This window comes from Pogoniulus pusillus, chromosome 6 (genome assembly GCF_015220805.1).
Source record: "Pogoniulus pusillus isolate bPogPus1 chromosome 6, bPogPus1.pri, whole genome shotgun sequence".
NCBI lineage: Eukaryota > Metazoa > Chordata > Aves > Piciformes > Lybiidae > Pogoniulus > Pogoniulus pusillus.
This window is the reverse complement of record NC_087269.1, coordinates 17,967,471-18,096,946: the sequence shown is the minus strand read 5'-3', so window position 1 is coordinate 18,096,946 and position 129,476 is coordinate 17,967,471. Positions and strand designations below refer to the sequence as shown.

Genomic DNA, 129,476 nt, shown 5'->3' with positions numbered 1-129,476 from the left:
GAGCAACAACAAATGTACTGCTTACATCACTTGTAATATCACAATAAGCAAATAATTTTATTGCAGTTGACCTGCTTACACGGTGTAGGTTTCCAAGCCCAAACTCGTGTAGAAAGTTTAAATAGATATGAGCACTAGAGGGCAGGGCAGCAAAAGTTGAGTAAGAGCAAGGATGATGAAAATCTTTAAAAGTATTTTGGAACTACAACTTCTAAAATAGCTTTTGGAAAATTCCACCTATCCAGCTGGCAAAAAAGTAAAAAATTAACTTTCTGCTTTGCATTATTTTATTTTTTTTAAGTAATTAATATAAAAGACCTGCTGCAACTAAGCAAACTGAAAATGTTAGGGGGTTTTGCTAGTTCTTAGAAATTAAAAAATAATTTAGCCAGGCTCTTCTGTCATATGTAGCTGACAAACTTACGATTATCCATACAGTGCATGTTCAGGAGGTACATTGGCACCAATTTTGTCTGGAAATAACAGTATCAGAGGACTTGCCCTGCCTTTTCTACCCAGGTCTCATTCACTAAGTACCGTGCCATGTATGTATGCATGGGCACACACACTTGCTCACTCTGTATTCAGCCAGAAGCTGAGAGTGACTTTTCCAGCAGACCACTGTTGTCAGTGAGGGTGCTGCAGCCTAGCAGCCATTTTCTTCTCTTTTGTTTATCCCCTGATATGTAATAATGTAATAAACCTTTTTTTTTTTTTTGCTGGAAAAGACAGAATCCCACGGGTTTCTTGCCTTCTGCCTTCCAGCAAAAGAGGTGTAAAGGTTTGATTGGTACTTGTCTCATGCAACAATACAGCAAAATATCTCTTTCTCACCTTCACTGAACTGGAAGAGCAGACTGACTCTGCTTGGTCTTACCCTCTGCATTTCTTGGAGCTATGCTTTTCCTGCACCCACTGAAGTTGCTGTAGGAGGTAGAGGTAGTGTTAGCAAGGGAAGTGCTATAGGCAGGGGTGTGGATGGAGGCATGTGCCTTTTTTTGCCCTTCACCAGAAAGCATAAGCAGTGGTGCTGAGAGTGTCAAGGGGGTTCTTCCTTCTGCCTGTGGCTCACTGGATCAGAAAAAGCTGCAGGCAGACAGAAGAGAATACAAGGTAAAAAGAAAAAGCATGTAGATGACTGGTTTGAAGTTAACATGTTCTGTCTTATTAGAAAGGGATATGGTTGGTAACTGTGAGAAGATAAAGGGAAGAGATAATGAAAGAACTGAAACACTTGAGGAAGAAAGGTAAGTTCTACAAGAACTGAAAAGTCACGGTAAGAATAATTAACATAATCTTTAGGAATGACCAAGATCCTGGTGCCACACCAAGCAAGTCTGAGCAAGTCTGGTGCCACACCAAGCAAGTCTGAGTTGAAAATGCTAACAAATACTGATATGCAGACATTGCAGGGATTTCAAAATAGCTCTTGAGAAGAATAGATATTTAGGAGGAAGAAGCTGCAGCCAATTCAAAGCATTAACCTTAGACCTGGGAAACTGCGGAAGAAAAAGAAACAGGGTTTGAAAACTGAAAACAAATGACCTGTACAATAGGTCTTTAAAACATGGATTTTTTTTGATGTATTAATTACCAGAGACAAGCTGAAAATCCATAGTAGATAGCATACCAGTAAATGAAGGTGTGTCACATAGAATTGCCTACCTGTGTTCTGTGCAGTGATAGAATGTATGTTGCAGGGAGGTGGTGTTTAATGCAGCCAAAAAATTCAAAGAAGGAAGTGGAGCTCAAGTGCACCTCTCCATCTCGGGTCTTGACAAAACAGCTAAATGTATTTGGCTGCAACTCAAGTGTGTTTCAAATGGGGTCTTCATGGAGTGGCAGGCAAGGCAATTGCAGTGGTTTCATTGTACATGATGCCATTGCATGCTGCATGTGCAGTGGTACTGCTAAAGGAATGCTCAGCTCCACTCAAGTTAGGACCATTAAGGGTTTTCAAAAGATGATAGCAGTATTTTCAAACCTTAATAATAAAAATAGATGTAAATTGTTTAAGAAATAAGAATGTGCTGGTGCCTAAGAATGTATGATTGAGACTTAGTATAATTGGGATAGCAGCCTCATGTCAGTTAATACTGTTTCCAGGTGTATGTAGGTTGGTGCATGTGGGAGAGGATTCATGTTGAACAGTGAAACAAATGGAAGCAGCCTGGGAAACTGCCTTGGAAGTAGACACTTGTTTGTTAGACTAGTGTATGATTTGATGTTGTCTAGCAGCTCTTCAAAAAGGTCACATTTTCTAGCAATATAATTGGAAGCTTATTTTACAATTAAAATGACACTTAGTTTTGGTAGGCAGGCAGAATTGTGTACTGTCTTGGCAAAGAAGCAGGTGTATAATCAGGTAAATAAGTAAATAGGATTGCCATGAAAGCTGAACAGGATTGCACTTTAAAAACTGGTGGGTGTTTTGGTTTGCTCGTTTGTTTGGTGTCATTAACACTAAAGCACTTAGTGTATATAGTATTTATGACCCAACCAAGGAGGATATTGTATCAAATAGTTTTTAGTTTAAAAAGTAGTTGAAGCTAACAGCAGTTACATTAAATATTATTTTAATTAATGATAGAATTAATTACTGAGCAGTCCAAAAGTGTCATTTGATGACCAGTGCTTGCCAAATAGTGGTTCCCTAGTTAGAAGTAATTTACTGCAGCTTTGCCAACATGCAATAGAATAAACTGGATTTGAGATGGTATTTGAAGGGCTTCTTTTTAAATAAGAAATATTTATTAGAGCACATGTTTTCATAGAGGTCCAATTTGGGATTTGGAGAAAGAAATAAGCAATAGGTTGTTAAACCCCAAAGATTGATGAATAATCCAAAAGCTACATAAATAAGGGTAACTTCACAGGCAGCATAGTCCCAGTAAGAACTTGATGCTCCTGAAGCACCTTGTATAGATGGTGTGTGATGGTTTGGGTGTTACCTGCCCCCCACACACTTTGGAAATCACCCAGACTAGACTCTGCCTGCTCTGGAAATTGAATAAAGCTTTGTATTTACAGCTTGGCACAAATATACAAGCAGATATTTGTGTTATATACAGAAATACACAAGGTAAAAGGTAATACAGAAACACAACAGCCCTCCCAGAAACCTGAGTCCCCAGGAGGGGCTCCCAACAGCCCTTCCACCTTCTACCACCCATCTCTACCTTACCCCAGACATTGCCTTATGCCCAAGGAAGAATGGAGGGTCGGTCAGGGGGGGTTAGGAAGCAGATGGATTAATCAGGTTAGGTTAGAGAGAGAGAGAAATGCAGCTCAAAGCCCAGGCAGTGACCGAATGTCTTATCTATATTTACATTCTTGTTCTTATACCTCTCAGCAAGCCAATGAGTGAAGTAGACATCACCATTATTTCTCTTTTACTGCCTGTGATCTAATTCTTCTCACCAAAACATTCTAGCTAGCTTCAAACTAGCACATGGTGTTATTTAGTGCAAGGACTCCCAAACCAGGAATCAGAGAAAGAAATCTGACTTCAAAATAATGGAATTAATAGTAAAGCTTATTTCAAAAGATGAGTGTGAAAATGCACTAGAAGCTGTGAAACACAGGTTTTAGGAGAAGGAAAAGTTCTGCTGGGAGTGGAGCTCTGAATGGAGAAGAGTTTAGTGCATCACTAGTAAGATGGATTTCTAAATGTGCAGAACAGACATACTTTAAAAATACAGGCTTTAAAAGAACAGAAAGGGAAGTGAGGCAGTGGCATTGAACACCTCTGATAATGCTGGCTGCTATGTTAACAGAAAAAATCCGGTCCATGGTATGCCAGAGGATCAGAAATTGCCTGCACAAAATTAGAATGTAAGGTAGTGTAAATAAGGACATGAAAATAGGGAAGAGTGCTGCTCTTCACTGCTGAAGAGGAAGTCTGATTGCTAAATATCTAAAATAAAAAATAAAAAAACCTTAAAGTGACCCTTCTGTCCAACGTCCTATTTATATGCACCACATAAGCATTTGAAATATCTTTAAATGCCTCTGAGCATTTGTATAATTATCATAGAATCAACCAGGTTAGAAGACACCTCCAAGATCATCCATTCCAACCTAGCACCCACCCCTATCCAGTCAGCTAGACCATGGCACTAAGTGCCTCATCCTGTCTTTTCTTGAGCACCTCCAGGGATGGTGCCTCCACCACCTCCCTGGGCAGCCCATTCCAATAGCAAATCACTCTCTCTGTGAAGAACTTCCTCGAGATGGAGTGACAGAATGATAAGCTGGTGCTAGCACTTTTCCAAGCAATCCTCAATAGTAGTGCAGGTCCCAGGATGGATGCTAATGGAAATAACCCATTTTAAATATAGGATAAGACAAAACATATGGAACCCTACTCTTTGTGTAACTGTGTATTAGACCGTATCACAAGGCACTTCTGAAATACTGCCTGCTATTAAAAGCACACTTAATCAACTATAACAAGCACCTAATTTTAAATAAACAAACAAACATAAAGCACAAGAAAGAAATAATAGCATTTTCTGACCTGGCCCACCCAATTAAAGAAATCTTTCATGCTTTAAATGCAAAGATTCCTTCAGGGAGCTAGTTTAAAACCAGCTTTGGATTTTGTGAAATACATCTAAGTGATGTGTCTGCTGTAGAGAAGTCGTCCAGCAGAAAGAGTGGGATCAGGATACTAATTTGCAAGAGACAGGAGAACCTTGTACATGAGGCAACTTTTAATAGCCAAGGACTCATTCAAAATGTTCAGTAAACAAATAGCTGTGGATGTCTGTCTTCTGAGACTCCCCTCCCCGCTCCCCAAAACTGCTAATTTTTTATTGAAAGGTTAGCAAAATGTATGAGTTAAATGTTTCATACATCAAGGTTTGGTTGTGTTCAATTTTTGAACAGAAGAAAGAGTAATGGTGTGATGTGCAGTTAATATTTAAGGTGTCACTAATTGTGTAGTAGGGTGCATTGTTGTTTTAGTGCAATATCAATCAATAAACAAGATATTATTTGTAAATTATTTTAAGGAAAAATGTTTAATATGCCTCTTTCACTAGAACGATTGTACAATGCAAATTTTGGGGTGTTTTTACATCTTTAATGTACTTGAAATGCAGTTAGAAATGTACTTGAAATTTGGGGTTAGAAATGCAGAGCTACGAGGTTTAGGATAATGAATTTTTCTCGTATCTGTAAGCATCATGAAATCACTTGTATTTACCTCAGAATTCATTTATTTTCAGCTGGCTTCTCAACCTCAGACATAATTCATTGTCTCCTGGATCTAATTATGGAGGTAAAACACACCCAGGATTTCCCAAGTCATGAAGTACGTCCTTTGTTTTTAAAACTCACTTTATTCTGGTGTCTTTGTTTTCACAGCGATTCATGTCTTCTGACCTAGTGGAATTGCTTTATTCAACTGTGGCTACATGAAAAAAAGCCTTCCATCATTATCAGTAGTTCTGCCTTATACCAAGATCAGAATGGAGGTTGACTGTGTAATGCTGCTGGGAAAAGGCTCTGCACGCATTTCATCTCTAAAATGTATTTGCTTAACTAAGCCCTTGCACATTTGCATCAGGAGGGGCTCGCAGGTAGTTCAGGAAGGTTTAGATGGTCAGACAATCTGTCTCTCTTCCCGGTCGAGTTCTCCATCCTCCAAAGACCTCCACTGTCAGAGATGTCACTAAACGAAGAATGCTGCAGCCTGCATTAACCTCAAAGACTCAGGTTCTCATCAGTAACCATTTGCACCATCCCTTGTTACAAACCGCAGAGACTCACTCCTGTTAAGGACTCCAGCGTTTTGGTTCAGAGTCTGCCCTGCTGCAGACTTCTGCACCAGATCTGAAGAATCATTGCAAGCCTGTTCCATTGCAAGCTTTGTGACCTGAAATGTTTGAGTGATGCAGATGCACATGACAGGGATACACACATCCTAAAGGAATAACAGTTTCCATGGGGATCTCTGTACTTAGAAGCAGCAGCAGCAGCAACCAGTATCATTTTTAATGCTGGAAATACCTACAGCATTCTCTATGATTTTGCCTGGTTTCTTTTTTTTTCAAAGTGATTTGACTTGGAGTTTTGTGACAGAGAAGCCAAAAGGCCTTTCATTTAAAAGTGAGGTTTTTCCACATTGCTCCTAGGTACTTCACACAAAATATCTGCTGTGGCCCTTTAATATGTATTCTGTGGGAAAAAAAAATATAAAATCATAGAATGGTTTAGGCTGGAAGGGACCTTTAAAGGTCCCCTAGTCCAACTCCCCTGCAGTGAGCCAGGGACAACTGCAACTAGCTCAGGTTGCTTGAAGCATCCTCCTACTGAGCTTGAATGCTTCCAGGGGTAGGGCTTCTACCACCTCTCTGGGCAACCTCTTCTAGTGTCTCATCACCTTTGTCATAAACTATTATTTTTTATTATTAAAAAGCAACAACACACAAATGGTAATTGTAAACCTTGTGTTTGGGAAGGATACAAGGAGTTCATATTTCTAGAGGTCTTTGTGATTTAGAGAACTTTGCTTGCTTTGAAATAGGAAATTCCTGTTCTCAATGTTAAATCCTAAGAGTAAAATCACATTATGTAGAAGCTGTTTGCCATTGTAAGTATTTTCAAGTAAATAAGGAGTATCCTCCCTGAGAGAAAAGGAACTATGTCTAGCTTGTATTTACAGTTTAGGATTCAAGAAATTAAGTTTAGGAACATAAACCACTAATTGTTAGGAACGACATAGGTCAATCTGCATGCTAAGGATGTAAATGCATGTGAAATCTATAGCTCCATATACAGAAAGCTGTGCGAGCCAGACCACCAGTTCTGCCAATCAGTCATTCACGTTTCCCACTGTTTTGCTCTATTGTAGCAAAATGTGAGAAGCTGCTCTCAGACCACACAAACAATGCTCTTTATTGGTCTTTACTAAGGCACGATCAGGCATCTCTGCTGAAACTGCCAGCCTCAAAGAAGTGCTACTGGATGACATCTGGCAGCCTGGCTTTGCTACAGATAGATTTATGAGCTGTGAAAGATGGTCAAATTAACATCTCCTGCATTCTTGATAGGATTAGGGTTTCTGGGACATGCAGTCATTTGCATATTGCCCTGACTTACCACATTAGTATTGTGTTTATAGCACATTTCAGTAGATTTTTCTGGGGCCCTTTCTCCCTATACTTCCTACCATTTTTCAGTCGTTTCTGGCAGTGACACAGCTGTGAGCAGATCTAAAAGAAATAATACTTCTTGTTCTGACTTTTTCCATTTGCAATCTTAATGTGAATGAAGAGCATCAGCAGTTGTAATAAGTTCTTTCACTCAAAAAAAAAGGATGCTCTTCACTAGAGATCAGGTCTCACACACACTAGACTTCTCCAGCCACCTTCATTACCCAATTCCAATTTTAACACTCACTTTGACTTGAAATGCTTTCTCTGTAGAGCAAATAACTTTCACTGTGAGTGATTTATGATGGAAATATTTTCATTGACTTTATTCAGGAGTTAGCTCTGAATTTCCAGCCCTGCTCTGGAACCTTAGTTTAAATAATTTGAAAGGATTCATCACCTCTGAAGTCCTACCAGGCTGTTAAGTTGTGGACAGACAAGCTACAGGGGCAGAAATGTACACAATCAACAGAGCCTAATTTCCTTGACCAGTGAAAAGCATGAAGGTGGCGATGAAACATCTGCACAAGCAAGGTAGGTGATGAGCCATATAAAAGGCAGAGTGAGATTGTATGGCACACTATATTCCGGTGGCATTACCTATGTACTCCTAATTTTGTGATGTTATTTTGTTCCTAAGCCGTGTTTGCCATGAGGCCATATTACAAGGAAGAAGGCAACCGGTACCAGGTGATTCAGCTTCTCCCCACCATCACGGTGCTATGAGAAACAGTTAGCAGGAGCCTCTTGGTGGCCCAGTGATGTGTTGTCCCTACAGGTGCCCCCTGCACGTGTCTGGTCCCAGCCCCAGGACTGCTTTGCCTCCCAGAAATTTAAATAGGAGCTTTTATCTCCCTTGGCTCTGTAATACTTTCTTAAACTAAACTTTTGTTTCCTGATGCCATTTGCCTGTGACTACGCACTGTAAAGTTCCTGGCTCAGAGACATCCATTGAAAGCAACTGTCACATTACCGCTGCTATTTACCGGGGACTAACATAGCTTTAAAAAGCCCCCAGAAGCTATTAAGATGCCATTGATGCGTACGTGTGTGGCGGAGCCGGGTGTAGGAGGACGTTCATTGGCCCTGCGCAGGGTGGGATGACATCAGGCCCCACTTTCCATAGGGCTCTCAGTTTGCCCCAACGTCTGCTGAGGGCTGCAAGAGAATAGAGCTGAGAGGAGAAAAACATTCCCACTACACCCTCTCAGCTCCAATGAGAACACAGGCAGCTTCAGCCAGGGATAAAAGAACTTTAAAAAAAGAAAATCACCCCACAAAAAACAAAAGGAGACTGTAGTCTTGGAGCTGCTATTAACGGGAGATGAATCGCAAGAGACCATTTCAAGCCGGGGGACTTCAGAGCGCAGCATCCCCAAGAGCCATTAGCTCTCAGTGAGAGCCGTGCTGAAGCCCTTTGCTGTCAGGACAGAAGCATGCATACAAATTTTAGACCATTTGTCTTTGAGCAGAGACAAAGGATCAGCTCTAAATCCTCAACATCTTGTCTCAACTAACGTGAAATAATACTCTCTTGTGTGGCTGTCTTGTTACTCTTTTCCCATCAAAAATACTAGTGATAAATTTATTCATAACTTTGACAGGTTTTGCTCTTAAAATTAAAAAGGAACCAGAAATGCAGGACTTGGGGCTATGTGTGCTCCTATTAGTACAAATCATGCTGCTGCAGAGGATGGCTGCTTTGGAAAGTGCATGGAACTTGTTTTAATTGAAAAGAAACACAGCTTTTAAAAAAACAGCAATGAGGTTTTCTTCTGCTTTTCACTAAACTAACTCTGAGGATGATACACCTTGTGTGTTTTCTAGTTACAAGTGCAGTCTGGAAAGAAATAAGAAATTACTGCAGGATGTTTTTCTCTTTTTTCAGAGTAGATTTCAAACTATAGACATTTTGGGACATAAACCCTTCACTTATTCATGAAAGAAAATCTGCTGAATCCAATAATAAGACTAAATAGGGGCTCCAGATATAGTATGCAGAGTAAAGTGCTTAGGATCTTCTCTAATTAATGTGTGCTGAAGTAGACGTTACATACAATTTTACATTTTAGGATCTGGCTTTCTTTTATTGGATCATGCTTTGTTCTATGTGTTTCCTTTGTAAAACAGATATTTTAACTTCAGTACTCTGTGAACGTGCAACAAGAAATCATTTAATTCTGTGTTCACCATGATACTTTCATCACAAGTTCGCTCATTTTATGGTAGTTTGAATAGAATATAAGGTCACATTAGAGTCTGAAAGTGATTACAAATCAGTCCCAAGAAGCCTTATTTTATAAGGAGCAGTTATTCCTAGGTTTCCTCTGAGACATGGAAATAAGAATTCTCCAGTTCATCCAACAGCTCTGCAATGGGTATAACATGGGTGACTGGACTGCACCACCCAAGTGCTAGTGCGGTGATGGGGCTGTGCCTCTTGGGTGCTACCCAAGCAGACAGCAGCCCCCTCTGCCCAGGGCAAACATCATTAGCAAGTCATCATTAAATACATGTATCCATCCAGGGTGCAAGGGCCAGCAGCAAGGACAGAGCTTTTGTTTTTCCTCCCTTTTTTTTCTTTTTTTTGGGGGGGGAATAATATATGTATATATGTTTTTTGTTTCTGTATAGAATAGATTATTTGTTTTGTATATGTTTTTTTGTTTCTGTATAGAATAGATTATTTGTTTTGTATATGTTTTTTATTTCTGTATAGAATAGATTGTTTTGTGTATGTTTTTTTGTTTCTGTATAGAATAGATTATTTGTTTTGTATATGTTTTTTATTTCTGTATAGAATAGATTGTTTTGTGTATGTTTTTTTGTTTCTGTATAGAATAGATTATTTGTTTTGTATATGTTTTTTATTTCTGTATAGAATAGATTGTTTTGTGTATGTTTTTTTGTTTCTGTGTAGAATAGATTATTTGTTTTGTGTATGTTTTTTGTTTCTGTATAGACTAGATTATTTGTTTTGTTTGGCTTGCTTTTTTTCCTCAGTGAAGCGTCTGTGTGTTTTCCTGTTTCACTGAGCCCTCATAGGCCAAGCCTTAGTGTCTGACCCCACCAACCAGGGCTGCGTGGGAGCCTGAGTGAGCCCATGGCTGCAGGGGGGTCTCTACCGTGGGAAGGCTGGAGCTGACAGTAAAACCAGAGCACGGCAGTCAGGTCATGATGCTATTCAGCCAGCAGGAATGTGAGCTGAGCTCATGCTTCACCTTGCCCCCCTCTCATGCCCTGCTCTGCCTCAGAGAAACATTATTAACCTTCTGAGTGCTTGAAACAAACTGGGCAACAAACAAAATGTTTGCCTCCCATGAAGTCAGTGCAAACTGTACAGGGACAGCACATACCAAAGAAGTTTAAGCCCTAAAAAGCTGAATAATTTCTAAAGCTATAGATATTTTGTACATGTTTGTACTTAACAGATCCCTTCCATGTATGGAAGGAGAGTGTGAGGACTGGGAGAGTTAATCTAAACTCTGTAATACTGTACAGTTAAAAGCCTCTTTCATGTAACTGTGTTCATGACCTGAGCTTGGAATTCTTAGAAATCCAAATTATTACAAAGGAAGGGGTTCAGTGTTTGGCAAAATGACAATGCCTGCCATTCACTTGCCTCTTGTGTTGCTTGGCTTTGCAGTGAGTCTCAGATTTGTGCCACAAAGGAGAGCCTAGAACACATCAGAGACACAACAGCCACATTCCCTTTTCCAAAAAGCAATTTCTCACAAATATCTGTAACAATTAAAGGACTTCTCCAGCCTAGCTGAGGCTTCAGTTTATCCAGCTTTTGGAATAAGTAAGATTTAGGCACATAAACTCTCTAGTTGTACAGGGCCACAATTGCTAGTGCTCAGAGCCAGCACCGAGGGCTCCCATACAGAGATGGGGAGGAAATGTGGTGATTTAGATGGGACAATTAATGAGGCAGGAATTATAAAATGTGCAATTATTTTATTTTCAATAAGCCCTGCCCACAAACTAACTACATACAAACTATTTACATTTGGGTTCTAATTCAGTTGGGGAAAATCTTCACAAGAATGCTTATGGGCAATTAATTCAATTCATTCATTTAGGAGAAGCAGAAAATTGGAAAAGTTTAGCCACAAAAGGGCTTTGCCCCACTTATAAATAGGCAGCCTGAAGTCCTAGGGAAAATCTCTTCTGCTCACAATGGTGGAGTAGAATTCAGAGATAGTCTCTGGCTCCTTTGCAGCAGTGTTGAAACTGCTCAGCATCTTGATAGCTGTTGAGAGGCTTCTAGATCTTCCCAGGCTCTAGCAGGGTGCTGAGAAAGAGGCAGACAATCTCTGACCTGATCCTGGTTACTCTTGGCGTGGAGGTTTGAAGAGGTGCAGACAGGACCTCTTGCAGAGAGCACGATGTCAGTGACACTTCTCACCACATCATAAAGCACTTAATGCCTTCTCCTGGTAAACTTGAGGCACTTAGGTTTCCAAGTAGTTCAAGCCCAAAATATCAGGGCTAAAATGATCTGAAGCACGAAGCAGAGCAGAACATGTCGTCCAAGCTGAGAGCAGTGAGGCAGGAGCACGTTGTCTGAGCAGAGCAGCACACAGTGAGGAAGAGGCAGCACAACTGCTTGCAAGTTAGCTCAATTTATATGATTTGCCCCAGTGTAATGGCTCCTTTGGCCAAAGAGATTCACCAATCAAAATGACATTTGCAAAACTGACCACATTAGGTGAAAGCAGGGCTTGCTTACCCTTGTTTGGGCAAGACACCAACAAGTACCTAAACACCTGTGGGTACCTGTCTATCACTTTGGGAGGGGACATAATGGCCCAAGACTTTGTTTTCCTCCTGCCCTTGCTTCCCCCATCAGCAGAAGGGTGGGGCAAGCCAGGGCATGTTTTAGGCCCATTATTAGCCTTTCATGACATACAGGTGTCAAAACTTGGGCCTAGGAACCCAGCAGCACCACCCTTGGCCAGGCCATTGGGCTGCTAGGGACAGTCTCTGGGTTGGCCAGGATCAAATGCATTGCAATATGAGTACTAAGTTTTTGCACTTCTGCACATGCAAATAATAACTTCTCTCTATTCTCTTCTCCTGCTTTATTCCTAGCATTGGGCATTTTCCACATGCAAGTGCTGAGTGCAGAACCTGGGAAAGGGTAGTTCCCATTGTGTAGTGGGACAAAGACTGAACTGCTTGAAGTCTGGAGTGTGCAACCCTAGAGCCATTGGGCTGCTAGGGACAGTCTCTGGGTTGGCCAGGATCAAATGCATTGCAATATGAGTACTAAGTTTTTGCACTTCTGCACATGCAAATAATAACTTCTCTCTATTCTCTTCTCCTGTTTTATTCCTAGCATTGGGCATTTTCCACTGCAAGTGCTGAGTGCAGAACCTGGGAAAGGGTAGTTCCCGTTGTGTAGTGGGACAAAGACTGAACTGCTTGAAGTCTGGAGTCTGCAACCCTAGAGCCATCCTGGGAGCAGAAACCTCAGAGCTGGCAGTTGTGCCAGGGATGTCTGTGCCACCAGTCCCCACATCATGTTTCTTGGCAACCTCCTCTGGCAATCCCAAACTTTTGTTTCAAGTTTCATGGTGTCCTGGAGTCCTGTATACTGCCAAATTCTTCTCCCTCTGTGGTTTGAATGGGAGAGGAAAAGGCACTAAAAGACCTGTTTCCCCCACCCCCTGCCCTGCAGGCGTGGAGGGGGTGAGCACAGGGCCCTTCCGGCAGGAGGGGTGCCCGTGCAGTGCCCGCGCTGGAATCGGGCTGGGATTGGCTGTGGTCTTTGCGCCTAGGCAGTGCTAACTCTGCTCTTTGTCTGGGAAGAGCATAAATATTGGGGGACTTCTCACCTTGGGGTTCCTGCTTTAGAGTTCTCCCCCCTCCTGGATAGATTCTGCAGAAGGAGCCCTGGCGCTCTGCTCCGATGGATGCTTCCCACCTTAAGCCCACTGACCCTTTAAGCAGGCTCAATGGGCCTTAATGACCCTCAGGCCTCTGAAAGAGAACCCGAGGGGACAAGCAGCTGGACTGCCCTTCTTTCAGCCAGCCTGACTCACCTGTGAGTAACTTTGGCTCAGCCTGATTAACAGGCTATATTTAATAGCTTAGCCTTTTCCAACTTCTGACTTCCAAAATAGTCAAATTACCTATGGTATCCTTGTAGAACTTCTCAAACGAAACTGAATCTGCTAATTCAAACTAAATTCATTTCTGTATGTAGTTTTGGGGGTGGGTTTTTGGGAAAATAAAATAACTCAATTTTTCTATAAATTCCTGGCTTGGCTGCATTAATTCCCTGCCTCCACAACACATGGTCACCCATCTACTGGGCAAAATCTTCTGTGGCTTAGCCATTTCAAGGTGTTATGAAAAAAAAAGATCAACCCCTGTAGACTGCTTCCTGCAGTCCCTTGCTGCTTGTGCTAGCAGCAGCATCCTTTCATTCTCTGCACCAAGGCAGCACAAGCTCACTGCCTTTTGATACTGTGTTCTAACTGTCTTGAAATGGGTTGGGAAAAGGGGAGCAGGAGCAAATCTGAAATTATCTGGGTCAGTATTGGTAATGTAGCTGTATGCAAGAGTGCTTACATGATCTGCTACAATAGCTAGTCCACTAGGGATGTACAACAGCTAGAGCTTGCTAAGCCAAAACAGTGTTTAAAATATGTTTATGACAACTCAGTAACACTGTGGCACCTTAAATTACAATAGGTATACTCTATATGGCAGGATATTGGCACGGGTTGGCTTCTTACAGTTTCAGTTTCCCTTCTCAAACCAAGAATAAATGGAAGGATGGTCCTTCAGAAGACAAGAGTTAGTTCTGTCATCCAGACAAGGCTGAGCACAGCAGCCTTTTGTAGATAATGGTCTTGTCTTCCACCTCAGTCCAGCATAATTCACAGGCATTAGGCTGACTTACAGAAATGGAAATACTTTCAAGTAAAACACAGCTACCTCTGTCTACAGCTGCCATCACTGTCTTGTGCTGAGCATTTGGAAGTTCCTGTTCTTAGTTCAGCTTTGCTCAGATAATGAAGAAAGATTTATTGAATGTATTAATTTTGTGGGAAGATGGTTGCAAAGAGCAAGACCTTACTACCTGCTTTAAACTTGCCAGTTAGAGTAACATCTTTTAACTGTCCTTTCAAAATCAGAAAGTGGTAGAAAAGAGATTATTAGTTTGCTATTTGATAAGGTCAAAAGGCTTCTATGCATAAAAAGAGTAATTAAAGCCAGACGAACTTAAAACATACCTATATTCAGTATCCCTGCTTTCTCTCCAAAGTAAAAGCAAGAAATTGTATTACCAGCTTTTGATATTCTGTTAGAACTTCCAGATGCTGAGATAAGTTTGTATGGTCTCATTAATACATGATGAAGTGTGTATTCAAACTGGCTACCATGTCTACTGAGAAGCCAAAGGAAGGAAAATGTTGTTGTGCATGCAACAGGGCACAAAGTTATTTTTGTATTATTCCTGAAATCTTCCAAAAAGTTTGAGTGCCCAGACATTAGAGCCCAGAAGCTAAGAAGTCTATCAGTTCCTTTGGGATACCTCATACTTTTCCTTGAAAGACAGAGCTAATACCCTGGATACAGTTTAGCCAGCAGCATCCTTGTGATGAAAGCCTAGTCTGCAGCTGCATGTTGGGAAGATGCTTCTCATTAACTATAACCAGGACCACCTGCTTCTGGGGTGGAAAAGTTTATCAGACCTGTGGGGCGGGCAGATGAGGCTATGACTTTGGGTAGCTTAATTTACTGAGGATGTTGAGTAGCCAGAAGGAGCTGAGGAGGGAAGCATGAGTAACCAGAAGGAACCAGCTGGGCAAAGAATCAGAGAAGTAGCGAAGGACCACCACAACTGCACAGGGAAAGCAGAGGTAAGGCTGGATTATGTGGGCAGATTTCAGTGGCTGAAATTAATCTAGGGGAGTGACAAGTATGTGTTATGGTGTAGATATTGTAAGGCTGTAAAGGAACATATTCTGTTAGAGGTGAAGATCTTGGCTACAAAGCCTTCCTGTGTTTGGTCAATGTAGCTGGTGATGTCAGTTGTCACCTAACCAAGGGATAGAATGAAAATGTTGAACTAAGAAGAAAAACACCAGTCTTCATCTCTAAAAACAAACCGGAGGATCTGGCTGTGGTTTTCCATCCCCTGGCATGTGAAATAGCCAGCATACAAGACATGAATATTTCTTGCCATTCAGATTTAGACATTGGTGCCATTCATCCCAGGAGATGGAGTGGATGCAGTCTGTTGGGTTGTTGTATTTCATTACTTGGTGGTGTTACAGGATTTTGAGCTGTTTTAAAAAGTCAGAGGATGGTAAAACACAGAGTGAGTGATCCTTTTTCTTCTAGGGCAGAACAACGGGTTTGTTCAGAGTTTCTAATTGGATTTTCAAATACAGGGTGATGTGGGTAATCAGATCAGTTGCCATGGTGTTCCACCTTTGCACTGATGATGTGAAATGAAAGCTCTAATGGCACTGCACAAAGCTGCTGTGCCAGTGCCATGGAAGGGAAACAAAGCTGTGTGTTATTGCAAGTTGTCATGCAATGCTGTGGCCAGCAGCCTGCTACATGTCTTTATGTCTGTTTATACTGCACTTGCATGAAAGAAAATGAGCTGTACCTTTAAAAAAACATTATGCAGAACATTGATGCTGTTGACTTTGCATAGTGCTGCTGAAGATTATCCAAGCTACCTATGGTACAGAAGTGTGCCCTGGCACTAAGAGCTGTATGCAACAGTTTAGGTACTCTTAAGAGCCACTGAGCAGATCTTTATTGCCTCTTAACAACCTCCTCATAACCATCCTTAAAAACACATACAAGTTTGCATGTGCTCCCAGTTATGGGCAGACACCTGGGGCTGTGTAGGATCACAGGTCCTTAAATGTGCCTGGAGTAGCTGAGGAGGGGTGGTTTGCAGAGTAGGATATACTCGTGGCGGCCCTTCTACCACTCCCCACCTACACTGTGATCATGCTCAGGTTTATCTGTGGCACTTGGTATATGAAGTATGTCTGATGACTGCAAGCAAGGTGTTCAAGTCAAAATACTTCTGTATTTGAGGCTAATAGTGCAAAAGAATGGCAAAAGGACAGATTGTGAAGGCATGTAATCATTTACAGAACTACAAAAGCACTGGTTCAAGCACATTATAGTGTAGGCTGGGTGCTTCTAGAGGTTGCTTGAAGGGGTCGCATTTATGACTAGCAATGAGCAGCTCTTTTTGCATAACCTTTACGAATATTCTGTAGTTCAGCTTTTAGAAAATAGTATCAAAACTAACGCTGCATTTGTTCTCTTTTTTGTCCATGGTTTATGTTGGGGTTTTTTCACTGTACTTGTCAGGGATTTGACATTTATTCAGTGGTTCTATCTAATGTAAGGGAACCACGGTGTGTGTTTTGCTGATGCTGGGATAACGCCCCTCTGCTCAGTCTGCTGATGTACCAAAGTGCTCTAGTTCAGGATTATTGTATGAGAAGCAGCCTTCTGAGTGACTGCAGGGATAATGTTGCAATATCTCTGTCTAACAATTAATGTAAGCTTTAGTGAAAGACCTCTCCACAGACAGGTAGTGTTCCAGATTTTGCACAAGTGATTTCCCAGGAGCTTCTCTTTTATGAATGAAAGGGCTAAGTGCTTCCCACAATTGCCTCAGCTGCAGCCTGTTTTCTGCACAGCCGCAGTGGGGCAGAGGAGCAGTCGATGTGCAGACAGCGATGGGCTGTTCTTAGACTTTTAGAATCTGATTGGTTTGTGTCTGAAGGAGAGAAAGCAGGAGTGAAGAAAGGTTTTCCTCAACAAAATGTATCACAGAGATGTGCTTCAGCAAGCTGACAAAACAATTTACACCTCAGCTCGCTCTTCCGTTTTGCTACGTCAGTGTCTGCCCACTTTGAACACTTTGTACCTCTAAATGTGACCACTGCTTCAGTCATTGCTCTTTAGGTGAAACACCATGCATCTCCAAAATCCAGACTCAGTACCCAGATGCTTCCGAGTGTCTCCATCTCTTCACGCCTGGGTTCTCACCCAGCTCAGTTCATACTCCTGTTTGAAGCCAATCGGTGGTCATCCACTCAGGGAAACACTACAGGACTGGCCTGCCTATCTTGTGAAATCTTTGTCAGCAACCAAGTGTTTTCTAGGACTTATTCTTTACTGAAGTGTCATTTGTTCCTTATTTTTACATAAATGTCTGGCTTTCTAGTTGGGCAGTTTAAGTGTAACAGAAACGGTTCTGTGAGAGGGAACAGCTGTGTCTCAATGTTTGTCCTTCAAACATTGTGCCTGTAAGGCACTCAACAACACGCGGAGTGTTCCTGGGCTCTCTTCCCCCCAGTTAGCTGACAGATGTCATACTTGGCAAGTGTAACGGCTGCCTCAGGTACTACCAGCCTTCAACGAGGAAATAATTACGTGAGTGTTTTGTCATAAAATAGCCACCACTTTATTGGAGAGGTAAAAGGGAAAGCAGACAAAGTAGAGAGTCACTGATGGCAGGTGGGTGCGGCCAGTCAAAACTGAGCGGACGGAACGGTACGGCTAAGCCGTGGCCAGAGACAGATGAGGCCGCGCTCCCTCCTGGCGGGCCGGGCCGGCTCAACCCTCCCAGAAGCCGACGAAGAAACTACAGAGAGAGTGCCACCGGTCGGCACAATAGGTCTCCGCTGGGTCCGCCGTGGGCTCCGCGGTGGCGGCCGGTGGTGAGGTCCCGAGGCCGGGACCTGGCAGCAGGCGGAGCTGCGCCTCGGGCGGCCCTCGGCCCGGGCCGCAGAGGCGGGCGCTGAGCGGGCCGCCCGCGGCGCAAGGATGTCGCCGTCGCCGCAGCCGGCCCAGGATCTGCCGCCAGTACTGCCTGCTTCGGGTGCCATAGGCGGGGCAGCGCTGCGGCTCCCCATGGTAAGCGCAGCTCCGCGCCGCCCCGCCGCCCATTGGCGGTCGGCATCTCAACCGTAGCTCGCTGGTTCCCGCCGCTGAGTGAAGCTCCCAGCTGCAGCGGTGCTGCTCCGGCGTTAAGAACCTGCCCGACTGTGCCATCTCCTCCGCCTTCCTGCCTGCCCCGCCGGCGGCGGCTCCCGGAGCGGCCAGTGTTAGCAAGGCCAGGGTTAACGGAGCCAGGGGCAGCCTCATTGTATCAGCGCCGCGGGAGCCTACTCAGGTGCTTTAAAGACGGAGCGTTCCGTGGCGGGTGCCGCCTGCCGGCTGCATCCTCCACGTCCTGCGGAGACACAGATAGTGGCAAGAGGTTTCCCCATCTGTTCCCACCCGCTGCCCGCCTCGGGAGGAGCACAGTCCCTGGCGTCGCGCCGGGCTAAGACGGATGGGGTTTGTTTCGGCAGAGGGACGCAAAGTGGGCTTGTCCCTCCTGGGTCAGAACCCCAGGGCTTTGCGTTGCTTTTAGCTTGTTTCCCTCTGTCTCCGGACCACCGATGGCAGCGGGGCAGCGAGAGCGCCCCAGCCAAGAAGCTGTAAACCCGGAGTAGCGTGAGACTAGAGTCCACACCAGCTAGCTGTGGCATCAAAGTACCGAGCGGCCGTCGCTCGCAGCCCCATCCGGCTGCAGGCAAACTGTTCCCCGAGAGCCCCGCCGTCTTGCCCCGAACCCACTTTCCCCCACCAGCGCAACCTCGCACCCTGGTATTTTCCTCTCTATCCCGAGGGCACTCACGCTGCGCTGCGGGGTGGGTGGCGGTGCCCCGGAACAGGCGTACGCGGCGCTCTGCGCTCTTCTACTGCTGGCAATGGGGCAGGCACGAGTATTATCAGTGGCCGGGGGCTGCCCCCGCCGACGCTCCTCCCCGGCCCACTACCCGCGGCGGGGGGGACAGCACGGGGACAGGCTCTGTGCCCCGACAACATCGGCTTGCGGGAAATTTCCCGAGCTCTCCCTAGCCGTTTGTTCGAGGAATCCGCACGCTGGTGCCGCAAAATCCGTGGGAAGTGGACGAGAGAGCGGGATACGGAAAGCCTCCTTTAGAGAGGGATGAGAATCGCTTTGCAATTGATGGAGTTAGATCATTGAAAGAGATTCTCATTTCAGAAGAAAAATACCAGCGTGGATTATTCTAGGATAGTTATTTAATTATTCGTAGGGCGACGGGTTTCTTTATAGGGAGGATGCGTTTTTAAAAGCGCCAGAAGTTTCAAGAGAATGCAGACGTGAGCTTCGTTACGGCAGTTTCAGAAATCTCTAGTAGAAATTAGGCTCTCAAAATCCACAAGTCCTTCAGTTTCATGGGTGATTATGTACTTTGCACGTCTGTTCCAAACTACTTAGCATTCTGACCCTCTTGCTAAGCTGGAAAACAGCTCCTCGCGGCGTCCGCAGTAGCGCATCAGCAGGGGTGTGCCCCGCTCAGCGCCCCGAGCCCAGCACCACACTCCCTTCCGAGGTGCGGGGAGGTTCAGGCTGTCCTCTGAGCTGTCACAGGCTTTTAGAAAGATTATTACTGAGCTATCAATATAGATACGCTCACCTCGCTCAAGTACGTTTGTACCCTGTATTTACGTTGATATAAAGAGACATTATTAAGGCCTTTAAACTGTTGGCTAACACAGTGGTTGAACTGGAGCTAGTCTGAAGCAGGCATGGCTGCAGACGGAACACGAGCTGAGACTAGCCCTGCCTTTCATCCATCGGCAGCTGGCAGAACAGCAGTCTCCTTGGTACACAGGGACACCTCATGACAGTGAGGCTGAAATGCCTTTGCATAGCAAGTTGCTGTAATGAGGACTGACTGGGCCAATGACACCTGCTCTAGGCTTTCCTTTTGCATCATCTCTCCTTTACAGTGACTTACAGTAGGCTAAAGTTGGGCAAACATCCCAAGAATGCCTTAGCTACACATGGGTATTTTGGGTTTTAGTGCCCCTGTAATCCTTCATGGGACAGTTTTGGACAAGTATTCAGTGGAACTCAGTGGTGGAGAGAGACTCATTGACTGATTTATCCTTCTGTGCAGTAAATCCTATAAAGGAAAGAATTCTGCTGAGGTAAGACTGCTGGAGAGGTGGGCTGCAGAGTCCTTTCACCAGTTTGGGGGAGAACACTTTCAGATCAGTGTCCTGTTTAGGAGATTGGGGGATTACCTGCATTTCATACTTAGAGATTTTCTTAGCTCTCCCTAGTTGGCTGGGGGCGAGGAGACCAGGAGAGAGAGGATCGTGAGAAGTTGCATAGGCAACAAACCATGGGAGAGGGATTAAAACTGAGACTCTCAAGTTGAAACTGGTGTCTGCTATTATGCAGTCACATACATAACTATCTCTGCAAGACGCTTAAGGCAAAGATGACCATTAGCTGCATGGCTTTTTGCTTGGCATGTGGCATGATGGATTGTGTAAATTCCTTTCATGACTGCTGAGGGCTTCCCATGAGCTCTAGGAGAAATCCTGGCATCTAACTTAGGGCTGTGGGTAGCATGAGACATCATAAAGAACTGCATTGTGACTTTAAAACCCCTCTGTGGCACCAGTGAGCATAAGGCACATCATGTGCCTTAGCTTATTAGTCCACCAAACTTCAGAGCTGCATGAGTGTGCTGAGTTCTGTCCACCTAGAATTGCGATATATTATTATATGGAGATCCTTGTCCCTTCTTCACATTCTTGCTATTATTTATGCAGTGTGAAACAGAGTAATTTAATATGTTTGAGATCGCTTTTATAGCAGGATATCCTGTGTCAGGTTTGAAGAGAAATATTACTAGGTATTTTACTGAATCACAGAAACATTTTGGTTGGAAAAGACCCTCAGGATCATCAAGTCCAACCGATAACCCTGCTCTACAAGGTTCACCCTAAACCATATCCCCAAACACCACATCCAAAGAACTTTTAAAGACATGCAGGGCTGATGACTCAACTGCCGCCCTGGGCAGTCCATTCCAATGCCTGACCACTCTTGCTGTGAAAACATTTTTCCTTATATCTAGTCTAAACCTACCCAGTTGCAGCTTGAGGCCATTCATTCTTGTTATATCACTAATTATTTGTGAGAAGACAACAGCACCAACCTCTCCACAACGTGCTTTCAGGTAGCTGTGGAGATTGATGAGGTCTCCCCTCAGCCTCTTCTTTTCAAACTAAACAGCCCCAGCTCCCTCAGTTACTCCAGCCCCTTCACCAGCTTCATTGCCCTCCTCTGCACTCACTCCACCTCAACATCCCTGTTGTATTGAGATGCCCACTGTTACACATTTTGGACACTTAAATGTCATGCTAGTTATTACTGTCTAAGAACTGATGAAAGAAGAGGAATTGGAATAAAAATGTATCCTCCTCAATCTTCTTCACTGTGTTCTCCACATACTTATATTTACAGATGTATTCTCTTCCATGATTGTGACACATCTTTTGTAGTAAAGCAGGTGGTAGTCTTCAATACTCATTGCTTCTGTATTAATTTTCCTGCACATGCTACAGTTTTATCTCTTGGTTTTGATGGTGATATGCTGGGGTAAGTGGAGAAATGTGCTAGTTTGAAGCTAGCTAGAATGTTTTGGTGAGAAGAACGAGATTACAGGCTGTGAAAGGAAAACAATGGTGATGTCTGCTTTGCTCATAGGCTTGCTGAGATGTATAGGAACAAGAAATAAAAACATAGATAACCACTCTCACTGCGGCTGGGGAACTGGCTGAGCTGCATCTTACTCTCTAACCTCACCCTCCATTTTGGACTAATCCACTTTGCTTCCTAACCCCCTGGCCAAACCTCTATTCTTCCTTGGGACTGGGATAAGGTTGAGAGGGGTAGGGGGAAGGTGAAGGGGTGGTTGAGAGCCCTTCCTGGGGACTCAGGTTTCTGGGAGGGGAGTTGTGTTTCTATATTACTTTTTTTTTTTTTACCTTGTATATTTCTGTCTATAACTGTATATACTGTAAATATCTGCTTGTATATTGTGCTAGCTGTAAATATAAGCTTCATTCATATTTCCAGAGCCAGCTGAGTCTAGTCTGGGTAATTTCTAAAGTGGGGGGGGGGGGGGGGGGGGGGGGGGGGAAGGGGGCAGGTAACACCTAAACCATCACAAGAAATTATTCTTACATTGGTAAAATCACTGTATCTTTTTGTACTGTTTTTGCAGTTAAAATAATCTAGTTAGTCTGTGTTGCTGCTGTACCTGTTTTTTTGGCTTCTCTTTCCTTACACCCTGCAAAGAGTGTGAAACAAATCTCAGGACTTAATGAGCTTGTCCATCTAAAGTAAATGAAATAAAGAATGTGCTTACTATGTGACTGTGGTGGTTTGGATGTTACCCGCCCCCCCACACTTTAGAAATACTCAAACTAGACTCAGTCGGGCTCTGGGAATATAAATGAAGCTATTTATTTACAGCTAGCACAATATATAAGCAGCTATTTACAATTTATACAGTTATATACAGAAATATACAAGATAAAAGGTAATACAGCAACACAACTCCCCTCCCAGAAACCTGAGTCCCCAGGAGGGGCTCTCAACCACCCCTGCACCGTCCCCCTGCCCCTCTCAACCTTACCCCAGTCCTAAGGAAGAATGGAGGTTCAGCCAAGAGGTTAAGAAGCAAGGTTAGTGGCAGTGAGGTTAGGGAGATGTAGCTCAGTCCGAAGCCAGAAGCAGAGTGAAGAGAAAAATGGCGAGAATGTTATCTAATGTTTTACATTCTTCTTCAGCAAGACTGTGAGGGAAGGAGACATCACCATTCTTTTCCTTTCACAGCCTATCATCTAGTTTTTCTCACCAAAACATTCTAGCTTGCTTCAAACTAGCACAGTGACTCCTGCAAGGAGAATAAACTGTGAGGCATTACGATGTACCAAGTTAGATTGCAATTTGGGCTCCAATACAGATTCTACTACAAATTAAAAGTTAATGTAAACACTATCAGGAGCAGTTTAAAAATGGGGTTCAGCTCAAGGGAGAGAAGTAATGTGTCTGCAGAAAGGCAGTGAATCACAAGCTGAATGTGAGGTACGTGTCAAGCAACTGAGAACACAGACAGGCAAAAATAAAGGCTGTCATCTATAACATGTAAGGCATTAGTTAAAGCCAGGCTTTTACTTGGATGCTGAATGCAGCTGGACTGACCTGCAAAAGACCAATAAGTATATCACAAACCTAAATAACTTGATTTATGATCAAGCAATGGGCTTGTTATCCTAAGGCAGGGAACTAAGAAGACAAATGTGGCCATAGCAAAAATTCAATCACTGCTTAAAGCTGTCTCCCTCTTGCACATCTTTCTATTTCAGAAGTCCAGACTATAGCTTTAATCATACTTTTCACTGGCCTATGAATAAATGATCTTGGTGAATTTTAACTGAACCAAAACCCCTACATTCTCTTTAAAAGCCACTTTGCCCAGATCGAAGATGTACAGGAAACTGGAATTAGAGCTTTGACTTCAGAGCTCTGAGCTTTGAAAATTCAATTGTGTTAACTTTTTTTTTTAATTAAAGCTCCACTTGCTGTGAAACACAATATATATTTCTTTTATTCTAGCCTCAAGATTGCAGCAACAATTGATAATAATTGCAAGAATACTTCTGCTTTACAAGTGGGAAGTAGCCACAGTCTGCAGCCCTATCATTATGAGCTCCTTTTCAAGGAAATAGGTAAAGAATATTGATTCATAAGCCTAAATTGTTTTAAATACACAACACAAGCATAACCATGTTTAACCTACTTGTCTGAGCTATCAGTCTTCTTCTTGTTCCTGGCTCAAAAGAATAAAACCATATTTAATGTGGTAATAACTGTTGTCTACAGGTAGATAGACTGACTGTCTTAATTACCTGGTTTGATCAAGACAAGCTTTGCATGGTGTGAAAGACAAAGTGGTGGCTGAAAAAAAAACCATACAGAGATGGGTTCCTCAGGGTGGGTTTGAAGCAGAATAAACTATTACCTTGCACTGTGAAAGTACCCAACAATCTCATTCATGTCTGCTGTGCATCTCAGAAATTCAGTCCTGTCTTGGGTTCTAATTCAAATTCCCAGAGACTTAAATAAATTTGATAGACCCAATAACAATTTGTAGAGTGTCCTCCCCTCTTCCCCTTCTTTCCCAAAGGAAGGGGATTAGATATAGGGAGAGAGAGAGGTAAACACACCCAAATAAATCAATCTCACTCGATTTGGAAGTTAAAAGGAAAAGTTTAACAATAACTTAGAAAGGTATTTGAGGTAGGGAAGTTTACAAAGGATAGGGAAGGGAAAATAGCAAAATACAAAAGGAATAAATACAACCCGAGTTGTGTGATGGTGGCTTTGTCCCTAAGGGGTGTTGCATATTTACTGGCTTTACTGGTCAGGATGTCTAATGCTTCATGTCTGGTGATGCTGGTGCAGACAGCTGTAAGGTCCTTCACTCTGAGCTAGAGGCCTGGAAAGCAAAATTGTGAAACATTTTCATCATCTTCCCTTCTTCTAACAGAGGCAAATATGGTGGCAAATAGGCATGACTACTGAAAAGTTTTGTAAGATCATTTAGAGGTTAATATATTGTTATATGACTGGTGGCCTGCAGATAGTGGAAATTCTGTTTATAGCCTGTTTCCAATAGTATAGAAGGAACAAAGTCAAACAAGAATTTATTTGCTTAAATTTTCTTTCACAGATATGGTTCAAGGACTTCTTTAGGGTCAGACTGATGCTTCTGTCTAGATTTTTTTTGTATGGTTGCATGTTGGTTCTCTCCTTCATGGTCAATAATGTTCCAACAAAATTCAATCTAATCCAGCCTTTCATTCAAAGAATGTCTTTCTTCAAAATTATAGGAAAATTAAAGAAACTGCATAGTATTGATCAGCAATTAGCAGATTTACAAGCCAATTTCTCCTGCTGCAGAATCAGTTTGAAATCATCTTTATGCCCATGCTTTGGTCAACAAACCGTATTTGGAAGCCAGGCCATTAAAGGGCAATTCAGAGTCATCCCACAGCACAGCTTCTCCTCAGTTTGTTTTGTTTATCATTTCACACTCCACATATGTTCCCACCATCTTTTCTGTCTCGCATTCCCTGCAATTTTTTTTCTCCAGTGTGAGTCATTCACCTTGTGTTCTCCAACATCATGTTCTTATGACTGGTGTTCAGGAAATCTTAGTGATTTGAGTTTTCAGCAGTGATTCCTTTTGTTCCTAGGAAACGTGTATATTAATTTTTCCCTTTGACTTGCATATTCTCCATCCAGGCAGTTGTCTTTCTGGTGAGAGATATGTAACTATTATGCTGATTTTTCTAAGAATGTAACTTTCATGTTTAAAATGCCAGCTATTATTTCTCCTATAAGCTGCCTTCTACTGCAAGGATGCTTCTTTTTCAGTTGTGTAAAGTTTACCACATTTTTTCATCTTCATAAACAAATTTAGGAATTATTTGTCTTCTTGATTTCTGTTTCTCAAATGTTTGTCGAAGACTCATTGCTGTCTCCTTCCACAGGGAGCCCACATAGCCACTATTTTCTACCTTCATTCTTGTATGCAATTAATGGAGCACCTCCATTGACAATGCCCCTTGTTGAGCTCAGTATGGGAGCTGCTGAAACACCCCTGCCACTCCATGCTTCTCTGTCAGCTGATCAAAATTTTAAGTCTTGTGAAAGGCTGAACTTCAGCTTTGCCTTCTCCCATTCTTTAAACTTGTTCAAATTAAATCAAACACTGGCTTCTAATATTAAAAGAAATCACTGAAATAATGCATTGCAGCTAGTACTGGAGGTGTTCAAGAAAAAACTGGATGAGGCACTTACTGCCATGGTCTAGCTGACTGTATAGGGCTGGGTGATAGGTTGGACTAGATGATCCGGGAGGTCTCTTCCAACCTGGTTCATTCTACTAAGCAGAGGACTTCATTAGAACACCTAAAAGACCATTTCCTTTCCTGTGGCTGCTATTTCTGCAGTTGATTTAACAAAATAGGATATATTTCGTATTCTGACAACACTCATGGAGACCTATATCTAATTGAAATAGCATACAAGTGTTGTAGAATGAAAACTAGTTGCCTTTTTAAATTGATCTTGGCCACTTGTTTGAGATATAAACAGAAAGGGTGGGGGGAAATCCATTTAATCTTCATATTTCTAGAAATGTGAAGTGTTAAAATTAACAAATTCATCTTGGAACTATTTCTTTGTTGCCTTTCACAATGGCCAACATTTTATGAAGAGCTTGTTTCACCATTTAAGTTGAGAAGAGTAGCTGAAGGGGGCAGGGGGTCGATGGAGATAAAATGATGCAGGCAATCAACTATTAAAATGTTAGCAGAAAATGTTTGTATCAGATGGTGTGAGAGAGTATTTTTATTCAAGAAGCAGCAGGCATGGCATGAGGGTAGCAGACAGATGATAATGTGAAGTCTGTTACTGCAGCATGGCTCTGTTCACTATGTGTGGGCAGAACTGTGTTGTACAGATCGCTGAGAAAATTCAGAGGAGGGGATTGCTTCTTATTTTTATTCTTCTTGTGAAATGGGAGAAACATTTCACAACCTGAAAATATAATAACTGAGGCTGAAAGATTGTGATGAGCATTTCCTGAATGGAAATGTATGATTTTTCCCAAGCAATACTGAAATAGTAGTGTCAATACTCAGTGGTATTAACCAACATGAAAATGTCTCTCATACTGCTGTTTTGCTTTGAATGCTTTGTTTTTCTTTTTTATTGGAACTAGATTTTCTTCATCTTCAAGCAGTGTATTACTTCATCTTCAAGCAGAAATTACTCTCTTAACTAGACTGCAGGGCAGCAGGCATCTTGTAGCAACACCTGGAGGGGAGTGGGGTGTGGAATAATAGCTGGAAACATACAACTTGAGGCATTTTTTGAACTTGGCTTGTGCTACCCCTAAAATTCCAGATGACAGCTTTATACCGTAAGACAGTAAACAAAAACTGAAGCTCAACAGAACATTCACAATTCAAAATTTTCTGCCTACCCAGCTTACTTGTCTCTGAAACTTGGGCCTGAAGTCATAAAGATTATTTAGAAGTGAAGTACAATGTTTTATCTATTAAAAAACCAAAAAGTAAAGACATATATAAACAGCTATCATGTGCTATCTGGAAGCAAAAGTGACAGCAGTAATAAGCACAGTGACCTGTGCTTCAAATAAAATCAGTTTCAGTTGCGAGATACTAGCAGAGCACAAAACACTGTGTGCCTGGGCCAGCCCTTGACGTACTGAGGTGGTGCCTTTGAGGATCATCCTAGCAGCTTTTTGCCTCACTTCAAGAAAATGGCCTGGAGAAGAGGAGGCTCAGCGTGGGCCACCTTTTTGCTGTCTACAACTACCTGAAAGGAGGTTGTAGCCAAGTGAGGGCTGGTCTCTTCTCTCAGGCAACCAGTGACAGGACAAAGGGGTGCAGTTTCAAGCTGCACCAGGGCAGGTTTAGGCTGGATGTTAGGAAGAAGTTCTTCACAGAAAGAGTGATTTGCCATTGAAATTGGCTGCCCAGGGAGGTGGTGGAGTCCCTGTCTCTGGAAGAGGGATGTGACACTTGGTGCCATGATTTACTTGATTTGATAATGTTGGGTAATTGGTTAGACTTGATTATCTCAAAAGGTCTTTTCCAACCTGACTGATTCTGTGAAATAGCTTCCACTGCAAACATCATTTAGTGTCCTGTGTAGTTTGGCAGCACTAATATTCTGCTATAGTCCAAAACACGAGACAAAATGTCTAACTAACAGTTTGTTGTCTGGAAACTCAGCTCTTACATCTTTCCTTTCCTCTCCCCTAACAAAGACATAACAAGAACATTTGCTGCAATGTTGCCTCTGACTGATGTAGGCATTAATAAACACTCTGTGCTTTCTGTTACTTCATGCATTCATTTATTTCAATTAACTAGAAAACAGATAGGTCTTGTCACTTTAATCTGTATCTTTTTATTTCCTGAAGTCTAAATGCTAAGGTCAGAGAGACTTTTCAGACTGGACATCACACAGTAAATCCATCATCTCTGCATACATAGTAAAAACCATTACCTCACATCAGGCTTTGAGGATGATCTCTACCTAATTTGGTTTTGTTACCAACAATAACTGGACTTCAGCAAGGCCTTTGACACTGTCCCCCACAGCAAACTGCTGGCTAAGCTGTCAGCCCGCGGCTTGGATGGCAACACTCTGTGCTGGGTTAGGAACTGGCTGGAGGGCTGGACCCAGAGAGTGGTGGTGAATGGTGCCACATCCAGCTGGCGGCCAGTCACTAGTGGTGTCCCTCAGGGATCTGTGCTGGGCCCCATCCTCTTTAACATCTTCATAGATGATCTGGATGAGGGCATGGAGTCAGTCATCAGCAAGTTTGCAGATGACACCAAGCTGGGGGCAGATGTGACTGGGTTGGAGGGCAGAAGGGCTCTGCAGCGGGACCTTGACCGCCTGGACAGATGGGCAGAGTCCAATGGGATGGCATTCAATAGCTCCAAGTGCAGGGTGCTGCACTTTGGCCACAACAACCCCATGCAGAGATACAGGCTGGGGTCGGAGTGGCTGGAGAGCAGCCAGACAGAGAGGGATCTGGGGGTACTGATTGATACCCGCCTGAACATGAGCCAGCAGTGTGCCCAGGTGGCCAAGAGAGCCAGTGGCATCCTGGCCTGCATCAGGAATGGTGTGGTCAGCAGGAGCAGGGAGGTCATTCTGCCCCTGTACTCTGCACTGGTCAGACCACACCTCGAGTACTGCGTTCAGTTCTGGGCCCCCCAGTTTAGGAGGGACATTGAGATGCTTGAGCGTGTCCAGAAAAGGGCAACGAGGCTGGTGAGAGGCCTTGAGCACAGCCCTACGAGGAGAGGCTGAGGGAGCTGGGATTGTTTAGCCTGGAGAAGAGGAGGCTCAGGGGTGACCTTATTGCTGTCTACAACTACCTGAGGGGTGGTTGTGGCCAGGAGGAGGTTGCTCTCTTCTCTCAGGTGGCCAGCTCCAGAACGAGAGGACACAGCCTCAGGCTGCGCCAGGGGAGATTTAGGCTGGAGGTGAGGAGAAAGTTCTTCACTGAGAGAGTCATTGGACACTGGAATGGGCTGCCCGGGGAGGTGGCGGAGTCGCCGTCCCTGGGGCAGTTCAAGGCAAGGTTGGATGTGGCACTTGGTGCCATGGTCTAGCCTTGGGCACTGTGGTAAAGGGTTGGACTTGATGATCTGTGAGGTCTCTTCCAATCTTGGTGATACTGTGATACTGTAATAAAAAAATTCAACTAATTTGTCTGTTGCTACTGCTCATCACTGGATGTTTCTTCTCCCCTTCAGACAGAAGCTATGGAAGGTTTGGGTTTTTTTTAATCCTAAGATACATATCTTCACCTGGTTCAGTAAATCACTCTAGACACATGTGACAGTTTGGCCTAGATGACCATTCACTGTAACAGAAGCTCAGACACCTTGCTTATATATATGTAGTTACCTTTCATACAAAAGTCATCACAGGATGTGAGCCCACGAAATAGTGTCTATAACCTCCATTCAACCAGTTCGGATTTAAACACAAAAAGAGTAAAATGAAGTGTTGTGTTCTTACTGAGAGTGGGTGCAAAGATTAATTTAACTAGTGAAAAATACAATCAATGTGGAACTGCAGAAACTCTATGAAAATTGTTTTTAAAGAAAATGGGAAACCTAGCAACGGTTTCTCCCATGTTTACAAATAGAAACGTTTTCTCACTACCTACACTAATATAAAACTGGCTCAGCATTAAATACTGCTCTTCTGGTTGATGAAGATAAGCCTTCATTTGCCCTAGCGTCTTCACTCATTTTATGCTATGCAAATGTAAAGGTCCTGCAGACAAATCCACACTTCATTTACTGATGTCAGTAATCCCACTGATGTCAGTTTCCTATCATGCAGCTATTAACTTAAAATACATTAAATGCAGCCATAAGCCCTGGGTTTTCTAAAATTCTGGAGTAATTATACACATGTAGAGAGGCCAAAGTGCAGGGTTCTGCACTTTGGCCACAACAACCCCAAGCAGCACTATAGGCTGGGGACTGAGTGGCTGGAGAGCAGCCAGGAAGAAAGGGACCTGGGGGTACTGATAGACAGTAAGCTGAAGATGAGCCAGCAGTGTGCTCAGGTGGCCAAGAGAGCCAATGGCATCCTGGCCTGCATCAGGAACAGTGTGGCCAGGACAAGGGAGGTTATTCTTCCCCTGTACTCAGCACTGGTCAGGCCACACCTTCAGGACTGTGTCCAGTTCTGGGCCCCTCAATTCAAGAAAGATGTTGAGGTGCTGGAACATGTCCAGAGAAGGGCAACAAAGCTGGTGAGGGGCCTGGAGCACAAATCCTATGAGGAGAGGTTGAGGGAGCTGGGCCTGTTTAGCCTGGAGAAGAGGAGGCTCAGGGGTGATCTTATTACTGTCTACAACTACCTGAAGGGGCATTGTAGCCAGGTGGGGGGTGGCCTCTTCTCCCAGGCAACCAGCAATAGAACAAGGGGACACAGTCTCAAGTTGTGCCAGGGTAGGTATAGGCTGGATGTTAGGAAGAAGTTCTTCACAGAGAGAGTGATTTCCCATTGGAATGGGCTGCCCAGGGAGGTGGTGGAGGCACCGTCCCTGGGGGTCTTCAAGAAAAGACTGGATGAGGCACTTAGTGCCATGGTCTAGTTGATTGGTTAGGGCTGGGTGATAGGTTGGACTGGATGATCTTGGAGGTCTCTTCCAACCTGGTTGATTCTATGATTCTAGGAGAAAACAAGCCCAGATCAGGATGGCTGTGAGTTTTTTTTCCAAGGCAAACATGCTAGTAAATTGATTACTGGAACATATTTGTGTCTTTCTTCGGGGTCAATGCAAATCAGTTCTGAACTGAAAGTCTGAGGAATAGCCCATGCCCAGCAGGTACATCCTGCTGTAAGTCCCTTTGAAGGAGAAAAGGCAAGAGGATTCAGGAAAGTTAGTTAAATTATAACAATGAGATAAAGAGTTATGTGGTGGGACTCTGTACCTATGGTGATGAAACCACTTAAGTACACCAGAATCCAAGAGGACTGGACTAATAGTGCTTAATATCCAGAAAGGCACATCAAGCTCTCAGATGACAGAAAAACAAACACCCCAAACCAACCCACAAAAGAGTTCACAGAATCACAGAACCTTAGAGGTTGAAAGGGACCTCCAGATATCAAGTTCAAACCCCTTCCAAGACAGGATCTCCTAGGGTAGTTTGCACAGGAATGCATCCAGGTAGGTTTTTGAAAGTCTCCAGAGAAGGAGGCTTCACAACCTCCAGTGCTCTGTCATCCTCACTGTAAAGAAGTTTCTCCTCATGTTGAGGTGAAACCTTCTATGTTCTAATTTGTAGCCATTGCTCCTTGTCTTAATACTGCTGACCACTGAAAAGAGATTGGCCCTATCCACTTGACACTTCCCCCCTCAGATATTTGTACACATTGGCAAGGTCTCCTCTCAGTCTTCTCTTCTCCAGACTAAACAGCCTCAGGTTTCTCAGTCTCTCTTCTTAGGGGAGACGCTCAAGTTGATGAAGAATGGAGAATTTTTCCACAAAAGAATTTTTACTGAGAAATACTGAACTAATTAAAATGTACTTAATACGATGAGTGTAGGTTTATCATCTGAAATCCAACACAAGAGGCACGATTTTGGCAAAAGCAGAACAGCAGATGGTTCTGACAACCAAGTTGTATAACAGATTTCTCTTTGATTTCTAGGTCAGCTATTTCTTGCTGAAACTGAAGTTTAACTGAAAAGTTAAGGCATCATCTTAGCATCAGAGAGATAAGAAAAAAAAATACACAGGTGAGGTGTGAACTTGTTTTGCTCTACATTAATGCTTCTACTGAATTCTGCATTTATTAACATTACACCTAACTATAAATTTGTGGGGATTTGGTGTGCTTTATGTTTGGTTGTTTGGTTGTTTTGGGGGTGGTTTTTCATTTGGTTGGTGAGAGTTTTTTGCTTGTTTGTTTGTTTTTTAACCTTCATTGTAGCAACTATATGTAATAGTTACTAAATCAGAGCTATTTAGCTGTTTTCCATTTGTATGTGTATTTGCATGGAGGTGCTACAGACACAACATTATTTAGTCTGTATTCAACTCAGCAAAGCAAATCGCAACAATTTGGCATGAAATAAAAGGAGGAGGAGAGAAGATTAATTTAAAAAAATCCTCTGATGAAATATACTTTCCAATGTGTAGGGGCTAATACACTTCTGAAGTATCCACATACCTTTGCATTTGTGAAGGAGATAGAAAATGGGGAAGGTGGAAGATTTTCCCTGCAGGTTGGATCCATGGGTAGACTTCCAATCCAGTGACAGGGAGACTGGGAGGAAATCTGGTCTTTTAAAGTTTTGCTTATAAAGATTTTGCTAATGGGAAGTTCTTTGGGAATGTTGTTTGGCTTTTTGCTTGGTTCGTTTTGATATGGCTTGATTGCAGAACTGTCCCAAGGCTTTATGTTTTCTTATGCCAACTGCTTCCCTTCTCATTCCTGGAACTGATATGTGTAGGCATAATGCTGTAGCTGTTACAAGCTTCTTAAAATCAATGTCAATCTCTGAAAGTTTGTGTGCAATGCAAAATAAAGCCCCACATAAATAAGACTGCATGCAAACGTAAGCTATAAACAGAGCACCAAAATGGAATGAAGTGTGTCAAGGATGCATGTGTGTTGTGGTTTGTAGATCTTAAATATGGCTTAGGAAACAAGACAATTTTCCATCAGCTTGCTGTTCAAGTACATCTTTGCTGTCGTACTGTTACAGAGGTGATGTACGTGACTGGTGGCACTAAATTTCTTTTTAGAAACAACACCCTGATTGCTGGTTACTGAAATGTCACCTGGCACCTCTGCCACAAAGAGAGGTTGGACTAGCCCTAGTCTTTCACCAGGGCTTGCCCTGATGTATCTTCAGCTCCAGATAGCCCTGCCTTAAGGTTTCAGTTGCCGTTTTCTTGAAGAACGCTATTTACTTTCTAGCCCAGTTTTCTAAGAAGGCATGCACATTCTCAGTTTAGGGCTTCAAAGGAACCTCCACAGATCATCAAGTCCAACTTCCCTGCAAAGCAGGACCACTTAGAGCATGCTTTACTTTTCTACCTCATGAGCAGATAAATCTGACAGCAGGGAAAAGCTCTCAGGTTGATAAGCATCTCTACAGCCACCCAAGAACCCTATTTCTCATGTGCAATGAAATAGTGACTAAAGCTGCCATGGCAGCTCAGCTATATAAGCTTTTAATTCACCACGAGATATTACACAATTAAAACAAATACAAATAAAGAAATAAGACCCATAGGTAGCTGAGAGCATTGTAGCCTGACAGAAGGAAGGAAACTGGAACTATTCGTACAAAGAAGGCATTTGATGCACATCTCACAGCTCTACTTGTACTTTGCTGAACTGGAATGTTTTGATTCAGATACTTAAACACTGGGTAATAAGTGTGTTTAGGTAAGGTTGGACTATTGTGACACCAAAGCTATTTAAAATCTTTTTTTTAGGTCACTGTGACATTAATGGTATTGTAAATGTTGAACTTCTAGACCTGTAAGTGAACTGCTCTTAGTCAGTGAATATTGTGGGGAATCCATTAAGAAATAGGTAGACTTAATGTTCTGAGGTATAAAAATTGTGTTTGATAAATAGGTGTAGATCTCCCGAAAACAATACTTTCCCCATTTCAGTTAATTTAATCCTGTCAAAACAAGAAAGTTGTGATGCAGAAATAGGTAACAATGCTGCCAGTTTGGTTTTTTTTTTTCCATTGGAAGGTGTTCCTTTTGAATGCCTGCAATGGTGTAAGCAGAAAATAATTTTGCCTCAATTTCTGCTGAAGTAAACCTTTGGATTTGTGTAATAATTTTAATGTATCTCATCAGACTTACACTTTGGCCACAACAACCCCAAGCAGTGCTACAGGCTGGGGACTGAGTGGCTGGAGAGCAGCCAGGAAGAAAGGGACCTGGGGGTACTGGTAGATAGTAGGCTGAAGATAAGCCAGCAGTGTGCCCAGGTGGCCAAGAGAACCAATGGCATCCTGGCCTGTATCAGGAACAGTGTGGCCAGTAGGATGAGAGAGGTTATTTTTCCCCTGTGCTCAGCACTGGTCAGGCCACACCTTCAGGACTGTGTCCAGTTCTGGGCTCCTCAATTCAAGAGAGATGTTGAGGTGCTGGAACATGTCCAGAGAAGAGCGACAAAACTGGTGAAGGGCCTGGAACACAAACCCTATGAGGAGAGGCTAAGGGAGCTGGGGTTGTTTAGCCTGGAGAAGAGGAGGCTCAGGGGTGACCTCACTGCTGTCTACAACTACCTGAAGGGAGGTTGTAGGCAGATGGGGGTTGGTCTCTTCTGCCAGGCAACCAGCAACAGAACAAGGGGACACAGCCTCAAGTTGAGCTGGGGGAAGTATAGGCTGGATGTTAGGAGGAAGTTCTTCCCAGAAAGAGTGATTTGCCATTGGAATGGGCTGCCCAGGGAGGTGGTGGAGTCGCTGTCCCTGGAGGTGTTCAAGAGAAGACTGGATGAGGCACTTAGTGCCATGGTCTAGTTGACTGGATAGGGCTGGGTGATAGGTTGGACTGGATGATCTTGGAGGTCTCTTCCAACCTGGCTAATTCTATGATTCTAGTTGAATCCTGTGTAATCTAACACAGCAGCTTGCCCTGTCATGAGAAACATGTCGATTAGAAATTGTATTTAATCACTAGAAAAATAAGTCTTGCTTCTTTACAGAACTGTGTGGTCTGTAGTATGCTTGACATTCAGGAGCCTTCCCACTCTAAGAAAATATACATACAGTATCAATATTTATATGTTATTCAATCATCAGCAGAAGATATAGTCTGAAGGGCAATGTGACATAGCTTTCGTGTGAAACACCTTCAGTAATATGTGATTTAAATAAGTATAAACCGTTTATAACATGGAGTTTATTGCAGTTTTGAACATCACACTGCACATACTTCAACAGACCTTACAGCTTGTAAGCCGTTGTAATGGCTACCACCTTGACATCAGTAATAATCATTAGCAATTAGATACAATTACTTCCAGTATCACTTACAATAAGCGTTTCAGACTGTCCCTTTAACAAGCTTCAGTAAAGTTTTTAGTGTGTTTTTAATTTATTTTTTAATAAAACTACCTGTTTATTTGCAGATATAATCTGACATATTAATGAACTTTTTAAAAACAATTAGCCACAAGCACTGATACAAAAAGCTTTGTCCATTCTTGACACAGATACCATTTCATGCCATGCATTTCTGATTATTCTTAAGAGAAAATATTAAAATATATCCACTGCTTAATTTCTGCCACTCACTCTGTCATACACTAAGTTCTCATCACTCTGTGTAGAAAGTCCAGACTACTTCCTGGGCAAGTAGCTGCCATAACCGAGGCAAGACCTGCAAGAAGGACAATGTTTCCTTTCCATTAAGTAAAAATTTTTATCACTAATGGTGAGACTCTTTGCACACATACACACACTTAAAAAAAGACAACAACAAAAACAACCAAACAAAAAAAAGCCCACCCCAACTTGTGCAAAATAATTTTATGTGTGGCTTTGGCTGCCAGAAGACCCTACCCAGGAGAAGGAAGATGTGTGGGCAGGTAGAGATAACTCTCTGAGGGACGCAGCCAGTTAGCATAGTGTTTTATCAGGTGTGGCAGTGTATCACCAAGATGGGTTTTAGTGTGGAGGGGGTGAGATGAGAAGTCTCCTACAGCTCAGAGATATACTTTTGCCTTCTTTTTTAATAGATAAAAGCTGCTGACACTCTTAGCATATGTGTTTCTGGTTTGTGTAAGAATGAAAGAATGTGGCAAGAAAAATCCTCAGAAGTTTATTGACGTTTTAGCATCTGAATCCATGCACAGTTCATGCATGATCACCTAGAAAGTAATTAAAGTGGATCAAAACAAACACAGATCTTGGATCTCCTTTAAGGAAATACTACATTTATTTCAGAGTTTCTTTCTGGGTGAAGCACTAGGCATGCTGAATATGAGTTGTTAAATTCTAAGAAAGGTAGGTTATCAATAAGAAGAGAAATACACCAGTGGGGGCTTGAAGTTCTTACCTGTATGTAGGCTTTTTTGCATTCAAGAAAATAGCTATGGATCATTGCATGTAAGGAAAAAAAAATCAAACATCTTAAGGCCAATGTATAATGAGTTGTGTTGTCATAGCAAAGCTGGACTAGAAACGATCTCAGGAGACCATTACACTATGCCTCTGCCCCAAGACAGGATTAACAACACCAATGTAACTTCTGATAGATGTTTAGCAATGTCCTCTTGAAGACTTCTACTGTGAGTTACGTCATAATCTCCTAGGCAATCTGTTCCAGTGCTTTATTATTCTTAGGAAGTTTTTCCAAAGTCTTGCCTTGGTCCTTCTTACAGTTAAGTCTCTTAGTTGTTGTCTTGCCAATCTTGGCCATGAAGAACAAGTTAGAGTCACACCCAACTATCAAGGACACATTCCTAAAGAGAGCAGGATAGCAAAAGCAATTTTTCTCAGAAGAATTAATGTGACGGGGGCTAAAGTGTACTATTAAGGAACTTTAAGAACTGCACGGTTTAAATTCCCAAGGAGCAGGAACAGTATCACTGTGGGAGGAGAGTCTGGCTTTTCAGCATGGTTCGCTCTGACATCTGTAGGACTGAATGTCCAAGAAAACTCATGTAAAATCATTCTTGATGTTTCTTTCTGGATAATTATCTTCAACTTTCCAAGATCAAACAATCATAGGTGAAGGACAGGAAAAAAGGAGATGTTGGTGGTTAGTGGAGCACAGTATTAAATGGTAAGAACTCCTAAGTGGTGGACAGATAAGTGGAGGACAGTGAGTTACCACTGTATTCCCTTAAGGTCTACAGAAACCTTTTACATGTTCTAGGGGAACTTGATGATGGTTTTTGTATTTTGTCTTCTGCAAGCCATCCAGCATCCATTTATTCTACCTTTGTTGCTGTCCATGTATACCAGTAGTGAAATGGGTTCAAAGAGGTGAAATGGGCACTTTTCATTTTGTGACCTAGTTTGCTTTCTGGAAGGATTGGCTGCCTGAACAAGTAGCAGAAAGGAAGGACTGCAGCTGTCTCCACTGACAGCAGCTAAAATTGCTCTGGAGTTGTAGTTTTAGTTCTCAAACACAATCCTGCTCTAACTTCAGCCCAATACAATAAAGCATCCTAACATTTTAGGATGAGGAGTATGCTAGCTCAATATCATTAAGCCTGAATACCAAAATTAGGCACCTGAAACTGTGCTAGCAGTCCTATGTATAAGCAACTTAATTTTCCAGGTTTTGAGCAGTCTTTTGAGTCAACATAAGATAGTGACATATTAATATGGGAATTTTTAAGACCCTAAACTTGGATTCAGATGTGTAAATCCATAAATGCAGCTTTGAAATAAACATAGGAATAAAATTCAGCAGAACTATGTACATGTATAATGTGAAGCTATAAAAGGGAGAGAAATGGGCTTTAGCAATGAAGCTAAATCTAAGACTAACTCATTGATATGAAATTATGTAACAGTCTCAAACTATGTGTTGCTTTAATTATCTCACTATTCTATATAAATATTACAAGTTTGAAGAGTGGAGGCAGGCTAATGCATGGAAAATGACTACTGACTCTGAAGTCAGACAGCAAGAGGTGAAGGTGGTCATAGGAAGAGTTAATATATGGCAGCTCCGTGCTTTTGGAATGGACTTCACGTGCCTATCACCCCTCAGGTGTAAGAGCAGGGGGTTCTCATCCCTCTGGGACAGGACTTTGCTGAAGAATGGGCATAGTTTATGTGGAGGCAGAGTGAACTCAACCTGTGCAATGACTGCATGTGAGAAATGTGCAATCGCTTATCCCTCTGGAACAGGATGGTGAGGTCCATCACAATGACCAAGTGCAGGGGATGACCAAGTACAGGGGGTGATAGTTTCCAAGGATAGCTCTGCCTCACAATACAATTGTAAAATAGCTGGCACCTGATGAGTCTTGGGGCTGCTGCCAGGAGCAGCCTGTGTCTGAGAAGTCACAGATGTCTTCTCCACAGGTGTCTCCTTACTGCTGTGCTCTCTCTCAGGGCTTGTGACATGATGTATGGGCTGCACCCAGGCAGTGACAGTAGTGGGGGGTACTGATGATGAGGCAGCTCCTTCCTTCTGGCAGGTAGTGTCATGGTGACAGGAAACAAGCTCATTGCTGAAATTGACCCTCTCTACAGTAGATCTGGATGTGCCACAGCAGAATCGCCGGCAGCCCAGGAGGTTGCTGAAAGCCCGCCTGAAGTCTGTGTTGAAAGCATAGATCACTGGATTCACTGAGGAGTTGGCCCAGCCAAACCACACAAAGATGTTGAATGTGGTTTGGTCAACACAGGGTGATTGTCCTTCATGGTCTGTCTTGAGCTCAGGTTGGCAGAAAGGCAGCAAACAGTTGAGTAAGAAGAAAGGCAACCAGCAGCAAACAAAGACTCCCATTATGATGGAGAGGGTCTGCAGCACCTTGGTCTCCTTGCGGAGGGAACTCCTCAAAGAGGAGGTGGGCTCCTTGCCAGGAGCTGGCCACTGCCCCCCTGCTCGCTCGAGGGTGGAGATGCGGCGGATCTGGGCTTGGGCAATTCGATAGATTCTGGTATAGGTGATGATCATGATGGCCACAGGGATGTAGAAGCTGATCAGGGAGGAAGTGATGGCATACGTGGGGTTCAGGCTGATATCACAGTGGGGTGTGCCAGGCATCCAGGAACCTGGGTATCTCCTGTCCTTGGCCTTATGCCAGTGTAGCTGTACTGGGATGAAGGAGATGAGGATGGAGAGGACCCAGGCTGTGGCTATCATGGCACAGGCAAGACGCTGTGTCATCCTGCGCTCATAGCGAAAGGGGCTGGCAATGGCCCAGTACCTGTCTAGGCTGATGATGCAGAGGTGGAGGATGGAGGCAGTGGAGCACATGATGTCGAAGGCCACCCACGTGTCACAAAAGCGGCTGCCAAAAATCCAGGAGCCGCCAGCCACCTCAGTGACCGCCTTCCAGGGCATCACCAGGAGCGCCACGCAGAGGTCCGAGACAGCCAGTGACAGCACGAACCAGTTGGTGACCTTGGCGCGCAGGTGGCGGAATCGCAGGACGGCCAGGCACACCAGCGCATTGCCCACCAGCGTGCCCAACACCAGTGCGCCCAGCACGCACCCGGTGAGGGCCCGCAGCGCCCGCGGACCGCCACCCACCGCCGCGTTCCCCATCGGGGCGTTCTGCCCGCGGGACAGCGCTGGGGGCGCTCCCCCGGAGGAAAAGCTGGCCTCGCTCCCTGCAACCCTCGGTCGCTCCTGTCGGCGTGACTCTCCCCGAGGGGGCGGCGGGACCCCAGGCAGCCGGCGCCGTCGGCGGGTGGAAGGGCGGCCGCCCGTGAGGACATCTCTATCCGCCACCCACGCCGCCTGCCTCAGTTTCCCCCGCGGCGGCGGTCCGGGCTGCCTCGGAGCTACTCACCGCGCCGACTGCCCGGAGCTGCCCGCCTGTCGTCGTCGTCGCCGCTGCAGCGTGCGTGTAGACCGGGAGGCGGCAGCCCCTGGGCAGTGGAACTGCGGCGTGCTGAGGCAAGTCAGTGGCATCTTGCCCGAGGCGCTGGGGCGAACGAACGGCGACTTTCCGCGGCCTCCGCTTGTAGCCCTGCGTCGCGCTGCAGCTCCCGCTGCAGCTGTGGGGAGCGGAAGGCTGAGCCTACCCTCAGATGGAACCTCCTGCTGGGTGGGGAACGTGGGATGTCCCCAGCACCAGGCAACCTTCCTAATTGTACGGAGAGAGATTTCCCCCCAGCATCACCCTGGGAAGAGGTACTTCGATTGGTACTTGCGTGTCAGGGACGAGGATCTGGCGCTTGCCAAGTATCTCCTCGTTTTGGAAACCACGAGTGAATTTCGAGTTTCTTAAAGAGCAGGACAGCACTTTGCATCTATTTATGTTGAGAAAGAGTAATACCCGGATTCGACAGCAGTTTTCACCAAAACAGTATTTTGCCTTTTTGTTGTTGTTGTTTATTTGAGTCCTATGTAAAGAAACCAAAAGCACAGAAACCCAAGACATGGAGATGTGTAGGTTTGTTGTATTTTGGCAAGGCAAGCATCTGAAACCTATCTATTTTTCAGCCGAAGGTGTTTTCTGATGTATTTCAACAGTTCTGCATCTGCTGTTATCACAGTATCACAGTATCATCAGGGTTGGAAGAGACCTCATAGATCATCAAGTCCAACCCTTTACCACAGAGCTCAAGGCTAGACCATTGGCACCAAGTGCCACATCCAATCTTGCCTTGAACTGCCCCAGGGACAGCGACTTCACCACCTCCCCGGGCAGCCCATTCCAGTGTCCAATGACTCTCTCAGTGAAGAACTTTCTCCTCACCTCGAGCCTAAATCTCCCCTGGCGCAGCCTGAGGCTTTGTCCTCTCGTTCTGGCGCTGGCCACCTGAGAGAAGAGAGCAACCTCCTCCTGGCCACAACCACCCCTCAGGTAGTTGTAGACAGCAATAAGGTCACCCCTGAGCCTCCTCTTCTCCAGGCCAAACAATCCCAGCTCCCTCAGCCTCTCCTCGTAGGGCTGTGCTCAAGGCCTCTCACCAGCCTCGTTGCCCTTCTCTGGACACTCATGTTATCATGTAAATGCCTTGTGTGTATTTAGAGCCTACTTTAAAGTGTCCTAATGCAAACAGGGTATAATCCTTTATTTTTGAAGAATTCATAGAGTAACTCTGTCATGGGAAAAGAGAGACTGGGATGTAAATAGACAATATCAACTTATAATTAATGTGCCAATCAGGGGGTTGGGTTTTGTTTTGTTTGTTTGTTTTGGATTAAGTATTTTATATTTTCTTTTTGCCCTCTAATTAAAATAATTTCATCTACTTGCACAAATACACATATTTTTCAAGCCAGTAGGTATCTATGCTCTTATGGTTATTTGAACAGAGACTGGAACTGATTTAAATACTTTTTTTTTAACAGCAAAGGCAGCAGCTTACCATGTAAAAATTGATACATCTAAGGTAAACTAGATGGCTTGTACCAGTTCATAACAGATTGTTAACATTTGGTCATGTTTTTTTAAGATTCTAGTTGCTTCGTGCCTTGGAGACCACAATCTTCATAATGCAGCCCACGGTGTTATTTCTGTTGTGGCACTGAATATTGGGATATGTTTCTGGTTAATGTGTTTGCATGAAAGACTAACTCATAACTCAAAGAATTTATCCAGACTCTTCTCTGATAAAATATCTACTTCATTGAAACATTAGTAGCTGTCAAAATAACATAGGCTGTAAGATAAAAGCCAGTTCTGCACCCTATCTTATTTGAAACTGTCTGTAATTCCACATACATGGATTTTGCCAACATCTGCAAAACACAGTAGATCTTCGATTTTCACTCCAGTACCAAGCACTAAATCTTAGCTCATGAGAATTACCTACACATTTGACTCAGTAAAAAGTAAATCTGTGAAAATACCCTGAAGAACAGAATATATTTGGAAGAATTGTAGATGACATTAAGGCAGTGTAGTTCTGAAAAGATTGTGCTTTTGCATATTCAGCAGCTAGTAGTGCTACAGGCCTCTGTAGTGGGAGGTAGCTAGCATTATCCTTATAAAAACAACTGTTTTCAGTGTCTCTGTGGATCTCCTTATGTTCCACAAATATCTCTAGCTCCTTTTTGGCATGCTTTATAAAGGGAAGTGTACATATGGATGCAGCTATGTGTGCATGTTTTTGTCTGAGTTCCCTACCTCAAAAATTTGAGGCTGTTGCCTGAAGTCTAATCTGACTGAGAGGTCAGTGCCACAAAAAACAGATTTTCTACAGTTGTAACTAAAATAGGCATATGAGTAGAAGTCAGCATCTCTGTTAATATCCTCACCAATAGGAAGGTTGCAGTGTAGACTCAACCCTTATTAAGCACAAGAGAATCTGCACATTATGAATGCTCTTATTTTAAAGGAAACATTAAAAGATACATTTATCTTCTAAGATACCAGAGGATCTAAGTGTAAGATGCAAATGATTAGGAAATTATACAATGAGTCAGTGGCAAAGGCAGAAATAGAAACATTGCCCTGCTCTTACTCCTGTATTTGGCACAGTGGAGTGAAGCATAAGCTTATGGGAGAAGAAGGGAAGAGAGACTGTATGAAAACCAGTGTGCAATGAGCTGGAAATGCTGTAAACTTTTATATTTAAGGCCTGTAGCTATTTCTTGAGTAAATCTTACTTAGGATAGAATAGGAAGCATCTGACCAAAATAATATAAAAATACTAAGGGACTGTATAAAACAATCACTTAGGACTCCGGAAAATTTTCAGTCTTTTTCAATCTGTGAGTAAATCTCCCCTTGGGAATGCCTGGAAATGACACTCTAGAGTTATAATTTAAATACAGGTGTAGTGTTTTGACTGTTCATGTCTCCCACAAAAGCTCCATATTTTTGCTAGCAGCATAACCACTTCATCTGTAAGTTCTTTCAGAGTTCTTTGGTATGACCTGTGGACATGATGACTCTCATGCTTTTAAAATTATAGAATTGCTCAGATTTGTCTTATAACTGCTTTTCAACCTGAGATAATACTTTATTTTTACCACTAAAAATTATTAGGTCAAGGGTAGCTGTCTTCCCATCATGATCCCTGGTTTAGAACTAAAGTAGAGAAGACAACCTTTCCCTTCCATAACTCTTTGATTATTCCCTTTAGCCTCTGGTGATAAAGGAGATGCACAGATCGTTTAGGGTCATATCAATCCTTCTAATGCCTCTCTTATCCTCTGTCTGCTGTAGCTGACTATTCATGAGGTGGTCTTCTGTAGTTAGTTTTGAAGATGCCCCCCAGAATTCCAAAGGAATGCATATTGGCTTAGATGGTGCTGGACATGAATCATTTAGCCATGCTGGGCTTTTGGCAAATGTTTTTTGGGTGTTCAGAGGTACGCTCCTATTTGAACACCTCACATTTCTTTCCTAAGTTTGGCAAGGGTGAAATATCTAGTGTGACACTTAGGTACAGTCCAAAATCCAGAAAGTAAAGCTAGAAGATTTAATGCCCAGGCACCTCTAGAACAGTACTCTTGACTACTCTAATCTTGAGCACTCTTCACTGGTAACATTTACTGTAAGGCTAAAGCACCATAGAAAGCTGACTGGAGTAATGTTTGGGTTGAGTTGGCTCCTGATGCAGCTCATAATTTAGAAGGAAAAATGATGGCTTTAATGCAGTCTTTGCCCTCTTGCACCTGAGCTGTGATTTTGAGCAGCAGAGCACAACCCCCCAGTGCTTTACTTAACAAAGCAATGCATCTAGCTGCTCAGGTATTTGATGACAGTGGCTGACTTTTTCCAGAGGAATGGCACAGCAGAGCTTTTTGATTCTTCTGTTTAAACAGAACTAAAAAACATCACATTGCTACAGTCATCAGTACCTATGTTATTTTACCCAGTGTTTAATTTAAAGTAATCAAGATAATAATAATGTGAAAAACAGTCTGTAATAAAAAGTTGAGTGTTTCAAAATGCTCTGTCCACATACTTTAGGATAAAAAAGTGCTTCATTGACTATCAGTGCATTTATAAAACCAACTTTAAAATTAAGATGAAAAAGCACAATTCATCTCATGTTTCCAATAGAGGGCACACTCAGCATTTGCCAGAGTGAAAACTTGCTGAAAGCCACTCTTACTAACCAATGTGGCAGAACTATCACTAAATCATGTTCTTACAGAAATTAATAGTTTATGCTCTACCTATGACAAAAACTTACCTGCTAAATCAGGAATGTATCTCTTTGGTTTGCTTCACAATATGCAAGTTTTAATAATTCATAAAATCCATGCATGTGTCTCTTACCTTTTTCCCCACATCCTTACAATGTGTGAATAGTGCAATAGTGAATAGTGTTTGATGCTTTCAAAGGGCGAACTGCAAATTGATTTTCACTGCATACAGGGCACTGCTCAGCACTCAGAATGCAGAAGTGGAATGTAACCTCTACCCAAAATGTAGATTTTAAAGAATTTGAGACAGATGTAGCATTGATTTTTATTCTATGTTTGTTTCTTTTAAAGATTTGGTGAAATAGAGCCTGTCAGCAAGCTGGAAAGCTTTCTAGCAGCCAGCAGCTGTGATTTGTGATAGCCACTCATTTTTAGTGTTTCATAAGGACCATTTTGATCTCTCATCTTGTTCAAAGTCTGCATGTAGCCACTGTCAGAACTGGTTGGACGACACAATTAGATGACACAGGAATTATGTGCAATTATTTCTTTCCTGAAGAGATAACCACACCACTGCCACCAGTAAGGCTTGGTGCTTGGATAACATATGTTTGTGAAATAACAATTTGCTATGCAGAATGTAAGCAAGGCAGAAGTGATGCCAAGAGGCAGAGAGAAGCCTTCTGAAGGCTTCACAACCCTGCATTCAGTCTTGATGATCCCACATGCCTAAAATCTATCCAACATGTATTTTAGAACAATCTTCAAATTCCTCTCAAACATGTCTTTTGACATCACAAACTTTGTATTATCTAAGCTAGGTTATTAGCCCAAACTGGCAAGCAATAACAAGTCTAATTCACCCACTTACTGTAAGATCATGGCTGGCCTAAAGCCTTTGAAGTGACTGGGAACTGATGATGAAGGACACTTAGAAACACGTGGGCATAGCAGATAAGGTCACCAAAGCCTACACTGGCTGCTTTGGAAACTGATTTAGGTTCATGTTCTCTGTCTTCAAGGCTTTCCTAGATATCATGCTTGTAAAGGCTGTATAGAAAGTTCTAGAAAAGACCACGGTTAATAACTACTTGAGAACTGTCCTTGATCAGAAAAAAAACATCCTGCAGTAGTTGCTTGATTGCAGTCCTTGCCCTCAAAGTTCTAGCACCTCATGCACCTTGTCACCTAGTGCTCCCTATTTATTTGCTAGCAAAAGATGAGCAAATTGGTGTTCAAATACAAAACAAATAAAATTTCTTACCTGGACTATGTGCTTCTTTCCCTGTGGTAGAACATGACAAATACTAGTTGTACTGACTGTTTCTTGGTTGCATGTTTAGAATAACTCAGCAGCACAGACTTTCAGTGCTGCCTGGAAAACAGCTCCGGATATGTGTAAGACGCTGCATAACTAGAAGGTGATGGTGATGCTTCTGCATAGTAAATATATGCCTTATGCTTCTTTTCTCATTTTCCTCATTCCTATCCATCTATGAAGCCAAATGTTGTGTGTTTCTTAGAAAATATACTTAACAAATGGCCTGAACAAAGAATACACTTAAGACGTTTCTCCTCTTTTGTGCTGCCTGTGATTAGCTCCAGTCATACTGGTTGTGCCTGGCTGAGGCATTTCCTAAGGGACTGTCTGCCAGTTTAGTGCAGCTTAAACATAGAGAGGCAAATTGAACCTTACCCTTGTCAACCACTCCCTGTTATTTTATTTGCCCAAGATAAGAGAGATGTGTACTTTTAAGGATAAGCTCTTGTTTACTACTATTTAATACTTACTTCAGCATTCACAAGCAGAGCTTTGTTACCTGAGGTAGGCAACTCTTGCTTCCAGCTATTTATTCATGCGTCTGCACCACCTAACTTCATGTCCTGTGAAACTAATAGAACTGATAGGACTGTAAAGTAACATAGAAAAAAAAAAGTTACTTTCCATCCATATCACTTTCTTGGTCTGATTCATTGCACTGACACACAAACACTGAGATGGCATAACAGGAGGTAGGATTAGGAAGGTGAAAGCATTTCCAAGAACTGGGACAGAGTAAGATCTGATCCCAGTAGCATTGTCACTGAGAAATTACTCACACGTTTGCTGTCACACACCTTGTGACAGTTCAACTTTCTGGGAAAGGCTTGAATGCTTCCTTGTTGGTCATAGCTCAAGAAAGTAATTTATAATCAAAGTCAGTTAAAATATTGAACCTATACTTACTTCTATGTTCAATTCACTTCTCACTGAATTCAGCAGGAAAGACTCTTCAAATTTTCTCTGATTTTCTTAGTGAACTTATTTTGCCACAAAATTTAGTGGGGAGATTTCCAGAGGGCCCAGGACCTAATGCTTTGTCTCTGTAAAATTTTTGTCCTGCTGTATATGTATACATAGCACCTGCGGGTTCAGAGCAATGTGACATCAGATCAATTAGATTATTCCTAAATGTTTAATGTGAACTTTGGTTATGAAGCAAAGAAAACTTGTTTGGAGAATGTAGATAGATTCCTATTCTCACAGCCTCCAGCGTGTATAACAACATTTTAAATTTGAGTTTAAGAATACAAATCCAGAATGACTTGGGAAAAATGTAAAAGAAAAAAATTACAAATATTAACTTCTGTAGGCTAAGCACCATGCTGATGCCTGAAAAGGGGGAAGGATAGAGTCTGAATATAAGTGATTCAAAACGGGCATAATTAGCTGTGATGGTTTGGGTGTTCCCCACCCCACCATCACTTTAGAAATCACCCAGACTAGACTCAGCTGGCTCTGGAAATATGAATTAAGCTTATTATTTACAGCTAGCACAATATACAAGCAGATATGTACAGTATATACAGTTATATACAGAAATACACGAGATAAAAGGTAATACAGAAACACAACTCCCCTCCCAGAAACCTGAGTCCCCAGGAGGGGCCCTCTACCACTCCTTCACCTTCCCCCTACCCCTCTCAACCTTACCCCAGTCCCAAGGAAGAATGGAGGTTTGGCCAGGGAGTTAGGAAGCAAAGTGGATTAGTCCAAAATAGAGGGTGAGGTTAGAGAGCAAGATGCAGCTCAGCCAGCAGCCCAAGTGTGAGTGGTTATCTGTGCTTTTATTTCTTGTTCCTATGCATCTCAGCAAGCCTATGAGGGAAGGAGTCATCACCATTGTTTTCCTTTCACAGCCTGTAATCTAGTTCTTCTCACCAAAACATTCTAGCCTGCTTCAAACTAGCACATTAGCAGATAAAATAAGTAATGGAAGAACTGTTGTTGATCCTAAAAAAAAAACCCAAATAAACCCAAAAAAGGTTAGGTGGAGAAAAACTGCCCAACATATCCTGAAGGAAAGGAGAAAAGAGTTCAGATCTCTTCTTCATTAGAATGACCACCATTCATTTAATCTGGAAAATGTGACTCCACCAGCAACACAGGCTTATTGCCCAAGTGAGGCTGAGGAATATGAGACTCTTCATTGCCTGTTTACCCTCATCTGTTCCTTTTCTTCTGCTTCTTCTGTGTTTGCTCTCTGCCAGGTTGCACTTGCTCCTTTGGTGGAACTCAAGGGTGGATTTGAACAAAAAGAAAAAGAAAACTTGCAGTCTCTGTGAACACACCCTGAAGTGTCTGGCAGACAGATGCATAGAGCCTGTGGATCAGGTAAGTGTCCGATTAACTGGATAGAAAGAGGGAAGCAAAAGTCTTCAGGATGATAGCAGAAACAGGAGATTATTTATTTATTTATTTATTTATTCTAAACTTTCTCTCTCCTGTTCTATTAAGGACTGGTGTAATTAAATTTCTGGTTTGGATGTGGTAACACATACTTCTGTTTATTTCTATCTTAACCTAGTTTCACATAGTAGCAATTTCTATGTAGTTCTCTTTAAATGTCACTAAGCCCTAGTTTAGTCACATTTAAACAATACTGGGATAGGTTAGCAGTCTTTAGTTTTTCACTATTTTGATGGTGACATCCAGAGGGCATAGAAGTCTCTATATGTCACCTACATAGCCCAGCTTGGCAGTGGACAACATGGAGGTTTGTTATGGAGAGTAATTAATGAATGTGAGACAGGATTTTCCAAAATTAATATTGTCTATTAATTTTGGTATTCAGGACTCTCACTGCCCACCTGGTAATTTTAATAATAATTAGTTTTTTCACAACGGTCATGAAAACATTCTATAAAGGAATAACAGAAGCTAGAACACAGCTGGAGGAGAGGTTCTTGCAGTCAATTATGCCACTTGCCCACTAGATGGACTCAGGAAGCTCCTTTCTGCTTTAAGGCAGGAGGCTTGGATTCAATTGGAGAATTTACAGAGGTTAAAGATTTGCTAAAGAGGCTTTGAGTATTTACTCACAAATATTAATCTCCGGATTTCCCAGGACTAACTACAGCTTCAGACAATACCCAAACACTTGCAGGGAGTTCTGTTAGTGTCTTGTCAGCCATTGAGGTGCTTCTGATCTTCCCAGGCTGTATCAAGGATGCTGGGGAAAGAGGCAGATGATCTCTGATGTGGTCCTGGTTTCTTTTTGACAATCTGTGTGTCCCTTCCAGGGCTCCCAGTCTTGGCAGAAGACTTGCAGGCAGAATGTCTTGTGGATGTGCAGACTCTGCACAATGTCACACTGGCTAAGCAAGCCTATTGCATGAAGGCAGTTGGTGCCTATTCCTGGTAAAGGAGGTAAGGTAGTTTCCAGGCAGACAAACTCAAAGTATCAGGGCTTGTTATTATGCAGCAAAGCTAGCTTATAGCTTAGCAGAGCATAATGCTGTAGAACATGGCAGGATACAACAGCAGTGAGGCAGAACACTGCCAGAAGCAGAGAGCACATTAAGGGAAGAGCAATGGCAGTAGCAGCACATTGTATTACCTGCTCATCTCTTTTTATTAATGCAGCCTCAGTTTAATGGGCCTTTGGATACAGATTAGCCAATCAGAATGCCAATTTGCAAAGCTTAACCATATTAAGTGAAGTCAGGTCTTACTTTTACCTTTTAGTGCCAAGCACAAACGAGCATATAAACATGTGTCAATACCTTGTAAACAAGTTTGGACAGACATAGAGGGACCAGGCCCTTTTGTCTTCCTTTCTCATGGTTGCTTCTCCCATCAGCAGAAGGAGAGAGAGCAGAAAACATGCCTGGGCAAGCCAGGACATCTTTAGGCATAATTCGGCCTATTATGGCCTTCCACGACAAGGTTACATGAATGGAAAGTCATGCAGCAACTGTCTGTAACCTGGAATGCCTTCTAGGCATATCAGAGCAATAGTAAATGTAGCTCACCCCAGCAAAGTTTTGGCACTATTTGAACTACAGCAAGAGTAAGCATACACAGGCAGAGCAACACAGCATGTTTGGCCCACAAGCAGTGCAATTTAATTCTAGGAGTGCAGCATGACTGGCAGTGTGCTAAGCAGGAGCTTGCAGCGTGCAGGAGTCTGCCAAACATCATGTCTCTGAACGTGTTAATAAATTGTTAGTTATTCTCTATGTTATGTATCTTGTTCGGGGGATTTTGGATTAAGAGTGCCAACTGCTGTTAGTGGGGTGCAGATGTTCTTGCCAGAGCAGCGTTTCCAAAGAAAGAAAAGCTCCTGGAATGAACTGCCCAAGAGTGCAACTGTATTGCAAATGAAGGACATTTGAGGGTTTGAGAGCCCTAGGGTGCAGTTCTTCCTATATATTGATTTGAGGAAACTATTCCATATTTTACTTACAGAAGTAATGAAAACAGCACTGGGAAACCACCAGTTACATATTGGTTATTTGTGTAGCCACTGAAAGTATATTTCAGTTATCAGCATTGGTTAGTACAAGAGGTATAGCAGTGTCTAAGTTCTTGCAGTGTTGGTGTTGGTCTTTTGAAAAGAGGAATCTAGCGATGGGCATTGGGTTATTTTTATACAGCTTGTTGAGTTTTGTGGGTTTTAGAGAGTAGTGTTGGTTTTCAGCACTTGGGAACAAATTATAAATTGAAAGGTTCCTTGTTCGTAATTTCCAGAACTGCAGAGAGCATCTGATTCATGAGCTTCAGGCAGGAAATGGAGATGGGAACTTACTTAAGAATATAGGAAAAGTCATTCCATGTCAATGGCCTAACCTCTGAAATGATGGAGAGCCCTTGAAACCTCTCCGAGCAGTGGCATGCTTTGACTGACTGTACCTTGATGAATCTCTCAGCAAAGCATTTGCCTGATTTCCCATGGAATCCCTGTAAATGTTCTGCACCCTAGCACCTAATCCCAGAATTTCACCTCTCACCCTTTCCTAGAAGAGTGCCCCTTGCTTGTGCTCTCCTGTAGACTGCTTATGAGACCAATCTCAAGCAAATTAACTTGCTATTTAGAGAAAATATCTCTCTGCCACCTATAGAAGGGACCTGTAAGAATGCTTAGAAATAGGATAAGGCTGCACCTTGGACTCTCCATCTATTGGCCTCAGTATAAGGGTTCCCTGAAGTCCCTGCATAACAGCCACAAGGAAAAGTGAATATACCTCACCACTCTGTAGGAAATTAATTACTGTGAAGAATTATGCAAAATTAATAATCTGTATTAATTTTGATATCCAGGTGAAGATTCTTAATAACTATGAAAAACGGATTATTAACATTGAAACTCGCCAGAAACTTATTCACAGGTTCAAAAAATGCACAGGTTGGAAATTTATACATGCAGGGCACAGGCAAAACTAGATCACTTATTTCTTAAAGTGGCAAACACAAATATTTTACTGGAAGAGGCTTTAAGTATTTACTCACAAAATTATAAATCAGACAGTACCCAAAGCAGGTGGAGCTCTGTCCAATCGGCCGCTGAGGCTTGATTTCTCCCACGCTTCTGTTGAAAGGAGGCTGACAATCTCTGACCTTGTCTCCAGCTCCTCTGGACGATCTGTGTATCTCCAGGACTTGTAGTCTTAGCAGAAAGACTTTCAGGGGCAGGCAGGATGTCTTGAGGTGTGTGCAGTCTCAGCACAGTGTCACGCTGGAGGCTATGCAAGGCGACTGCGTGCAGGCGTTTGGAGCCTGTTCCTGGTAAGCTCTCCAGGCAAAACTGGGATGCAAAATGAGATGGTAGCAGCCTCGTGCTACCTGCCCATCCCTTTTATCAATATCCAGCCCACGACTGGTGGGGCATTGGACATCGATTAGCCAATTGGAATGGCACTCTGCCAGGCCTCACCACATTAGGCAAAGCCAGGGCTTTCGCCCTCCCCTCCCAAGGTTGCTTCCCCAGCACAGGAGAGGGAAGCAGGCAATTATGTCTGGGCATGGATAAGCCCATGTTTGCCCCATCAAGCCTGCCACCACAATTACCCAGAAGCAGATCACCTCTCTCCTTAAATAATTTGTTATTCTTTTTCTTGAAGAAATATAAATATGGGTGTGACGGTTTGGGTGTTACCCTCCCTCCCCACTCTTATGAAATCACCCAGACTAGACTCAGCCAGCTGGAAATTAAGGAATGAAACTTTTTATTTACATCTTAGCACAATATACAAGCAGATATTTACAATATATGCAGCTGTAGACAGAAATATACAAGTTAAAAAGTAATACAGAAACACAACACCTCTCCCAGAAAACAGAGTCCCCAGGAGCAGCTCCCAACCACCCTTCCACCACCTTTCCACCCCTCTACCTTATCCCAGAGTTTGCCTTATGTGCAAGGTCAGTTTGGAGGACTGGCCAGTAGGGTTGGAAAGCAGAAGGATTAGTTACACAGAAAGCAGGCCAGGGAGAAAAGTACAGGCACCAGCTGCAACAGAGACCCCCTGAGTTATCTATGTTTTGTGTTCTTGTTTTTATATATCTCAGAAAGCCTATGAGTGAAGTAGTCATCCCCATTGTTTCCTTTCCACAGCCTATAATCTAATTTCTTTCACTAAAATATTCTACTAGCCTCAAACTAGCACAATGGGGTGGAGGAAGTCTGGCTGGAGCTTAAGCAACTATATACACTGTGGTAGACAGCCCTAGCCAAAACTTGTTGCCACAACTTTGGGGTCAATAGCGACATTTTCTTTGCTTCTCACCAGCAGATCTGTTATATAAAGACAATTACTTCTAACAGTTTCAGGCTTAGTGTTTCTGGTAGCCTTTCTGATGCCAAAATTTAATGGGGTTTATTTTAGGTCTTGTGTGCAGGCATTCAAAATACAAAGCAGGTGGATCTTCTTGATGGCAGAGTGCTGGTGACAAGAAAAGAGTTAGGTGTCTACTTACTCTAGATGCATTTCATCAAGTTTCACTCAATATCACAGTTGGCTGGTGTTTGCCTTGGAGTATATTAACTCTAGGATTACTAAAAAAAATCTGAGATATTTCTTGTTTATAGCACAAACATGCTGTTGAAGAGACTACCAGCATTTATTGAGCAGTCTAGGTAAACATACAGAGTTATTGCAAAGTATGAACATTTATGATAACACTACTTTGCAGGCTCTGTGATCTAAAGTCACTCTGCTAAAGTGATAATCAAGAGAATTGTAGCAGCAGCCTTTTTTTCAGACTTCGTGGTAGAGAACAGTCCTGACACACATTTGAAGTAGATACTTTTGTTCAAGGTGTTAAGCATTTGAGGTTTTTAAAATTTCATATTAAACCTGAGCCCCTCCCTGAGATGGCAGTTTGGTGAGGAAATCACATCACTACATTCTGCATTTCAGCAACAGGTTCTTGTTCCTGAATGAATGTCCTCCATACTGCCAGTAGCACTGTGTGAATCTAGTTCTGTAAGGACCACACACCAACATATGCAGAGCTCCCAACTATGTGTTTTTATCACTGCTCACAGTGTAACCTTCTCTTAAGTGTTTGCAAGATTAGATCCTTCGCCTGTGTTCACAGCCTACTTGAAAACAATTGCCTGGCTTATGTTATTACAGGATGGTCATTATGTTTTAATCCTGGGAGTTAAAAACGGTCTGTATTGCTAAAATCCATACATGGATGGGGCAAGAGAGACCAGAGTGGATACCAGAACTGAAACCACTGATCTGGAACTGTGCTAATTATATGAGAGATGTGTGACATTATAAGTGTTCAGACCTTTGGAAGTGTGTGGTTACAGACAGGCTTTTCCTAATGAGTGACAGGATTGAAAGGTCAGCTGTCAAAAATGGCCAGGGATGCAGTCTAGCTCTCTGTTACTATTGAATTTAACATCCATGAAGGCTGGCTCCCAAGCATCACATCTGAGTCACTGTAGAATACTATAACTCTCAAATAAGGGGCAGAATTGCAACCCATGCAAATCTTAAATAAGGAGTATTGACAAGCCTGACTTGTTCCTTACATTATATTTGAATTGTAAGTTCTTTGGATCAGTGTCTATATATGTTATTTATTTGTACAGTCTCAGTGAGGATTTGTTTAACTGCTACTTGCAGTACAACATAATGAATCCAGTGAAGACTGCTTCCTTTCTCTTTCAGTGACTAGCAGCTTAGTTAGATACCTCTCACTTAGCTCCTTTTTCATATGTATGTTTCATATGTATCTTGCAACCAATCAACAGCACAGTTGGTGTGGTTAGGGTAGAATCCTATGTTGTGTCTTCAGTGTCAGGGTGTAGATAAGAGGTTCCCAGTCCGGACAGTTATTCCCAGCCTCAGACATAGTTTAACTCTTTTGACACATTGTATATGGGCCTTTGACCTAAAATGAATCAGTGAAAAATTCTAGGATTTACTTTTCTGAATCAGATGATGTTGAGATCTGCTGCAATAATTGCACCACAGAACTGCACTCTTGCAGGGCTGTGATGGTTTGGGTATTTCCTGCCCCCCCAACACTAGACTCAGACTAGCTCTGGAAATCACCCAGACTAGACTCAGCTGGCTCTGGAAATATGAATGAAGCTTATATTTACAGCTAGCACAATATACAAGCAGATATTTACAGTATATACAGTTATATATAGAAATATACAAGGTAAAAGGTAATACAGAAACACAACTCCCTTCCCAGAAACCTGAGTCCCCAGGAGGGGCTCTCATCCACCCTTTCACCTTCCTCCTACCCCTCTCAACCTTACCCCAGTCCCAAGGAAGAATAGAGGTTTGGCCAGGGGGTTAGGAAGCAAAGTGGATTAGTCCAAAATAGAGGGTGAGGTTAGAGAGATGCAGCTCAGTCAGCAGCCCGAGTGAGAGAGAAGTGCCGAGTGTCTTACCTATGTTTTGACTTATATTTTTATACATCTCAGCAAGCCTATGAGGGAAGTAGACATCACTCTTGTTTTCATTTCACAGCCTATGATCTAGTCCTCCTCACCAAAATGTTCTAGCCAGCTTCAAACTAGCACAAGGGCTCAGTGTTTCTTCACTTCTAGTCCTTTCAGCATCCTTGCTCTTAAAACCCCTTGATTTTATAACCACTTACCTGCTGTTTATCTACCACTTCTTCCCTGTGGATTGTTGACAGCCCTCTACAGACTCCAGATTGCCTGGTCTTCTTTCCTTATCCAGATCAGAATGACCTTCTAACTAGTTGCCTAGGGCAGCATGTACTTTTCTGTGGATTACTGCCTTGAATTTCAGATACTTACATCAAAGCTGCTATGTGCAAACTGTATAATACATATCCCTGTTAATCTTTTTTTTGTTCATTCAGGTATTCCTCAGGATTGAGTGTTTTTGGGAAACACAATTCAGTTTTGAAATCCTCATTTAACTCTAAACTTCATCTTAGAGTTATTTAAAATCTAAAATACTATATGGAAATATGTTTGGTTTTTTTTAAATATATATATGATTAACCCACCTGTCTAGCAAGTCCTAGAGGTGGAAATAAATGCAAGAATTGTGAACCAAGTAGTTTTATTTTGTGTAAAACAACCTGCTATCCTTTGCAGTCCCTGGCACAATTACCAACTGTCCCTGCTGCACGATGTAATGTAGGGGTAATTAATTAATGTGATATGGTATTTTTTCAAAATTAATACAGTTTATTAATTTTGATATTCAGGACTCTCACGCTGCCAGTTTTTAATAATAATTAGGTTCTTTGCATGGTCATGAGAAGCATTACATAAAGGAATAACCAGATCTAGAACAAATAACTGCTTCTTATAATGTGCAGAGCTAGCTTATAGCTTAGCAAAGCATAATGCTGTAGAGCATGGCAGGATACGAGGCAGTAACATTGCCAGAATCAGAGAGCACATTAAGGCAGAAACTATGGCAGTAGCAGCAGTAGCAAGCAAGCAAGCACACTGTCTTTACCTGCTTATCTCTTTCATCAATGTAGCCCAAGACCTAATGGGCCTTTGGAAACAGAATAGTCAATCAGAATGGCAGTTAGCTGAGCTTAACCATATTAGGTGAAGCCGTAGGCTTGCTTTACCTTTTAGGGCAGAACACAAACAAGTGTATAAACATGCATGGATACCCTGTAAACAAGTTTGGACAGACATGGTGGCACTAGGCCCTTATGTCTTCCTTCCCATGCTTGCATCTCCCCAAAAGAGAGAGAGAGAGAGAGAGAGAGAGATTGAAAAACATGTCTGTACAAACCAGGACATGTTCAAACCTATGTTAGTTTTGGCCTATTTAGGTCTTCCACAAGAACTGAACCAAGTTCACCCTAAGCCGTTCTTGTGTTACAATCTTAGTTCCAGTCTTTATTTTGCTTAGCTTCTCTAATATCTGGTACTGTTTTGCTGGCTCTGTATTAATTGAATCACAGGAATCTTTTCAAGAGTGAAACTGCCATACAGCATCTCAGGTAAACAGTGAATGCTTAGTTGAAAATGAACACACTCTAAGGATTTATGAATGTTTCCTTAAAACTAAAACCCTCACCAGTACCCAGGATGTACGTTCACGCAGCAGGCACAGCAATCAGACTCCAAGTGTCCAAGATGGCCCAGAATGCAGTGGAGAACAGCAAACCTACCATATCGGTGCAAAAAGCTTAATTAGAACACTTAATGGAAAAGCTTAATTAGTTAATTTATGCTAATGGTTTATTTTGAACAAAATAGCCTACAAAGTGCAGTTCAGCTGGCATCTCCAAAGGATAGGTAAACCTGGCCACCGTCACTGGGCATTTTTGCAAGCAGCTCTGGCCAGTAGTCCTTTGCCTGGCACAGCTACAGCTGGGTGAGGCTGCTTGCCTGCTATCAAAGATAGGAAAGGCAAACCAAAACATATCTTTTCTCCAGCCTCTGAGTTTCCAGGTATTTGTCACCTACTCAAATCAAAGAGGTGAGATCCTGCTTGCTTGTTACATGTACAACATCCAGTGTTGCACAGCCCACTGCAGAAGCACTGTTGCAAGATGACACAAAGGGGGAAAAAAACCCATCACAAAGGGTTCTAACAAGTCCTAACAGTTAAAAGCATAAACATTTTATGTAGGTGAAGATTCCCATATTAAACTTTTATTCCTAAAATGCTCACATTTTAAAAGAAAATGAAACCCAACAAAAGAGGATGTCTGTACACTTCCCCATTTCCATTTGGTGCATAAGGCCACTTTCTCTAGGCATGTCCCACTTGCCTGCCTTTAAAAGCAAGGACTGCCACCCCTCTGCATGACCTTTGCAGGTGGGGTTACCAAATGGAGAACTTCTCTGTTTCAAAGAGAATGGCACTTTCCATGTTACCAGCTGTAAGTACACACAGAAGGAACACAAAAGCAATCGGTTAGGTTGAGGTGCTAACTTTGATGCTTGCCTAGGATGACTGGCAGCCTATTTGAGCATCCATGGGGTCTATGTTGGTTCTCTGGGGACTTGAAGTCCCTTTGCCTTTTCTTTTGGCATGCTTTCTGGCTTTCTTTCCTCACTGGGCAGAGGCAACTGCAATATATTGTTGGTTTTGGGTTTTGGTTGTTTTTTTCTTTCTTTCTTTTTTCTCTAAGAGATGTGGTAGGAAATACAGATGGTGGGACCTGTCTTCCTGTATGTCCTCCATCCACCTCTCGAACTTGAAGAGTTTTGAGATCCTGTCACTACTCTGGAGAGGATTCACCCCATGATATCGAAATGGCTATCCAATTTCTCACTCCTCTCTCATTCCCGCCAAAAGCTCCAGTACATCGTAGCTCGTAAAAAAACAACGAGCAACAGGTAGGTCCAGACGCTGCCCTGCCCACCTCCATTCCCGGCGGAGGGCTCACATTTGCCAGCTCTTTCCTGGCCGCACTACAACTTATCGGTTTTCTCCCCAGGCAGAGGCACGGCTGCGATCCCTTCTCGCCCCGGCTCTGAGCTCGCCTCAGCTGCCCTCCCTGGCTACGCCTTGGCGCATGTTCCGGGTGAATAACCACGCTGAGCCTCACGCACAATTCCGCCGCGGGCGAGCAGATGGCTCCGCTGTCGTCTGCCCGGCGAGGGAACCGTTGCCGGGTCTCGGAGTCTCCGTGAGTCTCCCGCTGTTCTCCCGGGAGCACGCTCCGCCCCATGCGCGCCCAAGTCCCCACGCAGCCCTGGCTGACAGCGTCACCTTCCAACACCTTAGGGAGGCAGTCCCATCGCAGCGCCATCGCTACTCTTGACTTTCAGTTATTGTTTCTTACCAAAAGTCCCAAACCAACCAAACAAAAAAAGGTGGTGGTGGGGGAAAGTGCAAAGTACTGGACGTTCTACGCGTCCTCCCGGTAAACTCAGGCTTTGGCTATTACGCCCGCCGTCCCCAACTAGACGCTGGAACGGTACGCGGTGGGGGCGGGACGGATACGTGTGCGGGGGACTTCAGTGGACGTCTGTCGGGCACGGTTGAAGCGACGTGCCCGAAACCTGCGGAGGCCATTGTGTAACCCCAGACCGAGCGGGCAGAGACCCGACGCGTTTGCCCATGCAGAGCATGGTCGCTCGGCTCACAGGGGCTGAAGGATGCTGCCACCCAGCTAGGCATTTTCCTGGAAGGCGGAAGGGTGGCGGAATGCGGTAATGCAGTGAGCCTTTAGCTGGAATACGGTAGCCGGGGAGGCAGGAGCTACTCCGCAGCACTCTTCTGCCGGGGAGAGCCATGCCTAGTTGGCATCTCTATGGTCCCGGATGTGGTTGCGCCGGGGAAGGCGGGAGCGCTCCTTCTGCCCTGCCTCTCTATGGTGGTTTTCCGGGGGGAAGGGCCGCTGCCGGCTCTGCGCGCCTGCGTGAGCCGGGCCCGCCGCCCCCCCCGCCGAGGCCGCGGTCCGACGGGTGAGCGGCGCCGGCTGCCAGCGCTCGCGGCGCCGCTGCTGCGGAGGAACTCTCGCGCCCCGCCCCCCTGGGTCCCCGCCGCGCCGGGGGGGCCGCGCCCCCGCCCCGCTGCGCTGCTGGCATTCCCGGGGCTCCGTGGCGGCAAATGGTGGGGCCGGACGATGCCGGGGCTCCGGGCAGTGCAGCCGTGCTTCCCGCGGGCCGGCAAGAGGTGACGGCGGAGGAGGCGGAGGAGGAGGAGGAGGATGGAGAGCGGGATGGGAGCCGGGGCTTGAGCCGGAGGAGCGGCGGGCCGGGGCAAGAACGGCTGCTGCAGCGGTACCTGGCGGTGCTCGGCCCTGCCGCGGCGCCGGGTGGAAAGTGCTGTCCGGAGAAGCCCGCCAACGGGGCCGCCTACGTCGTGGGCCCCCGTGGAAGGATGACCAACGGGGACGTCGGCTTCCTGCTGCTGCCGCCACCGTCGCCAGAGGAACCGCCACCGCCGCCGCCTTCTCGGGCAGGACGGGCCGAGCTGGGGAGGAATGCGCCGGAGGAAGAGGAAGAGAAACTGCAGAACGGGGGCTTCCTCCCCTGTCCGTCTGGCCCGGGGAGTGGCGGCGACTTTCCCGCGGGAACCGCTTTGGAAGAGCCGCTGAGGAGCTGCCGGTTGCGAAGTGAGGCGGACCGATGTGGTGCGGCGGCGGCCGGCAGCTCCACGCTGCCCATCGGCGCAGAGGACAATGCTGGTAGCCGGGTGCAGGCCGGCCCCGGCTTGCGGACCTCACGGGGCCGAGTGGAGACCGCTCCTTTTCCCCCAGCGTCCCTCGGCTTCACGGACGTGAACCTGAACTCCCGTAACACCTATGAGGTGAGCCGTCGCCGCAGCGCCCCGGAGCACCTGCCCACAGGAGGGACGACGCCCGCAGCCCCGGCGCCGCCGCAGGAGCCGGCGGAGAGGGCCCAGCGGGCAGGCATCGCCGGTAGCAGCTTTGCCGAGTTCTTCACCAGGTAAAGGAGCTGACGGCGGGGCCAATACCGGCCCCACCCCCGGCCTTGAGCCCAGGGAGAGGGGATGCCCGCGGGGCCCCGGGCGGGCTGGGTGCGCTGGAACCACGGTTCAAGTGTGCCGGGTCTGTTCACGGCGGCGGTGGGGGTTGTCTGAGGAACCGTGTCTGGTGTCAGCAGTGCATTCCTGCTGGTCAGATGATGAGCAGTTCCAACTCCGGCGGGCTCTTCTGCCGAGTAAACGCTGCTACAGCAGGAACGTAGCTTTGCTTTGGCCATGGAGGTGATCAGGTAACGATATTCTCGCTGCTGCAAACTCCGTGGACGTCAAACTGGAATCTGCTTCCTGTGACAGTTTGTTGTTTTGTTTTTTTTTTTACTGTCTGAACCAGCACATTACTACTGATTAACCGGCTTGGGGAATAAGGTGAAAATAACTGGTATTGAAAACTGCTTTCGGGTGATTCTGAGATCATGAACGCTGCAGAGGCTCATAAAGCTTTTTGTGTTTGCTGACGGTGTATGCACAGTTTACTTACTCTAGGGCGTGATATGGGAAGCTTCAGGGACTGGGCTTTGTGCTCAGGTTAATTTGGCTTCTGTTAAGTTCTAGCACAAACCCAGAAACTTAAGGGCATCCAGCTTCACTGGCTGGGGTCTAGCATCACTGTCTCTTAACATGCTACACAAGACATGCATCTCGATTGTAATAGTTTATAGCATGCTCTATATTGCTTTTGTTTAAAGAGGGGAGTTTAATTTCCAAGTTCCTAACAGTTTTTATTCTCAAAAATCTTGGAGTTATTGTCAGTGACTGTTTTGAGAAAACTGAAGGAGGTTATATCTATTAACTGAAGAACTGATACAGAAGGGTAGAAATTTGATCTCAGGGCAGGATCATAGATTGAGAAATAGGCTCCTTCTGTCAGCCCTCAGGAAGAGGAGTGATGGAATCCTACCTGAGGATACGGATAGTGGCAGTTGCAGGGTAAATCTGATTCCTCCACCTTGTTCTAAGGATGGATTGAGAGATGTATCTCTATTCCTACTATTTCCTATTCGTGTTCTTTTGTCCCACACTTTTTTTTTCTCCCCATAGTACATGGACTGCAGGATATTTACCTTTACCTTGTTAATTGAACACCTTGACCAGTAACATTGATACTTGTTGCTTTTCTCCCCAGAGTGATAGCTCAATGAAATTCTGGAGAATTTTCCTCATAGAAAAGAGCGAAGTTGGCGTTCAGTAGAAGTTATTGTCAGTTATACACCGATGTTTGCTGTTTTCAGTAGAAGCTTGAGTAATACACAGAAAAAAGCGAATTGCTTCTAACCTGGCAAAAACTATGGTGCTGACACCTCAGTGCAGAGAGGGGATTTCCAGAGAGCAAATTTCCTAGCTCCGGGCTGGCCCTGCTGGCTGTGCCTCTTGTGCGTTTGGCCTAGTGAGTGATACAGAGACTTCAATTTCATGTCTATCAATACATTCATAAAAATGCCTTAGTTATTTTGGCTACTTAGATAAAATCAACTATGAGATCTATCAGTAGACCCCACTTCCATTGTTTTTTTTTAAACAGAACAAACCCCCGAACAACCTTGAACTCTTTTTCCTTGATATTTCTCTCTAGATACAGTAATACTAGAGTAATAAGGCTTTCATAATTTTGAGTAGTTTGTTACTGTCTTCCAAACTATTTCTGATACTTTAAAGGCTTACACTTTTTTTTAAACTACTCAGATTAATTCAGAAACAACAGTTGCCATTTTAAGTGGATTTTTTTCTAGTTCTTGAACTCGAATTGCATAAAAACTGTCCTGTGATGGAGTGTTGGTAGCAACCATACCTCCTTGTCAAACTTCTCAGCAGATGTTGTGTTTTTGAATGAGCACAGAGTCGTAAATGACGTTGCTCTCTAGAGTTTAAGTTGTACTAGGTGATTGTGTTGTACTAGAAGACCATCTTGCTCATGTTTTGTCAGCTCATGTACCTGCTCCTACAGTGTCGAAGAAAAGGTACTGAATGTGTTAAGCACAGGTAGTTCAGCAGCTTGGAGCGTCTTATATAGGATGCTTTGCACTTGGAATGCTCTTTGTCTAGTTTACAAACTGTCAGAAGCTTCTTAGCTCCCATTGTTTTTTTTCTAATGGTCATAATTGTATGGAAGTAGTTTTAAAAGCTGAACCTTTTTTTACTGCTATTTAAAAAATGATAGAAGGCAAGGGGGAAGTCCTGCTGAAAACTTTGTTGTTGTACCTGCCTGGTCAAACTCTTTGGTCGTGGAAGATCCAAGCTAGGAGGCTGCAGTTTCCAGCTGCTTGCTCCAAGCTCTTCAGTTTTCAATTACCAGAGGAATCTTCTTTGCTGTTCTTTGAAATCATTAGTGTTAATTTTCTGTTTTCATTTCACTGAAGAAGAAACTGATGAGGTGAGGTAGGGGCAAAAGTGAGCAGCTGTCAACAGCCCAAGCTCTGGTACAGGAAGAGTGACTTTGCCCTGGAGATTGTCAGTAGTAATTACTTTAAGGTCATGAACAAGTTTATTCAATGATTAATTTTTTTCCCCCAGAAAAGTATAAGATGTAATATTTGACCATAGGATTTTAAGTTGTGTTTGTGCCAAATTACTAAACGTGTCAAATCAATGATGACAACTTTAAACTGAAAAATATTTAGGTTTGATCTTTTTGTTCTACCTCTTTGTTTCTCTCAGCATGTGAAGTGCGATGCCTCAAGTAAATCAGAGGTATGTGGAGCAGAGTACTGTGGCAAGGGAAGTTGCATGATTATGGTCACTTGTCTCCACTGTGCAACTGTTATGGTCAGAGCATTAAGTGGCATCTTGAAAGTCACCTGTCACTGCTTTGTACTCCTGTATATGATTCGTAATACGGCAGTATACCCAGACTGTTCTTACACTTTGTGGTAGTGTGTAGCAACTTGTGTTCTGGGCTTATTGGATCATTTTTGGGTAGCCCCAGTGAATTGCTACTGGGTATAGAATGCTTCTGTGAGCAGGCATATCGTGTGAACAGTAAAATTAAAGCCATGATGATTACCTTTATTGTACTATGCTTTATTCCCCAAAGCGTCACATACAAAGCAGAACGGTAAACTAAAGAGGGCAGGCAGCAGCATGTATTTCAGTGATTTTGAGTCCTTTTAATTCTACATGTATATACCAGGCGTCATCATCTCCGCTTGTATAGATGTTATTCCTTTCTTAATTATGTATTTACTAGATAAATTTCGCTGTCTGGTGGTTTGCAGAGTTTCTCATTCCTGGATTCAGAGCTTAGTGCTGACAGCAGCAGTGACTCTTTGTTGTAGTAAAGCAACATTTTCCAAGTAACTTCTTTTCCAGAATACATCTATCAAGGTTTCCTAATGGAATAGTGAAACCATTAATTTTTAACTTCCACATTTCATGGATCTTTACAGTGTGCTGTGTACACATTGGTGTAAGGGGTTATGAGCATGTATGGTAGCTGGCACATATATCCTAACCTCTTTAGTCTCATCCTTCCTTCCTTACACAAAGCAGTTGTGCTTATTATCCAGAAGTATTGAAAAAGCTTCCATTAAGGAGATGACAGAAAGTTGAAGGGAGTCAGTATTTGTAGAAACAAAGAACTGAGAAATCGCTGAAGCCCACATCTTTTTCTCCCTCTTTGTAAACACAATTCTGTGGTTAAGTAGGCAGTTCTTCAAAAGCTGCTAATCTTGCTCCTACAAATGTCCTTGACAGAGACTGTGGAGGATTGCAGAGACATTCACTTCCCTGAGTATTACTTGTGCACATAATAGCATATCCAGATCTGTAGTTTATATTTCAATTTATTACTAAGTAGCACTTGCAGCTCTTTGAGCTGTATAGGTGTATACTTAGTCTACAGTTGCATCTTGTGTTTAATACCTAAGTCAATGTTTCTCTGTGTATGCAGAGTGTTTCTGTTTTGTATATCAGCATGAAACTTCAGAGGGTGTATAATACAGCAATGGGGAAGAGTTCTCTTTTGTGGAGTTGTGGTCAAAAATTCTAGTCAAGCAGGGAATGAGCTGTCTCTAGTCACAACAGATCTCCTAAACATGCTGTTTGTGTAAGGATAGAAGAATAGATTGATGGAGGCACTTTATGATGCTTAATTTATATTCTTGTATTGGTTGTTCTTAGATCTTGTTCAGTTCTTGCTGATATCCTGGAAACACTTGTGTGCTTGGTCTTGAGGTTGTTTTTCTCCCTGTCCAGAAGAAACAGAGCCTCTAGGGTCAAGGAAGTATAGTGACGATATACTGGAAAGATAATCGAAGAAGAGCGAAGGGAATAAATAGAACAATGCTTCCCTCAAAAAAATAAGAGCACTCTTCAAACTTCTGTCTTTGTCAGACTTTGAATTTTGCTTTCACTAAGCAATCTTGTAATTTGAGTGAACAAGGAGGTATTATAATTTACTTGAATTAGACAAGAGCATCTATAACTAACCTCAGTTAGTTTCCTTTTTTCCAGAGAGACATAATCAACTTGATAAAAGTAGGAAAAAGTATTATAAAATTAAGAAGCTTCCCATTTGCTGTTTGTGAAGAATGATTTATTTAATGAAGTTATGTTGACATGTTGGCTGATTTCTGCCTTGCAGTCACGAATAACAAATCTGGTGACCACTTAAGTAAATGTAATCTGCAATATAATGCAAACAGTATCAAACTTTGAAGACTGATGCTTAGTGTGTATTTGTTACCAACTTTTTAAATAACTCTACACATTGAAAAGTTTACTCAAATTATATTAACTTTTTATTCACAAAAAGGTTAAGGAAACATTTCTGTGCACCTAAAGTTCCTGTGACAAATGTGGCCCCATTGTAGTCCCTCAATTTAAGAAGGACATTGAGATGCTTGAACGTGTCCAGAGAAGGGCAACGAGGCTGGTGAGAGGCCTTGAGCACAAGCCCTAGCCAGGAGGAGGTTGCTCTCTTCTCTCAGGTGGCCAGCACCAGAACGAGAGGACACAGCCTCAAGCTATGCCAGGGGAAATTTAGGCTGGAGGTGAGGAGAAAGTTCTTCACTGAGAGAGTCATTGGCTACTGGAATGGGCTGCCCGGGGAGGTGGTGGAGTCACCATCCCTGGAGCTGTTCAAGGCAAGATTGGACGTGGCACTTGGTGCCATGGTCTAGCCTTGAGCTCTGTGGTAACAGGTTGGACTTGATGATCTGTGAGGTCTCTTCCAACCCTGGTGATACTGTGATACTGTGGTACTGTAAAATCTGTATGATGGCAGGCTTGGTTTCATTAGTGAACCAGTTCCAAGCAGCTTATGAAGATGAGCAAGTCCTCAAGGTCTATGAGTTGAAAATGCCTGTGTGAGGAAGTTTCATACCCAGGCCTTAGGGTGAATGTGTAGGTTTTAAAGAGTTTTGTGTTTCTGAAGAACATGAGAAATTAACATTTCATCACAAGTGCATAAGATGCTGTGCATCTGGCTGGAGCATTTGTTGAGTAGCAAACCACAGTTATATTTCAGATGCACAAATGGAAGAATTGTATGCTGATTTAACAGTGGATAGGTATCAGGTTGCTATATTCCTCCAACTTCCATCTGCAGCTTTTTTTCTTTTGTACTTCTATTGTTTCAGTTGCCTAGTGCATTCAGTAACGTAGCATCTTGCCTGTCTTGCTGATGGGCAGTGATGAAACTGTTTGTATGCTGGATGCCAGAACACTTCAAGAAAACCAAGCAAATAGTGAACTACCAAAGGTGCTTGGGTGGCTTGTGACTGTGAAATGGGAAGCATTGTGTCAAAGCCATCATGCAAAAGTGAAAGGAATCTGGCTGCTGTATATTAATATCAGCTGTCTAACAGATAAAAAATGGACCCTTGTGTTTTTTAGTATTTCTGTAGTTTATCACTGAAGCGGTGACAAAATATATTGTGAAGTGCTAACTACTGCAGAAATCTGATACACTGAGTGGCTACAAAGTTGTAATACAGTAATGCTGCATTACACAATTAACTAGTTGATGAGCACTCTCTCTGGGACCAGAAGGGGAGAATATTAACCAAGCTTACCTAGGCAAGTTGTAGTAGTAAACATCACCAGTTCCCGTGACTGTCTTAAAAATAAAACTGTGCCTTGCTTGAATTTACAGTTCATAGATTCATAGGTTGTGTCAAAGACTGGAAGTCTTTCTCACTTTGTCTTGAAAATGTGTCTCGTAGGAACATTGGGGAACACTGGGGAACAAGTATAGTGATTGCCCTGATAATGCTGGTGAGCTTTGCCTTAACTGAAAGTTACTACTACTACTGGAATAGTTTCAGGTAGTTTGCTTCATTGTGTTGTAGTTTTGTGAGGTATCTTGGTGAGCTGACTGAAAAGTTTGTGTTGTTGGGAAACAAAGAGAATCTGTCTTTCCCACTTCTGGTATTGATTCTCTGTGATCTGATGCAGCTCATTAAATTGAGGAGTGAAGAAAATGTGGATGGTTTTCTCTGGGATTGGTGAGTTTAATTGACTTGCAGGTTACTCAGTCTCGGAATCTATGCAGCAAGGGTAGTGTAGAACATACTGGTGAAAGAAATAGGAATGGGCTTCCCCATAGTGGAGCTGAAACAGTTTGGCCATTAGGTGTGTGAGTGGGAGTCCTATTCTCCAGGCACTGCTAAACAGCAACATGCTCTAAGAAAAACAGCTGTGGCTTTGCTGGAGTAGATATTCCTGGCCATACAAAAAGCAGGAGGACATCTTTAGTCATCTGGTGGAAATTCTCCATTTCTTGCAGCTGCAATGTAGGGTTTAGGTTTTGTAGGCAAGTGACATTTGATTGTTATTACAGTAGATTGCCCATAGTGCTTGGTGTAGTGTGAAAAAAGCTGCTGAACTGCCTGATAAAATACAGAGATGATAGAATAGTTCAGCACAGAGCATTTTGTTAGTTTACTTTGAAAAGTAAAGATGAGACCACACTTCTGCCTTCCTTTACTCTTTGTACGTGGGCATTCTGAAATTTAACCATACACATGTCTTCTTGTTTATATATGTTTTTAAATGTTTGTGAAGCTGACCTGTGGAACAACTCTTTGTTAAAACATTAATGTAGACTGTTAAAATACTGTTTATCAGTAAGTGTTTTATACAGAGTGTTCTGTAATATCACCAAAATGCTTTCAACTCAAAACTTCCTGTGTTTTTGTACTGTAATAAATCTGTTTTGCCAGCAGAGTTTTCAAAGCAACTTTGAGACTGGTACCAATAGTTCTCTTAATCTTTGTGGCCTCTGAGAGGTGGGAAACTTCCTTCCCTGTACCTCAATCCTTAACAGTTACTCCTTGACATTTCATTTGATTTCAGTTATACTTAATTGTAGCTGAGGATTTAGTTGACCACCAATATCCATGCCAATGTCACAGTTTCATTAAACAACAAAAAAGAAAAGAATGCTGCAAGCCTCTTGCTGAAGATGCATATTTTAATGGTTAGGAATTGTTTTGTTGGGTTTTTTGAGAGGAGGAAGAAACCAAAAGCTTGCTTGTGTAGCACTTAAGACTGTAGTATTGGAATATTACAAATGCAAGTATTGAAGTTCATTTGGAGAGGATGGTTTGGTATACTTTTGATGTAGAGAGAAAAAATAGATCTTTGTACTGCTAAAATGTGCTAAAACTAGAAATATCCTCTAATAGATCTGTGCATGGGGGTAACAAAATCTAGAGAAGCTTGTGCCTGTAGCAACCCCATGGAAGATATGAACTGTAAAATCAATAGGGTCATTTGTGCTTAGAGCAACCATGTAAATATATTGAATCAAAATAGGCTGATGTTATTCTAAGTTATTTGAACTAAAAATATAGAATGTGTAATAAATTCAAACTTTATTACTGTTTTATTCTAAATCTTCACATTAAGAATTTTAAACTGTTACTTTAGAAATTAAGGTTGAAGCATTAGAATAAAGAATGAGCTGAAAAACATATTTTTAAAGGAGGGGGTGTTTGCTTTTAATATTTTTGTGTTCATGTCACTTTTCCAGCCAGAACTAATAATGTGAGAAAATACTTCTGAGAATGTGAAAGTGAGCAAATATCTTCTGGACAATGTAATATAATTAAAATCTAAAGTAGCAGGGACATTCTCTCTATTGATCTGAGAAGTAATTACTGTGTGCACTCTGAATATACATTGCAATTTTTTGAATGCTTTAAAAAATAAATTTCTACAAATTATGTACTGTATATATAAAGCATTTTGAAGTGGAGGTGTGAAATCCTACTGCTGTTGTTCTGCAAGCTTTGTAACTGGCTAAGCAGAAAGGTTCTGTTTTCTTTTTGGTGATTCATTATTTATGCTTGGAGTTGAGTTACATTAGTTTCTGTATGTAAATTATTGAAAAAGTCTTCTTTAAAGCAGAGAGGAGGTAATTGTCTATAATCAAGCATTGTCTTTCTGCTCTTAGTTCCAAATTACTGCACATAAGGCTTTAACAGAGTGGACAACATTGGAGCACGAAGAAAAATTCTGTTGTCTTCTTAAGCATCTTTTGCATTTTACACATGGTAAAAACATGCCAGTGTGAATGTAATCATTCTTGTGTACTGAGTTACAGTCATTGAAGAAATATGGAACTGCAAGCTCATAGGAGCCTTTACAATTTGTGAAGACTCTTCTGAAAGCGTAGTTTTAAGTATAAAATATTAATTTTAATTTTCTTGTGGGTTCCTCTAGCACTTGGAGGAGGAAGTTATCATCTGTGCATTCCAGGAACCCCTTAGATTGCTGGTGCTCTGCTGTGTGGTCCTTCTAACAGATGTCAGGGTGGTTGAAGTCCTTCATGAGGACCAGGGTCTGTGAGTGTGAAGCTTCTCCTATTTGTTTGTAAAGGGCCTCATCTGCTCTGTCTAGGCAATCACATTAAAAGTACTTTAACAATGCAGAGTAAGCTATACCCACTAGGGCTGTGTTTTAGCTGGCTATCTCACAGCTTAGTTGCATTTTATGGATTTTTAAATTACTCTTCTCTTTTTTTCCCCTCTGTGGTTCTAGCACAGCTCATGTTCATGCTTCTTAACCAGGTTAGAATAACTGTGCTACTAGATGACTTCCTTTAGCACTGAAAGCCAGGGCTGGCACTTCAGAAATGGTGTTAAATACAAGGGTTTAAATGCTACAGGTTGTGGTGTCATGAAGGGAGTGAAACATGAGTCTGGATCTGTATTTTGTTTTAAATCTAAAGGGCTAAGGGCAGATATAGAGTGGTGAATGCTGTTTCCAAATGTTGTTAAGAATGCTGGATTCAAATGGGAGTTTTAGAGAGAAAACCAGGAAGTGAATAAAGTTGATTGCTTCCAGTGATGCAGTACTACACCTCAGCATCTCTGAATGATTTGAGATGGTTCTTCTGGCAGGCTTCTTCGAGGCTCAGATTGGAAACCCAAGGGTGTGAATTTGAAGTGGAAGGAAAGCAACTTCAGGCTTTACTTGGATCACAAAACAGTGGAATACCTGTGACCTAGTATTGATATACAGTGGAGTTGTAGAAAGACAGTATCAGCATGTGTGCTATAGTTCTTTAAAATCAAAATGACATCTAATTGAAACTAAATTTGAGTTTGACATTTTTGGGCAAGTGGAAGACTCATAAGACTACTTGGTGTTGTGGAGAGGCAAATCAATCATACCTAGAGGCAGAGTGCTGGAGCTGTATCTAGCCTGGTGCCTTACTTACCTACTGATATTCGTGGTCGCTGCCATTCAAAGCACTTCAGCTTCCTCTGAGTGACTGTTGTGCAAATCAGGCAGCCCAGTTTCTAGTCTGGTGTTGGATCAAGCTTGAGGTAATTGCTTCTGTTATTTTCCAATAATTTCCTCCAAACCCTGGAAATGTATCATCCTCTTGGGCTTGTGCATAGCTAGCTCAGAAAGTAGAGATAGGTTTAGTGTTCAGGTTTTATGGTGGTGATGGGGAAAGATAAAACTGCAAAGTAAACAACAAAAAATAATCCTATGAACAAGTTCCACTGATCCCCTTCTGAGACATAATTCTAACTCCATGTAGATTTCACTAATTTTTCTTAAACAGCAGCCAGAAAAAAATATTTGAAAAGCAAAATCAGAGTGAAGACAAGCAATTGCTGTAATAGAACATCATATTAATGCCACCTGCAGAAATGCATAACATCTATGAATTAAGACACCATCGGTATGGCAAAGCTCCTGCACAGTATGCTGTGGGTGCATTCAGAAGTGGTTGAAGCAATGTTGAATAAGAAAGGAAACTACCAGTTGTAGCTGTTACTACAGCTGTTGTACTTGTGTGATGGTGAAAGCCCATAGGTTCTTGTGTACTGTAATCCAGATAATTTTAGGAGTAGATGTTTTGGTATGTGCCAGTAGCAGCTTCTTATACTGTGGTGCTTCAGTTACTTTGCGAGCTCTTTAATATACCTACTGAAACATTTGTGAAGTGCCATTTAAAAGTGTTAATATGTGTTCCCAGTGTGGTTATATACAGCTAGCAGGGAAAAAAACTTCACAACTTTTCCATTGGGCTTTTGTAAAGTAAAGCTTAATTTGATATACTAATATAATAGTTCTCTCTCAAAGGCCCTCTAACAGAAAGCACTTTTCAGTTCTAAAGTTTAGGCCTCTTTTTTTAAAAGGAATTTTGATTTTTTTAAATGGATTTTGAGATTCTGTACCGAAATACTGTTGGCTTTCAGTTCATCTCAATGGACGACTTTTCCTGGGATCAGTGAAACTCATGAATATTCTAAGCAGCAAATACATCAAATCTAGTGCACTTCCTGCAGTTCAGCGAGTGCATCTTATAAGCATTCACAGATGCTGTTCCTTAACAGGGCTTTTGTAAGGTTTTACTTTTGTCGACAACACATCAGATACGATGCTGTTAGCTGACAAAACGATGTATTAGAAGTGTCCTTCCATCTTCAGCAAAGCTTCTTTGTAAACCTTCCATTCCTTTCTCTTGGATTAGCATTCCTGTCTGAGGTTTATTCTGACTTGCTATGAAGTCTGACCGACTTTTTGCCTTTGCAAGAAACAGACTTGAATAAATACTTATTAAATAAAAGTAAACTTGTCTAATTGCACTTATACCTTCCTAAAAAGCAAAAGAAGTCTTTGCTTAATTCATTCAGTACACCAAAGAATATTAAACCCCCCTAACTCCTCAAGATGCATTATGATGCTTTGTTTTAATGTTATATTTGTTTTTAAAAATTAAATTGGAAAAATAAAGTCTCATAAGAACTTTGATCATGCTTCAATCTTTTGTACACAAATATTAGTTAAAAATGTTATGTGTTTACATGGTTTCCCTTTTTAAATCTGCCAGCTTCCTGGTTAATCATTAAGCAGCTTCACTACAGTGACAGATTGATACCTATGTTAAAGACATGTGTCTTTTCAGCTTCTATAAGTGCCAGAAACCATGGAGCTGAACTGCTTGGTAATCCTGGTGGTATTCTGTAGCATATGCAGAAACTGTAGTAGCTGTGACTATCCATGAAGGCAGGATGCACAAACTGTTTGCAGTTTTAGGAATGGTACTCCAGAATCTATTTGCCTGCACACCTGCATTTTGGACAGAAAAAACTGCTCCAATCAAGTTAAAATACACTCTTATTTGAATGTGCTATCATATTAGCTGCAGATTTAAGGCTGTGATATAGCATTTAATGACATGCTGGTATTTAAAATACTTTATATTTTCTTGATGATTCTGTGAGCACTGCGCCTTCCTTCCTGAAGACAAGGTGAAGCACTGTGAAAAATGTCCTGTACTTGTGAAATGAAACTTTGTTATTTGCATAAGACACTTTCTACAGCTCTTTTTTAAACATTTTTTTTTTTTTTAAGAATGGACCTGTTCATTTCCCTAATGATTTGCATTGCTGGGATCGATTGTGGACAGTATCTTTTAAAGATGTTAGTAGCATGTCTTGGTTCCTCAGCCCTTTCTTCCAGGTCACTAGTTTGATATTCTGGGTGTGCTTACTTTTTTTCCAAGGGTGTGGACTAAGATGCTGCAGGTTTCCCTGGTGGGGGACAGAGTTGCAGGGTGCATAGATGACCACCACTGCTTATTAGAATACATGGTATTAATGAAGCTGTTATTAATAGCAACAGCTCAAATCCATTAATGGCAGGTAATTATTCATACTGTGCAAGTGGTTATTCCCAAGCATTCTTTCTGAGCTTAGTGGGTTGGAACAGCAGCCTAGGAGACTTGTACAGAAGTGGAAGAGTGTGGTGGTGCACCCATAGCTTTCTTGAATCAGTAATTACCCTTTTTTGTTGTTTTGTTTGGTTTGGTTTGGTTTTTTTCCCAAGTTATTCAGAGCAGTGTGTGCTGGTGGCTTCATTTAGAGCATGCAGTCTTGGTGGTCTGAGTTTCTTGGTTTTCTTGGATTCCACAGGAACGCTAGTGTTGAGTTTACTGATTCTTGGGAGACTTTCACAGTTTATAAGCATCTGATTCTCCTCAGCAGATGTCTGTTTTCTTGTGGATAGATCTTCAGCTGCACACAAATATCTGTAGACTCCGTTCAGGCAAACTTGCACGGAAGGGATTTTTGTGACAGACATTTGCTTGTTTCCCAAATAACAGAAAATATTCTGGGAACTGAAAAGATAGTTTCTATTTGAAAGCTATGCAATGTCTTACAAAGACTAACAGTTCCTGATTGTGAAACTATGCTGCATGGTCAGAAGCTCTGACAGTGACGGAATTTAAGAGTGACTATGTACTTTTCATGCAGATTGTAGCTGTTGAAGCATACTCCTTTTATCTAGGCAAAGCCAAGATAAAGACTTTATTTTTGTGCACAAATGTGAATGCAGTGAATTGCAGAGGAATTGTATTTTAAGATACAGCAAATGCTTTAAATGAAGAACGAATATGGAACCTACAAAGTCAACGAGGTAGCACTGCACAAAAATGTCTTCCAATAACGGCACTCCATATTCTGTTCAGAGGTCAACTTGTAAGGATCCTGATAAATAACATTACAGACTAGTTAACTTTTAATCCCTCTGTTTTAGTCAAAAGTTTCTGGAAAGTAACTTTCCAAAGTCAGAATAAATGCACTTCTCACATTTTCAAAGTACTTGTACATAGCAATACATTTGTACATCTAGACAATGATTGTCTAGATCTTGTGATGCTTGGCTTTCTAAGAAGTAGTAGAGCAATGCACTCATCTGCCTGTTTTGAGTATAATTGCTTTTGGCACTCATCTGCCTGTTTGAGTGTAATTGCTTTAGGCACTGGCAAAGGTTATCTGTTAAACTAAAGCTGTGTGTACATTTCTATGTTTTCTAGTCCACGTTTTGAGAGTTGAAGGTGTGAAGAGTGCAGAAAATTTATAGCAACTGTAATAGGTCACTGATTATTTTTTAAATCTGTAAGTTACATGGTGATTTCCAGCTGGTTTTAGTCTCCAAATAGTTCCTTAAGATACACTGAAACAGATCCCAAACAAAAGTTTGAGAGATGATGTAAGATGCTAACTTACATTTAAGAAAATGTGGTATTACTAGAAGAGCTCTGATATTGCATAAAGTAACTTAGAGTTCAGAGCTAAAACTGAGTGTTAAGGACAAAGATATTAGTATCTAATCACCTGTAGTGAAAAGTGATCCACTTCAAGGTGATTATTTTGAACTATAACAGAAAACTAAAGTAGCACCATCTGTCTGCTGAGCAGTATCTCTCTCCAGTGGTGAACCTCATTTAAAGAAATGCTAAGTCAATACAAATATAATTTGTTGATATGGTTATGTTAAACAAAAAGAAAACTCTCATCTCTTTTCAGAAACTTTTTCACTAAAAGGACAAAGGAACTCAAACCTGCTGTCCAAAGCGCTCCTGGTTGGAAGTTGTTTGGAAAAGTCCCACCTAGAGAAAACCTTCCGAAAGATTCCAAAATAATTCAGCAGGTGAGTGAACTCTAAAAATTCCCCAATGCTTAAAGATGAGTGTATAGATACTGCAGCTTTATCTCCACTTGGTTGCAACCATAGGATGACTTGGGAAGATGCTTTTGGGACTTTGTCTAAAGAACAGTAGTTACCGAGGGAGTGTGAGTTCTATGATTTATCTAGTATGTTCTTCAGTACATCTTGGTGCTTGTAAACAGGTGATATATCTTCAAGCAGTGTTTAAGATGTTTAGATCAAAACATCAGAACATGATATGCTGCAATTCTTTTCATGGTAAATTGATGATGAAATAGTCTAGTTTTTTATCATGAAATTCAATTCTGAGTTACTTTTTCCTGCTTGTTGGCATAAGCCCATCATCATACTTGCATATTCAGTTTTTCTTCAAACTAGATATGTCTACTAATTCTTGGATATCCCAATGTTACAAAACTGGTTTGTCGGTTTTGTTGTTGGTGTTGTTGTCGTGGTTGGTTAGTTTTGTGTTTGTTGTTGGGGTTTTTTCCATCTATTTTATCTCTCCATAATGCCTGGAATACTATCTGAGTAAATTGTGACAAAGTCCTTAGAATTCTGAAATGCATAACCTTGTTTCATTTATACCTCAAGTAGGATTAAAAGTCCTTTTGTTTCAAAATAGTGCTATATGCTGAACTTGTTTTGGAGTTACTGGGATACAACAGAAAGGTGATTCTGATTTCCTTCCCCTGATAGCAAGTTGTGCTTCCATATATTTGTTCCTGTGGAGTCTGTCTTATATATGATAAAATAATAATAATAATAAAATGGCATGATCTTTAAAGATGAGTGATTGGTAATGTATCCATACTTCATGTTAATTTGAACTCCTGAATTTGAACGATTTGTTGATGTAAATGTTAATGTCCCCTGTGTTGGTGAAAACAGTAACTTGGATCTCTTGAGAGCTGCTTTCTCTGTCTCCTTGAATTCCATATAAGCTGATGTGTTTGGCAGGTGCAACTGCCTGTGAATGAGACAGTGTTCAGCTATCTTCTAGAAGGAGCTTTGTGGTGAAGAGGGCCTTTTGGGAGAAACTGACGTGGAAAATGAGAGGTTCTTTTTGAAGGACTTGTAATGCGAGTGGCCACACAATGAAATGTAGAAAAATGTGCTAGTTTGAAGCTAGCTAGAATGTTTTGGTGAGAAGAATTATGTCACAGGCTGTGAAAGGGAAACAATGGTGATGTCTACTTCACTCATAGGCTTGCTGAGATGTATAAGAACAAGAGAATAAGGCATTCGGCGTTCGGGCACAGCCTGGGCTTTTGAGCTGCGTTTCTCTCTAACCTCACCCTCTGTCACTCTGATTAATCCACTTGCTTCCTAACCCCCGTGGCCGACCCTCCATTTCTTCCTTGGGGCACAAGACAACGTCTGGGGTAAGGTAGAGGGGTGGGAGAAGGTGGAAGGGCAGTTGGGAGCCCCTCCTGGGGACTCAGGTTTCTGGGAGGGCTGTTGTGTTTCTGTATTACCTTTTACCTTGTATATTTCTGTATATAAATGTACATACTGTAAATATCTGCTTGTATGTTGTGCTAAGCTGTAAATAATAAGCCTCATTCAAATTTCCAGAGCCATCTGAGTCTAGTCTGGGTGACTTCCAAAGTGTGGGGAGGCAGATAACACCCAAACCATCACAGAAAATGATAAGATTACAGCAAGTGCTGTTTACTCTGAAGTAAAATGGATGCTTTTTAAAAATTGTCAAATACAATTTTCCTTGTTTCAGTGCAAGTTTTCTTTCAGATGAATGTTGTTGGCCTTATGTCATGAAATTATTGTAAAAATCCAGAAATCTCTGCCATCCTAAGAAATGGAGAATGTGTACAATGCTACCACTCATCTCCTTCAAGTTTTCTAGTAATGAAGATGTTTGCTCTGGAGACAATCATCATCTGCACAAATATTCTTGTTTTATTATCCTGTTGTCTCTCAGTGACTGTTTTTCTTTTAAACTGTAGTATTTCCATTATTTTTTAACTTAACCAAAGACATAGAACAGCAAATATATTAAACCTATGTACTGTGTTTAAACACGATTGAGTTGGTTCTAGACACTAGTCATGTGGTTTGTGTTATAATCATTAACAGGTTAGGGTCACTCCTGGATTTATATAATCTTGAGTAATGTGATGGTAAATAGCTAATATTTTAAGCTTTTAACAAATAATATTTTAAGCTTTTAATTTAGTTAAAGTTATAAAAGGGGGATCCAGATTGATGATGTAGTCTACACAGAGTTAAGTCTACTCTGAGAAAAATTTGATTCTTAAATTGAGAGGTGACCCTAATGTCTCCATATTTAACATGTGGTATCTCTTGCCCGTATGTTTAAAAGAAACAGTGTAGGTCCTTGTGTCTTAGGAGAAAAGCCAATGATGTATTTTCTCAGGAATGTTCAGAGTGCTAGGGTGGCCATGGATTAGAAGGAGTAAAGGCATACTTGGCTATTGAAGATCAGCAAAAAACAGTATCTTCACTTTGAATGGCAGACTGACATTCCTAGTCTGAACTTTTTGCTACACTGGAGATGAGCGAAAAGAATCTAGGCAAGAATGCAGTTATGAGGACTTTGAGAAGTTGATAGAAAGATTGTTAGAGCTTAGCATGTTCCGTTCACAAGTAATTCTGTGAACTGGCAGTGTACTTCCTATCCCACATGGAAATGTCTCCACAAACCTCCACTTTGACTTTCTAAATTGAAGTCAAGTTATCATATGTGATTTGAAACACTGATCTTCTGTTTTCCCCTGACATTTTTAGACATCTCTAGCCAGAACAATGGCTACTGGTTGTTCATGAGCTTTTGTAAAATGAGCTTTTAGGTGCAAGACTGCAGGTAGAACAGGCTTACGCTGTAAGCAAGCTGCCTGTGAGGGAATTTATGACAGCTCCTCAACAGCTATGGATGTTCTGCATGATTAAATACAAAATTTGGTGACTTTACTATGCCATTGAAGAAGGAGGGTGTCACTGAACTCTGGGTTGAGGAAATTCAGTAATGAATCAGCATCCTTCAGATGAAAAATGAGATCTTAAGAAGCCCTTTTGCGGGAAATATTAACTCATAACGGAAAAACCTTTGTAATTAATAGAAGAAGGATGTCCTTTGGGTAAGGGTAATACTTACATCAAAGGTTATGCCAACATTGTCAAGCTCGAAAGAATTCCCTGTTAGTGAAACAAGAAAACTCTTTGCATCATTGTAGGTTTATAGTCAAAGGGATGTAGAGCTCACATGCCCCATTACCATCCTGGCTGATGGAAGCTTCCTTTATTATCCTTCTTTTGATAAGGATAATGTAGTAAATAGATAATTACATTTAGATGAATACTTGTGTCTTCCAGTTGCTGTTTATCAACTAGACATTGCTGCATATGCCTCTGCAGAGACAACAGGTAGTGGTCCTGGTATTTTGAATAGCTTCCAAGAAGATCTGAAAACTTAATTTGGGATAGTGTTTCAGACATTTTTCAGACAACAGTGCTAGCCAGCTCTGCTTTCAGAGACCATCTAATGAAAATTATTGTAAATAATTTCTTTGCAAGTTCCTTAGGTTGAAGAAGATAAATATTTTTAATTGAAAAACAGCCTGTGGGGTTTGCATGGCTGGGGAGATGGCAGAGTACCCTGCAGCTGTGCTGCCATCAGCATGCTCTGGGCGAGATGCTCTAGCTCAAACTGGGTCAGAGGTTGAAAGTTCTTGGCAGCTGCATCTCTGCTCACAGCTGCTGGCATGCTTGACTCCCCTTGGATTTAGAGCTGCCTAAGCAGGATGTAATTGAGGCCAACTCTTTTGCTGGACATCTCCCTTCTCTGGACTTCCTTCCTTAACAGTTTTTTAAAAAGAGAAAATAGAAACTCCTTAGGACTGCAAATGTGAAATGAATTTGGTTTTAGGAAGTGTGCCCTTCTTTTTTATGAATTGCAGCTAATAAAACTGACTACTATAAGAAGTACGTGGTCATTAATAATTGGTTTGGTGAATTCTTTTCATTCTGTACAGAAATCTGCTTTAAATTAGGCTGCTGAAATACTTTAATACAGAAGCATTTAAGGCAGAAACTGACTTGTGCTGATGTGCAACATTTTGGTGTGGATTGATTGAAGTGCAAGTTCCCTTTTAAAATGCAAGCTCAATTTAATTTTTTTTGCAGATATGGTTAAAAGGACTTCTAATCTGTGATCAAAATGGCTTTGGTTATCAAACAATTGAAGTTTAGCTCTTGCTTTTTATTAAAGAAGTCTTGAATACTTTATTAATTTTTTTTAAAGCAACATGGTGATTTTTTTTTTTTCTAATGTGCCCCAAGTATGCTCAAAATAGCTGAATACACATCACAACGTAAAGAAAAGTAAACCATACACAAATTATTTTTGTTACCAGTTTTAACAAAGTATTGTCAGTGACAACCTTAAATAAGAGAATGGGGAGAGGGGAGGAAGTTCCTTTTCTGTTTAAGCCTGACAAACCATGAAAAGCTTGCAGTGATTTAGAAATGATTGCTTATTCAGAAGTGAACTAAAACCATCTTTTCCAAAAGCTGACACTCTGTGTACCAAATAGAAGGTACTAATTTTAGGTAGTTCATTAAATACTAACTCTGTTTTTGATGACTGGATCACTGTCCTACAACTAACCTCTGAAAATATTATTTTTGAGTGGCTCCAAAATATATTTAAAAAAATTAAATAATACTGTACTTGAAGACTTAAACCCCAGTGTCTTAACTTGCGTATTTTTTTCTGATGATGTTATCTCCAGTCTGAAATCTAATGGAGAAATTGCATTCACTGAATCAGCAGTGGTCTCCCAGGGCAAGAGTTGTTGGAAGTTTTTCTTTAGAGGAACAAATGCAATTTTAATCTGTTTTTATATGACTCAGACCTCTTAATTTCCAGTATTAACTCTTCTTTCCAATTTTTGTTCTTTCAGTTTACCACTGCTTGAAGCTCCTAACTCTTAAGAATTATATATGGCATGTTTGTCCACAAATCTAAGGATTTGAATATCTGAAAGAAGTAGATCAATACAGTGCTAGGTGCTTTTTCAGAGGATTAGATCTTAAGCAGATAGTTACCCAGACAGAGATTGTGTTGACTTGGCTTGCCCTACTACTGGACAGAAGAGAACAGCAAGATTTCTCCCTGTTTAGCAGGCAGATAGAAGTGTAATAGTAACAGCCTAGAAACCAGGGTAAACAATGAATGGGAGCATTTGGTTTTGCAAAGAACTTAGAGCACCTGAATTATAATTTATCTGCTAGCAGCAGTGAGAAGGTGGTGATAGCTTTCTTTGTAGACACTGTAGTGGTTAGATTCTCCAGAAATGTCCACTATCTTTCTGAAGTCACACATCTAGTCAATAAAATGCTGTGCTACAGGTAAAACAACTAAACTTTCACAGTGATGAAGTGCTAATGAAATTGGCATGACCTCATTGAGACAAATGTCAGTACTAGGTTCACCCTGCTGCTTTGACAGAGAAAACTTGTCAAGGGAAACTCTTGTTATGACAGTGCTATGTTGTAGCATAAGTGCATCTTCAAGGGAATCCTCTACAGTGTGCATGGGCTTAATGTTTTGAAAATACTGCAGAGATGTTGACTGCTACATTTAATTCTTCTGATTTGATTTTACAAAAAGAAGTCTTTGAGGTCAGCTACAAAGAGTATTGATGCAAAATTTCTCATCCTAGAGCTTGAAAAAGAAAGGAGCATTGTGTGTATTCTCATTTCTGTCTTTGGAAATTGCTGAGTTTTGAGGAAACAAAGTATATAAAACCAATTATTAGGTAATAAAAAGGATAGAACTTATTTTACTTTATAATAATAATAGTAATAATAATGTCTTCTGAATCCTCTTTTTTTATGGGACGACTCCCTGTCTATTGGATCTTTTGGATTTCTTTAGCAAAGGATGACACAGATAAAAATAGTTGTTTTTTCTTCTCTTAAAAAGTGAGCATTGCATGTTAAACAGGCTTATAGTTCTGAGCCTGAGGTGCTGTGATAGCAAAAGCATTATCTAGGCAGTCTGTATCAAATTGTAAAAGGATAGAATTTAGGAAAAAGATTTACATGGTAAAGATTCTATCTTTCATGAACTTTAAAAAAAAAAGTGTTGGGCTTTTTAATATAAGCCATATCCTCCTGAGCCTGAGGCTAAGTACTTCAGTACTGAAAAGGAGAAAATAGTATAGCAAGGGAGAGGGAAGACTTCAAAATTATTTTCATTAGTCTGAGTTATGCATGGTACAAGAGCACTGCAAATATATTCAGAAATAATGCTGAAGGCATAAGATGCTTATTTCCCTTCTTCCAGATGCTACAGCGTGCTTAAATGCATGTGTCTTTTCCCCACTCTATGCCATCTTTAAGCTCAATTTTTCCATTAGAAAACTGGTTTTGTATATTGGGTGGAAACCTGCAGAGCTGCAGTCATACAGGGTATCCTGTAGCTGAGCATGGCTTTTCCCAGTTGCCTTGCTGCAATGTGTATCAGCCTTTTCAGACTGCTGCTTTGAAACTTTCTTTTAAGTGACTGTTTCTCAAAGCCTTAATGTGTCTTAGTTCTCATCAGCTCTCCGGTGAGGTTGAGATGTAGCCCACTTCAGAGCTTTCTGTTTAAGAATACTAATTAGAATGTGGCAGATGAAAAGATGAGAGCCTTAAAGGCCCAGTTTAAATCACTCTACTATTCAATGACATTTTCTACCCTCACACATTGAATAGAAAAAATCAAAGTTTGAATGTGCAAGTTCTGTTTAGACACTACTCTAGTACTTAGTTTCTAGCCAAAGGCTTACCCAAGTTTGGTTAAGTTTCTTTTCCCCTTTCTCTGCGATGCAGGTACTATTCTTGAGCATTCATTTTAAGCTTTAAAGCTAACTAGTTGATAGGTAAAGATGTCGTTGGGTGTGAGATGCAATCTTACGAGGAGTTTATAAGGAGGGCAAACAGTTTCAGTGTTTTGTTCTTTTCTTTAAACCAGCATATCTTCCAAGGCTAGTGGTTAAGTGTAACTCCTATGGGTGGTGTGGACTAGGGAGGAACAGTGTATCAGAGTGTCACGCACTTTATAAGTGCTGTAGAGAAAGATCTCCCTTTAGGAGATTGTAGAAAATATAAACCCTCAATTGAACCAGAAAAGTAGTCCAGTAGATGTTTGTATGCATCATGCCACAAGTAGAAGTCTTGGCGTGTGTTTCTGTGTTTTGAAGACTGGATAAGAAGGAGGAAGAGACACATCCATGTTTCTTCAAATACAGACTATAAATACATGTGAACTTAAATTTTGGCTTGTATGTTGCTTTATTGTAATGGTCTTTTCCTTCGTTTATTCACTAAGGCTTTGCTTCTGTTTTTCTCATTAGGATGACAGTTCTGGCAGTCTTGCATCAATATCTGCTCTCAGTCTATTAAACACAGGGGTATGAAATTTAATATATATATTAGTTATATTGAATACTATGCATGGGACTATGTAGCACTCATTAAAATAGAACAAACATTGCATTTTCACAGTGGCATGAATATTTAATGGCACTAACCATCAACTCATTAGGTACCATTAGTAAAATAAACAAACAAACAAACTTCACACATGAATCTCACTAACAACTTAAAATGATAGATTATTATTACTATTATTGCTTATATTGCATGCTCTTAAATAAGAAGTAGGTAATGCTAGACCTTAAGAGTAATTTACATTCCATGTTTGCTTGCTTAATGGTAGAAGTTGTTGAAAAGTTTTATTCATAACATTTTTTAACACCTTGTTTTAGCTTTGAAATTGTTATCCTAGAATTTTGTTTTGCTGTCAGTAAGTCACACAAGCTTCTAACAGTGACACTTCAGAACTCCATATGCTTTTAATCACTGTTTCCAATATGAAACTGGAAACCTAGAAACATGTAGCTGTTGAAACCTTTGTTATATCTTATGCCTTCTGTTTGCTGTGGCTGCTATCCTTGTGAAATTGGTCCAATGCACTTCCCTGTTACTTTGAAAGTGTTTTATGTAATACCACACTCTGTTTTAAACAGGAATGGTATAAGTTGGCTTTTTAGTTCTGTGAATCAGTTACTCTGCCTTTTTGAAACAGAACTGTAATATAATTGCTGGTTGATATGTGATGCCTACGGCTTGTGTGTTCAGCCACTCTCAGCTCTTCTCTTTTGGGCCCAAAGGCTATGGTTCTGTGTTTTTCAGTAAACCACACAAGATGAAATGTGATGCAATTTGTTAAATACCCAGTTGCAATTTGTTAAATACCTGATTGAGGGGAAACATAAAGTAAATGAACAACTGCAGATGAATGGCATTCCTTTGGAAGGTTGACCTTCAGTGTCTCTTTGGTTGTTTCTTGTACAATGTGAAGAGCACTAACTTTCCTACTTTGATATAGATTTCCTCCGATATAGCCTCCAGGTTAGGAAAGAGTTTACTGTTCTGTCTGTCCTAATAGCATCTGGCATTCTTAGTTCTGGGAAAGTGTCTAACTTAGGACTCACAGAATTTTTCAGTGACATATACTCTTGCAGTAAGCACATCTTTGTTTATAATCACCTTCTAACCAGTGCCAGCTCAGCAAATTTAATACTTAAATTGAGGACACATGCACATGATGACATAGGAGAGAATCCTTATGCATTACCAGAAAATCTTTGTATATAAATTTTCTGGTAGTTTTATTAAAGTTTAGTAAATGGACACCTTCCAAAGCTATTCTGGTAATGCTTCAATTCTGGGTGATCAGCCCAGCTTGAAATGAAGGGAAATAATCTTTTTTTACTATATTTCTAGTCAGCTAGAAAATAATCATATGGATGTTTTTAGAGGCCATCTGCTACAAACTTGCACATCTGTATAGAAGGAAGAGAGGTTTAAAACCTCTTGCAGAATATATGGCAATCCAAAGTGCTTCTTCAACAGATTTCATGATTGAATAAAACCTTTTTCAGTATCAGGCTTAGAATATTGGGAGAATAAAGCATGTTAAAAGAAAATGTTCATACACGGAGTGCACACTTTGTTTAGTTGGGAGTTTTAATATGTCCTGACATCTACTTTAAATAGAGACAAGCTAATAAAAGTTAATTCAGTGTTGCTTATCAGGGCACTTTCTCCTTCAGTATATCTAAAACATAATAGCATCTGTGGTACTTAATCTGTATAATTGGTACATTCAGGACTGTGAGGACTTTCATAGTACTCCAAGACTTTTATTGCTTATTTTTAGTTCAGCTTTTGTTGTTGGATCCTGTATAGATCAAAACTTAGCCCAGAAAGATGCGTATTAAATTCCATGGTCAATATTTATTGCTTTAAAACTCTGTAGCATGGGCAGTGTAGATGCAAGTTTGTATTCTAAAACTGAATCATCACATGCATGCCTACTTAAATAATTTATCCACACAAGCATATCCTGCTTAATGTCAACTAATGCTTTTGGAACGCTGCCTTGCAGCTGGCTTTCCATTCTGTGAGGTAGTTTGCTTGGTGCTGGAAGGAGCAGATACAGGCAGTTACGGGTATGTCTGGCTGTGTGCTTCAGTAGTGTTGAGAGATCCCTAAAACGGTTCTGAATGGTCTTCAGAGGAAAGACAAAAGAAACTTCAGTTCTGTATATTATTCATGTAGATACCAAGGCCTCTGCTGGCTTCTTATTTTCTTTTGTTTAAAACAGTAGGTGATTTTCTGGTGTTGTAGTGGGGTTTTCCCTCTTTTTTAGAAGACAGTTTGAGATAGCTTTGTCTTCTTAAGCACAAAGGCAGTTAATAAGTAGAAGACTTTATTCGCAGCCCCAGTTACCTGTTACCTGTCAATAGGTTAATAGGCTTATCTTTACTTCTGCAAGAATGCCAAAAATACAAGTCCCTCCATGTACTGAAGTGCTCTTAAATATATTGTCACAGTGTTTTTAGGGAAAAAAACCATAGTTTTAGTCTATTAACGTGCTATTTATTGGCAGTAAATAAGAGGATGCAGCCTTAATAAGGAGAAAAACTGTTCTTATTTTCTAGTAAAGCTGAGAATATTTTTTTCTTTTTTTTGGGTTTGTGGAAGGTTCCATACCTTATAAGAAACACCTGATATGCTGCAATAAAACCATTTTTTGACATTCTGTAGGCTACTGAAATGGAATATGTGACACCTCCAATTTTGGTGTGGTGTGATGTTTTGAGTTTGGGGTTTTGGGGTTTTTTTGGTTATAATCAGGTCTTACATAGTCTTGAATCTTGGGCACCAGCTGTTCTGTCCTCTGGTGTATGCTCTGAATGTTAATCATTTGACAATATGTTAGAATTTAAATTGTGTTTTTACTTTGCTATGAAAAAGTATTAGCTCATGTCTTTTGAAGTTAAATTCTGTTAGGTTAGGCTTTTTATCCCTTGCCAAAAATTGTAGGTTCTGCATCAAATATGAAGTTGGATTATTTACATTTACAAAGTATTCCAGGGAAGAGGAAAAAAAAAGATATTTTACTTGCACCAATTTGTGAGTTTTGTATATGTCCGATGGCTTTAGGATCTAATCTTCAAATGAGTTCCTAGAGCACAGGCTTCTTGAGGAAGGGGCATCTTCCATTGGAATGTTTTGATACTTTGATTTCATCTTGGGGAATATAAAGACATTGACCGTTTGTGCCTGAAGGTGGTTTGGTCTCTGATTTGCCTCCTAGTTGTGCTTACTGATTTTGCTCTCTGTGTATGTATTATTCTCTTGCAAACACTGGTTGTCCATAAAGTGTGCTTTCAGAAGCACAGTTAGATGACGCTCTTTGCAGAAATCCCTGTTGAAGAGTTGAATGAACTTGATTTTGTGACTTCTCTCTAAGTACTGTAAAATGGGGAAGTAATTCAGAACTCACACCAAAAATAAGAGATGGGTTTGCTGCAGCTGTGCTGCAGCCTGGATGCTGACCTCTGACTTAAAAATGTGCTGGGATGTCCTGAGGTATAAAGCATGACTGCCTATTATGTCTCTGGGTTTAGATAAACTAATTTTAGGCTTAAGAACATGTATATTGATTCATACAGTGAATATTGGTTTTCTGGTTTTTCTTGTGCCTATATGAATTACAACAGTATTCAATCAATCATGTATCCACTTGTTCAAGATACTTGCTTGAATATGCCTAATTATGTTGGATTCTTACTAATTTCAGTCAAAAATTGTCTTAGGAGTTACTCTTCAGGAGACAAATATGTTCTAGTAAATTAGCATAACCAGAGACTTAGAAATATTTAGAACCACATTGTACTTAATAGCTGGCCAGTAACTCTTAAATTATTATATTTACAAAGAATTAGGCTTTTAGTGTGTATGTCTATAAAAATCATGATAGCAAGTAGTTCCTCATTCTTTTTCTTTACAAAGGCCTTTACATGGGCTTTTTTGGAAGACAGAAAAGCAGCAGAGCTTATTTTCTGTTTGAAACAGTAAACTATTTGCTATAGATTTGTGTTTGTCTTTTCCAGGACTCTAACAAAGTTATTTGGTACACTGCCATGGGCCAAAATGTGATAGAGTGGTTAAAGGGTGGATAGCTGAAGATTTAGTTGGGAGGATGGGGGGAAACCACTTCAAAAGATATTAAGAATGTTTCAAACAGTCTTTGGCTTGTTTTGTGGAGGTGCAGTCCTCAGGATCTGGAAAGTGTAATGGCATGTAATACATGTGGCCTTACCAGTGTGGACACACCTGATTTCCTCTGATCTCTGAAGCTGGTTAGTATTTTGATGAGAAGCCACTTGGAAATATTCTGCCTGCTACAAGTGGAGTCTCCATCCTTGGTGATGTTAAAAATCTGGCCAAACCTGTGCAACCTGCTGTAGTTGACCTTGCTTTGAGCAGGGAAGTTCATCTCCGGAGGTCCTTTCCAACCTTAGTTATTCTGTGATAACTTCCTCTTGAGCCAAGATCAGCCTGGCATCACTGAGGTTGTGCTTTCCAGATCATTTAATGGATTATGCCTGGTGTGGAACAACAGAAATTTTGTTAGAGATCATTAAAATGGGAAGGGTAAGGAGACTGAGCAGAAAGCTTTAAGACACTTAAGTGTTGAGCGGATGCTTTGTACCCTCTCTGGAAATCTGAGGCTGCATTGTCACATTTGTGAGAGGTCTCTTCCCATCTGACTTCACAGACTTCAACTGTGTACTGAACTTTAAATGTATATAATAGCATTAAAGTTGTCAGCTCTGTTTCTATGAAGCTGTCAATGAACACTAAGCATGTGAAGCCCTCTTTTTCTCTGGGAGAACTAATGTGTACAAGAAGCTGTGTATTAGATGTGAGATTCAATTGGGAGCACTTCCTAGAGAAGATTTGTGTTTGATTGGGAAAATGTATCCCCTTATTAGTAATTGTTTTGTGGGAGTTTTTTGTTGCCAAGATATTTTCTTTAGTCTGAGATTGAATTTATTTGCTTACTAAAGCAACAGATGCACAACACCACACTCTCTTTGGATTAAAAAAAAAGTCTTACACAAGTTAGAGCTTATTTGGCTGTGTGATTACTAGACTTCACTAGAGCTGTGTGATCTGTGGAAGTATGTTAGTAGGGTACTTTCTATTTCTTAAAGATGATATTTCAGCTCTTACTAATCTATGTAAGAATTCCAGCATATGAGAAGCTTGCAGTAGTATTTAGCCTTCACACTTTAAGTAGAGCATGTACCCATGAGCTAATTTGGTTTGTGAACAAGTTCAAAGTCTTCTCACAGACAACCTTTTAAGATTGCTGGACCACAAGAGTGGATCTCCCAGTAATTTGACAGTAGAGCATTATTTACAGAGGCTAAAAATGAGTGAGCATAAAATGAGTGAGTTTGGGTCTGCTTAGCCTTTTTCTTCTTGTGAAAAAAAAGGAATAGGATTCTTGCTTCCTTAGGATCTTCTGTGTGTTAAAGGCTGTTGAATTTTTCCAAATAGATTACAAATTTTGACCTCTGAGAAAGACATTATCTGAAACAAGATTGTAACAATAAATTCTGTTGTGTTGTCTCTGAGTACAGTGCAGATGGCTCTGGAATAGCGTAGGTTTGATGGCTTGGCTAAAGGCTCTTGGAACTTGAGGAGTGACAGTTCTTAGGAGGGCTATAACCAAAAGGAAAGAAATGGGAAGAGATACACAGAATCACAAAATGTTAGAGGTTGAAAGGGACCTCCAGAGATCATCAAATCCAAACCCCCACCAAAAGCAGGATCTGCTAGGGTTGTCCGCACAGGAATGCATCCAGGTGGGTTTTGAAAGTCTCTAGAGAAGGAGACTCCACAACCTCTCTGGGCAGCCTGTTCCAGTGCTCTGTCACCCTCATGGCAAAGAAGTTTCTCCTCATGTTGAGGTGAAACCTTCTATGTTCATGTTTGTTCCCATTGTTCCTTGCCTTATTACTGTGCACCACTTGACACCCACCCCTCACATATTTATAGACATGGATCAGGTCCCCTCCCAGTCTTCTCCAGATTGAATAGCCCCAGGCTCTCAAGTCACTCTCCATAGGGGGGATGCTCAAGTCTCCAATCATCCTGATGGTCCTCTGCTGGATTCTCTCCAGCAGATCCCTATGTCTCTTGAACTGGGGAGCCCAAAACTGGACACAATACTCCAAATGTGATCTCACTAGAGTAGAGGGGGAGAAGAACTTCCCTAGACCTGCTGGACACACTTTTGATGCACCTCAGGATACCATTGGCCCGTTGCTGTCCCATGGAGAACTTGCTGTCCACTAGGACTCCAGGGTCTTTCTCCATGGAGATTGTCTCCATCAGGGAAACTCCTAACCTATACTTGTGCCTCCTGTTATTCCTCCTCAGGTGCAGGACTCTGCACTTGTCCTTATTGAGCATCATGAGGTTTGCCTTCACCCAGCTCTCCAGCCTGTTGAGATCTTGTTGAATGGCAGCACAGCCTGATGGGGTGTTGGTTACACATTCTTGTTTAGCGGAGTGCAGTGGGTTGTTTTTGCTTAGGTTTTGGGGTTTTTTTTGGTCAACTTCACATGCTATTTAAATAGTCTTGTGCACTAGTTAGTGTGGGAAGGTAATGCACATTTCCTAACTGATCCTTGGATGCTCAGTAGTAATAGTGAACTAGAATACATAAAAAATTAAGTTGATACAAGAAACTGCTTTCTCATTTATCTGTAGTTAGCAGTTCTGGAAAGCTGCACTGCTTTGCTATAAACAATTTTGGTCTGTAATGGCAGCTCCTTGCTATCTTAACTAAATATTATACATTTTAACATTATTTAGCAAGTGTTAAACAAGTAATATTCTACTTACTGATTAGAAATTTAAGGACAGAAAGTTTAAATATACTTTTTATCAATAATGTTGTTTAGGAATATGAAGCACGGACAGGAAGAATGTATAAACCTCCACCCCCATCAGCAAGACGTAAAAATATTGAGTTTGAACCGCTTTCAACTACTGCTTTGATTCTGGAGGATCGACCAGCGTAAGTATGATTCTGCTGTGCAACTGATGATGACTAAATTGGTTAGATCTGCTTCTGATGAGGTAAACTTCATCATTCTTATACGGAAATATTACTGGATTATTCCATCCCACATAATCCCCTAACAAATACCTCCAGAAGAACCTATAAGTGTATTATACTCTAGGTGAGGCATTTTCTCTCGCTGTAGTGGGACCACTAGTCTGTTACCTACTGTATATCACAGCTGCCTGTGTTGCAGGCATCCTTAATCAGGAAAAGAAGTTTTATTGATTTCTTCACTACCGTCTCAGTCACATTCCCTTTTCCTTCCCCCATTCTGGAAACTTAATTTCCTAGACCAGTCAGGAAGACTTAGCAGGGGCAGCGTCACTTCAGCAAACCTCTACTTGGCTTTCTGGAGAGGTTGGTTTATTGTTTTTGGGTGGTGTTTTGTGTTTGGGTTTTTTTTTTTTTTTTTTTTTTTTTTTTAAAAAAAAAAAAGGGTTAGGTAACAGCAGGAGGAGGAAGAATTGCCTTTGAAACACAAGTAGTACCTTGCTGTCATAAATGCTGCATACTGACAACTGCAATTAAGTGTTTTGTTGGTACCAAGATGATAGTGTTCACTGAAACTGTTCCATGCTCCTGTTCCAGTCATGTTTTCATGGCTCTTTAAAACTGCATCTGAAGGCAAGGAAACAACAGATGACAATGGAACAAAAAATGCATTAAGTAAAATAAGAATAGTAATGAAAAATGGGTAATAAATCGGTCGGTATTTTCAGCTACGCAGTCTTCAGAAATTTAAAGGAAAGTGGATGACCTGATTAGGAAGATGTGCTGAAGGAAAGCAAGTGGAGAGAAGCTTTCAATTTACACCTTGAGAAAGCTTGTGATTGCACTGTTAAATGTTTGCTCTAATCAATTCCAATTAGAAAAAGGAAAACAGAGCATGTAGTGCTTCCTTTGAAATTCTCTCTAGTGATATATAAGCTCATTCAGTGCTAAGAAAAGTCCTGAACAAAGGTGTGGATTACTATGCTATTTATTTTCTTTTTACTGTATACTACAGAGTAAGATATGTAATAAATGGTTTGCTGATGCTTTTCTGTACTTCCAAAATGTCACAGTTCACAAACTAACACATGTATGTTCTTATAAATGCCCCATCTACTTGTTTTGAATTGGAGCGCATAATGTGTTGCCACAGTCTTCATCCCTGAAGATACATTCTGATCTCACTTTCAGTGGAAATATTAGCAAAATTATCTTTTCTGCTTGTATAAGAGGAGGTGGAAATTGTTTGTTTTGAACCAAAGTAGACTAGACTAAACATGCTCTGATTTATTTTGGAATGAGTCTTACTTGGTCAAAAGGAAGCATGTGTTTGGCAATCACAGGGTCACTATGCAGTCAGAATATCCAAACACGCTGTAAGGTGGTGAACCTCTAGCACTCCAGCAAGCTTCCTTAGTTTTAGCTCTGATATAAAGAGGGGATCTATTCTTTCTTCCTCTGATAAACCTATGTTCTCTCATGGGAGTTTCAAAGGACTAATAAGAATAATTAATAAAAAACCTTTACCTGTTATTGAAAATACATCATGACAGATTTCAAATGAAGGAATGGAGTATTGATATTCAAGTATATTTAGTGACTAAAATATGCATATGCAGAGACGCCTTTGAATAAATAACTATATGGAATTTCAGTATTTGCCTTTATCAATTCATGCAAACTTCATTTTAGCATTGTTCCAGGTGTTCAATAAATCTGTTATGGGGGAAGCTGTAGGAGAACTAATCAACAGAAGTAGTAAATATCTGGTAGTTCTCTACTGCCGTGACTGAAACACTGGGAGTGTGCCAATCCCAAGTCTTACCTTACCAAGAAACCAAGTTAAAACCTGGTTCAAAATTGTTGGGAATATCATTTGTGTGTGTGCTGGTATGAGGCTAATTGGAATATCTTAATGAGAGAAATTAGATCATTGGTTGTGAAAAGAAAATAATGATGGTGTCTGTATCATTCATTGGTTTGCTGAGAAGGGTAAAAAGTCAAAACATAACCGGTGTTTTCTCACTTTGTTCTGGGGTGTTGCCCTGTTCCTTTCTCTCTCTGGTCTGTGTCATTAGATTTAATTGTTTCCCATTGATTCTCATGTGCTTCAATATCTCACCTCTAATCTCGGCAGATAACATGTAAGCTTTGCTGGTTGTTACTGGCTTCTGCTTTCTTTATCTTTGTCAGTCTGAGACAGGGAAAAGAAACAAAGAAGGGAGATAACTTTGAGGGAGATAACTTCTAGGCAGTTTGCTTTGTCCAGGAGGGAATTGGTATTTCTGTATTATTTCTAACTTGTATATAATTGTAAATACTTCTGAATACTTGTGTATATATGCTTGTAAATTTTGCAATGCTGTAAATATAGCTTCATCTTACTTCCAAACCATCTGAGTTAGTCTGGGTAACTTCAAATGGTGGGGAGGGACAGTTCCTAACCCTTCACAGCGTGTACTGAATTCAGGAACAACTTGTTTTCAGAAATCTTCCTGCCAAATCGTTGGAAGAGGCCTTACGTCACCGACAGGAATATGATGAAATGGTGGCAGAGGCGAAAAAGCGAGGTATGTTAAGTGTCAGTAATCACTGTAATTACTTTCAGCCATGCAGTAGAAATAAAATAATTTCTGGTTTGTAGGCCAGTAGGTACAGAAGAGGACGATCTTTTTTCATATCTAGGTTATTCTCTGACATGTGCACGTAGTTTAAAAGAGAACTCAATTATCAAGTTGTTTTCATATTCCACCATAGCGAACGTAACTAGGGGTTCAGTACTCAGTTTAACTTTTCCCTTCATTCTTAAGCAGACACTTGATGAATTTTATTTTTTAAAGCTATTTGTAATTTGATCAGCTATAAACTTTTTGAATATTTAAACTCTTTCTCAAGGTGATTTGCTGCACACAAAGTATAATAAAGCTGAGCTGCCTTTTCAGGAATCTGAGGTCTATTGCAATATGAAGAGCAATGAAAACTTGAGTGGATTGTTGGTTTGTTTGGTATTTTGTTATTTTTTTTCCCCCTAACCAGCTGTTACCTGTGTGAACTTTCTTACTCTGGTTTTTCATTTAAACATATCTGTAGCATATCTGTACTGTGTCAGGCTATGAATAGCTGTTGAAAGGACTTCCGTGGTCTCGTACCTAGTATGCAAGGAATAAGCTGTTTTAAGAATCTGTGCTGCATGTTTTCCTTGGGCTGTTGACAGATAGAAGCTTCTGAACTGATTGAGGCTCTATGGATCTGTGGCAGCTTACTCTGAAAAAATTTAATAAAAGCTCCCAAGGCATTCGACAACTCATCTTACTCTTTTCTTGTATTGGGCATCTTTAAAAGTGTGATCTGTGGTCTGTGTTCTCTAGCTTGTGTTTTGAGGATTAGCCACGTGCAGCGTTTTCAGTATGTGCACCTTATTATTCATGAAAATAACTGTTGCTACATACACAAAGCTTTAGTAAAAACTTAATGAAGCTGGTCAGCTATATGTATTTACAAGAGGTGACATACTCCTTTGATGTGTCTAATGGCATGCATAAGTAGAACACTGCTGTTTCACAGTGGTTCTTAGTGATGTCTAGACAGCACTGCTCTGCCCCTGTTTTAGCCTGTTTTGTTAAAGTGATCTGCAAATGATTCCTTTTTTAACAGAAGGCAGAATACTCATCTCATTTTTCAGCCTTGTGGCTTTGTCTCAGATCTTCAGATAATCTTTCTAGGAAAAAAAAAACCAAGCATAATCCTAGATGGAAGTTTCAGTAATATTATGGTTTTAAAACTTACTTAGATCTGCAATTTTTAATATTAATTTTATCTGTAATTACTGGTGATTATTCTAAGTAATAAGTAAAATTTAGGTAGTAATGGTGTGAAATTCATGACATGAAAAACAGTGCTACTGTGTCTGCTTTTTTAGTCACTCTAGACAGTTTTCTAGACAGATTTTCTCTTGTCTAAATCACTGTGTGTTTGAATAGCTTGGCTTAAATTAGAAAATTTCCTGAGAAATACATCTGCAATCAACAGAAATAGTACCAGCTAGCTCATGTGCAACTGTAATTTACCCGTGTCTCTTTCAGACATCTACATAATTAGAGAATAGCTGTGTTATTTACCTAATAATTTATATAAATTAATACAGAGTTGTTAACATGTTACTCCTAACAGAAATTAAAGAAGCACATAAAAGGAAGAAAATAATGAGGGAGCGTTTCAAGCAAGAAGAGAATATTGCTAGTGCTATGGTGATTTGGGTCAACGAAATACTGCCTAACTGGGAAGGCATGTAAGTACAAAGTTCTGGCTTGTTTCTCCTCTGGAAATAGAGGACACACATACCTTACTTTCTTTTCTGCTTTGTCAAGAAGTCATCTTTTGTTGCAATGGTAAAGCAGTCATTATAGAGCGAAAGGAAATGTAGCTTTCCATGAGCTTGTTGTGTGTGTGTTTGGTTGGGTTTTTGCGTTGCCTTTTTTTTTTATGGGGTTTTAGCATAAGCAGAGATCCTTGAATGCCTGCATGTTGTCCCTCAGGGATTGGTACTAGGACCAGGAGTATTTAACATCTTTGTTGGCAATATGGACAGTGGAATTGGGTCACCCTCAAGAATTTTGCAGATGACACCACGCTGAGTGAGCCAGTCTTGAGAGGTGGGCCCATGCCATCCTCATGAAATTCAGCAAGGTGGAGAATGACTTGGGAGCTGTCTGAAGGAGAAGGACTTGGGGGTGTTGGTTGATGAAACTCAATATGAGCCATCAATGTGCACTTGCAGCCCAGAAGACCAACCCTATCCTGGGCTGCACCAAAAAAAAAGAGTAGGTAACAGGTCAAGGGTGGAGATTCTTTCTCTTTGCTCTGCTCTTGTGAGACCCCCACTTGGAGTGATGTGTGCAGTTCTGACCCCTGTGACACAAGAAGGACGTCAGACTATTGGAATGGGTCCAGAGGAGGGCCATGAAGATGATCAGAGAGGTGGAGCACCTCCAGTATGAGGACAGGCTGCAAAAGTTGGAGTTGTTCAGCCTGGAACAAAGAAAACTCCAGGGAGACCTTATAGTGGAGCCTACAATAAGGCTGGAGAGGAACTGATTTCAAGGGCTCTTAGTGATAGGACAAAAGGTGTGATGGCTTTAAGCTGGAAAAGAGTAGATTTAGACTAAAGAAGAAATTCTTTATAGTGAGAGTAGTGGGATACTGAAACAGGTTGCTCCAGGAGTTTGTGGATGTCATGTCCCTGGAAGTTTTCAAGGCTAGGTTGGACAGCAATCTGGTCTAGTGGATAGTGTCCCTGCCCATGGCAGGGATTATCTTTAAGATCCCTTCCAGCGCAAACAATTCTATGATCTGTGAATATTGATTTAGGAAACAGTATGTTATTTTGCTTCAAAGTTACCCAGTGATTTTAGAAAGCCAATATATGCCTTTTCTCCTGTTTTTTCACCTTGTTTAGGCGTGCTACCCGAAGAGTTCGAGAGCTGTGGTGGCAGGGATTACCCCCAAGTGTACGTGGGAAGGTTTGGAGTCTAGCTGTGGGAAACGAATTAAATATCACTCCTGGTATGTCTTACACAGATCACAATGCAAATGCAGAATTAAGTTGGTTATTTTTTCAAAGAGAAATACAGACTTGTGATTAAAACAAAATCAGACTATATATATATATTTTAAGAAATGTATTTTGCTGCCTTAGGAGCAGGTGTTTTACAATTAGACATCATATACTGGTACATTAGGGAAACATTTCAAAACCTAATTGCAAGAACCTGTTGCAGGCCACACTGCCTGCTGTCACTGCTTGGCGGCAGGCCACGGTAAACAAGTCCATAAACCAGTATGGTCACGACTCGCCGCAAGGGTCTTCAGAAAAGATTCAATATGAATTATGCAGAAGCCATTTATTGATCATAACAGCCCGAATTTATACACCCAGCCAGTAGAGCACATGCCTACACATTAGCATAATTAGTCAGGGACAACCCACCACATCTGCATACATACACACCTTGTTATTCTCCTTAGCAAAGGTCTGTTATCTACCCCTTCTGAGATAAGGTGGCCAGCTGCATGTGAGAACCAAGGTTTCTTATTACAAGGATCTGCCTGGTGTCACTTCTCTTCACATCCTTTCCCATGGCTCTCCTGCACCTGCACCCCACAACTCTTCTGCATTCCCACAAGAACCCTCCAACGTTTTAGCATTTTAAGAGTCAAAGGGTTGCTGCTGCCTTCTCCTGACCCGTTCCAGAACTTTTTATGCTGAAAGTCAAGAATCTGTAAGTTTGTAGTGGAGGGGGGAATTGCTTTATTTCCTAACAAACAATTGTAGTGTGCTAGAAGAGTTATAACCTATTAAAAAAAAAATGTAAGACATTACTTCCCTCTTGTAATTAGCATGTTCACTACAGAAGAAAGAGTAATACAGTGCACACTATAGAAGCAGTAACAATTGAATAGATTCCTCCTCTTGCCCCCACTGGTTAAGATGGATCCAAGAAACAAAACCAAAGCCAGGAAGTTAGTGTGCTTTTGATTTGTATCAGTGCTTTTCTTACTTTTTCATTTTGAGTTTTGTTTTGCTTCCACGCAGAACTTTATGAAATCTTCTTGTCGAGAGCTAAGGAACGATGGAAAAGCTTCAGTGAGACAAGTTCTGAGAATGATGTGGAAGGTGAGATCTCTTGAATGTTAGTCAGACTCCTAACTGTCTATAAAAATACTGTGTGAACGTGATTGTAAGTATTCTTATCTTTGAAAACCATATGCAATACCCCTTGGATTTTGGGGTGGGAGTTTGTTCTTTTTTTTTTCTAGAAGAGTGGACTGAGTGGGGTGAAAAGCTTAGGTAATTTGTTTATTTTGGGAAGGTATTTGCTCTGGATGGGAATGAAAGGGGGCAGGGTCCGTTTTGATTGTGCCAGATGTTCTGGGAAATGTAGTAATACTACAAAAAACTCATGAGTAATAGGATTTTCATCTCTGGTTGAAAAGCAAGACAACTCACTGTGCTTGTAACTAATCTTTGGTAGCAAAGTCTGGAAGATCAATTATTTTGGCCTTATTTAACATTAGCAGCTCTGAGGGTTTTCCCTGTTCAATCTGTAACACTTCAATTTGGTAGTTAAAGATTAAAGCACAGGAAGTTTGGGGTATTTTTTTGTGTGTGTCTTAAAGACAAGATATTAATCAAAAGATGTGTTATATGGAATCAAAGAATAATAGAATGGCTTGAGTCTGAAGGGATCCTTAAGATCATCTAGTTCCAACCTCCCTGCCATGGACAGGGACACATTCCACTGGATCAGGTTGATGAAGGCTTCATCCAGCCTGATCTTAAAACACTTCCCTGGGTGAGACATCTACAACATCTCTGGGCAACCAGATCTGTTCAAAAGATCTCCAGCAACTCCTCTGGAGTTCATATGATCTGTATTTCAGATTCTCATCTTCCTTGGAAATCGCTCTAAATGGATACTGTTCAAAATGAGATTATCACAAATTATCCAGTATAATGCCTGTTCCTCTTAAAAGAGGAGAGATTAAGCAGCAATTCTTGAGCTTTTTACTTTAGATTATGTAAGTTATTTTTCTGTAATAATATTAGCCTTCTTTCACCCATATTTTCCTAACACAGCCTGCAGCAGTTTCACTCACTTATGAATGCATCTCATAGTTTTAGGAAGACTGAAAGGAAGTGTTGCTTTCCAGACTTCAGCAGAGCATCTTCTATTTAGCCTATTTCTCAAATTCTGTGATGTTCTGTTACCCAGATAGTTCTTGACTGGTCTAAGCCCTCTAAAAGAACCTCCTCAAGTGCCATTTGTTTTTCTCCTTGCTATTGCTAATATTTGCATCATGCCCCTGTATAGAGCAGGGGGCATAATTCAAGGATTAGATTATTTTTTTCTGGAGGTTCTTGAGCGAATGCTGCTTTCTTTCCTGCCATTTGAAGAATGTCAGTCATAAGGATAAAAAAAAAATCAGAATAGAGCTAACAGAAGCTCTGAACTCAGAACCTCTACAGATCATAACTGTGTGGTCAGTTCTGGAAATTTTAATGAAGTTTATTTGCAGATTTTCTTTTAGTTACCTTCAGTAAAAGTGAGACATGAGAAATACATGACTTGAAAAGTAGTATGCTTGACTTCCCAGTTGAAGAAGTGCTGGTTGCTTCTAATAACGATCTAATGATTTTTTGTTTCTTTAGTGTACATGTTATACTTCAATGCTGCTGGTTGAAATGATCCAGCAAATATGTTGATTATGAACGAAAAATTTGGAGTTAGAGGGGTGACATTCAGATCAAGAGCAGTGCTCTCAATATGTGCTCTTGCGCAGACTTAGTATCTGAACTCACAGTAGAATACAAAAAGAAAATGGGGGTTTGAGAACTGGGCTGGGGTAAGTTTATATCCTAGTGACCACAGGGCCAGCCTAAGCCTGGATAGAACACTGTACAGAAGCAAAAAGAGTGGACAGGTAGTACTTAGTGACCTTTTTCCTCACTTTTGCTTGCATACACCAGGTATCAGCAGACAATTTTAGCTCTTTACATACAGCACTGTGGGAGTGCACTCAAAGAGTTAGAACTAGGTAATTTTTTTTTTCCTTAGATCCTGAAAGTCTTTAAGTGCTTATAGCAGTTTTATTCTGATGTCTGTAGAATTTACCTAGCAATTTTATTAAGTGTTGGTTTTGCTTGCAGATGCGGGTGCCTCTGTTGCTGATCGTGAGGCCAGCCTGGAACTAATTAAGTTGGATATATCACGCACATTTCCATCCCTGTATATTTTCCAGAAGGTGAGGTTTCTGTAAATTTAGTTAGGATAACTTTAACCTTCGTAATAATTAAACAGGAAATGAAACTTAGCTGGCTAAATATGGAGTAGTTCTTAGAAGTTGTATAAAACAACAAAAGTAAACTGGTTCTTTGCTGTGTGCAACAGCAAGTAGTCATCTCTTTTTTTAATGAAAATAAAGGAGAGATTATAAAGCTTTTTCTCCTGGAAAAAAAATACCATATCCTGTTGATATTTGTGAAATAACATACAAAAATGAGAATATTCCCACTGCTGAAATCTTGATGGGTTGTAGCTGTACACATTTTCAGGCTTTATGATTTCCGTATCTAGAGATATAAATAGAGATGTGTAAACACATACATAAAATATCATGCACTATTGTAATATGTCAATTTGCATTAGTAGGAATTAAACTATCCACTGTCTGGGGAAAGGAAAAGACAATTCTGGACGTGTATCCTCAGTTTTCATTATGTACCAATGTCCACTTTATTATTTCATAGCATGATTAATCTGTTACTTTAACATCTCCAAAGCATACATGGTATGCTCACAGTAAGAACTGGCATTATTCTAGATGTGAGGAAAAAAAAATCACTGGCTCACCTGCATCTTAAAATAGTGGCTAGTTACCTTCCTATATCTATAAAGCAAGTTTGAAAAACACTTTTGTTTATTTGTTTCCCTGCTCCTACTTCTCCTTGCACTAGGGTGGTCCTTATCATGATCTCCTGCACAGTGTTTTAGGAGCATATACATGTTACAGACCGGATGTGGGATATGTAAGTATTTGCTGTAAAATGTTTATAACGTGGCAAAAAAAGCTTAAACTGTCATATATTAGAGAGTGTTAAATATTTAAGTAAGTTATCTAAACTTCATGTTACTAGCACTGAAAAAATTCAATGTTGGTACTTACTAATTTCATAGCAGTCACAATGACATGTACTCCATGTCAAGGATGAGTGTGCTGTCTGGCTTGCATGGCAAATTTTACATACAAGTGTTCACTAGACATTACACTTCTGGCAGACCCAGAATATCTACAGAAGCAAATAAACAAATGAAAAACAGTGAGCAGTTAGCCTGTTCTGTCCTAGTGGTGCTCCCATTGCTGCCATTTCCATGGCGAAGCTCTCTGAATCACTACCACACATCCTAAAACCTAGAATCTCCTTATTTTGGTGTCATCTTGTCAAAGATGAATCACTTCATCTGAGTTCAGTGAAGATGAGGTTGTTTGCAGCAAATGTTGTGTTCTAAAAACAACAAAAACAAGCAAACCACAAAACCAAAAAACCTCACAGCAATAAACTAAACTGAACATCTTACAGAAGCAGTTAAAAAACAAAAAGATACTTTTCCCTTCTTTTTCTGTCTTTGTTCCTGGGGGTAGCTAGGAATACCTTTCACAAGCCCTGATCTCTTCTGAATTAAAAAGAACTTGAAAAGTTTTAAGTCTGATCCACGCAACAAAGGATCATTTAGCTATCACAGGGTGTGTTTTCCTCTCTAAATCACAGCTTCTTGGGACTCTGCACCAGTGTCTGTTTGGTTTTTCATGTTTTGAGCTCTGAATTCTGTCATGTGTGACCTCACTTTTGGCGATCTTCCCATACTCTGTGAGATTGCAAACTCTGCAGGTTCTGAGATTACTTGTTCCCCGGGTGGAGTTTTAAAAGGCAAATAACTATTTTTTATGGGTTTGTCTTCTTTTTATTAAGAGTACAGCTGGCCTAGATGTTTCTGATCATAAATTTATTGGGTTTAGTGTAATACAGCAATAAATTTAATCTCTCACACAAAAATGGAAATCTAATCGCCTATTTTTGATACATAACAATACATTTCTCCCTAGTTGGTTAAAATACTGGGTGCATTTTTTAAAATGAGAAGCAGGCAGCATAAATGCCTGCAAAGAGTGGAGTAATTGAAGTGCAATGTAAATGGTAAAATTAGTATAATGAATATATAGATCTCAAGCTAATAACTAGAAGAATAATTGCAGGCTAAAGGGTTTGTTGTTTTTTTTTTTTACAATAATCATGGGAAAATGTAAACTTGCATTGTAACTAACCACTTAGAAGTAATTTTATGTGTGTAAAAAAAGTACTGTTTGGCAAGTGGAAAGAGATGCATTGACCATTCTGAAACAGAATTTTGACTCCGTTCCAACATATTTATCTGGGTCTAAACTGTCCCATATGTGAGTTTTTTCTCAATGTCAGTTTCTTCATAACTTAACAATGAAGTTAAGGCCAGATTTTGTCTTTTATGAGCTCTGTGTTTTTAACTTGCATTCTGAGTTCTGAGGACTTGTGATTATGAGACTTTGCAGAATGTCCATCAAGCACCTAAAACCAGTATCGGAAGAAACACTCCTATTTGTTGCTGAAATTAAGTTGACTGCATGCGTAAAAAATATTTATCCATGTTGTTTCTGGAAAAGCTATGCAATGGTATTTGATATATTTACATTTCCAGAGATATAAAATGTACTGAACCTACTCACCTCTATTTACCCAATGCTTTTCTCACTTGAAGGTACAAGGGATGTCCTTCATTGCTGCTGTACTCATTCTCAATCTGGAAGAGGCAGATGCTTTCATTGCCTTTGCTAATCTTCTAAACAAGCCATGCCAGCTGGCCTTTTTCCGTGTGGATCACAGCATGGTATGCACAGAATTGTCTGGTTTCAAACCATGATATTCTTTTGACTTGAAGCATAAATGATTTATTGATGTCTTCCTTTTGAATAACGGAGAACTTTAACCTGTGGTTGTAAAATTAAGAATACCAGTTACTAATCCCTAGAACATGTTCTACTGTACTGATTTTTCATCTAGAAACACTTAATTCTTGTACTTCCTAAGAAGTCATGTTATGCTGTGTTGACATCTTTCATTCTTGGTGGGGATTATTTTATTTTACAACTAAATGTTATTGTCATGACCACTTATGAGGTATTTTGTTACCTCTACAGATGCTGAAATACTTTGCAGCCTTTGAAGTATTCTTCGAAGAAAATCTTCCCAAATTGTTTCTTCATTTCAAATCATACAGTCTCACTCCAGACATATATTTGATAGACTGGTGAGTTCAGGGAAAATAGCAAATATACATTAGAACTGTTGGAACATTTTTCATTTAGATATTTCAGCAATAGAAATACAGCATTAAAATTAAAACCAAAAAACATTTGGTAGGTGTTTGTGTACCTTGGTTTTCTAATTCTTGTGAAATCATGAACCATAGTTCCTCTGGCAGGATTTCGACTTTGTGGACTGGGATTAGGTGTAATGTCTATTCAGACAGGAAACAAGACCCACAGGAGTCCTGTGTGTCTCATTTTCTTGTTCTGCACGTAAGAGTCAGTTCTGTGTAACATAAATGGGGATGAGGAAGCTACTACAATATAGTTGTCTTGTGGCTGATTGTAAGTGACTTGATGAAATGAGCATAATCAACTACTGAAGAAAGTATGAATACAGGAATGTAGACTTTAAAGTGGGAGTAGGATGAAATTTAGGATCTGGTTTGGGAATGAATAAACTTGGAAATGGATTGGACATTTTGAAGTAGTGAATGTTCGAACTACATTATGTGTCTGCAACAGAAGGTGGTAGTGCCAGCATTCCTGAAGTATGTGTAGTGGGGCCCAATACAGAATATCTGTTCTCGTGTGTGTGTGTGGATATGGATGTGCTTCATGTAGGATTATTGTATGGATTAGAAGTTTCTAACAGAGTAAATTGAACTGGGTAGAATTAAGTATAGAAATGTCATATCATCTGAGTGCTAGAGAATGAGGAACTTCAGCTGTAAGATCAGCTTATCTGTAAGTAGTAAGGACTTTACAAGAGCAAGTTGTACAATAGCAGCATTGTCAGGAGTGTGCTACAGTCCTGAGTGTTTAGACAGGTCGATGTGGATATATGTACAGTGTGGAAATAATGCTGCTGTACCAAGTACTAGAATATTCTGCTTCCAGTTACCTGCAAGAAATGAAGATTGTTATTCCTGTGCATGTTCCGAAGATGACCTTGAGATAGAGAGAGATCCTTTATAAAAGGAGAATAGAAGAGGTTATGATAGTCTGCTGTAAGGAGTGTTCTGAGGTTCCCAAACCACTTGTCAGTATGGTTTATGGACAAGTGGAGAACACTGTGCTCTGTATCAAAGGAACCACTACAAATTTATGGCAGTAGTTCTCCAGTGTAGTACATACATCAGACTGAACTCTTCACTTATGCATAATGAATACTTTTAAAAAATGAACTTTGCAGTAAGAAATGCAGTTGGACTGTTCCCAGTAAGAACAGAACATGAACTGTCTTTAGATTTCAGTGATTTGAAGGTGAAGAGAAATCAAAATGTGTCACAAAACCGAAGTTAGTCAATTCTCATTTAGCGCATTAGGAGGATGTAGCATTCTGTTGAGATGATTTGTGCCATCATATTTAGTTAGGAAACAAATTAACAGAGCTGTTAAACTGTATGTCTTTAAAAATGGCAAGAACTAAGTTACATAGTTGCAAACTTTATTGCTGAAGTTATTATTTGTAATCCGGGCATTAGATCTTTGTAACTTCTCTATCCAGACCTTAATAAAGGAGGTGGCTTTCAAATGGAGGATTTCCTGTAGCAGCAGAAGAAATAAGTTTCAGACTAGGAGTACTGACTTAAAAAACTAGAGACTTGTGGATCTTTGAAATACGGAAAAAATAAGAACATATGAAATAACTTGTCATTGCCTCACTTAGAAGAAGGTTGTATTTTCATCTTTCTGAAATAGGTTGAAATTGTAACTCTTCCTTTTCTTCTCAATTTTAGGATTTTTACACTCTACAGCAAATCATTACCACTTGATCTGGCCTGTCGTGTCTGGGATGTTTTCTGTAGAGATGGAGAAGAATTTTTGTTTAGGACAGGGTTGGGAATCCTTCGGTTATATGAAGATATTCTCCTCCAGATGGACTTTATTCATATAGCACAGTTTCTAACAAAACTACCAGAGGACATTACATCAGAAAAGCTATTCAGTTGTATTGCAGCTATTCAGATGCAGAATAGTAACAAAAAGTGGGCACAGGTGAGTTTCTTGCATATGTATATATGCGTCTATATCAAAACACACGTCAGCACATGAGCACTGACTTCTGAGCAGTAGGCACTTCCTTTCTAGTGTTCCATTCTAGAAATTAATCTCCATGCTAATGATGTATTGGTCTTTTTTATAAGACTGGCTTTTTAAATATTCATTAAATAATTTACTTTTCCAGGTGTTTGCTTCACTGATGAAGGACAACAAAGAAGGGGACAAGAACCATAGCCCAGCACCGAAAAGCTAATTGTTGCAATGTTGAGGTCCATTGAAAATGGAAAACCACTTGATGACAAAGGAGTTTTCACATCACTTTTATGTGGAAAAGCACTATAGAAAATGTGAAAGTGAGATGAAAAAATAGCACAGCTCTCAGTGGAGTAATGAAGTGATGAAATCTTCACCCTTTTGCCAGTATTAGCTTTTGTTGTGGGAAGATTTTGTTTTCACAGAGAATACTAAACCTACGGAACTGAGAAGCAAAGGAGTTGTATTTAATACTTTTAAAGAATCAGCTCAATGCAATAAACATTTGTAATAACTTCTGTTGGTACTATTAAAAAATAATTAATTGAGGCATAACTTTTTTTACAAATACCACAGTGGCACTTTTTGGGGGATGTGAGGGAAATGCTGAATCTTGAGGCCCTAAAAAATGCTATCCAAACCAAATGCTTTGGTACAAATATTACCTCCAGACGTAACCATTTGAAAGTGTTGAGGACCAAATAAGGTTGTTTGGTATGCTTATGTGCAAGACAGTTAAAATTTGGGAAGGGATATTGTCTTATTTACTTGTGTTTTTTTTTCTTAAGTTACAGTTTCATTCTTCAGTCTGGGCAAATGTAATTAACTCAGGAACTGTGGAAGTATTGTGCCCAAACCTGTTAGAGCAAAAATCATCTGAATTCTAAACAGTGGTGAGATCAGGGCTATTATTTTTGGAGTGTACAGCTTTCAAAGTGAGTGGTGGTAAGAATTCTTGTTTTGGTGTATTGATTGTGCAGCTTCTTAAAAATTGAGTGAGTATTCTGTGAAAGAGTTTTGCCACCAGAAGTTTTGTTTTGTTGAGCCGTTTCCAGCTAAGGAATCCTTGTATGTAATAGTGAACACTAGAAACTGACAAGGTGATCTGCAGACTTTGTGTTGTCAAAGGAGCAGAGGCTTTTACCACTTGAGAATAATGCAAACACAGAATTGTTTTTGAAACTATCTTTTATTAGTGTGCAATACTGAAATCTAAAGAGCATCTGGTTTAGTGATACTTAATTGTCTAACTTCTTTTAGCAATGAAATGTAAGATCATATTATACATGTCATGGCTGATCTATTCAAACACCTCCTGTTCTCAAAGATGCAGTACAACAGCTCGTGATTGTAGGGGATGAAAATTTAAAGTGGATAGCACTGCAGGTCAGGAACACTTGCCCTCTCTTGGTCCATTTTTGCTAATTTAATGTAAATAAATTCCTTACATGTGGGTTTTTGTAACTGGTCCCTCTGTGGAAATCAAGTTAAAATTACCATGATGTATTTTTAAGTGCAGGAGGCCTCCAGTTCTCCGGTGTTAAAGGCAGAGTCTACATTAAGTGGGGTGAAGGTTTTGTGTGGTGTAACTTACATTGCTATCTGGTTTAAAAACTACATATATGCTACTTATAACATTACAATTTGAAATGTAAATGTCAGATTTTTCTTAACTTATGTATTCACTACTTTAATTGGATCCAATTTGTCTTATATTTTTGTGTTATCTTGTACAGTTTTCTTACTTTTCAACTATAAATCTGTATATAACTGTAAATAGAAGGATCAAGCCTTCCTTTAAGACCACTAAGTAACAATCCCTGTGTAAATAAAACTTATAGCAGGTATCTGCTGTCCTTCGAGTCCTCTGTAACTGAGCGCTAAGCGTGGTACGAGGGTTGTACCGGTGAAGCTGCGCTGAACACCGCCCTGAGCAGCCACTGCGTTACTGTGTTTTTTGCCGGCCTCGGGAGCTGGGGTGTGAAGGGCAGTGTAGTAGGCTTTGAGGCTAGCTTTGCTCCTTTTGAGGCCCGAGGGTGAACCCCGAACGGGCCCTCTGCATTAAAATAAAAGAACCGATTCATTTAGGCAGTGGCAGCCACCCCCCTCCCCTTCCCTGCCGCGGCGACGGCTGGCGGCCCGCAGCGAGCTTGGCCTCCGCCGCCAGGGGTCGCTGTGGCTGCGGGGTGGGGGATGGGCTCAGCCCCTCTCCGCACGCGCCTGCCGCTTCCGCCGCCGCGCAGCACGCGCAGGGGAGCGCCGCCATGAAGCCGGTAGGGCGCTGTGGGGCGGGGGGCGTCCGCGGGCTGGGGCGAGCGGGGGCCTCCTGCTTCCCCGTGCGGTGTGGCGGAGGCTGACACGGTGGCGGCTGACACGGTGGCAGCTGGCGGCGCAGCCCAGCGGGCGGTGTTGGGAGGCGGCCCTCGGGCCTTGGCCGTGGGCTCTGTGGCGTGTTATTCCTGTGCTGGCCTCGCCTTCCTCCGGGCTGGGCGGGTTTGCACGGTGCTGCCTCGGTCGTGGGGCTGTAGGAAACGGCAGAAAGTCCGAGCGTCCGGGAGCGCCTGGTAAAATGCGCGCTGCCTGGAGCGGACCGTAGCCGGCCCCGTCAGCAGCGGGTTCTCGGCAAATGTAGATTCGTCTCTCGCCCCTCGAAAGTGGTTTTGCTAAAACTAAGGCACGAAGGAAGAAATGCATCACAATTGATCGCTACACTGAGGAGTGTGGTATCAGAGCTCCAGCGGAGAGCAGAGCAGTCTGCAGCCTGCCCTGCTCCTACGCGCTCGGGCTGTGTGGTGGCATCAGGAGAGGAGGAGCAGAGCTTGGGAGGCACTGCTGCCTGTAGCTCGTCTAGCTCGGTGGTGTGTGTACGGGGCATAGGGACAGTGATACTTCTGTCTCCACAGAGCTCTCGCAAAAGCGAATCTAAGGATTACCTGGCGAAAATGCACGTGTCCAGAGAAGGGCCACTAGAACGATCAGAGGGCTGGAGCACCTCTTCTCTGAGGAGAGACTTGAGGGAGTTGGGGCTGTTCAGGCTGGAGTGGAGAAGGCTCCGAAGTGACCTTATCGTGGCCTTTCAATATCTGAAAGGGGCCTACGAGTAAGCTCGAGAGGGACTTTTTAGGGTGTCGGGTAGTGATAGGACTAGGGGGAATGGAGCAAAGCTAGAAATGGGTGGATTCAGACCGGATGTTAGGAAGTTCTTCACCGTGAGGATAGTGAGACCCTGGACCGGGTTGCCCAGGAAGGTGGTCGAAGACCCATCCTTGGAGGTGTTTAAGGCCAAGTTGGATGAGGCTCTAGACAGCCTGATCCGGTGTGGCGTGTCCCTGCCCATGGCAGGGGTGTTGGAACTAGATGAGCCTTATGGCGCCTTCCAACCCCGACTGATTCTATGATTCTAAAATGGCCCATCCACTTGTCCCCTTATTAAAGGGATACATCTCCCCGTGCCAAGACTATAATACAATGGCCCATTTTCTCTGCTCAGCCATTGTCTTTCTGCGCCCCTCAGCAGGTAAGCTGTGCTGAATCAGTTTCTGTTTGAACACTCATGGAAGTGTTTTGCGATTTTGGCACAGGGTGCCTGTATTGATCTGTATCTCTTGGGCTTTCTCTGAGCCCTCTTCTGGACTTCTGTGGCTCTCTGAGCTTTGACACCTCTACTAACTACAGGGCATTGTCATAGTGCTGTTCTGAGCTTTGCAGTGGGCAGCCGTGTCTCGTCTGTACAGCTGCCAGGCACAGAGATTTTGGGTCAGAATAGAGCCAAAGCTCAACATGGGGAAGCGTGCAGCAGGAGGGCATTTGTCTGAGCTTGTGGCTTTGTATCAGTATCGTAAGGTACTTTATACATTACCCTGTGCTAAGGAAGAATGGTATCCTGAACACACAGGACAAAGAACCGTGCCCTAAGAATCTGTTTACTGTACTTTTGAGTGTTCATGTGTATAAAAGTGCTGCACATAGGGTTTAGTAAAGGGGTTGTCAGATGTTTCTCTAAAACATTAGTTGCAGATCTCTCTTCTCAAAAACAGTACAGGAGTGTATTTGAAGCTATCTGATGATACTGTTTGGAAGAAGCATGTTGTTTAGTTCTGGTAGAAATAAGAGCTTAATGAGATCTGAAACAGTGCAGTAAATTTCACAAATGTTATGAACATGTCAATTATTTGTAGTTTTCTGTTTGCTTCCTAGAGAAAAAACAAAAAACGAGTCCCAAGCTTTCGCAAGTTACTGAGAACTAGTAAAATAAAACTTGACAACAAATTAAAGAATAAACAGTACAAGCAGCAGAGTGCTGTTAAGAAGTATCGAAAAGAACAAAAGAAGCTAAGGGAGGCTGTCAGAGATGCTATTGCTAGAAAACCTTTTCCATTGGAAGAAAGGAAGAAAAAGAAAGTTGGTAAGTATTTGTGCAGTTGTTTTTGAATGTGAAAAGGTTTGAGGGTTGATAAATACCCCGCTACTTTGTGTTATGACGTCAAAAAAACAAAACATTTCATCTTCTGTGTACAAGTAGTTGCTCTTCTTGTTTTAAAGGAAAGAAATGTAGAGCTATGAAAAATATAAAATGTATCCATTCTGGTAACAAGACCTGACAGCTGAAGATAGTAGAAATATGTTTGCTCTGGTTGTTATTGAATGTCACAATAAAGGAGCAGTTTTCTGGGCTAACTCAATACACATGCCTGAAGGTTGATGAGCTGCAGGTGCAAGTAAAATGGTCTCACATGTGTAGGCAGGGCTAGGTTTTCAAGTTTGGCTACATGTACAGGATCTTAATTTGTGCACATCATCCTCTAAAACAGATGAAAAACATGAAGAGGAAGAAGATGCTCTTCCATTGGACATGATGGATGAAGATGACTTAAAATTAATGGAAGATTTGGCTCAAAAGGCATCCTTTTTAACCAGAGATCTATCTTCTAAGTGAGTGTTGTTGTGATGTCTACTTTGCATACTAATTCAGCTTCATGCGCTTAATATATAATTAATAGGTAACTCACATATCATGAGGTCACTTTCAGTCCTGTGCTTCTTTGCTGTTTCCTTATGATGTTTTCTTAGTCTCTTAGTACATTCAGTATTAACGTATTGATGCGTATCAGTACATTCATCTGCTCTGTTTGACCGTCAGGATACAGTTTCTGCACAGTGTTCCTTCACCTGAGATCCTTGGCAATCAGATGACTAGCTTTCCTCAAACTACAAGAAATGCTTTAATCTGTATACAGCTTTTTTTCTACACAGAGCTTTCAAGATGTTCTCTGGACTTCACTGTACTTCCTGTATTGCATTGCAAATTACTGTTAAAAAATATATAAATGTTCTGGAAGCTATTTCTGTAAATACATGCCACACCAACATTCATACAAAAATGAGTTACCAATTTTCTGGAGCAAGGTGTTAGATGGAGTTCACACTGAAATACACAAAAGGTTAATGCTTCTAGTTCTAAAATTGCATCTTTACAAATACTGTTCTACAGAGGGGGATGCTTACATGATTGTTTGAAAAACTTAACTTGCATTTTTTGATCACTGTGAAAGATTGTATGCCTAGCTGCTCTAGGGTAGTTTTAATTTTCCCTGTAAACTTTTCTTTAGTTCCAGAGCAGTTATTTCAGACTAAATGCCAAAATGAACAAAAAGCATTTTTTATTGCATTCAGGAATCATAGAATACCAGATTGGAAGAGACCTCAAAGATCATCTTGTCCAACCTTCCTTGACAAAAGCACAATCTAGATAATATGGTTCATTACCCTATCTGGCTGAATCTTAAAAAGTGTCCAAAGTTAGAGACTTCAACACTTTCCAGGGGAGGTTATTCCAATGTCTGTTTGTTTTTTTCCCCTTACATGAACAAAAGTAGTGTTCCTGTAATAAGACAGACCATGTGGCTTTAACTGTGTGATTCTTCATCTGTGGCTTTTAGTTTTTGATAAGATGAAGATAACACACTTCTTAATGTGCTTGTACTATAAATGGTTAGACCATTTATTTTTTTCTGTAAATTCAAAATCAGTGCAAGGATTTTGCATTAATATATTATGTGTTACACTCAGATGCTAACATTTCAAAATGTATGAAGTTGGCTGACTTGATATACTAACTGAATCTTGTTTTGCCTTTGCTCATTTCACAATTAGTTTCTTATGAAAAGGAGTTTGGACATAATACGTTCTGAAATCGAAGATCCTGTACAGGTGCACATTAACATGTTTGAATGTGTGATGACTGGTGCCGTCAGTGGTGAACACACTCAAACATTTTGCTCAATAAGATCAACCACTATTTATTTTTCCAGGTGTCAACACTTAATCCAGATAGTCTACTGCCATTCATGGTTCTTCTCTAATTGTATGACTAATTCATTTAGTTTGCCTGGTATTTTTCAGTGAACCCACCCATGTTAAAAAACGGAAACGTGAAAGTGTGATTGAGAAATATGAGAAAGTGCCAAGAAACATGCAGACCGAGCCAGAAAAAGAACTCATCCATCTGCTCCCTATCAAAGACAAGAGTGGCATTATTCCCCAAACTATGGAGAAGCCAGGTGAGACACTGATTCTGACATCAGTATAGTAGCCAGGATGTGTGTAGTTATTCTGAATTCCACAGTATTTATTACGTGCTTGACGCTAGACATTGTTTTTTTCAGCTCTCAACACTGCACAGGATGAAGAAGAAGATACAGAAGAAATGGAGGAAGCAGAGGGTAATAAAACATCACATATGGTTTTTGTCACTTTCTCATTGTTTGTTTGTTTTTCCAAATCACTGTCATACCTGAAGAGTAGTTTGCTAAGGAAGTTTCTAATTTAAGCGGATTTTGTTTAGAGGGTTTTTTTCAATATGTTCTTTACTATGTTATCCCCAAAGCGTAACAGTGATTTCTTACCTGTTAGCTTGCTTGCTTTCTTAACTGTTAGGATCCCAGCACCTGAGGAACAGCTGGCTTCAGAATCTGTCTTAAAATTATTTTGATTTTTGCATGGAACTGATGTTTGCATGAAGTTCCTTATGTCAGTTGTTTTGTCTTTGCTAGTGAGAAGGGATAGCTTGGTCTTACTTAAAGAATATATGATGTGGTTCTAGTTTGATTACTCTGAAGTAATTTGGAAATGCAGTTCAGGACAGACTCAGACTTTTGAGTGTCTGTCTTTGAATCTTTTTACTAAAGACCCCAGAATATCAGGAAATTCAGGTTTTGATTCGTGGCATGTTGTCCAGTTACAAGTAGCAGTTGCAGTTGTGACTGCCATTTCTGTATCATTAGTCTCTAAATATAATCTGAAATTGAGGAAAGATATACTTTTGGAAAAATAATATTCAGAAACCACAACTACATCAGGGTGGTTGTTTTTTTTTTTAAAAAAAAGGCAGGTTGTACCTTTTCAGCAAATTTGCTGCAAATTGCCACAAATTACAGAGCATTGCGGTTTCTTGGCACAGTCAGAGTCATATGTTGAGTTTGTATGTTCCCACTGTACTTAAGGAATACTATTTGCAGATACAAAAACATTTGGTCCATTTATTTTTGCAAGCATGAGATTTTAGAGTGGAACAATTCCTGAGCTGAAGTAAGTCCAAGTTCATTCTTAAAGCTTCTTTTGCTGTGGAATTGCATGGGTAACTCTTGGGTGAAATTATCATGGTACTGCAGTGTCTAGACCTGTGCTTTGCAATATGGTATTTGTTAAGCTGCTTCCTTAGTGACCCTCTTTTCTAACTCTCGCACCTTGTGCTAGGCTTTAATGAAGAACCTCTGCCTGTTCTCACTCCTGAGGAAATGGCTACTCAAAGGAGACAAAAACTGCAGGAAAGGAAGGTGCACATTGCTGCCTTAGCATCTGCCATTCTCTCTGAGCCAGACAACAATGTAGGTAGCATTTACGTAATGCATATGTATCTGTGTTGTGCAGGAAGTTAATAGATAGAGGTCTGAAATGACCGAACAATAGAAAAATCAGAAAAATACATGGGTAGAACAAGAAAAAAGGTCAGTGTTGTATCACTGTGCAGAAGGTGGCAAGCAGTGAAACTTCTGCCGTAGCTTGATGCAGAGGAATTCAATCAGGTGAAGTATTCCTCTAAATACTTGTGGGTTTAGCAGTAACACTGTCCAAATGTGTCCTGACTACCTTGTTCCTTAAGCATGACCCTTACTTCAGATCTGACTTGAGGCTTCTACCTGATAGTTCTGAATGTTTCTGGAATTCTAGCCAAGTTTGCAATAGTAGGACAGTTTGAACACTTGCAAGATGCAACTTTTGTTGTGGTAGCTAGCATTTCTTGGCTCTTCATGCAGTACTAATTGGAGTCTGAGTAGCTGCTGAGTCTCTCTCTAGTATTTTAAAACGAGGCATATTTTTATGGGAAGCTTTTGTTGAAAGGTACATTGTGCTTGTACATTGGTTTGTGAGTGTTTTTCAGCTGATGTTGTCTGCTTCTTTAATTAATCAGATCAAAAAGCTGAAGGAGCTACGTGCCATGCTGATGGAACAGGACCCTAATGTGGCCGTGATCGTTCGGAAGCTGGTCATGGTTTCTTTGATGGAGGTATTCAAAGATATTGTGCCTTCTTACAAAATCCGGCCTCTGACTGAAGCAGAAAAGGCTACCAAGGTGAGGAAACAAAGGTACTGATACTGTACTGTGAGGAGTTCAGATTTTTTTAAGTTATGCTAAATACTGACACTGATTAATTGAATACTAATTTGTAGTTTTGAACAAAGGGTAACAAATACAGAAGTACTTGTGGAAATTCTGAAACTGACACTTTCAGAGGCAGAGGTCTGTTTTGAATCTTTAATTGTTTTGTACTTCTTTCTGTAAGTAGGTGACATGCTGGTGGTAATGGAGGGGTCAAAAAGGTAGTATTTGAAAGTAATATATCAAACCTGGATAACTTTCATCATAAACCTTCAAATAAAGTGGTTAACTAAAGTAAATTATGTAACATTGTCAGATAACTGGCAGAGATTCCTTTGAAATGTGTCCAATAATTTGCTGAATAAATGCTGAGTAACTTGTTTTCTGGAGCTTAATTATGAGCAGTTCTGTAGAAGGTTTCTTGAATATGGGTAGTACAGTTTAGAATTGTGGCTTTAAAGTAACACCTGGTTGAAAATGTCACTTCAGTCTTTCTAAATGAAGTAGGCTTAGTTGGAAAAGGCCCTCTGAGCACAAGAGCATGTCCAGAGAGGGGCGATGAGGCTGGTGAGAGGCCTCAAGCACAAGCCCTACGAGGAGAGGCTGAGGGAGCTGAGGTTGTTTAGTCTGGAGAAGAGGAGGCTCAGGGGTGACCTTATTGCTGTCTACAACTACCTGAGGGGTGGTTGTGGCCAGGAGGAGGTTGCTCTCTTCTCTCAGGTGGCCAGCACCAGAACAAGAGGACACAGCCTCAGGCTGCACCAGGGGAAATTTAGGCTCGAGGTGAGGAGAAAGTTCTTCACTGAGAGAGTCATTGGACACTGGAATGGGCTGCCTGGGGAGGTGGTGGAGTCGCCGTCCCTGGGGCTGTTCAAGGCAAGGTTGGACGTGGCACTTGGTGCCATGGTCTAGCCTTGAGCTCTGTGGTAAAGGGTTGGACTTGATGATCTGTGAGGTCTCTTCCAACCTTGGTGATACTGTGATACTGTGATACTGTGTGATACTGTGAACCCTGATGATACTGTGATACTGTGATAAATATGTTCTACAGTATTTTTCTAGGAATATCTGTTTAGCAGAAAAAAAACTACTTAGATATCTGATATTTGTCTTAAAACTCCTTTCCCTCACCATTGGCTCATTTCAGTACTTAGCTCTCCAAATAAAATTTCATTTGTATTATGCTTATAGGTTAAAAAAGAAACTCAGAAGCTGAGAGAATTTGAAGAAGGCCTTGTAAGTCAGTATAAATTTTACTTGGAAAACCTGGAACAAACAATTAAAGGTCAGCACTTCCCATATTTTGGTAGTAAATGCAGAATTGTTTCTGGCATTACATTTTACCTGCTCTGGTTGCATGCCACCTGCTGTCTTTGAAATAGTGCTTGCATGAAGTATGCAGGAGTATGCCTGCAATAACTAAATATGGAAATGTTTAGAAGATCCTCTAAATTCTGAACACTAATCACTAAAAATGCTATTTTGTGCAGATTGGAAACAAAGGAAGTTGAAGAAAAGCAATGTCATCTCATTAAAAGCATATAAAGGTCTAGCAGAAATAGCAGTGAAGTGTCTGTGTGAGCTGCTTGTGGCTCTACCCCACTTTAACTTCCACAATAACATTATTGTTCTCATTGTTCCACTCATGAATGATGCATCAAAAAAGGTGAGTGTCTGATGAGAGAGGGGTTTTTTTGCATGAAAAATAATGTATTTCTGAGCATTATTCCACAATGTGTGGCTGTATTATTTGCTATTTTACAGGCTATGTCCACTTTGTAATTAGATGAAAAGATGATTATTATCAGTTAGTTCTTGCTGTGACTCGGCTGTACAGAAGAATTTGTTTGAATTCACTTTTCAGATTTCTGAACTGTGCTGTGAGGCAGTTAAGAAGCTCTTTAAACAAGACAAGTTGGGCTATGCTTCACTTGGTGTAGTTAAGGTCATTTCTGGCCTTGTGAGAGGCAGAAATTACGATGTCAGACCTGAGGTAAGAGTCTTTCTGTTGTACTACACCATTTCCTTCTGTCAGTGGTTTATAAGAAATCTGAAAGTTAAAGTGTAGCACAGCTGCTGGCTACAGACAAGCAGAATTTCCTCGCTCTGTCAGAACACAGGCAGCTTAAGAGTGAGTTGAGCCAAAATGTTAGCGATAAGGGGACTGGGAGGAGGATATTAGATCCCAACAGACACATTGGTTAAGTCAGGCAGGGAAGACTTTTTAGTGAGAGAGGCACATGGAGGACTGGATAGAAATGAATGGTGCAGGGTAAGGAAGTGGGACCAGAGGCAAGGGGTATGGATATTAAGGAACAGGAGAGAAGTAAACAGAAGAACCTCTGAGCAGCAAAGCCCACTAGCTGGAATAAAATTCAGGATTTCTTGCCTTCCATTCCTCTGTTGTGGATCAATCACCTTTCATTATGTTTATTTTAAATAGGTGTTGAAAGTATTTCTTCACTTAAGAATTAAGGAAGTAGAATTGCAAAAAGATTCTGAAGACATTGCACCAAAGAAAAAGTTCATGACTTACAAAGAGAAAAGAAAAAATCTTTCAAGAATGCAAAGGAAGGTATGGGTGTGCTTTCTCATGCTCTGCTTCAGTGACTTTACACAGCAGTCTGTTCTAGCAACAACTGCACATCTCTTGCCCTTGTTGACACTCAGCATCAGTGGTTAGTCCTTGCATTATAGTTGAACATTTATGAGGTTCTGCAGGTAATTTATTTGTCTTCTCCTTGTTCCTCCTCCTGGTGTTGATAATGCCTCTGATCAATTGCTGTAGCATCACAGGGTGACTTATGCAACTCACCACGTGTGCAAGATTTGTTCTGAGTATCTTTGGAACTTGGCCATCCAGGCTGGTTGGAAACATTCAATCTGCTGTATATTTTCAGTGGAAGAAAGCAGAAGAGAAACTGGAACGAGAACTCTTAGAAGCAGAAGCATCAGAAAGTAAAGCAAAAAAACTAAAGCTGGTAAGTAATTTAGAAATTTATTCTCTTAGTTTTACAAAGAAGCAGGCCCTAACCCACTTCCTCATGTTGGCAGCTTACAAACATTTTGCCAGTGCCAGAGGTCAATGTTTTAGTAAACCCAGAAAAAGGTTTAGTTTACCCATAAAAAGCCATCTTGAGCATTCCTATTTCCTTCTGTTCTCTGCACAAAATGTATTTTAATCCACTGACATACATTCTGTTCCATATGCCATTATATAATCACTGTTATCAGCCTCTCAAAGTGGCCTCTAGGCAAGGGTGGAGTGTGCCTAGCATGACCACAGGGGAAAAGAGGCTGTTTAGCTAGGTGAGTGTGAGGAAACAGAGTAGAAGGCAGGAGAGCAAGACTTGAACTTTTCAACAGAAGAACACAGCTGCTAGGAGTGGTTTGGAAGGCCTGAGCACAGGCCTGTAAAAGGAGAAGCATTTTCAGTTGAGTTTAAGTAGAATCGTCTGTTTTCTGTGCATAAGTATTTGATTTTTCTTTCCTTCAGCACACAGAGACCTTGAATATTGTATTTGTGACGTACTTCAGAATCTTGAAGAAAGCTCAGAAGTCTCCACTTCTGCCAGCTGTGCTTGAGGGTCTGGCAAAGTAAGAACTGAGTCCACTTTCTTCTGTGCGTGCTAGAAAAGACATAAAGCACTAAAGGGAATTTTGACTTTGAAAGGGATTTCCGTGCTGCGAGAGAAGACAGATCTCTCTCTCTGAGAGATCTGTCCCTGACAAATATGTAGAAATTCTACTATTTATCTTCTAAAGTTTTCACCTACATCTCAAAACATTTCAGTGGAATATGAAATTTCCCATTACAGAGTTGATGTGATGCACTCCCAGCAGGATGTGATCTGATTCCCTTATTTTGTCTCACTACTTCCTGAAGGCCACGAGCATGTCTCTAGTGCTGTAGGGAAACTGTTATTAGCAGTTAGGTGGTGAATCATCCATATCCACAAAGATAACAGACGTTCAGCATTTGATTTAGCTCTGCTTTTGGCAATTCAAAATACTTTGAATCAAGTTTGCAGGTAAGGCCTCTATATTAAAAATAAAAATCTGTCTGATTCAAGGTTTGCTCATCTCATAAATGTGGAATTTTTTGATGATCTGGTGATTGTACTTCATTCTCTTATTGCATCTGGGGTAAGTTGAGCTTACTTTGATTATGGTTTTCTTAAAATTGTGTTCCTTTGGGTACTTGATGATGTTTGTATTCTTAGGATTTAAGCTACCGTGAGAGTCTTCATTGTATTCTCAGTGCTTTTTATATACTCTCTGGTCAAGGTAAGAGATCTTTAAAAACAAAACTTTATTTAATATTGTCTGATAAATTAGTGAAGTAAACATACTCATTTGGGATTGTGTTAATAGGTGATGTTCTTAACATTGACCCAATGAAATTCTACACACATCTTTACAGGACACTGTTCAGCCTACATGCAGGTAACTCCAGATTCCTACTTTCAGTGTTCACCTAGATAATGTTTATTCTGCTTTTTTGGTATCATAGTCTTAACGTAGTGTCAATGAAGTACAGTTGTTTTAAGATATATGACTTCTGAAAAGATTATTGTCTGGTTTAATCTCCTTTTTCCTCAAGTTACACATCACACTGCTGCAATGCAAATACTAGAGGTATTGTTGCAGTACATGGTACCAGGTTCTAGTCATGTCATTTCACTAGGGAATGTCAAGTATGTGATCTTGGATAAGCATTTATCCTGCTCTCAGTTGAAGTTTTTCAACATCCTTATAATCATTTCTCCCAATAACAATGTAAAAGTCTCTATATTTTCTAATACAGTTTTTAAATTATGTAGATTTAAATTGTGTTTTCTAAAATGCAGTTTATGTTGCTGATTTTTTATAACTCTGGTATTCTAATTTTCTAATAAAAATTTTCTAATAATTCTGAGAAGGTGAATAGTTACTAAAAAAAATGAAGTTAATGTAATTTTAATTAACTTCATAAATGTTTGTCACTGAGGAGGAGTGACTGAGAAAAAACATTCTACAATTCTGGATGGGTAAAAGACTCCACCTTTGCACCATTTAAGAAATTATAAAAGATACACAGTGAATGCACTTAGTGCTAAAACTCTTAACTGCTTCTAATGTTTTGACATTTTTGATGGAATTAATGATTTCTTAGAAAGCCCCACATAAAATGATACATTTTTTCTGTTCAAAGCTGGTTTGTTTTTACCAGAAAGGGATGGATGCTTGTGTCTGTATCACATCAATGCTGTGTTTGAACCTCTTTGTTTTCATGCCATTTCTCATGTTACAGTGTACAGTCAATAGCAGAGTAGGTGGCTGTATCAGTAACAGTGTGGCCAGCATGACAAGGGAGGTTATTCTGCCCCTGTGCTCAGCACTGGTTAAGGGTCATACCTTGAGTACTGTGTCCAGTTCTGGGCCCCTCAGTTCAAGAGAGATGTTGAGGTGCTGGAACGTGTCCAGAGAAAGCAACGAAGCTGGTGAGGGGCCTGGAGCACAAGCACTGTGAGGAGAGGCTGAGGGAGCTGGGGTTGTTTAGCCTGGAGAAGAGGAGGCTCAGGGGTGACCTCATTGCTGTCTGCAACTACCTGAAAGGAGGTTGTAGGAGTTGGTCTCTTCTCCCAGACAACCAGCAACAGAACAAGGGGGACACAGTCTCAAGTTGTGCCGGGGGAAGTATAGGCTGGATGTTAGGAGGAAGTTCTTCCCAGAGAGAGTGATTTGCCATTGGAATGGGCTGCCCAGGGAGGTGGTGGAGTCACTGTCCCTGGAGGTGTTCAAGAAAAGACTGGCTGAGGCACTTAGTGCCATGGTCTAGCTGACTGGATAGGGCTGGTTGATAGGTTGGACTGGATGATCTTGGAGGTCTCTTGCAACCTGGTTGATGTTGTGATTCTATCACTGTGTTCTATTTACTCTGTATGAACTTCTGCTTTCGAGGTCGTACCAATGATGATATAGGGATTGTGCTCCAGTGCCTGGATGTCATGTTTGCCAAGCGGAGAAAGCAAGTGTCTCAGCAGCGAGCTCTTGCTTTCCTAAAGCGACTTTCCACGCTTGCTCTTCATGTACTTCCAAACTCCAGTGTTGGGATCCTGGCAACAAACAGGGTATTAATGCAAGTAAGTTTTACTTGTTGGAATTTTAGCTTACTGGTTAAAGGTTATTGACTTCTGTGAGAGATTGATTTTGTGCAAAATATTTTGAAGCACTTGAAGGAAGAACAATGAAAACAGAGTATCCTTAAGTGCTGTTCAGACTGAATAACATGAAGGAATCCTGAACTTAACCATGTCGTAATTAGATGTGTGATATAAGGAACTCAGTACTTTTTTTTGTGTGTGTGTTTTAGACATTCCCAAGGATGGACCTCTTACTAGACAATGAATCTCAAGGCAGTGGAGTTTATCTCCCAGAGCTAGATGAACCAGAGCATTGCAATGCTCAGAACACGGCTTTGTGGGAATTGCACTTACTGCAGGTTAGTCAAGAGTTGAGTGATTTGGGAAATAAAAGTCAGCAATAAATAGCTGCTAAATACTTAGATTCTTTACAAGTAGAGAACAGAGATCTTCAGTTTTACCAACCTAATCTGGCCTACGTGAGCTCATTGCACACAAAGAGGAAGAGCACAGTTGCATAGGGAACAAGTTGAGTTCCACAGTGGATGTTACACATCCCCTATGATAGTACCACACTGGACCTTACTGCAGGTTGCTTCATTTGGGGGCTTTTCCAGTCTCTTCATTTCTCTTGCAGTCCAGCCCTCTGGGGAGCAGCTGACACCTTGATCTGTCATTGTAGCCAGGCTTATAGTTTGAGACTTGGGGAGGGCTTCATTTGCTTTAGTTCTTGCCATCTAGGGGCTAGAGTAATTGGGGAATTATGCTTACAGCATGGCAGTACTAGTGAATAAATCTATGACTGGGTGTTCTCATTCACGTAACCTCAGGAACAGACTGATTGTGGAATGCTCAGTTTCCCTAAAAGAAAAGCAGAACTTTCCATCTTACTGAAATGGGAATAAATGAGAGAATCCATAGAAAAATGTCGTTCCTTTTTCCTTGGTCAACTGCTGCCTTTCCTCCTTTCTTTCAGAGACACTATCATCCAATAGTGCAGAAATTTGCAGCCCACCTTATTGCTGGAGCTCCAACTGAAGGCTCAGGGGCTCTTTCACTTGATTTGAGCCAAAGGTGAGTTAATTATCAGAGTTCTGTTTTTACAAATAGTGTTCTAAAATAATGGTGCCCATACGTTATTAAAGGAATCTCTAAAAATAATTATCCATAAAATTCAAAAATCATATTCTTCAAGGCCGCTTTCTTTGTTCTTCTGCCAGGACAACATGTTGACTGCTTTTATTTTGGGGGATTTTTAATCTTTTGAAGCTTGTTGCCAGGCTGTGACAAGGGTAAAAATCTCCAAGTGTCTTCTTCCCACAGGAGCAAAATAATCTGCATTTCCTTAGTAGCAGCCATGGTCTGAATCTGTATAAAGGTCACTGAACCACAACTGCTCAGTATAAACCAGAAACCAAGCTGCAGTGCAAGGTCCATACTATGTTAAAGCATAGTAACAGCCATCCTGGTTCAGACTAAGGATCTAATTCAGCATCCTGCCTTGGGCAGGTGCCTCAAGGAGAGTGAAAACAGGACAGGCATGTAAGGCATGTGGCCTGGGCAGTGTCCTAGCCTCCTGCTGGTTTCAGCCTCTTGGCTTTCCTCAACCTGGTACCGTTTTCTGTTTAGTATGGCCTTCTTAATGGAATTATTTTCAAGATTGTTCTGTGCTCTTTGAACCTAAGCACAATTTTTTCAAATACAGCATCATTTGGTAAGGGTTCCATGAGTCCACAGCTTGTTTCGTTAAGACCTGCCTTCTTATGCTTTGAACTCGGTGCCATCTTTATTGCCTCTGCCTGAACTTTTACCTATTCAGGTATTTTGTGACAAGGAACTGGAGACTGGGGTGCAGTATTTGAGATGTAGGCTTATCTGTGGATTTATACACTGATGTAACTACCTTGTGTTCTGTTCTCTGTTTCATTAAATCTCATTCAGGTCACAATCCCATGAAAGTAACTGTCAGATTTTGTTTTTTTCCTTAGATGACAGCAGTCAGATCAGTTTTTAGCTGAAGCTGAAAATGCTTTTCTCTGTTTTTACATCCACACTAAATTTCATTTGCCGTTTGTTTTACTGATCCTCTTCTCGGCAGTTCTTTCTGGGCAGCTCATTCCCACTAGTGCACATAACTTGGTATTCTCCACAACAACACATGCCCTGGCACAGACTTGGTGCAAATTCGTATTTTTTTCCTGTCATTACAAAACCCATCTTGTTTTCTGTCATTTAACCATGATCTTTCCCATGTGTCTTCTCTATTCTCCCAGGGCTACCTAAAACCCTTTGGTAAGGAAATGTTTGAAATCCTAGCAGGATGGTTGGGTTTTTTGTTTGCAAGTTTGGTTTTTTTACTTTTTCAACTAGGGCAAGCAATAACTGCTTGGATCTCTGGCAAGCCAGACAACAGAACATTTTTCTTGTCTCCCATTTCTTTTTCTGCCCCCCAATTGAGTCTTTAGACACATTTTGCTTGCCTTTACTTGCATTGTTTTCTGATCTTTTCTAGCTGATACTCATTACAATGAGTTCTCTCAAAGCATGGTGGAGGGTGTGAACGGCCTGTATGTGTGAGAAGCTGCTCTTGCATTGGTGATACATTATTTGAAGTGTGGATCTAATGCCGTTTTTCTTTCACTGTGTTTCTTGCTACAGGCATGCTACAGAACTTTTTGAAGAATACAGTATGAGGGGAATGGCCTTTAATCCTCCTGTTGCATCAGTAACACCCAGAAAAAAGGTACTCATTTCTCTGCATCCTTGTTTAACCACATGATACAGCAGTATAACCTGTATCTGCTAGCTCACTATCCATTAGCACACTTGCTTTAGATTCATGGTTTCTGTACTTCCTGTGTCAAGTACTTTAATTGGCAGAAGATACCACCGACTATAAAGAAGGAAGCCAAGCTTCCACCTCCCATAGCATCAGTTAATATAGCAAGTCGAATATGATAGCTGTTGCTTTACTTACCTTCTGCACTTTGCAGTGGTTCAGTGCAAATTTCTTTTCCATTCTCTGTAATGATGAACTACTGTTTGTTCAAAAAGCAAGAATTAAAACCAGCCCTCTTTCCCTAGTGTGCACAGTTTGGCAAGACAGCTGAATTTGCAGAGTCTTTGATTCACTGTGTAGCAGGATATACTGACCCTCATTTGTGTCACTTTATAAAGTATAAATTTGAACTGAACCAAGATGTAATACATAAAAAGAAATGGTGGAATACTTTTAGATCCTCGGCACTGGACGTGTTTTAGATGTCAAACTCCATTAAATATCCAGTGAGTGGTCTATTCTTTAGAAAATGATAAGCAGTTTTCTTCTAATGAAAACATTATAACCTGTCAACTTTGTTAGCATCTCTGATTTGTAACTCAGCAATAAGCATAACTTTTTTCCCCATTGTATAGAGCATCTTCTGAAAATGCATTTGTATTTCATTATTCTGTCCTTTTACAGTGGCTTCTTGATGTGTTTGTCCTGCTAGGGTGTTAGACAGGCAGCTCTTGACAGAACAAGACTCGAAGCAACAGATAGGTGAAGCATTTGTGTAGTGCTTAAATAAGAAAATGCACAAACTCTTTAAGGCTGCCAAAACAAAGAAAGAGGAAGATAAAAGAGAGAACAAACTGTCCCTAAGTGGCTGTAATGGACATAACTGAGTGCTCAGTGTATACTTGACTCTGCCAGTGTTAAGACTTTCAAAGATGGGCATAAATCACATATATGATCTTCCTTATCTGAGCACCAGGAAAGAGCAGAAGACTTCCAGACCTGGCTGCAGACAGAAGGGATCTCCTGAGGCAGGGTCAGGGCACAACGTTTACTATTAACATTATTGCTTTTGCTGGCCTTTTGATCAGAGATGCTTGGTTTATTTTAATAAGGTGTGTTAAACAGGAAGCAGTGTGTTAGTACCACTGAAGTTGAAAGCTGTGGCTATGTGTAGTAGATAATCTTCTAAAGCTCAGTTTACAACAAACCAAAAAACTGGCACATCACTTTGCAGTGAAACTTACTGGCAAGCCAGATACCAGGTGAGCTGCCAGCTCCATAGGTCTAGTGTAGATGATGAGGAGGCATGGGAGACGAACAGGACTGCTAATTGAGCTAGGTATGGAAACCACATACTGGGCTGTTTTAGTAATGCAACTAATATTTTGTAATTTCCAGGATACATTCTCACAAATGGATTCATTTATAGATGAAGAGCTAAACAAACAGCTTCAGCAACACATCAGTGCAACCGCTGTTCACAAACCCTTGGATTTTGCAAAACACTTGAAGGAAGCATCCTTGTCACACCCTAAGATACCCTAATGTATCTTATCAGTCATGGTCAGTTGGCTTCTTAAATGTGGACAAAGAGTGCCTGAAAGAAATTTCTAGTTAAAGGAATTCAAGTAGGCTTTTGTCTGAATGTAGAAACACACAAAAATGTAACATAATTTTTTCAGACAGCTACCATGCACTTCACAATCCATTCTGTGTTCTCAGAGCGGGACACAAGGAACAGTCACATTGGTAAATTGAGAAGATACAAACCAAAGCAATTTTGACATTGTCTGCAACCATGTATTATAGTACTTTTGCTTCTACATTTTCTGATTTTTGTAACAGAACATACAGATGTATGAACTCAGTTGTGTTCACAAATAAATATTTTGGAACTGTTAACACTGACTGATGTTTAAGATGCTTACAGCTTTGGGGTATGTGTTGTGGTTTTATTGGGTTCCTGCTGACATCTAGCCATTTACCTCATCTTTAAATGATTTTGCATTTGGTGGGTTTTCTCCCTCTGATGAATCTTGGTAAATTGCAATTGCTGAATTCCAGTTCTGAATGGTCATGATGATTGGAAGCTCTAAGACAATGCCTTCAATAAATGACCACTGTAAAGAATACTGGAGAGATTCAGGGTAAGAATTTTGGTTTGTTTTGCTTTTTAGCTTGGAAGTAATTTTCTCCCCATTCTTCAAATGTCAGGTATTGCCTGCTTGTTTTAGAATCCATTTTCAGCTGCATGTTGGCTTTGCAGGCAGTAAGTATAAAAGTTAAAACTGACTATTGGCTTCTTGTGAATTCCATTCTAAAGGGGAGTGTGGTGGGCTAATGTCCCTGACAGGTGGCTCATTAGTTTTGTTGTGTGATAATGATTGGTGGTGTAAATTTTGAAGAACTTTTGTTTGGTTTGCTTAACCTTACAATAATCAGAAAACATTCCTTTTTCTTGAGGGTATGTAGTTATTTTTCCTGATTTTTTTGTTCTTACATAGTTTTATGAGTAATTTGTTCTTATTTTTCTAGTATTAATCAGATTATAAGTACTTGAAATTAGGTGAACTATTCACAAACGTTTCTGGAGCAGACCTCTATCTATTAGTGCATTAGAAAATACATATTTTACTATGTAGATTATAAATCTGCCTACATAACACTGATAGTAATATGTCTGTTTCTTTCTGTTTTAGGTTGTTGCACCCGTAGCTTTTGGTAGTCCTTTTCATTTGTTACATGTTTGCAAATATGGATGCGATTTAAATTCTGAAAAATTCCAAGGTAGGGGGCATTTGCCACTATTTTTGAGTTCAGGAAGGCAAAAGCAAAGGAGTCAATATCTTGAACCATTTATTTTTGTGTTTTGTTTTGTTGTTTGTTTTTTTTTTACAACATATACAAATAGAAATTCAAGTCAGCAGAGATAAAATAGTCCAGGTGGAAAAGTCAGTTTTAAAATTGTTTTACATAGTTTCCAAACAATATAAAGACTGGCACATAGTGATGTTGCATTGTCAGAATACTTGGACATGTTTTAAGAGGCAGAGGAAGAAAACTGTACAACTAAGTAATTCTGAAATATCCTATACATGTGTTGGAGTGAAATCTCTTCTAATTGATTTTTGTGTTTAATTTGCTAACTCTGCCAAATGCTAGCACTATTGAAGTTACAAATTAGGTATCACAGACAGGAATAGAACACCACCATTATTAGGTGTAGTGGGCTACCCTAAAAGTAAACTGAGTTCTATAGTGGAATAGTTATCAGCCAGTGATTCAAACCCAAATGTTAATTGTAGCATTAGAAGAGCTAGAGCAGAAGAGACAGTTCCATTTCAGAAGCTGCAGGCTCAATCTTCCACTGAAATGTAAAGCTACCAGCAAGTTCTTTTTCAGTGGCAAACTATGACTGTAGGAGAATGCATTCTTCAAAGATTTAGGTATTTCCATGTTAAAGACTTTAAGTCTTGAAAGCACGTGGTTTCTAGAAGGAGAAGGTTTCTAGAGATGGCTATTCAGATACTTCATCTACTTAATGTTTGCAGCAGTAAAAATAATGTTGACTAGGTTTTAAAAATTAAAACTGACACACAATTTTTTATTTGTCTAACTGCTAAACTCGGGATCAGTAAGAGAAAGGAAACTTTCAGGCAGTAGGAGGTACCTCCTGGCATGCCTCAGTTCCTGCAAACTAAAGCAGTGCTGCAGTGGGGCCAGGATCTGTGGCTGCCCAGCTTTTGTCCCATACAGTCACACCACTGCAAGCAGCACAAGCTACACAAGGTAACTGTTTTTTAAGGTAAAAAGGTAACAGTGGTTTTTAAACAGAATAGAATTAAACACTTCTGTAGGTAACAGGGTGTGACGCTTCAACCTGTAAACTGTTCAGCATGAGGCCTGCTACCACTCAGAGACTGCCTGTTTCTGGTAGGTGTTGGTGATTTACATTCCTTTCCTTCAAACTTTATCCTGGAAGCTGCTTCCTGTAAATAGTTTATAGTGTAAAAATGAATGTATTTTCCTAATTGATGTCTGCACCTAGCCAAACGCACAGAAAGGGAGCAAGTTACTTTGTCTGTCTTGTCATAGGAATGTGTGGACAGGTATTCCTGCAAAAATAAAACCTGGGTCCGAGTAGAATAAGCTTTCCTATTAGAAAATAGCTCAGCATGTGAACTCTGTTTAACTGGGCTTTCACAAAAGTTAACAAACCTTAAGTAAACTGTTTAATGCTGCAAGTGGTGTTTATTTTCATTATTAGGACACTTGGAACCAATGCAGGTTGGAAGGAGAAGGATACTCTATTCCTTTCCAACTTCACCCCAAACACCCAATAAAATGCACCACCAAAAATTTACTTGGATGTCTACCACTACCTAAACGTGAAACTAAGTGATATGTCTGCATCAAGGAAAATACTGCAGTAGCATCATTAGCCTTAGATTATTTCAGTTGTCTCCGTGCCTACAAAATTGGAGGGTTTTAATAGAAAGCCAAATATTCTGCTGTTCTTTTTCACTGTGACAAACAGTGGCAAAAGCAGCTTTAGACTGATTGCCAAGGAAGATGCATACTCAAACTATTTTCAAAGCTAAAAATTTGTGTATTAGCACAAATAGTAGAAAACTACTGTTTCTAAGTTGCTACAGAACTTCAGTCCAGTGCTAAACCTGCATTACACAACGTGACAAGGCTAGTGTTCTCCCTTGATTTCCCAAGGGCCTTTTAAATTCATGTGACAGAAGAGCCATTAATGGATAAAGACATGGGTGTAAGAACATTACACGTTGAATCTAATCAATTAGCAAATGTGTGTTCCAGACTACTGTGATACTAGAGGTGATGCTAAGGTTTTTATCTTCAGTGCTGCTGAATACTGGAAAATAAAAAAAGGAAGAAGCCAAGCAGGTAAGTGCAAACTCTACAGGAAAGAAAGTATTGTTTCTAAAATGCCATGCAAACACACACACACAAAAACTCCTAGTGATCTGAAACTGCTATTTTGTTAAAATAACAGCCAGAAACTACCATTTAAAAGTTGCTTTAGTTGAATTGTGCAGTAGGTTGACGTATTTTTTCTTAGTACCTCCAAAGTATTTCAAAGCATAGTATGCCTATAAAACAATGGTAAGCTGTCACTTGTAACATTTTAGTCAGTATCAGTCCTGCGTTATGCATGTGCCTCAGGGGTGTGGTAGGGAAAGCAGGTAGTTCATTCTTACAGGGGCCAGCTCTGTGCAGTTGGAACGTGTACATGAAGAGACTGAGCTAGGAGGTGGTTGCGTTGTATTACTGAACTGCAAATGGCTGCTTTGCTGCATCAACACTGAAGGTAAGCAGTGGGAAGCGTATTGGTCTCTGGGAGGATATGCCACAAGGAAGTATGATTTTGCTGTGTGTCTGTGGCTACTTTTCCCAAAAGCTGGAAATGACCTCAAGAGGGCACTTTTTTGCTTTGGTAATAACTACTACATAGGAATTTTCTGTTGAGTACAGAAAATGCTTTCATAGCTTTTGGTGACAGTGCAGATTCTGCCTGCTTGTTTAGAAGCCAGCTAATGGCTTTGCCTTCTTTAATTTTCTAATTATTGGAGGTGAGGTGTTAGATGTCATAAGACTACTGCCTGTAACTTTTGTTTACTTCTGTCCCTGCACTATGAAAACTAAGCCTCATATTAGTTGCACTGTTGTTCTGTCATTTGCATGGTGCAGCTTCTATCTTTGGAGTAGCAGTGTTTTGCGCTTGAGTGCTAAAGGTGATGGGGAGTAAGCTGAGTGAGTGTTTCAGTGCTCTGTATTAATAGAGTTCTTGACTTAGTCATACCAGGTACTGAAATGCTTTGTTTAGGGATTGCTCTGGGGAGGCAGAGCACATGCAGAGCAGTTTACTGATCACAGGTACACTTCCTGTGGGAAACCAATGGGATAACTCATATCAGTAATTGTTTCATTTGCATTCCTTTGAATTGTTATGAATTGTTTTAACTAATCACATTAATAAGTTCCATGGAATAAAAAAAAACAGCCAATCACAACTAACTTCTTCAATATCAAAAGATGAATTCAGCAAACATAAAACTTCCAACAGTGTTTCTATGTAAACAAAAATGTCAAGAATTATAGCGTAAGAGTTCTTGACGCTCTCTGGGTTTAACAGACAAGTAAGAAGTCATTTCCAGACTATGCAGAAAAATGTATTTGGAATTCATAATTTTGAAATGTTAATTACATTTCTCAATGCATTGTTTTGTGTTTGGTCAGTTTGGTGTATTAAATCTCTTGTGCTGAAAAGAAACAACCAGAAAAGTTCAAATCTTTTTTTTTCTTCTAAATTCAGAGGTAAAAATCCTGCATTTCCTAAAAAGTAGTGTATGACAAATACATGATAATAAATAGTCTTTAAACACAAGCCTGGGAAACCAGAATTTATGTTGTTCCATGTCAAAGCATCATTAGCAGTTAGGTGTATTTAGTTATTGTACATTATTTTGTTGAAGTAAATAACAGCCATAAATAATTCACGTGTCTTGTGTATACTCACCAAAGTTAAAGAGATATGAGCACGAAGTTACAGTATATTTAAATCTCTTTACAGTCACTTAACACAGTGTTTAACAGAAATCTTCAGGTAAAAGTGCATTATTTTAATATAATACACATAAAAAAACACTCTGCCTTCATTTTCTATAGAGGCAGCTAGCTAAAATTACCTTTTGTTTAAAAAGGGGAGGGTGAAGACATGTTGGTTTACAACATACAGTCAAAGAGAACTTCTGCATCCACCTATCAAGAATCTGCAGGTGTGAAAATGTGGGAAGATGAGAATCTTCCTATAGCTGACAGGCATCTTTCCATCCAATCTGCACAACATCCCACTTAGGATCTCCAGATTCTCGATGTTCATCCGGCACCATTGCCTGGATTAAGCATCTGTAGCATGAGAAACAATTGCTGACTGCTTTGGTCCACAGCAGGTTCCTTCAAAGGCACTGCAGAAGGATTCAAGTGATGTCAACTTGAGGTTTGAACAAAGAAATAGAAGAACAAATACAGTAGAGGGAATGTAACTGGGATCTTTACGTAACTTAACTTTGTTTTTCTTGCTTTGATGATTTAAGAGGTTTAGAGTAGCCTAGAAATAAAGTATCAAATTTGTCCTATTGTATTTGAAATTTTTTGTACATTAAGAATTCTGTAAGTTGAATTGTGTTAATTTAACGATTTTACAGTAGTATGACACCGCATGCCAAGTAGTGCCTTAATAATTAGATGTATGTGGAAAGAGAAATGTAAGCCTATATTGGCCATATGTGAGATGGGATTATTACACTGAAAAAGATTTCACTGACAGTGAGCTACACCACCTCTGGTGGTATCTCAGGGCTGATCTTGCCGCACCCATGCACACCACTGTATAAGGCTTTTGTAGCTCTTTCTGTCAGTCCCTTGCACTGCACCATGGTTTAACCAACTCTTACTCTGTAAGAGTTTGAAATGATTGCTTAGGGTTAGACTCTGTATCTCATACCTGAATAGACAGTACTGTAGGCAGTGCTGACTGTTACTCCATAAGGTCACTGAAAGCTAAACTGCAGGCAGATCTTTCATCCTTGTTCTGTGGACTGTCTGGCAGGACCTGCAGAGGTGATGATATGAATCCCCGGTACTGCTTACTTGACTTGGTTAACTTCTTGAGTTCACTGGCAAAGGAAATGCCTTTTCTTTTGTCATCTCGTGCTGCCTGTGAAAAAATAACCAAAAAAATCATAGAAACAGTTTAATCTCCCTTCTCAAATTCGGTGTTTTCACAGCCAACATCTATTCTTCTGATTGTTCTGAATAAATTAATTGAAAATCAGGTGTTGCCAAAGATATATTTAGCAGACTGGGTATAACCTAATATAAAAGTCTCTGCTTATGACACAGCTCCTGTGGAGCAGTGGCATCTGCTGGAAGGGAGAACACAACTCCTCCCAGCAGGCTTGTACTTTATTCCAGAAGTGTTCCAAGTTCTGCCCCTTTGCATAGGCCAGCGTTGCTATGACGGGGAGCATATCATGTGCAGCCAGAAAGCTGGTAGCTAAAGAGAAAGGTTGTCACAGGACTTGGCAGGCTGTGAGGGAATTGTGTTGCTGGATGTAACTAATGCAAGGGAGATGCTGTAGTCTCTTCTTCCACTCATCCTCATGCCAGTTATGTCTCCCGCTCATCGGAAATAGGTTCCCATTAAGCTGATCATACATCATCTGTAAAATCTGCTGCAAAGAACTTAACCTTTTACCTGAACCTGTTCTTTGAGTTTAAGAATAAATTTTCCTGCGCCCTTCCACTTGCTTTGGGCCTGAAACACACACTCTTGATCAGAGAGAATCCTTTGAGATGGTTTAGATGTCACGGACTTTTTGTTTGCTGGCTCTTTCGTCACCTCTTCCAAGAGCACATAATCACTTGGGTTTGGATTGCTCAAAATGCTGTAGGAGTATTTTGCTTTGCAAAGAGTCTGTTTAAAAGTAAAAAGAAGACAAAAAGAAGGCGTTCCTTCAGATGCAGGTTACTTAAACTGATTCTTCAGCTAGTCCTGAGAACAAACCCCATCTTATCTTGTATGAAACCAGCCTCCACCCTACATGTTACAGAGCTACTGAATGAAAACAAGCTGCTTACCTGCTGTATGACGTCCTGAGCTGTGCTGAAGCGGGGAGCTTTGATGACAGTGCGTGGTTGCTCCGGGGAGACATCGTGTACCTGAACAAAGAAACTGTCATCCTCAGAGCTTATGGCTGCATCTTCCTTTGCTTCTTGAAGGGCATTTCTCTCGTTTAAATTCTATAGCAAAATAGAGGAGAGACAAATTGATTTACTTCAGAGGGGTAAGTAATAGCTGGTGGTCACAGGCTTTTATGACATGGCAGTTGGAAGCGGTGCTGTTGCCCCAGCTCCATTTCATTAGGCACAAGTCTATGGAAGTTTTGACAAGCCACTGTTGCTAAAATACCTGTGTTTCCAAAATCACTGTCTGAAACACTTGTCAGAGTAGGCAAGGAATGGAGACATGTATAGTACCACATTATTCACTTAAATCCTTTATTTCCTTATGTACATACAGAATTATGTTCTGTCATGTAATGGTGGCAATAAGGTGGGAGATGGTGTAAAGTGTCCTTTTTTCTCCTTGTCCCCACACTAAAGCCAAAAGAATTTAGAGAGCAAGAAGTCTGAGTGAACATTTTCCTGTGGAGCCAGAGGAAGGCTACTGCTTCTCTATCCTTTTTCAGGCTCTGTGGCTACTGCAGACTTTAGATAGAGTTCTTCCCAACATCTTCTCTCAGTGCCTTTCTCTCCATCTCCTTCTAACAAAGCTTGAATTCATAAACTCTATCACACCCCGCAAGTCACCCACTCCTTGTTTTTAATCCATGTAAATTTGCAGCCTCATTTCCATCTCCAAGACCTACAGATAATACCTTGAGGTACTGGACAAAACTACAGCATCGTTTTAACATGCACTGACATACTTTAACCCATGTTTTCTGAAAGAGTGGGGTTTGACCATGGCCCATTTGTGGTCATATATACTTCCAAAGAAAATGCTGCCAGTCATTTGAATTAGGCTACTGTTTCCACAAGCAAACTTCTACCTAGTTAATTTTTGCTTTGGATATTAGGAGTAGAGGAAAACAAAATACAGATTTGTATAATACAGTGATAGTCAAATTGAAGCATTAAAAAAACCCAATCAAAATACTAAGTTAAAAATACATTTTTTAACTTGAGAGGATCCCAGAGGACCTCTGTCACTTCTGTACTTAAACCTTGTGCACATAACCATTTTTGTGTATATGACTAAGCACACATTATGCTGAGCTGACCAAAGGAAGTGCCTCTGAAAATTAGATCAGTAAATGCCTTTCTCCTACTTTTTTATTTCTTTCTCACAAGCCAGTTTTCAAGCCATGGATGTAGAGTTTAAACTGAAGTAATCATTCCATCTTCCTGCCTTAAAACAGAAGAAATCACCTAGTTCATTATTTTAAGCTCCTGTTGCTAATAACCCTTTGAGGTTTTTAGACTTCTTTAATATTAAAATACTATCTGATTTTTCTGAACAGAGAAGCTGATGACATCTACAGTGACTGACAACTGTAGGCCAGAGTGCTGTTATCTGTGATGCTGTGTTATTAAATATTATCTTTCTTTTCATTAATTTCCTACAATGTAAAACTCTAGATTTGCAGTAAGTTAGAACTGCCAGACAAAGCAGTAGTCTAGTGTCATTGAACTGTTGACTAAACACCACACAGCTGATACTAGCGCTGAGTGAGGCCAAATTAGTGTACACACAGGTGCATGACATCTAGTTGTGCTCGCTCAAGAGTTATGTTTGTTTTCAAATGATGTACACAGCATTCACATT

At 40.9% G+C, this 129,476-nt stretch overlaps 5 protein-coding genes and 1 long non-coding RNA gene across 8 annotated transcripts in view; 3 read left to right on the top strand and 3 right to left on the bottom strand.

The window, feature by feature from the left end:
- Positions 1 to 17,590: 17,590 nt before the first annotated feature.
- On the bottom strand, positions 17,591 to 18,936 carry FGFBP3 (fibroblast growth factor binding protein 3). The gene is made up of 2 exons (XM_064145619.1): positions 18,850 to 18,936; positions 17,591 to 18,399 (listed from the first exon to the last, which is right to left on the bottom strand). The coding sequence occupies exon 2, from the start codon at positions 18,309 to 18,311 to the stop codon at positions 17,781 to 17,783; it is 531 nt and encodes a 176-aa protein (XP_064001689.1). The 5' UTR covers positions 18,312 to 18,399; positions 18,850 to 18,936; the 3' UTR covers positions 17,591 to 17,780.
- Positions 18,937 to 31,849: 12,913 nt separating this feature from the next.
- Positions 31,850 to 54,724, top strand: LOC135176083 (uncharacterized). Its single transcript, XR_010302555.1, has 4 exons — positions 31,850 to 31,933; positions 47,451 to 47,574; positions 48,483 to 48,609; positions 54,547 to 54,724. It is a non-coding gene; the product is annotated as an uncharacterized LOC135176083 (long non-coding RNA).
- On the bottom strand, positions 35,061 to 39,832 carry LOC135176080 (D(1)-like dopamine receptor). Its single transcript, XM_064144714.1, has one exon. The coding sequence runs from the start codon at positions 39,408 to 39,410 to the stop codon at positions 38,025 to 38,027; it is 1,386 nt and encodes a 461-aa protein (XP_064000784.1). The 5' UTR covers positions 39,411 to 39,832; the 3' UTR covers positions 35,061 to 38,024.
- Positions 54,725 to 58,097: 3,373 nt separating the features above from the next.
- TBC1D12 (TBC1 domain family member 12) lies at positions 58,098 to 103,340 on the top strand. 3 transcript variants are annotated; one of them, XM_064144718.1, is made up of 14 exons: positions 58,098 to 59,068; positions 72,899 to 73,022; positions 80,423 to 80,479; positions 87,404 to 87,519; positions 90,046 to 90,128; positions 91,729 to 91,846; positions 93,014 to 93,120; positions 94,151 to 94,231; positions 96,266 to 96,360; positions 97,073 to 97,144; positions 98,907 to 99,035; positions 99,346 to 99,455; positions 101,196 to 101,454; positions 101,645 to 103,340. In XM_064144718.1, the coding sequence occupies exons 1-14, from the start codon at positions 58,227 to 58,229 to the stop codon at positions 101,711 to 101,713; spliced, it is 2,262 nt and encodes a 753-aa protein (XP_064000788.1). In that variant the 5' UTR covers positions 58,098 to 58,226; the 3' UTR covers positions 101,714 to 103,340. The 3 variants fall into 3 exon arrangements, with proteins under 3 accessions (XP_064000788.1, XP_064000789.1, XP_064000790.1); XM_064144720.1 differs by lacking the exon at positions 58,098 to 59,068 and adding an exon at positions 59,328 to 59,356; XM_064144719.1 differs by lacking the exon at positions 80,423 to 80,479.
- Positions 103,341 to 103,676: 336 nt separating this feature from the next.
- NOC3L (NOC3 like DNA replication regulator) lies at positions 103,677 to 120,958 on the top strand. The gene is made up of 21 exons (XM_064144715.1): positions 103,677 to 103,766; positions 105,691 to 105,898; positions 106,305 to 106,425; positions 107,896 to 108,053; positions 108,159 to 108,215; positions 109,249 to 109,379; positions 109,964 to 110,125; positions 111,344 to 111,437; positions 111,643 to 111,818; positions 112,017 to 112,145; positions 112,596 to 112,727; positions 113,053 to 113,133; positions 113,649 to 113,749; positions 114,226 to 114,298; positions 114,376 to 114,439; positions 114,527 to 114,598; positions 116,096 to 116,277; positions 116,508 to 116,636; positions 117,254 to 117,351; positions 118,936 to 119,020; positions 120,455 to 120,958. Exons 1-21 carry the CDS (start codon positions 103,758 to 103,760, stop codon positions 120,599 to 120,601), a joined length of 2,409 nt encoding a protein of 802 aa, XP_064000785.1. The 5' UTR covers positions 103,677 to 103,757; the 3' UTR covers positions 120,602 to 120,958.
- Positions 120,959 to 125,234: 4,276 nt separating this feature from the next.
- The window catches only part of PLCE1 (phospholipase C epsilon 1), a 165,381-nt gene continuing 161,139 nt past the window's right edge, over positions 125,235 to 129,476 (bottom strand). Inside the window, exons 30-33 of the mRNA XM_064144713.1 lie at positions 127,727 to 127,888; positions 127,344 to 127,562; positions 126,591 to 126,803; positions 125,235 to 126,051 (exon numbers count right to left, since the gene is read on the bottom strand). Of these exons, the coding sequence (XP_064000783.1) occupies positions 126,624 to 126,803; positions 127,344 to 127,562; positions 127,727 to 127,888 (561 nt within the window). The 3' untranslated portion in view covers positions 125,235 to 126,051; positions 126,591 to 126,623. The remainder of the gene's footprint in view (positions 126,052 to 126,590; positions 126,804 to 127,343; positions 127,563 to 127,726; positions 127,889 to 129,476) is intronic.

Coding starts and splice junctions, on each gene's coding strand:
- FGFBP3 (XM_064145619.1), bottom strand. CDS start 18,311: ATGAGGCTGCCCCTGGCTCCGTTAACCCTGGCCTTGCTAACACTGGCC.
- LOC135176080 (XM_064144714.1), bottom strand. CDS start 39,410: ATGGGGAACGCGGCGGTGGGTGGCGGTCCGCGGGCGCTGCGGGCCCTC.
- TBC1D12 (XM_064144718.1), top strand. CDS start 58,227: ATGGTGGGGCCGGACGATGCCGGGGCTCCGGGCAGTGCAGCCGTGCTT. Junction 73,023..80,422: donor ATTCCAAAATAATTCAGCAG/GTGAGTGAACTC, acceptor TTTTCTCATTAG/GATGACAGTTCTGGCAGTCT. Junction 91,847..93,013: donor CTGCCTAACTGGGAAGGCAT/GTAAGTACAAAG, acceptor CACCTTGTTTAG/GCGTGCTACCCGAAGAGTTC.
- NOC3L (XM_064144715.1), top strand. Junction 105,899..106,304: donor AAGGAAGAAAAAGAAAGTTG/GTAAGTATTTGT, acceptor CCTCTAAAACAG/ATGAAAAACATGAAGAGGAA. Junction 114,440..114,526: donor TTATATACTCTCTGGTCAAG/GTAAGAGATCTT, acceptor TTGTGTTAATAG/GTGATGTTCTTAACATTGAC.